At 39.9% G+C, this 139,187-nt stretch overlaps 1 protein-coding gene and 1 non-coding gene across 2 annotated transcripts; both read right to left on the reverse strand.

Annotated features, from left to right (window-relative positions):
• Positions 1–24,219: 24,219 nt before the first annotated feature.
• On the reverse strand, positions 24,220–110,711 carry DERA (deoxyribose-phosphate aldolase). Its single transcript, XM_065888205.1, has 10 exons — positions 110,656–110,711; positions 108,711–108,817; positions 98,885–98,982; positions 97,606–97,753; positions 94,014–94,109; positions 91,677–91,811; positions 73,330–73,458; positions 29,697–29,809; positions 25,298–25,447; positions 24,220–24,992 (listed from the first exon to the last, which is right to left on the reverse strand). The coding sequence occupies exons 1-10, from the start codon at positions 110,709–110,711 to the stop codon at positions 24,936–24,938; spliced, it is 1,089 nt and encodes a 362-aa protein (XP_065744277.1). The 3' UTR covers positions 24,220–24,935.
• Positions 95,626–95,729, reverse strand: LOC136131707 (U6 spliceosomal RNA). The gene has a single exon (XR_010656433.1). It is a non-coding gene; the product is annotated as a U6 spliceosomal RNA (small nuclear RNA).
• Positions 110,712–139,187: the final 28,476 nt, after the last annotated feature.

The following is a 139,187-nucleotide window of genomic DNA, read 5'->3' on the forward strand; positions in this document are numbered from 1 at the left end:
GGCTAGACAAAGAGGGTTTCCACCTAGAGCTGCCCATAGCGCCTTAGGCACAAGACAGGTCAAGAGCGCGGTCAGGCAAAGGAGTGAAGGTTACAGCTAAGATTGTGGGCTCGCTGTCGTGTCTAAATTACAAAATGAGATGCAAATGTAAGATTAAGTAATAAATTCAAAAACTAGGAGGATCAGAACTGGGTGGGGATGTGGAGTTAGAAGAGACCAGAATAAGGAGTCTGAGACTTAAAAGCAGTCAAATGGCAAGAAAGTATTTGAGGCATACTTTCTTAAGGAGTCACAGGATCCTGAAGACATTCAAAAGAACACTCCGGAGGCTTTGAAGTCAATTCCGAAATAGCAATTCCAACAATGTTTTTATCAGTGACAAAGTGACATTGAAATAAGTGTATAAATATCCCGAGATGCCTACTTTGAGGGAAAAAAGCACCATATTTGGGTGTGTGAATTCTGGCATGTTTGTTAAACATCAGACATATCCCTTCAGAGTGACTCTTTAAATATGCAGTATTTTCAGATACAGGAAAAACCGACCTGGAACACTGGTGTGTTTTATTTTTTTATTGCTAGATGGCCTATCCTTTTCTTTGTTGTTTTTCTCAAAACACAGAGTCTTCGTATTTGAAAATATTTATGTGTATGCAAGAGGATAAGAGATTTCTGCGTATCGTTCCTTGAAAGTTTTGTTTCCTGCATTATTGCATTCTCACATATCTTTTTCCACGGGGCAGAATGACTGTTTTTCTTTACAAATCCATGGGGGCTCTACATGGCATGCCTCATGATAACTTTCTAGTTCTGAAAAGATTTAGGGGGAAACGATATTAACTCTACATGAGCAGATGGAGCGATGTGACTTTATTTGAAACCTTTATCAGCCTGACCCCCTGAGGAGAGGTACCTTGGTTTGTTAGGTTGTGGTACGTCTAATGACATATCTAATGACTGTGATTCAAGTTACAGCCTGCGTTTCTCCAGTTCGCTTTGAGATTTGGGCTAAGTCACTTCGCCTTCTGGAAATTTTGGTTTCTTCTCCCAGTGCTTCCCATCCATTTCACAAAGATTTTGTGAATATCAACATCAAGAGACTTTGAATTCTCCTAAAGAAAGGAAGGCCTCCAAGTATGGAGCCACAAGTAATCTGAAAAGCACCATTTCATGATTATCATATAAATAATCAGGGGGATTTTACCAAGAGAACAGTCACTTTGTACTAAATCTAGCTAAATAATGGGGGGAAAATGCATGGAAGAGACGGAAACTCACATACGTCCTCAAGGTGACTGGGGTGGGAATAAAAGTGAATCGATAGGCAAACTGCTTGTAGGAGGTATTTTACACAGCTGATGTGTTTGATTTTACATTATTGTCATCCTCGTTTGAGGACATCAGATTAGTGCAGAAGACAAAAATCTGACAAAATACTTAACATCATTAGTCACCAGAGAAACGTAAATTAAACCACCACGAGATAACGACACATCCAGTAGAATGGATAAAAGCAAAAAGATAACATCACCAAAGTTGGTAAAGACGTGAAGCAGTCAGAACACAAAGAAGCTGCTGGTGGGTGTTCACTGGTATGTGACTCCTTCGGAAATGGGTGCGGCACTTTCTTATAAAGTTAAACATAGGCTACACAACGACCCCACAATTCCATTTCTTAGGTATTTACCTAATAAAAATGAAAACATATATCCACAAAAGGACCTAACACAAGGATTTCATAGCAAATCGACTCATAACAGTCCTAAACTGGGAATAACCCAAACGCCTCTGCACAGGTGAATAAGCTGTGGTATGGTTATACAATTGAAAACTACTCAGCAGATAAAGAGGAGAAAACTTCTGATACGGCAACAATATGGATACATCTCATAGATATTATCTTGCGTGAAAGAAACCAGATAATGGAATGCGTCAGCTTGGCAATAACTATTCTGCTATTACATCCACAAACATTCTGTCCCATTTCCAGTCATAAAACGTATTTATTGTCACACACACACATACAGATTGTAGCATGTAACAATGTAGAATCATTACATTAAGATTAAATCCATAAAAGTAATTTTAAAACTTTTGAGTGCTTTCTCTATGCCAGGCACTATGGTAGTTGTTTAATATGCATTGTATCATTTAATGGGTAAGGCACTATTATCACCATTTTATAGACAAGGAAACTGCGGCTTAGAGAGGGCAATGAAGTCATACAATAAAAATGAAGAGCTGGGACTCAAAATCACATCAATCTCAGTCCAAAACCTGTAGAAAAACCAGTGCCATCAGCTGGCCCTCCACTGTTTAGTACTAGCCTTGTATTTACAGAAATACAGAACCTAGTCTATCAGCCCTTATTAACCATGGTGACTTATCACGTTGTGAGAGAGAGAAAATGAGTCATGAAATGTAGACTGTCTACTGATAAATATGTACATTTATCAGGATGTACTAGTCACAAAGAAAGAGAAAGTCCCACCCAATCTGGAAACAAAGAACACAGGTCACTGGCAAGAAAAGGTTCTGAAAGTGATGGCATAAGAGAATTGACTGTGGGAGTCAAATACAGTAACTGGATGCCACCCATGGGTTGCTGGTTTCTAGCTTGCATCCACCTACCTTAGTTCCTGGCCTTCTGCCTCCGCTGCGGTCACAGCTACATCAAATCATCTTCATTCTCACACCACACAGCTGAGTCAAACCATCTTTGTTCCCACATGGCGTTCAAAGACTCAGACTTCGGTTCCTCTAGGAATTAAGGCAAGGTACAAGAAGTATTTAAATAGCCTCACCTCCATTCTTCCCACAACATACATACAAATGCATACATACATGCATATATACATATACATGTATGTACACACATATGGACATAAGTACATAAATCCATGTATACTTAGAGGGGCTTCATATTAGACATTCTTCCATGTACTCTGATGCTGACCAATGGGACTTTCCAAGTCCCTTGGCTGACCCCCATATCCTAGGATCTGGTGGCCCAGGGGCAACCACTGGCGTCCACCGTACAGCCTTGGGAGAAGCTCCCCTTGCCCTATGTATCAGGTCTCAGGAATGGGTTGCCACTTTGATTCCCCCCGCTTCCTTCTGCTCTTCCTGGTCCCCCTCCTTTGGTGACTAAAGCCTTATTTCTTAGCCTCACATAGTGGTTCAAGCCTTGCTATACATGGGGAATCCCTAATTAGCCACGTTTTTCTGCCCACCTGGCCATAAAACCCCACAAACTAGGTTCCCTTCTATGGGTCTCTATGCATGGAATGTACTCTTTTTTTGAGAGCAGTGGTGTTCTGGTAATGTTTTAAAATGGATTCTCCTAGGAAAACATCCTGATTTATAGTGTTTATCAACTCCTGTGGTATAAATACTTCCACCATGAACAAATTCAAGCCACCAACATGGTCTCAGTTATCATAAAGTTGGGACAAAATAAACAGCAGCAAAAAAAAATAAAATAAAAAAAAATAAACAGCAGCACTTAATATACAGTATTTCTACTATTCAGATACAACAGAATAAAGAACCTCAGCAGTATCAGTGATAGTAAAATGCTGTAAATAAACTGGGAAGGAATAAGTATTGAGGGTTTATTAACTTTATTTACAATATAATTTATTGGTTTTGGTAAGGTCATATAATTTAATTTTCTTACAATGGCTCTGCTTAACAACCGGCTTTCAAAAAACTCCTGAAATTTAAACAACTGACTCTCACAAGGAAATGCTAACTGGCTCCAGCACACCACTGCTTGAGGACACGGGTCCCCTTGTTACTCGTTACTGTTAAGTCCTACATTAGGGCACATGTAGGCATTTGGTAAACCTGTTACAATCAAAAAATTAAAGGAATACACTTCTAACACACTAAAAGGAGGCTTCTGTTTGATACGCTCTTTGGAAGCTGTATTAATAAACATTTCACATAAATAAATATTACAACTGAACATTTATTCACTCCATAAATATTCAGTGAGTAGCTACCACGTGCCTTACACTGTTCCAGAAGCTGGGATGGCAAGAGTGAACAAGACAGGGAGTGGCCAAGATGGCAGAGCAGAAAGAACCTGAGCTCACCTTCTCCCATGGGCACATCAAAATTACAACTATTTACAGAGGAACTACTGATGAGAAAAACCAGAAGACTAGCAGAAAAGATCTTCTACAACTAAAGACATAAAGAAGGAACCACACGGGGCTTCCCTGGTGGTGGAGTGGTTGAGAGTCCACCCGCCAATGCAGGGGAACACGGGTTCGTGCCCCGGTCCGGGAAGATCCCACATGCCGTGGAGCGGCTGGGCCCGTGAGCCATGGCCCCTGAGCCTGCGCGTCCGGAGCCTGTGCTCCGCAACGACGGGAGAGGCCCCAACAGTGAGAGGCCCGCGTACCGCCAAAAAAAAAAAAAAAAAAAAAAGAAGGAACCACAACTAGACAGGTAGGAGGGGCAGAGCTGCAGTATAATCAAGACCCATACTCCCAGGTAGGCAACCTACACATGAGAGGATAATTACAATTGCAGAGGTTCGCCCCAAGGAGTGAGGGGTCTGAGCTCCACATCGGCTCCCCAGCCTACACGTCCTACACTGGGAAGACAAGCTGCCATAACATTTGGCTTTGAAGGCCAGCGGGGCTTTTGCGAGAACATGAGGGTTGTGGGAAATAGAGACTCCATTCTTAAAGGGTGCACACAAAATCTCACATGCTCTGGGACTCAGGGCAGAAGCAGGAATTTGAAAGGATTATGGGTCAGATCCACCTGCTGATCTTGGAGAGCCTCCTGGAGAGGCAGGAGGTGACTGCAGCTCCCCCTGGGAAGACAGACACTGGCAATAGCCATTTTGGGAGCTCATTCTACCACGGGGACACTGGCAAGCACCACTTTGGAATCCTTCCTCCGGTTTATGAGCACTGGAACCTGGCCCTGTCCACCAGCCTATTGGCACTAGTACTGGGATGACTCAGGCCAAGCAACTAGCTGGGTGGAGACACAGCCCCACCTACCAGCAGGTCTGCTGCCGTAAGGCCCTCTGAGCACACAGTCACCCTGGGACCCGGCCCTGTCCACCAGAGGGCCCAGAACCCAGACCTGTACTTCAGTGGGCCAGCACTAGCCACGGGACCAGCCTCTCCCACGAATGGGGATGCACCGGCCTCAAGTCATCCCCAGCCCAAGCCCCATCCACGAGAGGGTCAAAACACCAACTCCAGGACCCCCACGGCCCTGAAGCCAGAGACCCCAGGACGTACCAGTGAGCCAGCACAAGCCCAAGAATCTGGCCTCACCCACCAGTGGGTGGGCACCAGCTCCAGGACCACCACAGCCCTGCAGCCTGCCACACCGGGACCCAGAGCACACGCCAGCAGGCCGGCACCAGCTACAGGACAGCACGACCCCTCAGCCGGTCACGCTGGGATCCGGCCGCACTCACCAGCAGGCTGATACCAGCTTTGGGACGCGCCGGATCCCACAGCCAGTAGCCTCATGACCCAACCCTGTCCACCAGTGTCGGACAGGCTGGCAGCCTCTGCACAAGGCAGCGCCTGGCAACCGACCGAACCGGGGGGCCTGCTACACCTACCAGGCTGCCCACGGTAGTCAGGCTGTCATACAGAAGGACCCACACAACCCAAATAACGGGCACCCCTAGAGCATACAGCTCTGGTGACCAGAGGGGACTGTGCTGCTGGGACATAAAGGACATCTCCTCCAAAAGGCCGCTTCTCCAAGGTCAGTAAATGTAACCAAGCTACCAGGTACACAGAAATAAAAACAGCAAGGAAGAATACAATAACTGAAATGAAAAATGCACAAGAAGGAATTAACAGTAGACGAGATGATACAGAGGAACAGGTCAATGAGCTGTGCAAATCAATGAACAGAAAAAAAGAAAAAAAGAATAAGAAGAAATGAGGAGAGTTTGAGACCTCTGAGACAACATCAAGCATACTAACATTTGCATTAAAGGAGTCCCAGAAGGAGAAGAGAGAGAGAAAGGGGGCAGAGAACATATTCGAAGGCATAATCGCTGAAAACTTCCCAAACCTAGAAAAGGAAACAGACATCCAGGTCCAGAAAGCACAGAGAGTCCTAAACAGGATCAACCCAAAGAGAAACAAACCAAGACACGGTGTAATTAAAGTGGCAGAAATGAAGGATAAAGAGAGAATATCAAAAGCAGCAAGGGAAAAGAAACAAGTTACATACAAGGGAACTCCCATAAGGCTATCTGCTGACTTCTCAACAGAACATCCTCAGGCCAGAAGGGAGTGTCATGATATATTTAAAGTGATGAAAGGGAAAGGCCTAGAATACCCTGCAAGGCTTTCATTCAGGTTTGATAGAGAGATCAAAAGTTTTATAGACAAGGAAAAGCTAAAAGAGTTCAGTATCACCAAACCAGCTTTACAAGAAATGTTAAAGGGACTTGTCTAAGAAGCAAAAACAGGCCACACCTATAAACATGAAAATTATGAAAGGAGAAATCGCATTGGCGAAGGCAAATATATTACTAGTAAAGGTAATAAATCCGCCATGTATAAAGCTAGTAGGAGGGTTAAAAGACAAGAGTAAAAAAATCATCTGTATCCAGAATGAGTAGCTGAGAGATACACAGAACAGAAAGATTTAAAATATGACGTCAAAACAGTAAAGTTGGTGGGGAAGGAGTAAAAATGCAGGGTTATTAAAATCGTTTGAACTTAAGAAATCAGTAACTTAAAATAATCAGATAGATAGATACGTACATTGTGGGGAATATAGTCATGACTATGTCATATCTTTGTATGATGACATATGGTAACTAGACTTACTGTGGTGATCATTTTGAAATGTATAGAAATATCGCATCACTACGTTGTGTAATAGGAACTGACACAGTGTTGTAGGTCAATTATTCTTCAAAAACAAACAAACAAACTCACAGAAAAAGAGATCATATTTGTGGTTACCAAAGGTGGGTGGCAGGATGAGGGGGAACTGGATGAAGGTGGTCAAAAGGTACAAACTTCCAGCTATAAGATAAATAACTGCTAGGGATGTAACGTACATAATAAATATAATTAACACTGTTGTATGTTATATATGAAAGTTGTCAAGATAGTAAATCCTGAGTTCCCATCACAAGAAAAACAATTTTTTTCCTATTTCTTTAATTTTGTATCCATGAGATTACGGATGTTCACTAAATTTACTGCGGTCATCATTTCATGATGTAGGTAAGTCAAATCATGAGGCTGCATACCTTACACTTAGTGCTGTATGTCAATTATATCTCAATAAAACTGGAAGAAGAAAAAAAAGAGTGAACCAGACAGACAGGTACCTGCTCTCAAGAAGCTTAATTCCAGTGGAACAGCAATAAATATTTCAGCAAGTTTCCCTTTTCCTTTTCTACTATAATCCCCCTCCCTCCCCTCCTAACCAGAGAAGCTCTAGTGAGCTCAGGGGACAGCTCTCTTCCATTTCATTTCAGTCTTTGCTAGTTTCCTTCTTTCTCCCTCCCACGACATCCATCCCACCCTATCTGACTCCAGTCTGGATAATTTATGACCTCTTACCTCTTCACTGCGTTTTTATTTTTCTCTTTCCAAACTTTTCAAGATATGTTTCTTTTATTGCCAAAACTCTCTTTAGGAAAGGAAACTAACAATTATTGAACATATTCTGTATACCAGGCACTTCTGTACCTCATTTAATTCTCATCATAGGTCAGATGATGTGAGTATTATTACCCCCATTCTTAGATGAGAAAACTGAACTTCTTTTTAATCTTTAAAGGTAGGGGACTTCCATGGTGGTCCAGTGGTTAAGACTCCATGCTCCCAATGCCAGGGGCCCAGGTTCGATCCCTGGTCAGGGAATTAGATCCCACATGCCGCAACGAAAAAGATCCCGCATGCTGCAACTAAAAGATCCCGCATACTGCAAATAACACCTGATGCAGCCAAATAAATATTTTTTTTAATCTTTAAAGGTAGGATTTAAGGCCAGATCTGACTGACTGCCAAGTTCACATTCTTTTCTTTACACAAACTTCCTCTTAGCTCTCCTATAACTCTACTAGATTATATATGTGTTTAGGTGTTCCTGCCATCTTATATTAGCTTATCCTTTAGATTATAAGCTTTAAAAGTATAAAAGAGTATTGTTCCTGTATGACCTAGAATAATGGGAGTTTAATAAATCTGGTTAACAGATTTTATTATGATGTTTTATTTATTGCTTTGCTTATAAAAGTAATACATGATCAACATTAAAAGATGAAAACCTAATACAATCACAAAGAAGAAAATAAATCATACAGGATCCCACTGCCCCAGGATATCCAATTATGGCTATTTTGTTATTTCCATGTTTTTTTCATTACGTATAAACTTTGGAAGTATAATTGGCATCATACTGTACATATCCTTTCATATTGTTTTTTAATTGGATTTTTTATACTTGGCATCATTTCCCCATGCCATTTAATATTCTCCTACAATGATGATATTCTGCTATAGTTATCTAATCATTTTCCTATTATTGTTCCTTAAGATTTTTATTATAAATAGTGCTTGATGAACATTTTTATAGATATATTTGTGTATATCCTATTTTCCTAAAAATAAACTCCTGCATATGAAATTGCAACTCTTTGTGACTTTGTGTGTTATCAAATTGGCCTCCTATGAAATTGTGCCAACTCACCCTTCTACTAGCAGTAGATGGAGTGCCCAATTACCTACATGCTTGGCAGTGTTTGATATTATTATGTTCATTGTTAATCATTAACAGGCTGATAAATAGAAAGCGATATGTCTTCTGTTTGCTGTTTCTTGGCTGAGTGAGTTTGAACAACTTTTCATAAATTTAGCCACCCATGATTTGCAAAATACCTATTTATGCCTTTTGCCTATTTTTCTGCTAGGATGTATTGTTTATTGCTTGGTAAGCTTTTTATATATCAAAGCTTTGATTCTTTTTTCCTTCTTGTGTTGCAAATGTTTTTTCTAGTTTCATTTACTTAAAAGAACTTTATTTATAATAGTTATAGACACTCAAGAAGTTGTAAAATATAGTACAGAGTTCCTGTGAACCCTTCATCAAGTTTCCTGCATTGATAACATCTTACTTTAACTGTAGTACATTACCAAAACCAAGAAATTAACACTGCAACAAAACAGTTAAAGAGATTTAACATTGGTACAAAGCAGTTAAACAGACTATAGACTTATATGGATTTCTTCATTTATTTTACAGTCTATTAATGGAAATTTGAATGATAAATTTTAATGCATTCATTCTTTTTTTTCCTTTTTTTGCGGTACGCGGGCCTCTCACTGTTGTGGCCTCTCCGGTTGCGGAGCACAGGCTCCAGACGCGCAGGCTCAGCGGCCATGACTCATGGGCCCAGCTGCTCTGCGGCATGTGGGATCTTCCCGGACCGGGGCAAGAACCCATGTCCCCTGCGTCAGCAGGCTGACTCTCAACCACTGCGCCACCAGGGAAGCCCTAGAACACCTTGTTTTTAACAAGACCTGCCTTCAAGGGAAACTGGTTAACGAAAGCCTAACTTACTCAGGTATCATCAGAGCCTAACTGACCTGGGGAAGGGAAATATCCAACTCCAGCCCACGCTAGCCACACTATGCCACCTAAGGTGGGGTGGAGGGGAATAAAACCTGAGAAACACTTGTGAAGTTCACAGTCCAGAGGCACAGGCTCACTAAAAGACTGAGACCCAACCACAGGACTACAGAACACTTCCCCTACCCACACTTCACCACACAACTAAAGGTCTATTTACAACAGTTCCCTTTACCTGGTACAACACGTCTAGCTATCAAGAAAAAATGACAAGGCATACCAAAATGAAAAAAACACAATTTGAAGAAACAGATCAAACATCAGAACCAGACATGGCACGGATGTTGGAATTATCAGATGGGGAATTTAAAACAGCTGTGATTAATATGGTAAGCGCACTGTAGATAAAGTAGAGAGCATGCAACAACCGATAGGCGATGTAAGCAGAGAGACGGAAATCCTAAGAAAGAACCAAAATGAAGTGCTAGATACAAAAAAACCACTGTAACAGAAATAATGTCTTTGATGGACTTAATAGACTGGATGTGAATGAATAAGGAACCTGTGAGTTAAACGACATATCAATACTACCCTTGAAAACCAAAAAGCAAAGAAAACAAAGTCTGAATAAAACAGAATGAAATATCCAAGGACTGTGGGACAACTATAAAGGTGTACCATATTCATAATGGAAATGCCAGAGAAGAAAGAAACAGAAGAACTATTTTAAACAATGACTGAGAATTTCCTCAAATTATTATCAGGCACCAAACCATAGGTCCAGGAAGCTCTGAAAACACCAAACAGGATAAATGCCAGAAAGACTACATCTAGGCATATCATTTCCAAACTACAGGAAATCAAAGATAAAAAACCCTGAAAGAAACCAAAGGGAAAAAAATCTTACTTATAGAGGCACAAAGATAAAAATTACATCTTTCTTCATTCTTGAGGTTACTAGTAGCCCATTTTATTTATGTACCATAATTTTATGAATTCCTTATTGTTGGATTATTGTTAGAGATTCTTGGGGAAATACTAAATGGGCTTGAAAATTCTGGTGCCAAACATGCGAGCTTTCTTTTCTTCTTTTGGGAACAAATCTAATATTGTCAAGGATCGCTATGCTCTTACACTAAGAAATCTGTAGGTTTGTACTGTTGGGAAATGAGTCACTGCTGTGAATCCTTTGATTAGAACCTGTGTACTTTATGAACTATGTTTCTTTTTTAAACATATATATACGAAGTTTTATGAGAAACTCACATTTTTATATCCTTAATATGTCAACAGGAAGATGTAAAAGAATTTTATTGTAGAATTTTATTTAATCACAGGAAAGGTAGCCCAGTCAAATCTGCAAATGTACAGCTGTGTGGCCATGGACGATTCTCATTCACTGCTATGTTCTCTCAGCCTCTGGGGGAACAATGTCTGCTCTGGGTGTCTGGACCCTTTGGACTTCTAAATCTCTCACCTTGAGGGAGACGGCTGAACACAGTGCAAGTAAGTGTGGGATATTATTTGGGTGCTGACTCTGATGGAAAACAAAGGGTACATGAGATCCTTTAATCAGCCTCTACCTCTTGAAATGCAGAACTCTCGATCTCATTATAATTAAAATAATCAAGGCTCAGTGTGGCCCAGGAAGTGGAGTGATTTCCAAAACTTGTAGAACCTAAAACATGAGCATTTAGGTCATTTTCTATTTTTTTTAAAGTATTATAAACAATACTACAACAAATATTAAAACATAGTATTTATATCTTTAATATTTGTTATTTCCTTAAGGATAAATTGCTGAAAGTGGGATTCCTAAGCCAAAAAGTATGCTTATTTACAGTCTTTTGGTACATATTGCCAAAACACCCTATCTAAAGGCCATACTAATTCATATTCCTACCAGTGGAACACTCATTTCCTACATCTTTACCAACACTGGGCATGGCCATTCTTTGTAACTTTTGAAGAATTAAATATCTGATATGAACCAGATCATGTTGAACCCCTACTTTAAAACCTCCAAAGATTCTCTTTCGTGCATAGGACACATTCTCAAACTTGGTCTTAAAAATTATTGAGGGCCCCATACAGTTTTGTTTGTGTGAATTATGTTTATTAATATTTGCTGTATTATAAATTGACATATTATTGTAAGTTAATATAAACAAAAATTTTAATTTTTTATTTAATTCATTAAAAATGATAAATCCATCACATTAACATAACATTTTAATGAAAATATTTTTAAAAAAACGCTAGTGAGATACGTGGCATTGCTTTACATTTTTGCAAATCTCTTTAATTACCGGCTTAAAAGAAGATGTTCTATTATAGTAGGAGCTGAAGTCTCATATCTACTTTGAGACTCAGATCTACTTTAGTCTCATAACTATTCAATTTGTTGCAATATTGCACATCCTGTAGCCTCTGGAAAACTCCCCTGTACACTCATGAGAAAATGAGAGTGAAAAAAGTAAACAATGTCTTAGTGTTATTATGAATGTAGTTTTGGGCCCCCCCTGAAATGTTCTTAGAGACTTTAGCGGTCTCCAGACCATACTCTGAGAACCATAAAATGCAAAGGATAAAGGCTAACTCTTTAGCGTGCCATGAGAGTCCTTTCTTCATTCAACCTTAACCTTTCCTCGATGATCCTCTGTTGTGCTCATTCCTGCAGCCAGACAGAATTCTGACATTATGCATTTTCAGTTCTATATGCTTTCACATGTATTATTCTCTTCCAAGAACGCCTGTCTCTGGTGGCTATATTGGGATTTGAGGGAGCTCAATAAATTATAACCTTATCCAAGTTCTGAATAAACTGAGAGACAAAACAAAAAAGCAAACAGAGAGAACCAAGTTACCACCTTTATTACCAATGCAGCTGATTTTGAAGAGTGTAACTTACTAGATGGCGACAGTGGGCTTTCCCATATTCCACCCCCAGAACTTTACAGACCCACCAGCCAGAGACACATGGTGCTAGACAACAGCAGCTCTTCCCATACAGAGCCCCCTGCTCCATTATTATATGCTGAGAATGGAGAAAGGGCTCACTCCCAAGAGGAGAGGAGGAATGACTGGAGCTACAGTCAAATCCCCAGTTCCTTAACCAATAACCAACAATCAGGTAAATCACTCCATGTTTGCTGAAGAGGGATGACTCAGACGAGAAACTACAAGTGGTAGGCTAGCGGCTTACTTTTATACAAAAGAAAACAGGAATGGGGCTGAAGAGTATCTCCCACCCCACCTACACATACACACACACACACACCACAAAAACATTCTCTACCTATAAAATCCCTAGTCATACTCAAACATTACTTATTGTATGAAGCTTTATGTAACTTCCTGACATAGTCCCCCCTCTGCTTACATAACATTTTGCACATATAAATAAATTCAACAAGTGATAGTAAGACCATAACAGGCAAGGGACAAAGGATACAAATACAAATAAGGTACTACTTCTGCCTTCAAAAACTTAGGGAAACAGTATCTACAACAGCAGCTCCAATATAGCTCTCAGATTTTTATCCCCTACGTTCATTCTGTCGACAAATTTGGAAGCACGAAACACACAGGCATCCTTTTTCTATGGAATAATTTAGGCATGTCATCGCAGCATCTGAAATCTGTCTACATCATTTGACCCTCGCAAATCTGTACTTGACTTTCACGATGCCCCTGAAATCTTTCCGAACTACTCTCATTTCCTATCAAGATCGAGCCACACCAGTGCCACCAGTAATTATCCCCCAAACCTAACAATTCGTTTTTTGTCCTTCCCATTTCCCTAGTAATTTTATACTTGGATGGATGCCTTTGTGTGTTTGTGGGTTTTGAATTTATAGCTATAATGGTAGAAACCTGCAGTAACACAGCTCATTATATAAGGATTCAGAAACAACATGGGCCACATCCCAGATCTAAGACCCAGCAGTAAATATAATAAAAGCCTGATATAACATGTTTAACCTATAAGGAGGGCAGTTTCTGTCCCTGAACAGCTCATTATAGAGATTCTACTGCCTTGCTATTCCTCCCCGACCCCACGGCAGCTTGCAGACTGCTTGAGAGCACTATCATTGGCTGGATGGTTAGATTAAACGACCTTTGGGGGTCTGTTTTTATCCCCTGAAATTCTATAATTCTAGTGAGTTTCCTTTCCTTGGAAGTATGGCACAAAGTTAGCATTTTACCAAAGTGCCTGGTACATACTCTGTCACTGTAGTTAAAAGTACAAAGCAGAAATTAACACACCATTGTAAAGCAATTATACTCCAATAAAGATGTTAAAAAAAAAAGTACGGATGCTGGAGCCAAGAGTAACTGGCCTCCCATTCCAGCTCTGTGTGTGCCCTTAAAACACATCACTTCATTTCTCTATGCCTCCATCAGCTAACTCATCTATACAATGATGAATATAATCACACCTATCTCATAGGCATATTGTGAGGATCAAATAGTTAATGCATGTAAAGCACTTTAGAATAGTGCCTACCACATACTAAGTGTATAATCAACTGTCAATTACTAGTCCGTACCAGCGAATACGTGTTCAAAGAATTCTACAATTCCATGAACTCCCAGTAACTTAAAATATACATTTATTAGGCACTCGGGAAATGCTGGAGAGTGATCTTGGGTCTGAATTTTATAGATTTATCCGAATCCTTCTAAATGCCTGTCTCATTAAAATGAAAAGGTTTTAAATTAGAAAGGCAGTTAGTCTTTTTTGAAAACGAATTCTCAGCATATATACCAGGCATATACATACTGAATCTACCAATAAAATCCTATTATAAGACCATGTTTGCATAATTCTTTTATATTAAAAATACACATATCCATTTTTTTTAGAGTAGAATCAAGCATCTACAAAACTGTACTACCTCTTCTTCACAAAATCTTGCTGTAGGTGTATCAAATGTTCTAATCAGTCCACCAGGTACAGACACTGACTGCAGTTTAAAAGACATAATCGAAGAGCATAAAATATGGAAAGTGAAGCTAACTTTCAACCATGGAATGGCTAAAGCAGTGGGTAAACCTGGCACGTTTGCTCTTAAGTCATTTTAAAAGCATTAAAACATATTTCAAAGATTTCAAACATGCAATTATTTTTGCTGCCACTCAAAACATGAAATAAACATTGCTTTAAAAAGATACGTGCTTTTTTAACCCATCAAAACAAACAACTTTGAGTAAAAATTGCTTTCCCAAACCATTTTTCATACATTTGCAACTCATCCAGACAGCTTTAAGTCTGAAATTACAGAAACCGTTGGTAAAATGGATCATTGTTACAAAAAATTAAAATGCATTAAACTCAAGGTGTGGACCTTCTATGATAAACTCCCCTAAAAATATGTATCATGCATTTACTTTGGAATTCCAATCACTAGCCAAGCTGTACTTTTGTCTACCTAATGGTACTGATTTTTTTCAGCTTATCTTGTGGATCAGCCTTATTTTATAATCATGCCTTCCCTGTATTTATCCAAAGTGATAACTATCTTTTAAATTAATTTAACAAATAAATCTGGAGCACCTACTCTCTGTAAGGTACTTTGTTGGGTATTGTACGGGGTTTAAAGCCGGCTGCAACAGTGTTACCCCTGAGGGTTCCCACTCAGGGTGGGCAGAAAGGCAATGCTGACAAATAGACTGAATTCAAGACAATCTGCTCTGTCCCTGTCACTTTACAAGTTCCAGGCCATGGGTCACCATGAGGAAGGGAGAATCCACAGGCTAACCACACTTCTGTCCTAGACCATCCCTGCTTGACCTGTTTGCCGCACACCCCCAATTTCTTATTCCGTGACCTCTTACTTTAAAATCTAGCTCCCTATACCCACCCTAGGCTTGTGTGTTTGGTGACACACATTTAGAGCCTCTTCGCTCAGGTTTCTCTCCACCCTCAAGTCCCAGATTTGCAAAACTCCAGGTAAGAGACCTGCCAGTTCTGCTTTGTCCCTCCGGATCTACAGAGGATTGGTTCCCAGACCCCCGCAGAATACCAAAATCCGAGGATATTCAAGCCCCTTGTGTAAAATGGTGTCGTGTTTGCATATAACCTACACACACCCTCCCATATACTTTAAACCAGCCCTAGACTACTTATAATACTGAATACAATGTAAATGCTATGTAAATACAGGTATACCTCAGGTACCGTGGGTTCAGTTCCAGACCACCACAATAAAGCAAACACTGCAGTAAAGTGGATCACAAACATTTTTGGTTACCCCTTGCATGTAAGTTATATTTACAGCACACCGTTTATTAAGTGTGCAGTAATAGCATTGTCTAATATGGGAATATATGTATATGTATAGCTGATTCACTTTGTTATAAAGCAGAAACTAACACACCACTGTAAAGCAACAGTACTCCAATAAAGATGTTTATAAATAAATAAATAAATAAAAATACAACGTACATGCCTTAATTTAAAAATATTTTATTGCCAAACAATGCTAACCATCATCTGAGCCTTCAGCGAATCTGAATCTTTCTCTGGTGGAGGGTTTGAAATATTGCAAGAATTACCAAAATGTGACACAGAGACCCAAAGTGAGCAAAGGTTGCTGGAAAAATGGTGCCGATAGACTCTCTTGATACAGGGTTGCCACAAACCTTCAATTTGTGAAAAACACAGTATCTTTGAAGCACAATAAAGTGAAGTGTAATAAAACAAGGTATACCTGTAGTTGCCAGTGCATGGCAAATTCAAGTTTTGCTTTTTGGAACTTTCTGGTACTTTTTTTCCTAACATTTTTGACCCACAGTTGGTTGACCCCAGGGAGGCAGAACCCCTGGACACAGAGGACCAACTGTACTTAGCCTAGACCCCTCCCCACCCCTTACGTCTCCCTCCCCGCAAAACCTGCCTGCCATAAAAGGAAAAATAAAGAAACACACAAGGCAATAATTTTATTATAAGAATGATAGAAACCAGCCATCACAGTAGGTCATAAGAGTAAGACATGGCTTCTGATTTTGAATCTTCTGATGTTGCTTAGTGATGGTTTTCAAGGATCCCAGTAGGAGGAACTGGAGCAGAAGGGGCATGTTTATACTCAAAAAAATCAGATTTGTATTTACCAAAATAGTATATTTTCACACATGTGATCTTCCACCTTTTTTTGTAGTGTCATCATGGTAACAGAGAACTAGAACTCTTTGAATGGCTTCTACATGCCAGGCACTTTCCAAGTTCAGATTTATTATTCCCCTCCATCTTCTGATGGGGAAGATGTTTTAACTAAGGGTGAGATAGTGAATAATACTAGACGCCTCAGGTGCTAGAACTTCATCTCCCATTTCTTAGCACTTTCAGTTTTAGAGTTCAGATTTCAAAGTGAACCAGAATTTGTATTCATCCCAAACACAATTAACAACTCTTCCTCTTCAAATGTAATAGTCATATATAAATTTCAAATCCTTGGCCTCAAAGGCAGCAGATCAAAGAAGGTGGCATATCCATCCATAACTTCTATGGATCAACAGGGGGAGGTGCACAAACTGTCAGCAGGAGTTTTCCTGGACCCAGTTTGGCATAAAGAAAGCAAAGGAGGGCTTCCCTGGTGGCGCAGAGGTTGAGAGTCAGCCTGCCGATGCAGGGGACGCGGGTTCGTGCCCCGATCCGGGAAGATCCTACATGCCGCGGAGCGGCTGGGCCCGTGAGCCATGGCCGCTGAGCCTGCGCTCCGCAACGGGAGAGGCCACAACAGTGAGAGGTCCGCGTACCGCAAAAAAAAAAAAAAAAAAATGGAAGACAGATATGTCCCAGGAAAAAATGTTTCCATACAGCAGATAAAAATTTGGGCCAAACATATTGCCATAAACTTAAAAACAAAGAAAAAGACCAAAATAAAGCTACCGTATCTATAAAGCAAGAGATCATATGAAATATACAAGAGCTCAGGGAAGATGCGGCAAGATGACAGGAAGTGAAATGTGATTTGGCAGAGCCCAGGAAACAAATATTTCACTGGCAGCAACCAGATTCTGCTAAAAACATGGAAAGAAACAAGAACGTCAGAAATGGAAAAAGAAGAAGTAGAAAATTCAAAGAAGTAGAAAAAAAGGAATCCAAAAGAATTAGAAAAAAATAATAGTGAGACAGGACTATTAAAAAGATCTTAACATATGCAATAACTGGTATCCTGAAGAATAGGTAAAAACACAACAAAACAGGAAAAAAGTTAAAGATATACTTCAGAGTAACTTTCCAGAAATGTCACAAATCTACAGACTGAGAGGGCATGCTGAACCCTAGGAAAAACTGACACAAAACATTCAACACTGAATCACATTTTAGTAGAGTTACTGGAATTGAAAGGAAAAAAAAAACAAAAAAACTTGTGCACTGAGGCAAAAAGTTTGAGTCGGAATGTTACTTTCTACAGCAATGTTTAACACCAGAAGACATTGGAGCAGCGGTACAAAGTCCTCGGGGCTATAAAGCACATGATTTAAGAACTGTGCACAAATAGTCATCAAAGAGTAATGAAAATGAACATTTTTGAACTCGCAAAACTCAGGGAATATACCCCAAACCCTTCCTGAAGAAACTACTACAAGCCAAACTTTGAAGAGCCCAGATAAATGGAATACTGGTCCTAAGTACTGACCTCATTTAACTGTAGGACTAAAACTAAAACAATTTTGGCGATTATGGTCACAGAACAGAATTTAAATGTTATAAACGCTAATGATGTAGAAATAATACAGCAAAGGTCTGGAGGGGAAGAGGACAGATGGTGGGTGGTAATGTCAATGTGATGATTTTCTCGTCTGGTAGAGCAGAGGACTGAAAGATTATTGAAGCTGATAAATCACGTAACAGACCTGTAAGTACATCTCAAAGTCTAAAGAATATGATATGAAAAATTACGTCATCATCAAGAATCAGGTGACTTTGGGAGAAAGTGGAAAAAACTAATTTTACCATTACTCATGTCAGGAAGTCAACAGACAGCTGTCTAAAGAAATACAAGTTTAAGTATTTGCGGGGAGGGGCACTGTCATATATTGCTGGTGAGAAAGGACATCATAGGACATCTTTAGACCTGTTGTATGGGACCAACAGATAAGGGGCAACTTTGCAGAGTTTAGCTTTAGGGACTGGCTGGAAGTGAAAAAACAGTTGAGGAGAATGAGTCCTTCCCTACCACAAACCATCTCTCCAGTACCAACTTGTTATACTGTAGCTGACAACTATCATGACTAGTGACCAGCCGACATCTTTGGAATACTATGTGCCACTTCTCCGCAAAAAGGCCAAAGTTGCTTTCCCAGTTTCCTTTACAGCTAGAACAGGCATGTGACTGAGGCTGCAACCATCAGACACAACCACACCAGAGTTTGACAACCAAGAGAGCATCTTTGGCCACTGGGATAAATGAGGGTGTCAGCTTTCAGGGGTGGCAAAGGCAGAGGTTCTGGGTTCAAGTGCCCAGAGGTGGTAGGAGTGAGCCTCCACCGGAGCGGTTCTAAAGAATGTCTTGGGTGTTATTCCAAGCTGGCTGTCTCTGTGCCTATCTGGCCTTCCTAGATATTCTGTAAGGTACTCAGTATGCTTTAAAAATACTTACTTTCTGGGCTTCCATGGTGGCACAGTGGTTAAGAATCCACCTGCCAATGCAGGGAACATGGGTTCGAGCCCTGGTCTGGGAAGATCCCACGTGCCGCGGAGCAACTAAGCCCGTGTGCCACAACTACTGAGCCTGCAAGCCACAACTACTGAAGCCCACGTGCTTAGAGCCCATGCTCTGCAACAAGAGAAGCCACCGCAATGAGAAACCCACGCACTGCAACGAAGAGTAGCCCCTGCTCGCCGCAACTAGAGAAAAGCCCGCGCGCAGCAACAAAGACCCAACGCAGCCAAAAATAACATAAATAAAATAAATAAATACAATTTTTAAAAAAAACCCTTACTTTCTGCTCAATCTAGGTAGCAGGGAGTTCTGTTATTTACAACTAAGAACAATGCCTGACTATGTATAGTACTGGCAGAACACACATTTGAAAAACAAAACAAACAAGAAAAACCCAAAAACAAAAAAATTTAAAACACCCATTAACCTCGAAAAGACCAAGGACCTAATGTTTTCATTAGCTCCCAGTCTAGAGATCACGTATACACAGTAACTTCACACTAAGATACCAAGTATCTGTGATATGTCCCTCTCCTAGAACATTATATCTGTTTTAAATATAAGTTAAAGAATGGGCTCTGTTAAAATAGGTCTTGGTTTTAAGTGCAGTTATACGAGAAGCATCAAAAGTTAAAGCATTCCTAAGAGGTAAAATCAAATACCGCTGAATCTTACTATCTAGACTTGCTGAAATCCTTTGGAAGATTTCATGGATGATGATTCTAAACTCATCTAAAAAGTTTAATGCTAATCTCCAAAGCTTGCTTTTAAGCCCAAAGTGTGATCAAGTTCACCTCTACTGTGAAAGGATTAAGGAATAATGTTACTTCCATTGTTCCCTCTCTTGTTCTTGGCTATGAAAAGCAATCAAATATACACCTTTATCCTGGAGTTTCATGATAAAGAAGGGCTGCTGCTGATGGACTTTACCACTGAACGGATACAGTTACTTTGGAATCTAGGAGCTGCATACAATGGTTCTCAAAGTGGGGTTCCTGAGTCAGAGCATCGACATCACCCGGGAATTTCTTGGAAATGAAAATTTTACTGAATTGGAAGCTCTGGGGGTGGCGCCCAGAATTCCGTGTTATAAACTCTCCTGGTATTTCTTTTCTATGCTGAAGTTTGAGAACCACTTTCTTTGGCAGCACAACTAAACCACCCCAATCAAAGGAGAACTTACTTCTGAGGATGGAATAGCAAGATGTACCCTCTCAATTACACATTTCAGAGCATTAAAGGAGTTCTTCCCTAGAACTAGCTTAATTTCACATGTAGCATAAACTCATTTCTTCTTCATTGAGGGGATACAGGACTCTTGCTTACTAAGATCCCATAGGGAAGTTTCTTTTCCCGGGGACTGTTAGACATCAAGTACCCTTCAATCTTCTCCTCAGGCTAAATAACCTCAGTCCCTTTTACCTTTATTTAAGACTTTTTAAAAACTCATCATCCTTGTCAAGCTAGAGTAAAACATAACCTCATCTGACTGTTCAGTTTAACTGAAACACGTTTTCTATCACGGAAATTAACTCCAAAAAACCTAGGTTTCTTATATTCTACCTATGTTTTACAGTATGAGATGTACTTCTTAAAATAAAAAATCAAATTTTAGGTCTGTCCTTTCTACATATTCTGATTCCTCCTCTTCACCCCGTTCCTCTTCCTAAAAAAAGTTTTAGTTCATCGTAAGGTCACTACGTATTTCATATATATTGGATTAAACATTCTAATCCTCATTTGCCCCATTAAATAAGAACTGACCAGATGGACATTCCTCTCTCTCTCCTGAGCAGGGTTTAGTTAATTAAAAATGATTATTTTTACTATGTATTTTATATATCAGCCAGATGTTACCTGCGGTCTTTTCTGGAAAGGATCATTTGGTGGTGGTTATAAAATATATATTTTCCTTTGGGAAGCAAGACTCTTGAGCACGATCATGAAAACAAATGAGAAATGGATTTCACCTCACACCCTTTTCCTAGTGCCAAAATGGGCATAACGTTTCATTTCCTTTGAAAGTAGGATCTATTCAAATTCTTTCTTCTTCTAACTCTGCATCCTGGTCCTATTTATGCTGTGTCAAAAGAGGATCAAGTCGATGGAAGAAAAATTCGTGTTGGTTTTGTCTGTACTAGAAGTGTAAGTTGACTTTTCCAAAGAAACTGATTTGGTTTAAGACATATGTGTGTGACATAGCCACTGTTCTGCTCAATTAGGACGGAGACTCCATTGTGTCACTGTGAGGCTGCCCTTCCAGATAGACATTACAACAGTTCCTGCTTTTGCACAGGTCTCCTTAGAAGCTATAGTTCATGCAAACTAATTCGCCTATATTTCCCATTAGTGCTGAAACAATCCAGAATGAGGCAAAGATACTGTAATTACAAAATTGTTTTGTGATTACACTAGTCATTTTCTCTCCATCGGTAGACCAACTAGAATTCAAATAAGTGCTCCCTCTTTTTTCTTAAAAACAAAACAAACAAAAATAACCCGCAAAGGGACTTCCCTGGTGGCGCAGTGGTTAGGAATCCGCCTGCCAATGCAGGGGACACGGGTTCGAGCCCTGGTCTGGGAAGATCCCACATGCCGTGGAGCAACTAAGCCCGTGAGCCACGGCTACTGAGCCCACGTGCTACAACTGCTGAAGCCCACGCACCTAGAGCCTGAGCTCCGCAACGAGAAGCCACTGCAACGAGAAGCACACGCACTGCAACGAAGAACAGCCCTCACTCGCTGCAACTAGAGAAAGCCCGCGCGCAGCAACGAAGACCCAACGCAGCCAAAAATAAATAAAATTCAAAAAATAATAACTCACAAAGCAACATTCAACTCTCTTTATAAAAACAAAAAGAAGTCAATTCTTGAGATCACCCAAAATTGTGAAAGTCTAACAGATTAAATTAACCACACTATCGGTTAGATTTAGATGGTTGGTCTTCTCCAAGACCCCATTTAGAAGATGACTAGAGACAAAAGTTGAGTCTTGAAAGCCTGAAATTCACATGACAACAAACATAATATTTGGTGTGGCACAGTGTATGAGCAAGTAAGACACTTTTAATTCCAAAGCCCTGGCTCTGTCCTGTGAAATATGTCATGGCATGAGGTGGATCTAAGTTCTGGTCTCGGCTCTGACTTTCTGTGTGACCTTGCATAAGTGACATCCCCACTTTGAGTTTCTTTTCTCATGAAAACGTAGAACTAGATATTCTCTAAAGTCTCTTTAGACCCCTAAACTATATGATTGGTTGTTTAAACACATCTTTAAGGCTTAAATATGCCTACTGAACAACTGCAGTAATTTCCGTGAGAAGGGCTGGGGGTTGCTTTCATTAACTTAGAAGCTTTAAACACAGCACAGGGTGACTCATCTCCTGACTGTATAAAGCATCTGGTCCCCGTGTCCTGAAGTATCCAAATCGGCTTGTAGTAAATCATGGTCACCTCAGAAATGACCTCTTCCTCTTATGTTTTCATGGCAACCAACATTTACTACTGTCTTTCTGTTAAAGTCATCTGTGTTACATTTGATTTTGAGAGCCAAGTAAGGGGCAGACATTCCTGATGAAGTGTCTGATAGTCCTTGGAATAAACTGTCCTCCCAAATATATGATTACTTACCTCTAGATCAGGCCATGTTCATCAGCCTCTAATAGGTCTGAGGGGCTCACTGGTCTTAATTTCCTGTGTGAATCTGTAACTGTCTGCAGGGGTCCATTTCAGTGGACACGGCATATAAATCAGAACTGACGATAATGATGCCTGTTCACTTGATCGACTGAAATGACCAGCTGGGTTTAATGGGAGGAAAACAGAAACCCCTGTGAAATTGGAATAGCTTCAAAGGTGATGGAATGTAATTACTTTTCTGAAAAGTTTCTTCTCCAAAGGTGACTGGCCATTGTGCTGTTGGGCACGTGGACCAGCATGTTATGAAGGTGGAAACGGCATTCAGAGCCGCTGACCACATCCAAAGGCCTGAGTCAAAAGTTCGCTTTCTGCTAGGGTGTGAGGGGAAAGCAGAATATCTTTTCTGCTCTTATTTTTAATCATTTCACTCACAGAGAGGTGCTCTGAGGGATGTGCCTAATTGACTACTGAGAGGCAAATTCTAATTTAGATTGCTGCAAAAGTGTTTTCTCTTTAGAGCCATGTACCATTTTCTTGGATGTGTTATCATTATCTTTAGGGTAAGAAAAATTGAACTCTGAGTGAATCTTGATATCATCTGCATCAACCCCTTTATTTTACAGATGAAGAAACTGAGGTCCAGAGATGTGAATAGACTGGACTAATGTCACAAAGTTAGAAAGAGGAAGAGGCTGGGCTAGAATTCAGCAGATGAGAAGATGAAGCCAAAACCAACTCCTCAGTCCAGAGTTTTCCATTTATGAGTAGCTGGAGACTTGTTCAGGGAGGAAGAAAAAGATGCTCTCCGTGAAAATCACCATTTAAGAAAACTTAAGTTCTATAATGTGGGAGAGGTGCTAGCAAGCCAAAAAGGCGGAGGTGGGCAGTTGAGAGAGACAGTAAAGGAACTGGTAGCCCACAAAGCAGATGACCATTCCCCATAGCTGACCGGGGGCTCTGTCTATGGGTCTTTGGGTGCCAGGGGACAGTTTTACGTACCTGGGGCGACCGCACAGACTCAGGAGCCAGACTGCCTGCCTCGGCTTGATTCTTGACTCTGCTAATTCTGAGCTCTGTGACCTTTGGCAAGTTGCTTAAGCTCTCTGTGCCTCAGTCCCTCATCTGTACAAAAGGATGATAACATCAGTACTGACTGTTGTGAGGATTAAAAACGTTACTGTACTAATCTTGCTGTAACAGAGATTAAATAAGGGTGAAATAAATTGATATACATAAGGAGCTTAGCACATACTAAGTGCTGTTAGTGTCTGCTGTTTCTTCCCTATTCACTCTATCAGAGAAAGTTTCAGAATACAGACATAAGTTGTATTTATTAATAATGTACTGAGGTGCTTTATCTGAGATAAATACCCAAGGACTCTACTAGAAAGTCATTGATAAAACCTCTTTATATGTTTAATGGATTAACTTTTCAATATGTATTACTACAATCGAAAGGTTTTTTAAAAATAAACAACTACAGGAATTTTTTTAATTAAAAAATTCAATGATATCCATAGTTTCACATAACAATGACAGAAATTTCATTAGCAAAACAATTAGTAGAAGGGCATATCTGCTGCAAAAATTAAAGACGGATTTTCAGGGCAGGAAATTGGTGCCGAGTAAGTGAATCTTGAAGTCAGTGAGAAAACAAGAGCGGTTCAGGGGTGCTGCATTTTCTTTTGCTACAGCATGGTTCTTGGGCAAGTCAACATTTTGCTTCCTTAGAATTTAATGTTGTCAAAGCTATCATTAACAATTTACTGAGAGTTCTTAAGAGAACACCTTCACAAAATTAACAATGGAGATCTTCTAGCAATCAAGACCATTTCAGACATGGCTGAAACGGGGACCATGTGTGTACACACCATGTGTGTACCTGGCTTTTCCCTTTCATTCTTTGAGTTAAATTCAATGGAAATTTTAAGGGAAAAAAGTCAGTTACCTATTCCCTCATTTTTTTAATGAAATAGTTTTAGCAATCACGCAGAAAAATAGTAAAGGACTTTTCTGGAATTCGTCGCTGATTTAAGACATGGGAAGATCATGATAAGCTGCATATCTTCCAGTCACGTGATGGTAAATCTGTGGGGAAAGCGGAGTTGAATTAGTCATTAATTATTATATTACTATACATATCAATTAATAATTACAGTATTACATAATAATTTTAGTTAACATTTCATTATAAAGCCCCACCTTATGTACTCAGCAGAATCTCCATCCAACCTATTGAGGTGGAGGTTTGCTTGGAAGAAGGCAGAGGCTGTGTACAACGAGGTCATCAGATGAGTTTCCATCTCCAGTTCTCACAACCCAATAAGTGCCTTTTTATTTCTTTCTCAAAAATATTTGTCAGTTTGTTCCAAGGACAACGGGTTGCTCCTCACCTGCCTCTCGATGTCCGCGAGCAGAGTGCTGGCACCTATTCGAAAGAGTTCTGGCTTCAGCCACTCATCCCCCAGCTCCTCCTTTATGAGAGAGAGCCAAGCAAGGGAGTCCTTCGCGCTGCGGATGCCTCCTGCCGGCTTAAAGCCTACCTAAAAGGGGAGGTGGGAAAGAGAGCAATGCTTAGCATTGTTATTGGGTTGCTTTAAAAACTGGTCCTGTGTTAATACGGGGTCTCCATCCTCTCTTTTCTAAAGCCTATTTCGCGTGTCCCCCCGCCTCCCCCCAGCCCCCGCAGAAGACCTTAGAGCACTGACTCATGCCCATTTACACTACAAAACGACTTTTCCAAGATTAATGGGAAGAATGTCACTGCCTCTGAGACACTAATGAGAGTTAATAACCCTCATTAACATTTCACTTACTGGAAAGTCATAAACCTCAACCATCTAGACCATAGCTGTGAACCTGGGATAAACAAGAGAGGTGTCAATAAACAGGAAAACATATCACAAAAGCCCATTCATTCTCCGTTTCTACCAGGAGGCCAGAAGAAATGTACACCTTCCAGCCCTCCATCCTGAGCAGCAAGAGAGACATATGTGGGTTTAAAACAAGAGGAGAGACTCAGTGAGGCCACACTAAACAAATTAGCAGCAACCAGCAAGGAGAGGTGACAGTTACTTTAATCAACTTAACTGCAGGGACTCTTTTTCTAAGCTGTAAGTAGACCAAGTTACGTAGAGCAGCCAAACAGTTAAAAAAGCACAGGTGAAAAAGACGGTGTAGGGGACCTTTACACTTCAGTAGTCTCTGAAGGTGACCACAAAACAGCACAATTCGGCCAATATCTGATGTTTGCAAATGATGTCCCTGGGTCCATTCGAAAATGATAAACGTGTCCTATATACAGTAAAACCTGCTTATTTGGATATGCTTGTCTCAAGAACTTGACTATCCGGTACAGTAAACACCCAAAGCCCAAGAACTAAAGCTCATGCCTTCGACCACTCAGAGTTTGGCTGCTCTGACAGGTGGCGCCAGCAGGGGGCGATTGCTAACAGAATGCCAGAGAAGGGACACGATAAATGAATGGTCCCATTATCAACCTGTAAAAAATGATTAAACAGAAGCCTTGATTAAATAGAGTCGGGAGACCAGAAGCGGGGGTTCTAACTCCTGGATAACAGAGCCTGACAGGAAGAAGAAAGACTCCTTTTCTGCAAAGGACTCAGCCAATGAAAAGACCCGGACTCCTTGCTTAGTATACGCTGTCTTCCTTTTCCTCTCTATAAAGCACACTTCTTTCCTTGCCCTGCAGGGACTTGCATGTGGCTCGCCATGGTGGCTGATCTCAAATAAGCCCAGCTTTGGCGGAGAAATAGCTAGCGGTCTACTTGCTTTAGGTCAGCAAACCCAACCCAGAAACTCCTGATAACCTGGACTCCACCACGTCCCTCACATCACATCCAGTGACCCACCAAGTCAAGTCCCACCGATCCCACCCTCTGAACTCGTCTATCTCCACACGTACTTTCCTCTCTACTCTCCCTTCCACTGTTTTAGTTTAGACTCTCGTCAGCCCTCACTGGAACATCGGGAGAAGCCTCCTAACCGGTTTCCCTGCCTCGGACATACGTCACACAGCTAAGCAACAGCCGTAGAGAGATTCGAACCATATCTGCCTATCGCTCTGGAGCCCAAGTGACCCTGTAAGAGTGAGGGGAGGGACTTCCCTGGTGGTGCAGTGGTTAAGAATCCGCCTGCCAATGCAGGGGACATGGGTTTGATCCCTGGTCCGGGAAGATCCCACATGCTGCGGAGCAACTAAGCCCGTGTGCCACAACTACTGAGCCTGCGCTCTAGAGCCCGCGAGCCACAACTACTGAAGCCTGCGTGCCTGGAGCCTGTGCTCTGCAACAAGAGAAACCACCGCCATGAGAATCCCATGCACCGCAGCGAAGAGCAGCCCCCGCTCGCCGCAACTAGAGAAAGCCTGCATGCAGCAACGAAGACCCAACGCAGCCAAAAATTAAATAAATAATAAAATAAAATAAAATGATATTTCTTCAAAAGAACAATTAAAAAAAAAGAGTGAGGGGAGGTGTGGGGAGTAGGGGGAGATAGGTAGAGTCAGGTTATTTATTGAGATGAGGCAAAAAAAAGAATAAATTTTAGCTCATATTAGCATACGCGTTAATCACAGGAGCATTTCCTGTCAATTAGGCAGTGCTGCATATAGATTTTTCTATACAATTCAGTTGTGCCAGCAAATCTATTTGGCAATGTTTCGAAAGACAGTTTCTAGCGTAAGTTTATCCTTTTTTTTTTTTTTAAGGGAGAGAATATGGAAGACATAAATCTGCAGTGAAATCAGCTATGAAATATCAAGCCTCTGCTTCTCAGGAGTGACACTAATCATGGTCTGGAAGGCGGCCTGTCACATTTTAAAACACCCCTTAAATCAATGATGTGGAAGCTTCACAGTCTAAGGGCTGCCCGGGCAGCTTGTCAACAATCCAAAAAAATGCCCCTGGTTTGCAGATAGACACAGGTCCTATGTGAAATCAAATGTGATCAAGATGAATATGAATTGACTTGTACCTGTTTCTCAATAAAACCAGGATGAACTTTATTTATTAGCTGAGGAAAGGAGGGATACAATTAAAAAGAAAGTAATGAAAGACAGCAAAATGTTCCTCCCTCACTACCCTGATCTAGAACACTGAACACTTAAAACTTTTATTGAAATTCTTGTGTAAGGGCTCTTTTGAGAAGGGGCGTGTTCACTTTTGTATCCCTAGCACTTAACAGAGGTTAACACGGCACACAGGTAACGACTCAATGAATGTTTACTGAAAACAAAACAGGACTTGGGCCCCCACTGGAGAATCTTAGCCCCAACTATGGAGCTTACGAAACGTAGAGATGCCTGAAGACTGATCCAGGACTGCCGGGGTGAGGACCCAGGCATCTGGAAGTATAAAAAGCTTCCCATCTATTGGGATGTTCTTCGGCTGAGAGTAAGAACCACTGATCTAGTGAGTGGTGGTGGTCTCATTTGGGGGGCCCAAAGCTGGAGTTCTCATTCTTACAGCTTTTCTTATAATTTTTTTTTTTTTTTTTTTAATTTGGACCATTGCAGAAAGGCTACCAAGTAGAGGTTACTCAAGTTCGGTTAACTTTCACATGTAGGTCACCGTGTAGGTATTTATCCTATTTGTACTCTTCTAAGTATGAAGGTATTCTGAAGGAGCAAATGCTGCAAGGAGTTCCTTTCCTCTCAAACCCAGGTACCTTCTTAAAAAGGTCTCCGATTCCAAAATAAACTGAAATACAGTCACATATAAAGTCATCACAACCAGCTGGCAAAGGATTAAAGTTCTTTTTTTTGGGTTTCTATTCAGCAGAAATCAAGAGATTGGTTTTAAAAGATGCCTTTCAGGAAGGGAAAGTCTCATTTAAAAATAAAAATTACCTTTCTCGCCAATGATGTTAAAAAAAAAATCCTTTGAGATAATTTGCAGCTAAACAAGCAACTTGAAGTGAAAAGGAAAATCCAAACTCATCTAAAAAAAAAAAAACACCTCATACGCATTTTTCCTTTTAAATTCATGTTTCAAAAATATGTATTATTTTTTGAAAAGCGAGCATATACCCTCCTCAGCTTAACAGTCTTCCAAAGAGCACCTCCAGCTGCCATAAAACGCAAAAGTGGATATTTAATTCAAGAGCTATATAACGTCTAGCTACCTTTTCCCTGCTGTTTCACAGCATTTCATTATTTTGTTTAATAAGTTCATCTCCTCGAGAATTTTCTCTTCACCTCATATTATTAAAAGTAATAAGTTTTTCTGGACCGGGGGTTTCCCAACAGAAAAACCAATTTATGTGTGTCCTTCAATAATGACAGGAAAAGATTATTTCCCATTATATTGCAAACTTTTCATATCACCACCACAGCTTATCATTCAATAAATGTTACCCTGCAATTCTTTCCATTCCTCAAGAAGTTTAATTTCTGCATTAACCTGTTTTCTCTGGCCAACGCCTTACCAGAAAGTTTCTGTGTTGCAGCAGAATTAGTCCGTTAAGGAACCCATTTAGGAATCTCTCGTCAGTGATAAAATTGTCTTCGGTTAATAAAAGGACACAAAGTGAGTTTACACCTTGATCACACATCCTAACGCCCACACTCATACTCACTTTCTGGGAATCGCACAGTTTCCCCCCGAATGTATTCTTTGGTAGTGAAAGGTAAATTAAACGTTTATCTTAATACAGGTAACGCACTCACACCATCTGCCTATAATGCCTATAAAGACAGTTATCATGGCTGTGACGAGTATTGTAAATAACATTATCTTTACTCCAAAGGAAGATTTGCTGGCAATAATATACCTTGTTTCCAGTTTTCCAGAAGAAATCCCTAATGGCCCGTAGCATGACTATAGCTACTGGGAAGGTGGCATTTACTGTTTCTTTTCCAGTAGAGGTCTTAATAAAATCTGATCCTAAAACAAAAGGAAGAAAAAACTCCATGTTAATTAAAAAACTTATTTTTTATACTTTTGAGTCAGTGGAAGAAACGAGTTGTGTAAATTCTCTTTCCTGAGGAACATGACTTTATTTTTCATCAATTATTTGAAAAACTAAAACCAAATCTCTCTTTAAAATCATTCTGTCCACATTTTTTTCCCCTGACCATACGATGGATTAAATTAGGCACCAAATGGATTCTCACTGATCCCTGGAGCTCTTGTCTCTATATTTCCATATCAGCAATTAAAACCAAGTTGGTTTATTTAATGCAAAACTGAGAGGAATAGAAACAATTTCATGCCCTGTGCTTAGCATCATATATCGTAACATTTTACGACAAAACCGGAGGGCCTACTCATATTCTTACATGTGATAGAAAGTACACAGTACAGCTGTGACAACACAAGGAGAAACACCATTAGCTGATTCCTACTGCATTGTTCGTTAATGAAAGCTCTGTCTTCCAACCAGATTGTGATTTTCATGAAAGACACCATGCATTTTCAACTTGCAAATATTTTTAACACTTCCTGTCTCTCAAATGTATCTTAAACCTATTGATGTAGGTTTCTGCTGAATAGAAACCCAAAACAAAATAGCACAAGGAGACAAAGAGAGGATAATAATAGTTAAGAGTCACTGAGTGCTGTGCACTATGCGCTATTCTAGGTGCTTTGTAAGTACTGACTCAATCGATCCTCACAATAACTGTATAAGTACTAATATGATCCCCATTTTTAAAGAGGAAATTAAGGCACAGAAGTGTAAAGTAACTTGCTTGAGGTCACACAGGGCAGGGGGTAGGTAGAATTCTAACCAAAGCAATACAGCTTAACCCATGTGCTATAGAGTCTCTAAGAAACTTACTGAGGGTCACACAGTCAGACAGCCAAACACAGACTCCATCCTTCAGGTGGTGAACCATCCTCACAATGCTCTGTGCAGACCACAGATCAGCAGCACAGGCACTACCAGGGAACGTGTTTAAAACGTAGACTCTCAGACTTCCCTGGTGGTGTAGTGGTTAAGAATCCACCTGCCAATGCAGGGGACACAGGTTCAATCCCCAGTCCAGGAAGATCCCACATGCCGCGGAGTAACTAAGCCCGTGCGCCACAACTACTGAGCCCACGTGCCACAACTACTGAAGCCTGCGTGCCTAGAGCCCATGCCCGGCAACGAGAAGGCACCGCTATGAGAAGCCCGTGCACTGCATCGATGAGTAGCCCTCGCTCACCGCAACTAGAGAAAGCCCGCGCACAACAACGAAGACCCATCGCAGCCAAAAATTAATAAGTAAATTAAATAAATTTTTAAAAAAAGTTTGTTTAAAAAATAAAATAAATAAAACATAGACTCTCAGGCCCTACACCAGACCAACTGAATCATAATCTGAATAGAAACAAGGTTCCTAGGTGATTCCTGGGCCAGTGCATGGCCCTCGCGCACAAAATCTGTGGAACCCTACATAAGACTAATCTCTGAGATTCTCCCACGTCTCTCAAAGAAATGGTCAAAAGAAGTGGAGACAAGAAGTGGCCAAAACTTTCCCCTCTGGTTTCAACTGCAAAAGACACGCCCAGGACTACCCTGTGGATAGAAAGGTTCAAATCAGCGCGCCTTCAGCAAGCACACTGTGTGAAAGGCACAGTGGGAAATATAAACACAAAGCATTCAAGCCCTTTCCCTCAAAAGCATACATGCTATGAGCAGGTATAGAGGAAACATAAATCCTGCGTAATCACTTGGTGAGTCAGAAGTCAGGAGATCTGGTTTCCCCCTCTGCCAGATACTGTATCTACCTTGCAAGTTCCATCGCCTAACCTTTCTCATTTATAAAACATGTCTGGAAATTCTTACTTGCTTCATAGTGTTATACAAAGAATCAAAAGAGACAATCTCTGTGAAAAGACTGTGAAAACTGTCAAGTGTTAAACAAAGAGAAATGGAGCAAAGACCTAGGTAGGGTTGCAATCTGTGTACGAAGCACAGGAATTCTGATCTATCCAAGCAGGTCACTGGAAGCCTTCTTTCCTTTGGGCCTGTAGGCCCGTTTGGGGAAACGGAGATGTGCCTGTCATGCCTGCATTCATTCAAGAAGTGTTCACTGAGCGCTTACTATGTGCTGGATTCTGCTCTACATGCTGGGAACAGATCATGACACAAAACCAAGTTCTTGCCCTTGTGACCAGATTCTCTAGAAGAAAAAGACAATAAACAAAGAACTACATAAAAAAGGCCAGGTGGAGTGAAGTGTGGTGAAGAAAAATAATGCAACGTAATGAGAAAGAGAGTGACAGATTCGGGGAGAGGTAGCTGTATTTAAATAGTCACCATAAAGGCATCTCTGATGAGTAAAATTCAGAGACTGATGAAGGGAATCTGTGAAAAGAGCACCACAAGCAGGGAAACAGCAAGTGCGAAGGCCCTGAGGTAGGCATGTGCTAAGGTGATGAATGAGTGATTAAATGGGACTCCACGACCAATGCCTGGCCCCTACAACATAAGAACTAACAAGCAAAGAGCAGAAATGAAAGCCCGCAAACAGATGTAAGAGGTGAGAGGAACATTACTAAAAAATTCACACTGCAACCATGATGTGTTTTCCTAACAGGTGACACTGTCTTCTGGTTCACTAGAAGGCTTTTGGGTACAACACTGGATCTATCTGAATTCTCCTAAGCATCTCGGAAGAGAAGATTATTAAGACAGAAGACCAAGGCCATATTTAGAAGCCTAAAAAAAAGGTACGGTCACTTAAAAATCACACCATCTAAAGTTAACCAAAAGAGCCAAACTCCCTTACGGAGGAGACTGTCTTCCTAGTACACCTAGAAGAAAACACCTACCGTGGTAGCAGTAGCAGCCCAGGAGCTGTAATGGTGGCCTACACATTGTTTGTGTCTCTTTCTTGACTGTATTGTTTGAAGACAGGTGCTATACCTTTCTTGTGCACTTCTGTATCCCCAGAGCGTGACACACATGAGAAGCTTAATAAATTTTGGGTGGGTGGATGGGTGGGTAGCCACAGTTACCAATAAAAAGCAAATGATAATATTTTCCATGTTTAACTGACTAATGGGGAAAAGGAAGACAGTTTGGGGTTTCATTCCAGTCCCAGTAACAAAATTGGGCAGGTGGCTTAGAAGAAAATATCATTTTATTTATTTATTTTAAGTTCAGAACAGATTCAGATCTACAGCAACATTACGAGGACATTACAGAGAGTTCCCATATACCCCACACTCAGTTTCCCCTATTATTAGCAACTTATATCAGTATGGTACATTTGTTATAATTAATGAACCAATATTGATGTATTAAAACCAAGATAATATTTTATTTAGATAAATAATACTTTATTTAGATTTCCTTAGTTTTACTCAGGATCCAATTTCATCCAGGATACTATAATATATTTGTCATGTCCCCATAGGTTCCTCCTGGCTGTGACAGCTTCTTAGACTTTCCTTATTTTGATGACCTTGACAATTTTAAGGAGTACTTGTCAGGTATTTCATAAAATTTCTGTCAACTGGCATTGTCTGACATTTTTCTCATGATTACACTGGGGTTACATGTTTTTTGGGGAAGAAAACCACAGAGGTAATGTGCCATTTTCATCACATCACATCAAGGGTACATATTAACAATCACTTCCCACTGTTGAAGTTGACCTTGAACACTGGTGTAGGTGGTATTTGCTAGGTTTCTCCAGTGAAAAGTCACTCCTTTCCTCCTATTTTCCATACTGTACTCTTTGGAAAGAAGTCCTTAGTGTGTATCCCACACTTCAGGAATGGGAGCTGCAAGCCACTTCCTTCAGGGAGGAGCAACTACATACATCCTTTGGATATTTTTGCATGAGAGACTTGTCTCTTCTCCATTTATTCATTTATTTATAATCATTTATTTATATGAATATAGACTCAAAGATATTTATTCTTTACTTGGGTTTATAATCCAATATTACTTAATTTATTTTGTTGCCCAAATGGCTCTAGGTTTGGCCATTGGGAGTTCTTTCAGTTGCTTCCTGTTTTCCTTTGACACACCACCATAATGTGGATTTTTTGTTTTTTTAAGCACTTACTTTCTGGTACTACCAGATGCTCCAGGCTCATCTTATATGTTTTCCACCCCAGTCCAAGAATAAGCCATTTCTCCAAAGAGCCCTGGTTCCTTTTATTGGAAAATAGTGTTCGAAACTAAGATCTTGGTGCTAGGTGTTCATTGCTATTGCTAGGGATCTTGCTTTTAGGCCTTCTCAGCTGACTGAGCAAGGAAAAATTTGTGTATATATTCTAACCCATTGATATATACATATATATTTACAATTCCATATTTAACTATCTACGTCTATATTGAACTAAAGACGAGTTATACTGATGTCTCCAACTCTGACCCATTACAAGGATTGTTCTAGGCCTCTCCCCTTGCTTATCTGTAAACTCCCACCCCAACAGTGAGAACCTGGCACCCACCATCCATGATCCATTTATTTAACTGTGCACATCCAGTATGCATGTATCGTGTTCTCTGAATTGTTAACCACACCATTAAGGAAAACCACTGCATCGACGACTGTCTAGGGTTAACGTGCAGTTTCACTGGCCTGTAAGCTTTATAGACTAAATTCATTTACAAAGATATGTAACTCAGCACCTTTTCTCCCACCTCCTTCAGTGAGGCTGTTTTGTACATTTGTAATATAGTTTGATTCTTTGGCCACAGTGTGCATTCCATCCTGGAATCCCCTGACCCCCTAAATGGCTGTGTTCGTTTGCATATATTAAGGTTCACTCGTAGTGAATCTTCTAGTGGTTTTGAAAAATGTATAGTGTTATATATCCATCTTTACAGTACCATACAAAATACTTCCACCACTCTAAAAAATCCCCTATGCTTCACATTTTCATTTCCCCCTTGCTCCAGCAATCACTGAACTTTTTACTAACTCAACAGTTTTGCCTTTTCCAGAATGTTATATAATTGGAATCACGCAGCCTTTCAGACTGGCTTCTTTCACTTAGCAACATGCACTTAACATTCACTTCTGTCTTTTCCTGGCTCATTTCCTTTTATTGATAAACAGTACTCCATTGCATAACTGTTCCACCATTTGTTAATCTATTCACCTACTAAAGGCTATCTTGGTTGCTTCAGTTTTGGGCAAATATGAATAAAGTTGCTATAAACATTCATATGCAGGTTTTCGTGTGGGCATAAATTTTCAAATCAGTTGGGTAAATAACTAGGGGGGAAATTGCTAGATTTTACAGTAAGACCATATTTAGCTTTGAAAAAAGCTACCAGATTATCTTTCAATGTAGCTACACCATTTTGCATTCCCAACAGTAACAAATGAGAGTTCCTGTTGCTCTACATCTTCGGTAACAATTGGTGGTGTCAATTTTTGAACTTTAGGCAATCTAACGGGTATGCGTACAGGTCAAGTACAGATTATATTTTGTTAGATTAGATTATACCAACTATGTCAATTACGAATTACTATTGTAAATGGTAGTTTTCTTAAATTTCAAATTCTGTTTGCCCATTACAGTAAATAGGAAAGAAACAGACTTTTGTATATTAATCTTGTATCACGAAACCTTGGTAAACTCACTTAGTAAATTCAGGAGTTTGTTGTTTTGGAGAGATTTTCTCCATAGACAGGGAGGTCATCTACAGAGAAAAACAGTTTTATATCTTTCTTTCTGTATTAATACCTTGTGGCTGTGGTAACTAATTATAACAAACTTGGTAGCTTAGAGAAAAAGAAATTTATTCTCTCACCGTTCTGGAGGCCAGAAGTCCAAAATCAGGGTGTGAGTATGGCTGCCCTCCCTGTGGAGGCTCTCAGGAGAACATGTTCCTTGTCTCTGCAACTTCTTATGGCTGCCAGCATTCCTTGGCTGCATCACTCTAATCTCTGTCTCCACCTGCACATTGCCTTCCCTTCTGTGTGTGAGCTTAATATTCCTTTGCCTCTCTCTTATAAGGACGTATGTGGTGGCATTTTGAGTCTACTCGGATAAGCCGGAATAATAGCTTCGTTTCAAAATCCTTAATTTAAATACATCTGCAAAGGCTCTTTTTTTTCCCCCCCCAAAAAAAGGTAATATTCACAGGTTCTGGGGATTAGGATGTAAACCTATCTTTGGGGGCCATTATCAGTCTACCACACTTCCCAATCTTTATACATTGTATTTCCTTTTCTTGTCTTATTGCACCAGCTAGGACTTCCAGTAAAATGTTGAGTAGGCGTGGTGAGAAAGAACATCCTTCCCTGTTCTTAGAGGGGTCTTAGGGGAAAAGCATCCAGTTTCCCAGCATATTAGCTAAAGTCTGTTTGTAGGTATGTTTTATCAAGCTGAGGCAGTTCCCTCTATTCCTAGTTTGCTGAGAGATTTTATTATGAATAGGTGTTGGAATCTGTCAAATGCCAAAATTGTACCAATTGATATTGGCATACATTTTTTTCTTTTTTAGCTTGATATGGTGGATTACATTACATTGAACCAGCCTTGCATATCTGGAGTAAATCCCAGCTGGCTGTGGTATATTATTCTTTTTATACATTGGGCTCATTTTGCTACTATGTTATTGAGGATTTTCACACCCATGTTCATGAGTAACAATTATCTATAGCTTTTCTTTCTTGTAATGTCTTTATCTAGTTTTAGTACTAGGGTAATGATAGTCTCACAGAGTGAGTGCTCTCTCTTCTATTTTCTGGAAGAGACTGTGGAGAATTGGTATTATTTTCCTCCTTAAATGTTTGGTAGAATTCATCAGTTAAACCATCTAGAGCTAGTACTTTCCTTTTTGGAAGGTTTTAATTATTTTTCTTTAATAATTTATTAAAGTATTATCATTATATCATTATATTATTAAATAAATAAGCAAATTTATTATAACACTCTATAATTAAAACATTTTATAAAATAAATAAAATTAAAATAACATCATTAATAGACATAGGCCTATTCAGACTATTTCTCTCTGTGGGAGTTTTGGTTGTTCCTATCTTTCAGGAAATTGATCCCTGTAACCTACATTATCAAACTGTGGGCAAAGAGTTGTTCATAGTATTCCTTTATTATTCTTTTAACGATCATAGGAACAGTTATGATCTCTCGTTTCTGATATTAGTAATCTCTCTTTTATTCTTGGTTATTCTGACTAGAAGTTTATCAATTTGATTGATCTTTTCAAAGAACCAGCTTTTAGGGTTTTAAAATTTTCTCTATTGTTCTTGTTTTCAATTTCATTTAATTTCTGCTCTAATTTTGATTTCTGTTGTTCTGCTTGCCTGAGACATAAATTATGGTTCTTTCTCTATGTCCTAAGGTAGAAGCTGAGATTACTGATTTTTGATCATTCTTCTTTTCTAATATATGCATCTGTTATAAATTTCCTTCTAAGCTCTGCTTTTGCACAATTTCACAAATTTTGATGAGTTGTATTTTAATTTTCATTTAATTCAAAAGAAATTTTAAAAATTTTTCTTGAGAATGTCTTGAACTATGTATTATTTAGAAGTATGTTGTTTAATTTCCAACTATTTGGGAGATTTTCAGCTGTCTTTCTGTTATTGATTCCTAGTTTAGTTCCACTTCAGTCCAAGAACATACTTTGTATGGTGTCTATTCTTTTAAACATTGAAGTGTGTTTTAAGAGCCAGGATGTGTCCTTTCTTGGTGAATGTTCCATTAGAACTTGAAAATATGTATTCTGTTGCTGTTGGACGGAGTTCTCTATAAACATCAATTTGATTATGTTGATTAAAGGCTACTCAGGTCAACTACATCCTAGCTGATACTTCTGCTTTCTTGAGCTATCAACTACTGAAAGAGGGGTCTTGAATTCCAGCTATAATAGCAGATTTGTCTATTTCTCTTTTCAGTTCTACTAGATTCTGCCTCATATTTTGATGCTCTGTTGTTAGGTGCATACATGTTTAGGATTGTTTAGGATGTCTTCTTGGAGAAATGAGCCCTTTATTATTATGCAATGTCCTTCTCTGTCCAACCCCTGAAAATGTTCCTTTTTCTGAAGTCTGCTTTGTCTGAAATTAATACCCCTACTTCTGCTTTACTCTGATGTTAGCATGGTATATCTTTCTCCATCTCTTTACTCTGAACCTTCAAAGTCTTTATATTTAAAATGGCTTTCTTACAGATGACATATAATAGGGTCTTACTTTTTATAATTAATTATACCTTTTTCTATTTGTTGTATTTTTTATTAATTGTTACACCTTTTTCTACCTTCTCTGGTTTTAATTGAGCATTTTATATGATTCCAATTTATCTCCTCTCAGCATATCAATTATACTTCTTTTGTATACTTCTTTAGAGTTTTCAATATATATTTTTAACTAATCTACCTTCAAATAACACTATATTGCTACACAAGCACTGCAGTTACCTTTCAACCAAGTATTCCTCATTTCTCCCTCCTATCCCCTATAACACTGCTGTAAAATTCATCTTCACTTATCCATATGGTATAATCTTTAAACAGTTATCTTTTAGATCAACTGAGAAAGAAACATAATTTCTTTTTGTTCTTCACTTATCCTTTCTCTGACAGCCTTCCTTTTTAATGTAAATCAGAGTTTCTGACCTATATAATTCTCCTCCTTCCAGAAGAACATTTTAACATTTCTTATAGGGCAGATCTGCTGGCAATGATTTCCCTCAGTTTTTAATATGTCTAAGCCCTTCACTTTTGAAGGGTAATTTCACTGAATATAGATTTTTAGGTTGGTGGGGTTTTTCCTTTGATACTTTAACTATTTCACTCTACTTGCTTCTTGCCGACACGGTTTCCAATGAGAAGTCCACTGGAATTGTTTCCTTTTCCTTTTCTCTGGCTCTTTTCTGAAATTTTCTATTTGTCTTTGGTTTTCTTCAGTTTGAATATTATATATCTAGATGTAGTGTTTCTTGTTGTTTGTCTGTTTGTTTTTGATATTTATTCTGCTAAGTGTTTGAGCTTCCTGGATCTGCAGCTCGGTATCAGTCATTAATTTTGGAAAATTCGTGGCTATTATTACTTCAAATATGCTGTCTACTCAATTTTCTCTTTCTTCAAGTATTTCGGGTACATGTGCCACACATTTTGAAACTGTTCCACAGTTTTTGAATGTTCTGTTTTTTTTTCATCCATTCTTCTCTTCACATTTCAGTTTAGGAGATTTCTTTTAACCTATCTTCATAGTCACTGATTCTTTCCACAGCCCTATCCAGTCTACTGATAAGGCATTCTTCACTTCTGCTTCAGTGTTTTTGATTTCTAGCATTTCCTTTTGAGTTTTTCTTAGGGTTTCCGTCTCTCTGTTTATATTACGTATCATTCCTTCATGTTGTCTACTTTTCCCGTTCAAATCATTAACATATTAGTCATAGTTACTTTAAATTTCTCTTTCTGATAATTCTAACATATCTGTCATATCTGACTGGTTCTGTTGTTTGTCTGTATAGATTCTGTTTTTTCTTGCCTTTTAGCATCTCTTGCAATTTTCCCTTTTTAAAATTTTTTTTTAATTTTATTGATTTATTTACTTATTTATTTTTGGCTGCGCTGGGTCTTCATTGCTGCGTGCAGGCTTTCTCTAGTTGCGGTGAGCAGGGGCTACTCTTTGTCTCAGTGTGCTGGCTTCTCATTGTGGTGGCTTCTCTTGTTGCGGAGCACGGCTCTAGGCACGCGGGCTTCAGTGGTTGTGGCATGCGGGCTCAGTAGTTGTGGCTCGTGGGCTCTAGAATGCGGGCTCAGTAGTTGTGGTGCACGGGCTTAGTTGCTCCACAGCATGTGGGACCTTCCTGGACCAGGGCTCGAACCAGTGTCCCCATGCAGGCGGATTCTTAACCACTGTGCCGCTGGGGAAGTCCTTCTCTTGTAATTTTCTGTTGAATGCCAGTCGCGACATCAGGTAATAGGAATTGAGATAGATAGGACTTCACTGTGAGATTTTATGTTAATCTGGCTAAGAGTTGGGCTGTGTTTAATGTCTGTTGTAGCCACAGGTATTGGAGACTTCAAGTCCTATAACATCCTGGTTTTTGTCTCTCATGTTTACTTTAGGCTTCCTAAGTCTTCCTACTTAGAGACAGTCTATGTCTTTTAGCTCTGTCAGCCGTAATCCACTGGATTACTGGAGCCCTATTGCTGTGATGATAGTGTATGGGAGAGAGGAAGTATTTTATAGTCTTATTAAATTTTAGTCTTTAAGTGGGCCTTTGTCCTTGGGCTGTAACCTTCATAAGTATGTCTTGGCTTTTCTCCCCTACTTTGGTGAGGTAGGAAGACTAGAGTGAAATGCCCTCCCAGGTAGGATAAGGTTCTAATAAAGTCTTTTGCCCTGGAAAGTGGACCTTTGACAGGGAGAATGCTCTGGGCATATTTCATAATGATTATCTTCCCCTTCCCCTGCCACAGCCAAGAGAGGATCTTTCTGAGCTCTTCACTGTGAGAACCTGGGGTTCCTGGAGGTAAAAGCCACAAAAGTGTGGGGCCCACATGCAGCCTCCAGCACTTTGTCAACATTACCGTGTAAGTGTTCCTACCAGTTTATGGCTCTAGCAGGTAAGCAGATCTCAGCTGTGACCCTCAGGATCTTCCTGTCTCTACAGATTTCAAGGTGGCAGTTTGCCCTGTGACTTAAGCTCCTTAATGGGTCTGAGAAAAGTCACTGATTTTCAGTTTACTTGGCTTTTTCTTGCTCCAAGGACAGTTATGACAGTTTCCAAGCTCTTCACATGCCAAAGCTGATACCAGAAGTCCTTAAATTTTAATGCAAGAAGTCCTTAAATCCATATGGAAATCACATATGGATAAAGATACAAATTATATACAGTATTTACAGTGTTTTGGACAGACGCCAAGTAAGTATTATAGTCAACAAGAAATGGAAAGGTTCAGATTCACTTTAGCGAAAACAAGGGAAGGTTTCATAGAACGGGGAATTTGGGAGAGACCTTGAAGGAGAGATAAAATGTGAAGATGAGAGAGCAAATGGAAGAAAACCACCATTAGAAGAAACACCAAAAGCATAGAAAGTGCAAGACACATCCCAACAATAATAAATGGATGCATCTAAGGAATCTCTGTGAGGGACAGGGAGCAGAGACAGGGAGTGGTGATATTTGGGGTGTGTGTGTCAATGCGTGTCTTAAAAACTGACTGTAAAAATCCGTTGATCACCTGAGATCAGTGTTTAAGATACTAAATAGGGTGTCTGTGCTGGAGAGGTTGAGGAAGGACAATTGAGAATCAGAGACCACATAAGAGATTCAAATAGCAGGGAGGTAGGCACCCCTGGCTATCTCTTTAAATCCAGGAATAAGGCCGAGCTTTAATTACACAAAATACTTTAGAAAGTACACTCGTATTTTACAACCGTCAAAAGAACAATGGATTTTCCAGTGGGACTAGATAGGCACACACTTTGTTTTACTTATTTTAATATTGCTTCCCTTGCCCCCGCTGCTAAAACAAAACTACCTTAGAGAAATAAATGCTAGATTTCGAATTACCAACACCACAGAGCACCACAGATTCTCCTCAGAGCTCATGTAAATCCAACATTAAACCAAGTTCACCTCTGCTCAGCCTGGGGAAAAAAACCTTATGAGAATATGAGAAAATATCTCACAATTAAAATAGCTGTCCATATAAATGTTCTTTCATCAGTGCCCATAATTTCAATGAAATAACTAAACTAGGAGATGAAAGGCCTGAAAAGTCAAAAGCAACACATTAAATAGACTAGTATTCAAATGTAATTGGTTGAAATTAAAATTAATAATAAATTTACAGTATGATATTACATTGTATTTTTTTATTTTCCAAATTTGAAATCTCTAGCACAAGACTTTTTTCGTGGTCTAAAGCAACTCAAAGCTTTTCTAAGGCCTATAATTGCAAGTCTCCATGGTACAGTTTCATTAAAAACTTTCATTAAGCAACAGCTGCCCTTGTATACGGTCTTCTAATCAATTCGGTCAAACAGAATGACTTCTAATCAGCTGTTGATAAAAATAGAAGATGAAATTCTAATTCTAATAGATTAACCACAAACTCAAGACAGTCTTCAAAATCCATCTAGCTCTATTCTCCAGTGGATTTAATGACTATTCAGCAACTCATTACTAAATAGAACAAGATGAACATTTTCCAGTTCATTAAAGAAATGTACTATGTATTTTTGCATTGTCCTCATGATTCGTTACAGGGAGTCTTAATTACAAGATAATGGATAATGGTTATTAAATGCAGACTGCAGTAATGAAGCTCTATTCATTTGCGAACCTCAGAGACTGCAAAGAGAAGAAAATAAAATTACTAGCTTCAAAAGATTAACGGATCAAATTATTATTCAATTTTGAAAATCTCATTCAGACTTCACAGAAACAAGAAGAGATTAAAAACTAGTATTAAGACCAAAGTAGTACATTTAAAAAAATAATATCTTAAGGCTATTACTGCCTAATAAGCTTCAGATGTGATTATTAGAAAAACATACAGCTAACAATGGGAAAACATACATTTTTATTTCCTGAACAAATCTTACTTATGAGATAGGAAGTAACTGGTAGGATCTTAAAGGGTGTCTTGGTGAACATGGAAGATATATGCTACTAGGCTACAAAAGAACAGCACAATGGAAGGTATTATGAACATTTTATACCTCACTAATGAAAAAGAGGATTTAAACTCAACTGTCGCTTGAGAAAGCTTGTCATGAAGCAGAATTCATGCCAACCCTATAATAAGAGTTTCTGGGCACACTATTCATTAGCACCATGTTTTCTATTGCTCTGTAAGATACCACCAGTTCAAGTCAGCAAGCGAGTTTTGTATGGTAATTCTGACAGTAATTTATACTTGCAATCTGCAATGGGACACTTTAAAAAAAAAACAAATGTACTGTACAAAAATATGAAGGCCCCAATTAAAACCATATTCTTAGATATTATATTCTTTCACTCATCGTAGGCTTGAAAATAATTTGGGGTGAGATAAAAAGATCCAGTCTATGGCTGAAGAACTGGCCAGAGGAAGGGTGGAAGCAGAGGCCCCTGTGGAGATATCAACATGGTGCTTCTGCTCAGTCTGGAAGTACAGCACAAAGCCATCCTTATGTGATCCAGGGATACTGGCTAATCTTGTGAAAAGTGGCGGAAACGTTTTCCAGAAGAAAGACGAAAGCCTAAGAAGGAAAGAAAAAAATAGAAACACAAGCTCTCTCAGTTCTTTCCTTCAATCTGAAGAGTGAGCTCCGGAAATACTTCTCATTTGGTCCAGTCCATCAAGTGAAAAAAGGAACAGAGCATCACAGTTAAGCAGTAAGGCATGTTCAAGCAGAAGGGCAATCAGAAAGCAACCACAATCTCAGAGTTGGAAAATATCTCAAATACCCTAAAGGTCAGATTGGCTCACGATAACCACATTCCTTGCAGTTGCCTTCCTCTCAATAAAAACAAAAACGTGGCCATTTAAAACAATGCAGAACAGTACGATTCAAATGAAATGCAAGGTAGGAACTGACTATATAATCCTTGGTAATTGACAATAATGTCCCTAGGAGAATATTCTAAACAATTACGGTAACCATACAAAGATATATGGTAGAATGGCTTGACACAAACAAGAGTCCTTGAGCTATGTCTAATATGCCCGAAGTTTCCTTTCACTTCTAAAACTTAGGTTACTTGAAATGAGTTTTAGAACTAGAATAATGTTACAGATGAGTAACCAATCAATGCAAATAACATCTATTTTATAGTGGATTTAAACTGTGTAATTTTTCAAACAACTCTAAATAGGTTTTTTTTTCCAATTTGATAAAAGGATTATTTAACTCAGATGTTTATAAGACCATATTGTCAGCATTTTGGGCCAAGATGGGAAATGGGAAACAGCAGAATATCTCCTAAACCAACCTCTAAACCTCCTCCAATTCTACTATCGTATTAATGCTCCTGAGGATGTATCCACATACAGTCCAGAGTTCAGAAATGGGCTTCCTAAAACCACGCTGTCCTTCCTAGTTTTCACCTCTCTCTTTCCTTCTCCCTCTTTTGAGTAAAGTTACCAAGGAAGGAGAGTTGGGAAAGTAAACCCTAGAAGATTATGTCATTAAAACAACAGGTTCTGAAATTAGATAGTGGGGGTGGGTTACACAACTTTGTGAATACACTAAAAACCCCTGAAATGCACCCTTTCAAGGTGAATTTCATCTTACAGGAATTACATCTCAATTTAAAACAAAAAAAGAAAACAAAGAACGTGTGATAATGACTGAGAAAGGAGGAGAAAAAGGAAAACTACTACAACTAAACTCTAGGTAAAATTATCAATCGGTTGACAAATTGAGCACATATAATCATCTGTACCCTCACACCTTTCCTGAACTCACATCTTAGGGCTACTCCCAGTCATCTCCGTAAGTAGTTTCCCACCAGCTCCCAAGTATGACATCCATAAACCAGGCCTCCTCTCTCATCGCCATTAATTACCGTAACATAACATTTAGCCATCACTGGTCTAAACAGATGTAGTTATCAATTGGTAATGCTTTACTCTGTAGATGAGGTTAACCGAATGAACGACATTCATTTTATTTAAGCATTAAACAACCTACAGCATCACAAATGAAGGAAAATACTTCAACACACTTATCATTATAGTTCCTGAAAAAAATTTTTTTAAAGAATGGTACCACCACTGAGAATTTCATGCGGGCCACAGAGAGAATTTTGTTTAAAAGACCTCTTACGACCAGCTCAGTGATGCCTACTGGGGTCACTGACTCTTATCCTGGACATAGTCTAGGACTGCTCTGTCCAATATAGTAGTCACTAACCAATGTGGTTACTGAGCACCAGAAAAGTGGTTAAGTCCAAACTGGGATGTGCCATGAGTTAAGTCCAAAAATACTCATGGGTTTTTGAAGAGTTAATACGAAAAATAAAATGTAAAATATCTCACCAATAATTTTCATATTGATTATACACTAAAATGATATATTGTGGATTTATTGGGTTAAATAAAATATATTTTTATAATTACTTTTACCTGTTTCATTTTACTTTATTAGTGTGGCTATCAAATTTCTTTAAAAATATTTCTCTCTATAAGACAGCACTAGTCCACAGCTTCAACGAGACACCAAAATTTGTAATCACCTTGCGTAGGCTACAATTTGATATCCTTTTAAACTAACATTCTTTAAGTGTTGCTTTAAATTCATTTAGAAAAAAAGGCTCAATTCTGCCTAAAAGTAGAATAAGAAGATCCCTGGTAACAGCACTTAACTACATTCTCGCTTGTCGAAAAACTCTGGCTCTGCCCCTCCCGATTTGAATACTTCACTCAGCCAAACAAAAGCTCTGTAATTAACTTGGACCCATCCTCCTTAGAAAACAAAGATCTGTTTAGAGAACAAAAGAGCATGTCCCTAGACTGTCTTAGGCCCAATCCCAATCACATACTGTAAAGGAATTCTAGTAAACTCAATTTTCTCTGTCTTCAATGTTTTCAGTGTTATCAATGTCTTTTATGGATTAGCACCCCGGGAGACTGGCCAGCTGACTAGTCCCTTAATCCTGTCTGAAACTGGCCTTGTTTTTAGTTTTCAAACATACGCGAGTAACTCTAAAACTACACTTACAAACTCATGACAGTGCTCAGTCCAACCACTCTATCCCAACCCTTCGATAGCCATCCAACTAATGTTTACTGAGCGCTTACTATGTGCTAGTGCTGTTGAAAAATGGGGGACACAGCAGAGTACAAGACAAGGCTTTCCTTTACGGGGCTCTGCACCATTAGAGGCAACGACGACTTAGTTATATAAGTTATACCTGTTTTTCTCTTTCTCTTGGTCTGGCTACCTAAAAAAATGTTTTATCTGTCTCCATTACATTACCCTCTTTTTCAGAAAGCTGGTGGCATTGTGAGAAGAAAAAAAAAAAAAAAGAGAGAGAGATTAATGACATTAGGCCAGTAGCCTATCTATGATCAAAAGAAGATGCCAAAACTATGCACAGGCATTGTCACTGTAGAGGTATAATAGTTTGGATAAAATAGTAAAATGTTTTAGACTCAATATAAGATGAAAACATCAATCTATAGATCAAGTTACCAATGCCAAATGCCTCAAAATCAAAATGCTTTCCTTTTGGGCCAGCTACAGCTGAACTTATGATGTAGGGATTTACTACGGTAAGTAAATGTCCTCTATTGATATAGTAGTTTTAAAGCCATCTTATCTTAAAATGACACAACCATACCTAACACATCTTTTTCTCCTTCCCATCTGCTGGGAGGGAAGAGGCAGATGCAACCTCAATACAGGGTAAAATGTGATTTGGTATCACTATACTTTGGCAAAGAAGAGTAAAATGAAGAAGTGTTTTAACAAAATAACAGCTGAATTTCATTCTGATTGCGCTTTCTATTGTCACTAACAAGTTTGGAATATACAGAATATATATTAACATTAAAAGTCAGGAACGCTTGTGTGGAATCTATTAACTCAAGAGAAAATTACTCAAACTGAATAAAGAGCTGCTTAAAATGGACTTAGAAATACATTTTACTGAACAAAAGCAAGCTAGAAAATTAGGCTACTTTATCAGGATTAGAAAGTGCTACGAATATTAAACACAAAGCTTTTAAAAACAATGCAGAAGGCTTCCCTGGTGGCGCAGTGGTTGAGAGTCCGCCTGCCGATGCAGGGGACACGGGTTCGTGCCCTGGTCCGGGAAGATCCCACATCCCGCGGAGCGGCTGGGCCCGTGAGCCATGGCCACTGAGCCTGTGAGTCCGGAGCCTGTGCTCCACAACGGGAGAGGCCACAACAGTGAGAGGTCCGCATACCGCAAAAACAAACAAACAAAAAAAACCAATGCAGAGCATATTTGAGATTATCATACCTCAATGTCATCATAAATCTTTTTTTTTCCCAACAATTGATGATAAGTATGTAGAGTGACTTTTTACAGTGACTTGTCTTTCATAAAAGAAGTTGTGTTAATTTTTCTAAGGGGTGTTATCTCTAGGTGACTGTTTCACTGTACCTGGAGATTCATCTGCTTCCCATTAGCAGATCCATAGATGGGTGAACCTTGAAAAGCTCTGAATGCAAAGTATTTACCACGTGGAGCTCTCTGGCCAGCCACCTGGGTTATGCAGTTAGCACTTACCAACCACTTACAAAGACAATGCCGCCTCTGTTCACAAATTGTTATCAAGTTTAAATTCTCGCTATTTTTCAACCAGTCACACCTTCATTTTTATCTTTATTCCTTTTCACTCAGCCACCACCAGAGACCTTGAGTCGTCAACAAAAGACAGATATGCTGGTAAAAGAAAAAGTGACGGAGCCCAGCGGATCTCATCTGTGGGTGAGGGTATAATGGGAACGGAACACCACAAACTTTTGCCAAGTCATATGCACCACCAGGATGTTAGGGTCATTCACAAATTCCTGAAAACACACCAGGCAGGGAAAAGGAGGAAGAAGAAGTCTGTGAACTGGGCAGGAAGAATGGTTCTGACCTAGACTGTACGAAAGTCATGAGCTAATACAACGTGTCTACATGCTGGATCCATTTTACATATTAACCAGAACTCACGTAAGACCTCCCTGGATGCCAACTGCTTTTCCCCCTCAAGGCACTGCTTTGACAGTGAATAAATAAATATATATGCTCATATCCTGTATTCCCCTCATAGCAGAAGGGCTACGGGTTCCTTTTCCAAAACTCTCAAATAGAAATTGCATATAACCACATGGTAAGAATGTGTATTTCAGACAAATAGTTTACACCACACATTAAATACAGGGGCTTTATTTGTCTTTCACAAAACTTCCTATTACAAAACTAATAAGTCTGATTTAAGGCTGCTCCATTTTAGGAGATCTCCTCCCCCCAAAAGCAGAATATTAATAGTTTCTTAATATGTATATGTTAGGTCTTCATCTACATTCCTTTTAGACCTATATTTAAAGTTTTTGACACATATTTAATGTTTTTAATACTGCCTGTATAATTGCCTTGAGTGTAGCATTTATTTCCTCCCCCTAAAGTACGTTTTATCATAGATGAAATTTCTCCCAGGTATTTCAGGGGAGTTATTAAATGTCAAAATTCAAAGTGAATATATAGGTAACTTTAAAATGTAAAACCTCAGTGAAGAAAAAATTTCAGCTGTTAAGTTGATTACCAAAAATGGGAAATGGGATTCACAGTGATAACCTATGAGGGAAAAAGGCATTTAGAAAACTGGGTTAGAGACAGCTAACAGTGTCAGCTTGTGCTGGAGATCCATTTACTTGTGTTTCTGTCACAAATATCATAAATTTATTCTTGAGAAAGAATAAGTTTCTCTGGGTTGACTTGGCCCAGGTTTTTATACTTAATACATGGAAACAAAAGAGCACAAAAAATTTTTAAGTATGAGGAGCTAAAAAGTGTTGAAATATGGAATGAACAGGTAAGATGGGTTTAATTGTGGCATTTTTCATTTCAAAACCTTCAACTGCTTAAAGAGTAAAATCCTAGAATTTCCGCTCTCCAGGATCTGAATTTAGCCTAATAGTCCACTGTTTCCTTCTGCTGCTCGCCCTAAAGTATCCTGGACTCCAGCTAATTCTGATGATGATAATAGAACGACAAGAGGAGGAGGTCTTTTTTTTTTTTTTTCTGAGAACTTACTATGAGCTTGGATTTATGTATCTATTTTCAACTAATCACAATAACTTGAAAGACAGGTACTCTTACTATCTCCGTTTACAAATGATGAAACCAAGTGATATAGATATTGAAGAAACTGTCTAAGACAACCGTTTTTAAGTCTCATAAACGGTGACTTCCCTGGCACAGTGGTTAAGAATCCGCCTGCCAATACAGATGACATGGCTTCAAGCCCTGGTCTGGGAAGATCCCACATGCCGCAGTGCAGCTAAGCCCATGCGCCACAACTACTGAGCCTGCGTGCCACAACTACTGAAGCCCACACGCCGAGAGCCCATGCTCCACAACAAGAGAAGCCACCGCAATGAGAAGCCCACACACCATAACGAAGAGTAGCCCCCGCTTGCTGCAACTAGAGAAAGCCCGCGCGCAGCAACGAAGACCCGACGCAGCCATAAATAAATAAATAAATTTATTTTTTTTAAAGTCTCATAAATGGAATAACACAACTTTTTCTAACTCAAAGTCCAGGTGTTTCACCACTACACACTTCTACCTCCTAAATCAGATTCATTATTGTTTTGCAGAAACACCCTCTACCTTATCAACTTTCTACTCTCCATCTTTTCTCTCTGTCAAAATCCTACCTGGCCCAGTTCAACCGTTTCCTTCAATATGAAATGGCACCGATACTGCTTTCTTCCCATTTTGAATGTAAATGTGATGACTGGAGCTGTGGCAGCGATCTTTCAACCATGAGGGAAAAGCCAAGAGAATAACAAAGGCACCAATCTTGACAATGATGATGAACTAACAGCAGTGGCTGGCTACACCTCCAGACTTCTTGTTATATGAGAAAAATAATTCCTTATTTATTTGAGCCATCGTTGTCAAGTTCCGTGCTATTTGTAACACTCCATCCTAACTGATGCAGTCCCTAGACTATTTACTTTCCCTCTGCTGACCTAGAAATTCAATGGTGCACTACATCTTACATCTGTTAATGTTGCTCTCTCTGCAATCACTCTCTGCAGCCAAGGACACAAAGTATCACCCCCTACACATGCTCTGCTCTGCGAGGCTGAGACCTCTAGGAAACTACCACCTATGCCTATCCGGGCCCCTAACTCTCCACTCTATCCGCATGGGCAAATCAGACAGAAGGAGTCAGAGTCCAGCTGAATAAAATGTGGAAGGAAAAGTAGCAGGTAAACAGGGATCCGAGAAAGCTGTCAGGAATTACTAAGAAAAGCTAAAAGGACAAAATCACAGAACAGCAGAGATTTCTGGTGGAGAAGCAACCACCTAAGAGGCTCGTGAACAAAGCCTCTGTACACCAATCCGTCTGAACAAGTTACTCAAGAAACAGACAGAAAGGAACTGTTTTATTAACAAAGGGACAATACAAGGAGCTTGAGCAAGAGTAAAATATGGAGGAAGAAACTAAAATTCAAGTCTTTAAATCTCATTGGAGAAGATACTGGAAGCGAATAAGCTGAGAAATTTCTCTATGGGCCTGCCCCTCACTCCGCATCCAAGTGAACTACACACCCACTCATCATCGTGATATTGACCACATCTCGGTGGCACAGCGGTCAAATCATAAACTTAATAAATACAAAAGCTAAATGAATTCAGTGCTAGGCAAGCTTTACTAAAGCATAATGTCTATACTGAACGTAACTAAACTCTTCCACAGCTGCCTACTTGTATAAATAAATGGGTTTTTATTTCTTTCATCTCCTTAATAAACACTTGCACAGCACTTACCATGTGCTGGGCATCGTCCTAAGAGCTTTATACGTCACCTGACATATCTTGAAAAATAAATCAGGTATCTGACACTTCAACCTTCAACTGAAGCCATCTTGCTGCGGAAGTTCAGGGGTCAAAGGAGGAGACGTGTTTGTAAAGCTAAAGTATCCAAGAAGAAATCCTGAGAAACCCCTGACGGCAGCACAAGCTTCTGCTTCTGGCTCCAAGGAACTTGCCTTGGCCTAGTCTGTCCCACCACAAGTACTCGTGAATGACTGCTGTGTTCTAGGCTGTGCTCAGTGATGATTAATACCCTCCTTTCTGAGAAAGAGGCAGGCATATGTGCTGGGTGGTGTGTAAAAAGTGCTGGGGAGCACAGAGCAGTCAACAGGTGCAATCAGGGTGCAGCGGCGGATCTGCCATCCACAGGGGCTATAACGTGAGGAAGTGAAGGGCTGAGGTTTCTGTCCTCGGCCGGTGGTGAAGTCAGAGGAGCAGTGAATGGGGAGAGAGCCAGTTAGTTCCAGCACATTCTACATTAGGGCTCTCCACTAACTCACTGGTGGAATTTGCATGTTGTTTTTCTGATTTTAGTCCTAGTTTCATTCAGTTTAACTAAGCAAAATTATATTACATTTTTTTTTCTGCTCTCCGTTTCTAAGCTTTTTATTTAGTCAGAGCATTCACGTAAAATATCTTGACTGGCAACACTGTTGCAGCCTAAGGAGAAATTTTCTCTTTTCTTGAAGAGTTTCTGATTTTGGTTGGACAAATGTCCTGACATCTCTTCAGTGGGCGGTCCCACCACACACACACACACACACACACACACACACACACACACACACACGTGCACACGCACAGTGAAGAAGGGACTGGGGACTGTAACCTCTGGTTTCAACTCAGTGGATTTTTTTTTAAGTCAAATATTTTCAAAAAGTCCACATCCAGCGCTCTTCTATTGACTGGTTTGGCACAAGTAATGTACACAGTTACTGAACCTGTGGCCTCCTTCAAATGGATTTAAATTTTCATAGGCTTAAACTTAAAAATGAGGCTCTAGCAGGGGGATTTCAGACATTAGCCACATGAGCAGGGAGGGGGGGGGATGTTTAAAGAGACTGCGAGGGAGGTTTTCTAAAACTGGACCACTTACACTGGAACGCTTATGTTCCCACAGTTCCATGTGCACTGAAATCTTCTCTCAGCGCTACAGAGTATAATCTTCTGTGTCTACAGGACCTCACAGAACCTAGTAAGCATTCACTGACTCTATTCTTTGGTTCAATAGTAATAATGATACACAAGAAAAACTTTGCCACACTTAAGTTTTGTATGATGGGTTTAAACAAAAACGCAAAACTGTCCTTTTTGTGAACTTTCGAGGTCTTCGCTAAGCACGTGTGCACTGTGAATGGCTTACAGGGTACATATAATGCAATGTCCCCAAAGCTGTCTGACCATGAGACCCCTTCAGCAGAGTAGTTTTCAATGAAATAGTGTACCTTCCTAAATTCTAGCTTTACTTTCCTTATTTAGAACTCACTTGTTAGGGATTTATTGTGTCTTCCCCCAAATTCATATGTCAAAGTCCGAACCTAGCCCAGCATACTGGAATGTGACTTAATTTGGAAACAGAATCACTGCAGATGTATCAATAATTAGTAACTGGAGTAGGGTGGACCCCTAATCCAATAAGACTAGCGACCTTGTAAAAAGAATGCCATGTGAAGATACACTGGGAAAATGCCATGTGAACATGAAGGCAGAGACTGGGGGGATGTTTCTACAAGCCAAGGAACTCCATCAGACCACCAGAAGCTAGGGGGAGGCATGGAACTGATTCTCCCTCTTCACCCTCAGGAGGAACCAACTCTGCTGAGACCTGACCTCAGGATTCTGGCCTCCAGAACTGTGAGACAATAGATTTCTATTATTTAAACCACTCAGTGTGTGGTACTATTACAGCAACCCTAGGAAACTGATATAAGAATCCATTAAAAAAAAAAAAGATATCACATGCACAGGTGATAAGAAGTGGGTCTTGAACAGTTCAAAGACTAAACTTAGGTCATTTATGTTTCAGAACAAATCCAAACAACTCTCCAGGGTGTTTCACCAGGTAGGAGACAAATAAAGAGAAGAGAAAGGACGGCACAGCCAACAAAGCAGCACTGGGCTGTGCAGAGCATCAGATGCAGAGGAAGAGAAGACGAGGATGGGCTGCCCTGCCCAAGACAAGGTGGAATTTCAGGAGATGACAAGGAAAGGGTCACAGGCAGGGAGTAGCTAAGGAGGTAGGAGAAGGGGAGGAAAAGGCCACTCCCAGAGGGCAGCGGGCTCTGAAGAGCCAGGGTGTCCCCATGTCCTCTGCCACTGTTCTTGCTAGTTCCTCATTGTGCATAAAGCCACAATGAAGTCAAGGTTATATACACTGGGTCCTACCTGGTATTTCTTCCTCCAACTGGAATCTCTCTAGCAAATAATTCAGAGTTGATAACCTTGCTGTTATAAAGTGCCCAGTAACAATTATCCTACTTTTATTTGATTGGACCTATTTGGGGCACTAAGGAAAGGAATGTTTTGTCTGAAAAGTCCACACTGGGACTTCCTTTCTAAGCTCCCAAAGCACCTGAACTCTTCACAAGTCTCCGGCCAAACAACTCCTCCCCCCATTTCTGACCCTGGGGTGCACGAGACACAGCATTCAGTGTTAGTATTCTCGTACTCATTATCTCGTCCTCTTCAGAAGACTCTTCCTCTAATACCATTTACTCTCTTCTTCTCCTTCCTCAGCTGCATTTTCCCTCTTCCTACCTACTAACACCGTTCAAACAGACCTAAATTCAGGCAAATCCTCTGGAAATTGGTGGGGCCCAGTAATCCCATATGGGTGTACAATTACCCGAACAATGATTGAATACATCTTTTTTTTCTTTACTTAACTTTATTGGAGTATAATTGCTTTACATTGCTGTGTTAGTTTCCGCTGTATAACAAAGTGAATCAGCTATACATATACATATATCCTCATATCTCCTCCCTCTTGCATCTCCCTCCCACCCTCCCTATCCCACCCCTCTAGGTGGTCACAGAGCACCGAGCTGATCTCCCTGTGCTATGCGGCTGCTTCCCACTAGCTATCTATTTCACATTTGGTAGTGTATATATGTCCATGCCACTCTCACTTTGTCCCAGCTTACCCTTCCCCCTCCCCGTGTCCTCAAGTCTATTTTCTACATCTGTGATTTTATTCCTGTCCTGCCCCTAGGTTCTTCATGACCATTTTTAGATTCCATATATATGTGTCAGCATACAGTATTTGTTTTTCTCTTTCTGACTTACTTCACTCTGTATGACAGACCCTAGGTCCATCCACCTCACTACAAATAACTCAATTTCATTTCTTTTTATGGCTGAGTAATATTCCATTGTATATATATGCCACATCTTCTTTATCCATTCATCTGTCGATGGACACTTAGGTTGTTTCCATGGCCTCACTATTGTAAACAGAGCTGCAATGAACGCTGTGGTACATGACTCTTTCTGAATTATGGTTTTCTCAGGGTATATGCCCAGGAGTGGGATTGCTGGGTCGTATGGTAGTTCTATTTTTAGTTTTTTAAGGAACCTCCATACTGTTCTCCATAGTGGCTGTATCAATCTACATTCCCACCAACAGTGCAAGAGGGTTCCCTTTTCTCCACACCCTCTCCACTATTTATTGTTTGTAGATTTTTTTATGATGGCCATTCTGACCAGTGTGAGGTGATACCTCATTGTAGTTTTGATTTGCATTTCTCTAATGATTAATGATGTTGAGCATTCTTTCATGTGTTTGTTGGCAATCTGTATATCTTCTTTGGGGAAATGTCTATTTAGCTCTTCTGCCCATGTTTGGATTGGGTTGTTTGTTTTTTTGTTATTGAGCTGCATCAGCTGCTTGTATATTTTGGAGATTAATCCTTCGTCCGTTACTTCATTTGCAAATATTTTCTCCCATTCTGAGGGTTGTCTTTTCGTCTTGTTTATGGTTTCCTTTGCTGTGCAAAAGCTTTTAGGTTTCATTAGGTCCCATTTGTTAATTTTTGGTTTTATTTCCATTTCTCTACGAGGTGGGTCAAAAGGATCTTGCTGTGATTTATGTCATAGAGTGTTCTGCCTATGCTTTTCTCTAAGTGTTTTATAGTGTCTGGCCTTACATTTTAGGTCTTTAATCCATTTTGAGTTTATTTTTGTGTATGGTGTTAGGGAGGTAGGTTCTAGTTTCATCCTTTTACATGTAGTTGTCCAGTTTTCCCAGCACCACTTATTGAAGAGGCTGTCTTTTCTCCATTGTATATTCTTGCCTCCTTTATCAAAGATAAGGTGACCATATGTGCATGGGTTTATCTCTGGGCTTTCTATCCTGTTCCATTGATCTATCTTTCTGTTTTTGTGCCAGTACCATACTGTCTTGATTACTGTAGCTTTGTAGTCTGAAGTCAGGGAGCCTGATTCCTCCAGCTCCGTTTTTCCTTCTCAAGATTGCTTTGGCTATTCGGGGTCTTTTGTGTTTCCACGCAGATTGTGAAATTTTTTGTTCTAGTTCTGTGAAAAATGCCAGTGGTAGTTTGATAGGGATTGCACTGAATCTGTAGATTGCTTTGGGTAGTACAGTCATTTTCACAAGGTGGATTCTTCCAATCCAAGAACATGGTATATCTCTCCATCTGTTTGTATCATCTTTAATTTCTTTCATCAGTGTCTTATAGTTTTGTACATACAGGTCTTTTTTCTCCTTAGGTAGGTTTCTTCTTAGGTATTTTATTCTTTTTGTCGCCATGGTAAATGGGAGTGTTCCCTTAATTTCTCTTTCAGATTTTTCATCATTAGTGTACAGGAATGCAAGAGGTTTCTGTGCATTAATTTTGTATCCTGCTACTTTACCAAATTCATAGATTAGCTCTAGTAGTTTTCTGGTAGCATCTTTAGGATTCTCTATGTATAATATCATGTCATCTGCAAACAGTGACAGTTTTCCTTCTTCTTTTCCAATTTGGATTCCTTTTATTTCTTTTTCTTCTCTGACTGCTGTGGCTACAACTTCCAAAACTATGTTGAATAACAGCGGTGAGAGTGGATATCCTTGCCTTGTTCCTGATCTTAGTGGAAATGCTTTCAGTTTTTCACCACTGAGAACGATGTTGGCTGTGGGTTTGGCATATATGGCCTTTATTATGTTGAGGTAAGTTCCCTCTATGCCAACTTTCTGGAGGGTTTTTATCATAAATGGGTGTTGGATTTTGTCGAAAGCTTTTTCTGCATCTACTGAGATGATCATATGGTTTTTCTCCTTCAATTTGTTAATATGGTTTATCACATTGATTGATTTGTGTACACTGAAGAATCCTTGTATTCCTGGGATAAACCCTACTTGATCATGATGTATGATCTGTTTAATGTGCTGTTGGATTCTGTTTGCTAGTATTTTGTTGAGGATTTTTACATCTATGTTCATCAGAGATATTGGCCTGTAGTTTTCTTTCTTTGGGACATCCTTGTCTGGTTTTGGTATCAGGGTGATGGTGGCCTCATAGAATGAGTTTGGGAGTGTTCCTCCCTCTGCTATGTTTTGGAAGAGTTTGAGAAGGATAGGTGTTAGCTCTTCTCTAAATGTTTCATAGAATTCACCTGTGAAACCATCTGGTGCTGGGCTTTGGTCTGTTGGAAGATTTTTAATCAAGGTCTCAATTTCAGCTTGTGATTGGTCTGTTTATATTTTCTATTTTTTCCTGGTTCAGTCTCGGAAGGTTGTGCTTTGCTAAGAATTTGTCCATTTCTTCCAGGTTGTCCATTTTATTGGCATACAGTTGCTTGTAGTAATCTCTCATGATCCTCTGTATTTCTGCAGTGTCAGTTGTTACTTCTCCTTTTTCATTTCTAAATCTGTTCATTTGAGTCTTCGCCCTTTTTTTTCTTCATGAGTCTGGCTAATGGTTTATCGATTTGTTTATCTTCTCAAAGAACCAGCTTTTAGCTTTACTGATCTTTGCTATCATTTCCTTCATCTCTTTTTCATTTATTTCTGATCTGATCTTTATGATTTCTTTCCTTCTGCTAACTTTGGGGGTTTTTTTGTTCTTCTTTCTCTAATTGCTTTAGGTGTAAGGTTAGGTTGTTTATTTGAGATGTTTCTTGTTTCTTGAGGTAGGATTGTGTAGCTATAAACTTCTCTCTTAGAACTGATTTTGCTGCATCCCATGGGTTTTGGGTCGTCGTGTTTTCATTGTCATTTGTGTCTAGGTATTTTTTGATTTCCTCTTTGATTTCTTCAGTGATCTCTTGGTTATTTAGTAACGTATGGTTTAACCTCCATGTGTTTGTATTTTTTACAGTTTTTTTTTCCTGTAACTGATATCTAGTCTCATAGCATTGTGGTTGGGAAATATACTTGATACGATTTCAATTTTCTTAAATTCACCAAGGCTTGATTTGTGACCCAAGATATGACCTATCCTGGAGAATGTTCCATGAGCACTTGAGAAGAAAGTGTATTCTGCTGTTTTTGGATGGAATGTCCTATGTTATTTATTTTCATTTTGGATGATCTGTCCATTGGTGAAGGTGGGGTGTTAAAGTCCCCTACTGTGATTGTGTTACTGTCGATTTCCCCTTTTATGGCTGTTAGCATTTGCCTGATGTATTGAGGAGCTCCTATGATGGGTGCATAAATATTTACAATTGTTATATCTTCTTCTTGGATTGATCCCTTGATAATTATGTTTTGTCCTTCTTTGTCTCTTGTAATAATCTTTAGTTTAAAGTCTATTTTGTCTGATATGAGAATTGCTACTCCAGCTTTCTTTTGGTTTCCATTTGCATGAAATATCTTTTTCCATCCCTTCACTTTCAGTCTGTATGTGTCCCTAGGTCTGAAGTGGGTCTCTTGTAGACAGCATATATACGGGTCTTGCTTTTCTATCCATTCAGCCAGTCTATGTCTTTTGGTTGGAGCATTTAAACCATTTACATTTAAGCTAATTACCAATATGTATGTTCCTATTCCCATTTTCTTAATTGTTTTGGGTTCATTATTTTAGGTCTTTTCCTTCTCTTGTGTTTCCTGCCTAGAGAAGTTCCTTTAGCATGTGCTGTAAAGCTGGTTTGGTGGTGCTGAATTCTCCTAGCTTTTCCTTGTCTATAAAGGTTTTAATTTCTCCATCGAATCTGAATGATATCCTTGCTGGGTAGAGTAATCTTAGTTGTAGGTTCTTCCCTTTCATCACTTTAAATATGTCCTGTCACTCCCTTCTGGCTTGCAGAGTTTCTGCTGAAAGATCAGCTGTTAACCTTATGGGGATTCCCTTGTATGTAATTTGTTGCTTTTCCCTTTCTGCTTTTAATATTTTTTCTTTGTATTTAATTTCTGATAGTTTGATTAATATGTGTCTTGGCATGTTTCTCCTTGGATCTATCCTGTATGGGACTCTGTGTGCTTCCTGGACTTGACTATTTTCTTTCCCATATTAGGGAGGTTTTCAACTATAATTTCTTCAAATATTTTCTCAGTCCCTTTCTTTTTCTCTTCTTCTTCTGGGACCGTGAATACATCCGTAAAAGCATCAAATACAGCATCACCAAGACCGTAAGACTGTGGCTTCCCAACGTCTGTCTCCTTCTCTTTGTTTCTGAGGCTGAATCTCTTCCCTATCTGTGCATGAGCTCTTTTTCTCTGAGTCAATTGCTTGAATAAAAATCCCAAGCTTTTCCAGTCTAGCCCTCAAGGAACAACCAAGGAAAACAGTAGTGGAGAAGGGTGGGTTTAACTGAAAAGTATAGTGAATTATAAGGGAGTCCCTGATCACCTCATGGGAGTCCGGATGTTAAAAAGCAAAGCGGGAAGAGGGAACCCGCCATGCCTGGGTGTGTGCTTATGGACAGAAGATGAAAATGAGAAATGTACTTCAAAAATAATTTCAGCAGAAAAAATATATTTAATAACCACTCAATTTAGAAAATACCACCTCTAATGAAAATGTCTCAAAGTAGTAGTTTTAAGGATTTTTATTTTATATTTTTGAAAGGCATTATAATAATGAACACGGTGAGATGAGAACACCTGGAATGGAAGAAGAAAATCTGCTTTTTAACTATCTAAGTTATCTAATCTGCAATCCTACTCAGAAACCTCTACATCTGTGAACGTGACTACACATAATATTATAAACTCTGAGGTAATTTATGTGCTTTTCCTTTTTATTAAAAAATAAACAGGAAAATTTTAATTATTCACTAGAATGTTAACATAAAACCAGTGTGATAGCAGCTAACATTCTCCAGCCTTTTGCTGGCTTCATGTGACATGGATGATCTAAATTCTTTCCCATTTCACTGACTGTTCGGTGCCCCCCCCATTGTCCCTGCCGAATGTAGCAGCTCTGTAACATAGGAACTTAACTTTCGATGCCCTAGTTAATGATACATTTTTTACAAAAAGCATATTATAACACTCAATCTTGGGTCACTAGGAAAGCAAAGCGTCATCCTGACAACTGAAGTAAAAACATGAATTTCCTTTTCCTCCCGAATCACCAAAATAACTGTATTCATTCTCCATTTTGCTCTATGTGCTTTGTCTTGCTCATGTTTTTAAACCGAAAAATAGCCTCTCTTGTATCTTCATAGTCTTGCTCAGATTTCCTTAAAAATTCCTTTCCTTGTTACAAGAACAGAAAGGGTAGGGAAAAAGTGGTGAGACTACGGTGGGTTCTGCAACAAGCCGACAACAGAATGAACAGGTGGAGGTCTTGTAATGGGAAGCAGAGGCTCAGCTTCCTGGGCTGGCGAAGGCCTTGTTTCTCTTGAATTCCCTAACCTGATAAACTGCACTACGATGAGTTGTTTTGTCCTCTCCCTTCCCTGCTCAGCAGACAACCATTCACCAAGTACTATTCATCCCACCCCCTTAATACCCACCACGGCCGTCCACTCCTCTCCATCCCCACCGTACTGCCCCGGTTCAGCTCCTCGTCCTGGTCGGCCAGACTGCTACAACCGCTTCCTAACAGCTTCCCCGGCTCCAGCCCAAATCCACTGCCCCTAAAGTGGAAATCTGATCACTGCTCCAGGACCACAGAGAGCAGTAAGGGAGGAAGAGGAGTCTGGAGTAAGGATGTCTTATGGATCTCTATCCCTCGTGCCTGGCACCTGGTGGAGGAATAAATGGATGGATGAATTAAGCAACTGCTCATTTCCCGGCTATAAACTTTCAAAGGCTAAAAACTCTCCACACCCACAGATGGGAACACAAACTCCATAGCATGGCCATGAGCCCCAGACAGCTTACCTGCTTCCTCCTCCACTTCTCCCACCACTTCTCCACCCCAATCATACCAGCGCTCTCACCATGACATGCTCTCCACGGGTATAAAAGGGCACGTGCTTCTCTGCCTGAAACGCCCTTCCTCTACCTCTGCACCTAATGACTCCTCCACAAAGGCCACTTGCTTTGCAAACCCATCCATGAGTCCTCCAGAGGGCTCGCCAGGTTCCTGCAGCCCCAGCGCAAGTGTCCCTTTGGCCTCTGGGCTCCCGACAGGGCAAACCATAAACCCCATTTTCACCTCCTCACCAGACTAAAAGATTGTTAGTGTTTAAAGGGAAGGAGCTACATCTTACTTATTTTTCTCTCCCCTCTCTCTCGTCTCATCCTTCTCCAATGCCCAGAATAGCACTGATAAACATTAGATGTTCATGAAATACTTGCTGGATGAGCCCACTCGAGGGAAACAAACACCCTAGGTATTAGGATGACAGAAAACCTAGCCCTTCTCTTCCCAACTAGCCTTTCCCCCAGCCCCTCCGTCTTCACCACAGCTGTTACCACCCCTCACCCCCTCATTTCCTCCCATCCCCCCAGCACAGCTTGGAACTGTGGGGAGTCCCCGTTCAAACCCTAAACCTAATAACTTGCAGATGGAAGGAGGAGAGACCTCAATACTATCAAGGCGGCAGAAGGATGAAAAATATTCCTAGAGACCTAATTAGAAATACAAATTCAAGTCCTTCCAAAAAAAAAACATTGTCACGTGTCAGGACGTACAGAACTACTGCTGCAGAGCTAAACTTCAGTTATTCTGTCTGCTAAACTCAGGCCTGGCAGAGAGACCAAATAACCACTTACGATCTTGTTTCTGTGGGAATATAGGTTCAGAGTTCCCAACAAGCCATCTGTAACTACAGGGACAATCAGCCTGTTCATTGTGGAGTATCTCTGTTAAAGGTTTTTCCCCTCGAATTTGAAATTCTCTCTCTGAATAATTTCTAAACTATCAGGGTGAGTGGAAAAACTTCTTGTCTTAACACCAGGAAACCTAGATTCCAGATCAGAGGCTCTCATTCCTGCCTACACAGTAGACACACCAGGAGAAGATTTTAAAAAGTACTGATTCTCTTGGTTCCATTCAAGACCATTAAAATCAGAACCTCTGGGTGGTAGGATCTTTTCACCAGTTTATGGAAGAAGCGCTTCAGGATATTCTGATTTGCAGTCCGGGTTGAGAACCTCGTTCTAGACCGTGTTTTGACTTATCTGTTCTGGGGTAAATTCCTTCCGAATCTGACTTTCCTGGATCTCGGTTTTCTCACCTATAAAATGAAAGCTTTGAGATGAACAAGATTCTTTATAAGCCTTCCCAGTTTTCAAAGCATTTAGAACTTTTATGAGTTAATTTTTTAATGTTTAGTTGCTCTATTTCTCTTGGCTTATCTGACAATGTACAAGTCAAGAAAAAACAGACAGGAATCTGCAAAGACCTTTTAGTGACTGAGACAGAAGGAGTTGCAGGCAAAATTCCAATTTGAAAAGTATGTTTCCCACATACTCAACTAGTTCCTGGGAGGACAAAAGTTACATATACAATCACTCAATTTTATAGATTTTTTTTTAGAGCCATTATGTTCAAATTTTTAAAAAGGAAAAGAAAAGAAAAAAGTTTCCATACTATAATATTTCACTCCCTCAGATATGTAGTTTTATCATGCTAACAATGACTTTTTTGCACACGCTTCCATTAAAGCCATGACTGCAGAATAAGCTGAGGATTTCAATAACGCCCCCTCGCTCCTGAAATCTTTTTGTTCAATAGCTCACTGAGCAACTTAACATACAGGGTCCCTAATCTCTTTATTCTAGGGATGGCATTATAACCTTTGTCTTGCTTCAACCAATTTTTCTCTTAGTTAACACATCTTTCCAAGTTTAAAATATTTTTTTTCATTGATTTGGCTTATAAAGTAAACCTAGAAACTTGCAAATATTTTTTGAAAAACAAAGAAATACAGAAGAAAAGAGAACACAGGAGAACTGCCTGCTCCATTTTATAATATTACAGCACATTGTGTAGTCTTGAGTCAGTATTTATTATCAGTCATTTAGTTTATGATACAGAATAACTTTGGATTACTGATGCTTGTATTATTACTCACTCTGTGTCTTGGACTGTTTGAAGATCTGTATTTTTATTACAAAGTCCAATAAAAATAAGGTGAAAAACCCATAGGTCCCAAAACTGATTCCTGGCTTGTGCTGTATGTCACTCCTTTCCAATCTAAAAAGTGTTTCCTTCTACTGTGAGTCTCTGTCTCTTGCTCATAAGCAAATTTATCTCCTAATGCCTCATTCTTTATTTTAGCCATTAATCTCCCATTGAGAACCTTACCAAATGCTTTTTGCAGATAAAAATATTTAATATCTACTAGATTTCCCCTATCCACAAAGCCATCCAACATTGCTTAGAGGGAAAAATCAATCTTTTGTACCTGAATTTAAGTTTGCTGGTTTGACTCAAAGTATTTTTCTCGAACTTCTTCAGGTCTTTACAGGAAATAATAGAACCACAGTGCAAGAACCCCACTTCTCTTGTTATGGGTTGAACTGTGCCCCCTAAAAATATATGCTGAAGTTCCAAACCCCAGTACCTCAGAAAGTGACCTATTTGAAAATAGCATCATTGCAAACGCAATTACTTAAGTAAAGGTAAGGTCTTACTAAGTAAGGTGGGCCATTACATGGTGGATGTCCTTATAAGAAAGGAAGAGATGCAGAAATACACAGGGAGAAGATGACCATGTGATGATGGAAGCAGGGATTGGAGTGATGCATCTATAAGCCAAGGAATGCCAAGTATTGCCAGCCAACACCAGAAGCTTTCTAGCAAGAAAGGATTCTCCACTACAGATTTCAGAGGCAGCACGGCCCTGTGGACACCTTGATTTTGGACGTCTACCCTCCAGAACCATGAGAATAAATGTCTGCTGTTTTAAGCCACCGAGTTTGAGGTACTCTGTTACGGCAATCCTAGAAAACCAACACCCTCCCTCTTTTCCCATTAATTCCATATTTGGGGGCCCTGTCTATCCTGGCTTGAAATCTACCCAGAAATTTCACACACACACACAACCTGTGTGTGTGCGTGCGTGTAAAATATTTTTCTCCTCTAGGATCAGACTCGATTCCAAAGGATCACATTTAATGTTTAGGTCCAAAGATTCACATAAAACGTTTCTTCTTGTAGGATCACACTTGACTCCAAAACAGAAAGCACCCCAATGGTTGCTGAGTGTCATGTATCTAACACTGGCTCCATCAGGCTGTCGCCCAGCCTGTGCTTTCAACACCTCCCACCTCCTGACGTGGCCCATCCAAGTTCCAGAATACCTGAACTTTAACAAAACTCTGCTTTATACCAGGCCAAAATCCATCTTCCTATAACTTCTAAAAGATGGTCCCAGCCCTCCTACCTTGGAGTAATAGATAACAATCATGCTTTTTCATCATTTTTTGTGTATTTATGTGTGTACAAGTATTTGAACACAATACCACAGCCCCAATGATCGTGCTTTTCCTAGATAAGGCGCCCCTATGTTTTGCATCACTCTTCATGGGAAGGTTTCAACTTCCCTCATCCCACGCTGGGACATCCCTCTACACACGCTCCAATACCATTCCCGTCCTCTGCACCCTTTCACCTCATCCCTCTGCTCCTTCATTCTTACACTGTCCTCAGCCTTGTCCTCTCTCCTTCTCCTTCCTCAGGTGGACAAGAAAAAGGTCCACTTCCACTGTCACTCCCTAGCTGTTCCCTGGGCACCCCAGGGAGGGGAATCTGAAAACAAACAAAAACCTTAGTACTGAACTCAAGTAGCAGTTGATAAGCCTGACCCTGCTCACGTGCCAAGTGTATCATCACGGAACCATCAGCAGCACAGGTGGACACAAAATTACAGTGGAAGCTGCCTGAGGTCAGGGTCCTCTTGCAACTTTCCTTTTCATTTCAACGAGGATTTGCTGTGGGCCCATCACAGGCGGGGCTCTAGGCTTGCTTTCAACTTGCTCTTTCATGTGTACTTCATGTCCACCACCCCCTAGAGTTTTTCTCCAAACGGTCTATTGTCTTATTTTTCTTGTCCTCAATAGAAAAGTACAGCTCAATATATAAATCTCATTCAGTGACTCCAGAAAGACATCTGTGCCTCCAAAGGTTAAACACAGCTTAAACATATCTTACATGATTCAGATCAATTGCAGGGTGGAGAGCAGAACTGCACGATAACTAAAGCATGGAATTTGGAGTCCAGAGTCCTCCAGAATTCTGCCACGTCCTAAATGCGTGGCCTTGGTCTAGTCACTTAACTTCCGAGCTTCAGGTCTCCAGCCACTCAACGCTGATAAGGTACCTCCCCTACTTCCCTCTTAAAACAACTGCAAAAAGAATTCAGTAAACTACTAACTTCACATGATTTACTAACCTTTATTCACGAAATCATTCAACAAATATGTTTATCAAGTATCTACCTGGTACAAAGTACTGAGGGACCCATTCGAGGATTCCAATTTCCCAGCATTTAAGAGTTTGCTAGAAGATCAGTTAACTACCTGGCACAGACATTAAAGAGTAAGTAACAAAAGTTAACGTGTTAGGAATTAAAGACAAATGAATAACAGAATCTCAGAGACATGAGCAACTACCTATAGGTCTCACCTCTATGTCGTATACCAGAATTTCATTAAGAAAAATCCCTTATTCTTTTGCTGAGAAAATACAAATTTCTTTTAAAAAAATGAATTTTATGCATGTTGTTTACAAAGGTATCTATTGATGTCCTTGTACCTGATAACCTAACCCATCAATGAGCGTTTTCTAGGCACTTGTTACGTGCAAGCCTTTGTGCCAGAAACTTCTCTAGGCAAAGCAAGGTCTGTAGAAGGCAGTCATGTGCTTTTGGAATAAGGTGGGTTACATTTAAAAAAAATTTCACACAGTAAAATTTTACACAGGCTAGTATACAACACACAAAAAACTAAGCTTTCAAGCTTTCCCTTTTTTTTTTTTCCCTCCAGAAGCCCAGCCATGAAGAGCCACAGAAAATGCTTTATGCTTAAATGTATAGACTTAACCTTTTATAAAAATGACATTCATAGACCAAAATGCACCATCAGTAGTTCCTGTACTGCTGGGAGGCCAGAAGACATGATAACTCCTCTCTTCTGCAGTTTTCTACTTTGCACTCAAGAAAGGATGGGGAGGGCGTGGGTGAGTGAAGGTAAACTTTCTGATATTTTTGCTTGGGGCCTTGAATTTAAATTGACTCCTTGAATGAGATGGCAAGTTAATTCGTTTTTACCCTGTAAGTGGTTTAATTTTCAGGGCTACTTTAAGGAACTGTAAATAAATTTACTCTTTAAATTCTTTACCTCTTAACCTAATGCACATCTATATTCTTATGCTTTCCCCAGTGACAAGCTTTCAACTGAAGCATAATTTTTCATAAATTAAATGCTTTCCTATGAAAGGCAAGATCTTACTTAAAAAACAAAAACAAACAAACAAAAAAAACAGGCTGGAACACCCCAGGGGTCTGTATGTGCCATCTGGATCAATACTCCTTGAGAATACAAAGATTTGCAGCCTAAGATGAAGGACTCAGTGTGACTTCTGACAATCTTTAGAAAAATAAATCTACACAGTCTTTTATTCTACTATTTGGTTCATATTTTTAAATTTTTTAAATGTTTTTTAAAAAATCTTAGATGTTAATTTGCTATTAATCACAGCATTTTTTTAGGATTTTGGTTTCATTTAGTCATAGCAAGTCGCCCACTATTTTTCCCCTTTACTTTATTTACTTAATGGCTTCCCTCCTATTTTTGTCTATTTCTTTGCTTCATCTCATTGTTTCTGTATTACTTTGATCTTATTGGGTTGAATTTCGAGTATTCCCTCCCCTGGTTCCTACTTTTTTCATTTTTCATTTCCTATATGTTACAAAATCCCAGCCAAGTTCAAAACTCATTTTGCATTCCCTTCAAGGTCTGCTTTTCTCAAGCCCCATATTTTTATGTTAGTACTCTTCCCACAGATCTTCATCAGCAATTCAAACCTGATGACATTATGATTGCATCTTTAGTGCTTTTCTACTCCAACCTTATTTATCATGCCTGCATTATTTCCAAAGATAAGGTCTAGCATAACTTCAGAGCAGAGCTTGTTAGCTGTTGCATGTGTGCAAACAGTCCAGGCTACTGAAAGATAAAGCCACTTTTCTACATTCCGGCATTATTCTTAATGTGTGCATTTGCTGGGCTGAAATCCCTTAGCAGGTCAACTTTTGACTTCTCTTTTCTATAAGCATGTTTCCCTTTCTATCTTACTTCCTATCACCTTGTTCTTGGCTTATTTGATGAAAAAAATATGGCTCTCGTTTCTCTTCCCTGATTATTTTCCCTTCAAACTGTTTATTCCCACCTCACCTTCTCCTTTATTTATATTTCTCTCACCACATTTCCACTAATGTAAAAGTAAGATCCATTTTCAATGACCAAAAAGCCAAGACAAAAAGTTCTCCTTGGTCTTTTCCTTGCTTCTAGAACTTTCTGAGAATCCTACAAAACTTTTATACATCATACCACTGCTTGGATTGCCTAAGCCATACTTTGTATATATAATCTCCTTGTCAAAGGTATACATTTTCTATCTTTTTTTCAATTAAAATTAAAACTCTCAAAATAACATGTCCAAATTCTACAAGGTGGTGGCACATCTGGGAAGATGAATCTAGACCTAATCTAATCTAATTTCACTTTGCCTATTTTCACTCTTCCTTACCTCTGTCTGTCTTTCTCACTGACTCATTGTTGTATTCCAAAATATTTCCTTAGGCTCTCCTAGATGTCAGGCAGGGTAGCAATCACAGGGGGATACAGATAAGTAAGATAATTCTTGGCCTCAAGGAGGTTCATAGTTTTATAAAAAAAACTAAGAGGTAAAACAACTGATGGTGATACTAGATGACAAATGCTACTGGTATTTATATACCAGTATTAATTCTCCTGGTATTATATACCTAAGAGAAGGACAGTATGAACAATTAATTCTGCCTTTAAAGGATAATAGAGAGATTTGACAGAGTAGGAAAATTTCACTTAAATCTTTAAAAACAGCTAACAGGAGGGGAGAAGGCTATAACAGATACAGAAAATGTTATAACAAAGACAGAAATACCTGGGATGTTTACAAATAGCAAAAATGACCGTACAGAATAGCAGCAAAGATATCCTTTTAACTGATGTTCTTATTTTGCCAGAGAAGAGTACCTACCTCGTAAAGTTGTTGTGAAGGTTAAATGTAAATATATATGAAGCCCTTAAAATAGTACCTGTCACACGGTAAATGCCCAAGAAATGTTACCTATTATTACTGTTGTATTATACTTTATATCACATATATTTCATCTATTCAAAATATTTTATTTACTTATTTTTTTCTGGTTCCTGGCTTGGTTCTGGATCATTGCGGCTGCTGAATAAGTGATCTTATACATGTCTGAAGAGCTGAGGTGGCTGCTACAGCTTCCATTGTAAAAGAATCAGGAGCAATGACAAGCATAGCTAAGAACTGTGCCATGAGAAAAATAAACTGGGCCACATCTAATTGCGATTCTCAACGAATCAGATATTTTTTGCACCTTTCTTTTTTAAGACAGAGTCAAAAGCCAGCAAAACAAGTTCATATGTAAGATTCAATGAACAATCCTACAAATACAGTAAGCTTTGGGATCAGTACAGAATGTAATCCAGCTCAATAGCTTTTATCTCCTATAGTTACACCAAAGGTCATATACATTACTTCATTTGAAGTTATGATCAGGTTAACTTATTTGTTCAAGGTCACAAATTCTGCAAGATAGAGCAAGAGTCCAGGTCTTCTAACTCCTATGAACATGGCTCCTTCCCCTAAAACATTTTGAGAGATTCCTAAACAAGAATAAACCAAAAGTAGGCTACGAATCACTTATTTGAGCAAAAATATAAACACACCCTGGCTAAGATTTTACTTACAATGATGTATGATACTAGACTAACGTAGTTATATATTTCCACCTTTCTCTCTTTAGAGAACTGTGTTTGAGAGAATAATCGAAATGGCTATCAAAATTGTAAGATAAAAATTATTATGAACGTAAATGACAAACCCCTTTCCTTTTGAGATTTATGATGCTAAATTAATGGGAAAACAAAAGCCATGAAGAATTCCAGACATGAGAGAAGAAATGTTACCAGACTTGCCCTCCTGCTATAAATAACTATATAACTGAGCAAAATATATAAGGCAACTATTTTTAGGCATTGGGAAATTGGCAGCTCAAGATACAGACCTTAAGATAATTACGATATACAAATAAGCAGACAAGGACTTTAATCAGCTGTTACAAATATGTTCAAGGATTTTAAAGAAAGAATGATCTCCATGAGTGAAAAAATGGGAAATAGCAGAAAAATTAGAATTCTAAAAAAGAATAAATGGATTCTAATACTAAAAATGTTCAGGAGCATAAATTTCAATGGATGGGCATAAAAGTACATTTTAGGTGGAACGTAAGGGTCAATGAACTTGAAGAAAGATCCACGTATATTAGCCACGCAGAAAAACAGAGGCGGGGGAGAAAGATTAAAATTAAAATGAATAGGCGCCAGTAAGCTGTGAGACAATATCTAACACTCAGGTGCTTGGGTCCTAGAAGGAAAGAGAGTGGGGCAGAGAAGTCCTAAAACAACAACCTACAAATCCAAGAAGCTCGGCAAACTACAAGCAGGATGAATACAAAGAAACCCACACTTAGGCACCTCACAGTCAAATTAGTGAAAAACAAAGATAAAGAGAAAATACTGACTGGGTATTTGATAAAACATTACTTATAGGAAAACAAGAAGAAATAGAATTCCAAGAAATGGAATGATATGGTTAAGTGCTGAAATAAAAATAAAACTGTAACCTGAAACTCTATATTCAGCAAACCATCCTAGAAAAATGGGAGTGAAATAAAGACATTTTCCAATGAACAAAATCTGAGAGAATTAATCACCAGCAGACTACAGGAAGGATAAAAGATGGAAACGACATGTAAAAGACTAGTTTTACTTAGTTTTTTTCCTTTTAATTTCCTTAAAAGACAAATGACTGTCAAAACAAAAATCACATCATTTTGAGGAATAGTTTATAAATAGTTGGAAGAAGTACATTAAAATAATTCAAAGGACTAATGAGGGTGTAAATGGAACTGCTGTAAGGTGTTTACATTTGTGCCATTTGAAGTGTAAAGTGGAATACAGGCACACCTTATTTTATTGTGCTTTGCTTTATTACACTTTACAGATATTGCATTTTCTACAAATTGAAGGTGTGTGGCAACCCTGCAACAAGCAAGTCTGTTGGCACCATTTTTCCAACAGCAGTTGCTCACTCTGTGTCTCTGTGCCACGTTTTGGTAATTCTTGAAATATTTCAAAAATTTTCATTACTATTATATTTGTTACAGTGATCTGTGATCAGAAATCTTTGATGTTACTGCAAAAAAAATTACAACTCTTTGAAGGCACAGATGATGGTTAGCATTTTTTAACTAAGGTATGTATATTGTTTTTTTAGACATAATGCTATAGTACATTTAACAGATTATAGTACAGTGTAAACATAACTTTTATATGAACTGGGAAACCAAAAAATTCATGTGATTTGCTTTATTGCAATATTCGCTTCATTGCAGTGGTCTGGACCCAAACTTGCACTATCTCTATGGTACATCTGTAATGTTAATTCTAAGTAGACTGTGATAAGTTAAAAATGCATACTGTAATTTGCTAGAGCAACTACTAGAAAACTACAAAGAGGTTGCAGATAAAAAGCCAATAGAAAAAATAAAAATGAAGTGCTGTATCTGATGAACCCAAAAGGTGGCAGGAAAAGAGGAACAAAAATAGAACAGAACAAGGAGGAAGCAAATGGCAAGATGATAGTTAAATCCTATCATATCAATAATTATGTGAAATGTATATTGACAAAACATTTCAGTTAAAAAGCAGAGATTACCACAATGAATTTTTAAAAAATCTGTCTCTAAGGGATAACCTTAAATATATAACCACAGATGGGTTGAAAATAAAAGGATGGGAAAAAGATATACCATGCAAATGGTAAGCACAAGAAATCCGGTGTGGCTAGATTAATATTAGACAAAGTGGGGGCTTTCCTGGTGGCGCAGTGGTTGAGAGTCCGCCTGCCGATGCAGGGGACACGGGTTCGTGCCCTGGTCCAGGAAGATCCCACATGCCGTGGAGCGGCTAGACCCGTGAGCCATGGCCACTGAGCCTGCGCGTCCGGAGCCTGTGCTCCGCAACGGGAGAGGCCACAACAGTGAGAGGCCCGTGTACCGCAAAAAAAAAAAAAAAAATTAGACAAAGTGAACATTCAGACGAAGGTCTAGTACCAGAGATAACAAGGGACGTGTCATAATGATGAATATGCTAATTCAACAGGTAAACATACCAATCCTAAAAGTGTCTATACTTAACAGCAGAGCTCCAGAGCTCCATAATAAAGTTAGAAAAAGCTGACAAAACTAAAAGGATAAGTATGCAGATCCACAATCACATCTGGAGATTTTAACAGCCCTCTCAGCAATTACTAGAAAAAGTACACCAAAGTGAAACCAAGCAAATCAGATCTAAAAAGTGTGATCAACCAACTTGAACTCTTTGAAAAGACTAATAAAACTGGCAGACCCCTAGCAAGACTATTTTCTACCAAAATGAAACAAAGAACAACAACAGAAAACAAAAATGACCAATATCGGGAATAAAAAAGGAGACATAACCATAGACCCTACAGACATCAGACTAATAAGAGAATATTACAAACACTTCAGACCAATAAATTTAGCAACTCATATATGTGTATAATGAAAAGCCCTAAGCAAACTCCTTGTACATAGAACGTGACAGATATCACAGCTATTACCTCGGGGGTGGGGGAGGGGGAACAAGCACAAAAGAGTACATACTATATAAGTGTAATGTTCTAAAACTGGCAAGCTAATCTATAGTGATAAAATCAGATCAGTTATTGCACCTGGAGCAGAAGGTAAAAAGAGTGGGACTGCAATCATATCGTACACTTAACACTTGAACTTTATTGAATGTAAGTTTACCTCAGTGAAGTTGATTTTGAAGAAAACAAAAACAGTTTGAAAAAATACTACAGAAATAGGATGAAACATGAGTTTAGACCATAAAGTTTTTGAATTTAAAAAATCTTTCAAAACATACTTCGTTTATGTTATATACCTTCTTAACAAAATAGGAAGCATAAACTGTGGGCCAGGAAGTGCATGATACTTCACAAAGATGTGCCTTTAATTCATGATAAGATCTAGCACAGTGCCTTGGGAGACAGCTGGGTTATAACTGAAAAAGCAATACACCTGAAGCCAGAAGACCTGGGTTCAAATAATGACTTATGTGATCAGTTAGCTGTGAACCTTAGGCAAGTCTCTCCATCTTAAGTTTCTTCATCAACTACAGGGCTGGTGTGAAGGTGAAGAAATATTATTGTAACGTATCTAGTAAAACACCTCACAGACAAAGTTATATTACTCACAGTAATAGACACTGATTAGATGAAGAAATGAAGGCGATAAACAATGACATGGACATGGATACAAGCCAACAGGAACAGGGGAGAGCGTGTTTCTAGTCACATTTCTGTTTGTGGCTGCAATGGGTGGGATGGAGGATGGAACAGAAGTGTCCAAGCACGAGGACCTAATACCATGTTCCTATCCTATGCAGTAGGTGCAGGGAGTAGGACAGGGTTGGCTGCTGGCCCAGAATGAATATACTTTCACTGTGACCTGGATCCCGGCATTCTGGGCTAACTCCCTTGTCCTGGTGAGGAGCGTGAAAAGGGAGGCTACTTGTCTACCTAAGACTCCAATGGGCTTTGCCCAGGTTCCTGAGAGTTGCAGCATCTTCTATTACTGGGGGCCTCTGAAATGCCAACATAACTGATGACCCACTCTTTAAAGTGATCCACTCTTCCCTATCCTTGGGTTTTCAGAGATTCTGCTCTAAATAAAACAAGCAGAGCAGAGATCTTTTGGATACAGCGGCAGTGACCAGAGTAACAGCTTCATTAACGCCTAGTTGGCTGATAGAGTTCCAGGGAACGATGCTTCGAAGGTCTGAGTCTTCAAAAAGTGCACGAGTAGAAAAATCTAGAGGGTGACCACAACAAAGGCCCAGATTTAAGACCTGAGAAGTCACGTATCTTCCAAACATGGAGCCACTAGTAGGGCACCTAAAAATCCAATACTGAGTCACAGTATAGTATCTGATGGAGGTTTTAACAGATCAGTATGAGGGCATGCAGAGGGGATAATAAACCAAGTGGTGGGGGAGGAAGCAGTATTGGGGAAATATTCTCGAGAAGAGTGACAACTATGCTGAATCTAAAGATGTTCAAGAGTTATTTGGGCAAAAGGCATTCCAGGCAGGGACACAGCAGGTACAAAGACTCCAAGGGATTGGACGGTGCCATGTGCAGAGCACAGTGGGTAATTCCATAGAGCTGGAGCACATGGTATGCAGGGAAAATGAGGCGATGGCAGAGGCACGGGCAGGGTCTTGAGAAAGACCCTTTTTATTTTTATTTTTTTTTGGTTGTGCCACACGGCTTGCAGGATCTTAGTTCCCCGATCAGGGATCGAACCTGGGCCCCTTGCAGTGCAAGTGTGGAGTCCTAACCACTGGACCACCAGGGAATTCCCTGGGAAGGTCCTTTTTTAAAGTCGGGCTGAAGGAATTTATATCGTATCTTGAAAATGAAGGGGAGCCACTGAAGGATCTTCAGCAAGCAGTACCATAACCAAATTGGCATTTTAAAGCGATCATTCTGGCAACAGTGTGGAGAACAGATTGAAAGGGGACAGAAGTAGAGACAGGGAAAACTAGTTAGGAGACCGGTGAAGTGATCCATGTGGGGAGTGACAGTGGTCTAAGAGAGCAGCACACAGAATGGAGCGAGGACGTATTAGATACGGTAAAAAAGTAGAACTCTCGAGACGCGTTCACTGATTCATATGAAGGTGAGAAAAGGCAATCCAGCAGGACTCCCAAGTTTCAGGCTTGGGCGTATGACTGGCTAGACATGCTGTCTGTAAAGATAAAGAATAAGTCAAGCTACATTTCAAAATATAAAAAACAAGGACACTGCCCTAAATTTAAGAAGAAAAAATTAACACAAACAAAGCACAGGCTGCCTTAGACAGTATGGAGATGGATCTCTGAGAAAAATCAAACCCTAAATTCACAGAGGGGAAGAAGTCAGTTAAGGAAATTTCTGTCTAACATATGTTGATGAATGAATAATCAAAGAATAACACAGAAAGCAATTCACTAACAAGAGAGCCATCTACTGCCTCACAAGGATACTGCAATGATAAAATGCCACCAAAAGACGTGGCAGAAAGCCAAGTTTGCGAACATCTCCCACTGCACACGTATTCATAAAGTATCTGACGCCCCACCAAAACAAACTCCAAGTGGTCAGCACTTGCAGCTAATAGCCAAATGCTCTGACTCACTTATTTCTTCTAAAAACATCAATGCAGTATATACCATCATTTCAGTATAAAACCTGGCTTACCTGCCATCATGGCTATCATACTGGCTTTATAGACATTCGTAAGAGATCCAAGTTCTCCTGTTGCTAAGATGGTTTTCAGATGAGCCTCCCCACAGGCCTTGCGAAACTGACGAATCTCATCATACAGGGCTGGGGAAGGAAATAATTGAGGCAGTTACAAAGCAGGCAAGTGATAACATAACTTGGCAGCCGTTCAGAGCTGGTAGAACCCATCTCAGATTTAGGAAACATAAACCATTTGTCACTTTCTAAAAATCACCCCAATTTAATATCACCTCAAGCATTCTGTTGCAGTTCACATCCTGTTACAAGGAATGCTTAGTTTGCTATCATGAAACTCTTTCTATGCCCTGGCCCAAGGTCCTGAGCCATGGAGCTTTTAAAATATCATTATAATGACATGGAAATTACAAACAGTTTTTACTGCTTCCATATGATGGTTACTTACAATAAAAAAGAAATCCATCTACCAGATACACAAGGGTATGCAACTTTGCAAACTGAAGAAAAAAATCCTCAGGTCCTTATTAATTCTCACATTCACACAAAATAAGTTCTCTTGTTGGAATATAAAGCAGGCTTTTCCTGAGAGCTCTGCTAATAGTAATAAAGACATAAGAGCTTGCCCCCCTATCTGCCAGGGTATGTGTCTATATATCGGACTAAAAACTGTTCAGCCTGGCCAGGTAGTGATGGATGTATGTACACAAATCCAGCTGTAGAGGAATTCAGAGATGCAGCTTTGAATCTATTAACCTCTGACCCCAACAGCACATTTGGCTTTCTAGAACTCCATATAGGACTCTGAAAACAGCTGGATTAAAAAAAAAAAAAAATTAGTCTCAAGTCAGCAAACTCAGTCAAACCATGAAAGTTATAACAAGATAAACAAAACTTGTCTTCTCAATCCTAGAAAACTTGAACTTAACCTGAACCTCAAGAGTGAAAACTGAACACAAATAAAGGCAAGGATTCTATTACAAGATGCACAGTAAAGTCCAGTGTTCGTTGCCTCCAAGAGGTACCCACAGGCCTTTTAAGAAAGAATTGAATAGTTTCACAAATCCCTAATAATCATTGGTTTTGAGTATTAGAGACCATCTGAGATGCCACACCTCCCACCTTACCCTGTGCATCCCACGTAAACTATGAGAAAATCATCTTACCCACACATCCAATATGACAACATGTGAGAATGGTATAAACAGCCAAAGAATATGTGGCAATAACAATTTATATTCTTTTAACTCAGAGCATGAATCTTGGATGGAATGACATTTATTGAGTTACCAAATCTAAAAAGAGAAAGTTGTCCACTAAGAACTAATGACAAGGAAATCTCTTGATCTAACAATTCAAGAAGGCTAGGGACTTCACTGGTGGTCAAACGATAAGCCTCTGTGCTTCCACGGCAGGGGACAGGGGTTTGATCCCTGGTCGGGGGACTAAGATCCCACATGCTGTGCTGTGTGGCCAAAAGAAAAAAAAAAAAAAAAAAATTCAAGGAAATCAAAAAATAACTAGAAACAAATGACAATGAAAACTCAGTGACCCAAAGCCTATGGGATGCCGCAAAAGCAGTTCTAAGAGGGAACTTTATAGCTATAAAAGCCTACCTCAAGAAACACAGAAAATCTCAAATAAACAATCTAACCTTACACCTAAAGGAACTAGAGAAAGAAGAAAACACAAAACCCAAAGTTAGCAGAAAGAAAGAAATCATACAGATGAGAGCAGAAAAAAATGAAATAGAAACAAAGAAAATAATAGCAAAGATAGATAAAACTAAAAGCTGGTTCTTTGAGAAGATAAAGAAAATTGATAAACCATTAGCCAGACTCATCAAGAAAAAGAGGGAGAGGACTCAAATTGATAAATTAGAAATGAAAAAGGAGAAGTTACAACAGACACCAAAGAAATACAAAGCATCCTAAGAGACTACTACAAGCAACTCTATGCCAATAAAATGGACAACCTGGAAGAAATGGACAAATTCTTAGAAAGGTATAACCTTCCAAGGCTGAACCAGGAAGAAATAGAAAATATGAACAGACCAATCACAAGCACTGAAACTGAAACTGTGATTAAAAATCTTCCAACAAACAAAAGTCCAGGACCAGATGGCTTCACAGGTGAATTCTATCAAACATTTAGAGAAGAGTTAACACCCATCCTTCTCAAACTCTTCCAAAAAACTACAGAGGAAGGAACACTCCCAAACTCATTCTATGAGGCCACCATCACCCTGATACCAAAACCAGACAGATACTACAAAAAAAGAAAATTACAGACCAATATCAGTGATGAATATAGATGCAAAAATTCTCAACAAAATACTAGCAAACAGAATCCAACAACACATTAAAAGGATCATACATCATGATCAAGTGGGATTTATCCCAGGAATGCAAGGATTCTTCAATATACACAAATCAATCAATGTGATACACCATATTAACAAACTGAAGAAGAAAAACCATATGATCATCTCAACAGATGCAGAAAAAGCTTCTGACAAAATTCAACACCCATTTATGATAAAAACTCTCTAGAAAAGTGGGCATAGAGGGAACCTACCTCAACATAATAAAGGCCATATACGACAAACCCACAGCCAACATCATTCTCAATGGTGAAAAACTGAAAGCATTTCCTCTAAGATCAGGAACAAGACAAGAATGTCCACTCTCATGACTATTATTCAACATAGTTTTGGAAGTCCTAGCCACGGCAATCAGAGAAGAAAAAGAAATAAAAGGAATACAAGTTGGAAAAGAAGAAGGAAAACTGTCACTGTTTTCAGATGACATGATACTATACATAGAGGATGCTACCAGAAAAATACTAGAGCTAATTGATGAATTTGGCAAAGTTACAGGATACAAAATTAATGCACAGAAATCTCTTGCATTCCTATACACTAATGATGAAAAATCTGAAAGAGAAAATAAGGAAACACTCCCATTTACCATGGCAACAAAAAGAATAAAATACCTAGGAAGAAACCTACCTAAGGAGACAAAAGACCTGTATGTACAAAAATTTTAAGACACTGATGAAAGAAATTAAACATGATACCAACAGATGGAGAGATATACCATGTTCCTGGATTGGAAGAATCAATATTGTGAAAATGACTATACTACCCAAAGCAATCTACAGATTCAATGCAATCCCTATCAAATTACCAATGGCATTTTTTTACAGAACTAGAACAAAAAATCTTCAAATTTGTATGGAGACACAAAAGACCCCAAATAGCCAAAGCAGTCTTGAGGGAAAAAAACAGACTTGGAGGAATCAGACCCCCGACTTCAGACTATGCTACAAAGCTACAGTAATCAAAACAATATGGTACTGGCACAAAAACAGAAACATAGATCAATGGAACAAGATAGAAAGCCCAGAGGTAAATCCATGCACTTATGGTCAACTAATCTATGACAAAGGAGCCAAGGATATACAATGGAGAAAAGACAGTCTCTTCAATAAGTGGCACTGGGGAAACTGGACAGCTATATGCAAAAGAACGAAATTAGAACACTCCCTAACACCACACACAAAAATAAACTCAAAATGGATTAGAAACCTAAATGTAAGACCAGACACTATAAAACTCTCAGAGGAAAATATAGGAAGAACACCCTTTTTTTCAGGGGTACGTGGGCCTTTCACTGTTGTGGACTCTCCCGTTACAGAGCACAGGCTCTGGATGCGCAGGCTCAGTAGCCGCTCTGCGGCATGTGGGATCTTCTCGGACTGGGGCACAAACCCGTGTCCCCTGCATCGGCAGGCGGACTCTCAACCACTGTTCCACCAGGGAACCCCGAAGAACACTCTTTGACTTAATTACAGCAAGATCTTTTTTGATCCACCTGCTAGAGTAATGGAAATAAAAACAAAAATAAACAAATGGGACCTAATGAAACTTAAAAGCTTTTGCACAGCAAAGGAAACCATAAACAAGATGAAAAGACAACCCTCAGAATGGGAGAAAATATTTGCAAATGAATCAACGGACAAAGAATTAATCTCCAAAATATATAAACAGCTCATGCAGCTCAATATTAAAAAAAAAAAACAACCCAATCCAAAAATGGGCAGAAGATCTAAATAGACACTTCTCCAAAGAAGACATACAGATGGCCAAGAAGCACATGAAAAGCTGCTCAACATCACTAATTATTAGAGAAATGATAATCAAAATTACAATGAGGTATCACCTCACACCAGTTAGAATGGGCTTCACCAGAAAATCTACAAACAACAAATGCTGGAGACTGTATGGAGAAAAGGGAACCCTCTTGCACTGTTGGTGGGGATGTAAACTGATACAGTCACTATGGAGAACAGTATGGAGGTTTCTTAAAAAACTAAAAATAGAATTACCGTATGATCCAGCAATCCCACTACTGGGCATATATCCAGAGAAAACCATAATTCAAAATGTCACATGCACCCCAATGTTCACTGCAGCACTATTTACAATAGTCAGGTCATGGAAGCAACCTAAATGCCCATCAACAGACGAATGGATAAAGCAGATGTAGTATATATATACAATGGAATATTATTCAGCCATTAAAAGGAACGAAATAGGGTCATTTGTTGAGACATGGATGGATCTAGAGACTGTCATACAGAGTGAAGTAAGTCAGAAAGAGAAAAACAAATATCGTATATTAACGCCTATATGTGGAACCTAGAAAAATGGTACAGATGAACCGGTCTGCAGGGCAGAAATTGAGACACAGATGTAGAGAACAAACGTATGGACACCAAGGGGGGGGAAAGCGGCAGGGGGATGGGGGTGGTGGTGTGATGAATTGGGCGATTGGGATTGACATGTGTACACTCGATATGTTTAAAACTGATGACTAATAAGAACCTGCTGTACAAAAAAAATAAATAAAATTAAAATTTTTTTAAAAAAGAAATAGGCTGATGTGCATTTCACTTATGATTTAGTTAATGATCTTTCTTCCTAGTACAATGTTGCCATCAAAAGCAAGCTTAAGAGTGAAACCAATGTGGATTTAAAACCCAACTCCGTCACTTCCTGTGTGACCTCAGGCAAGTTATTTCTGTCAGCTCACTTCCATCCTTAAAGTGTCAATAACAATATTTACTTTATAGGGTTATATGAGGATTAAAAGAGAAGATATATATACAGTACTTCACACATTGCCTGTCTTACTGTAAGCACTCAGAAAGTTTAATCATCAAGCTCAGAATTCTCGTAAAATGAGTTTTCACTAAGTGTTGTGTGATAAAAGTCAAACGTGCTGCATGGCCTGACCCAGCCAACTCTTCGTACTGCACCGAAATCTTGCTATACGGTTTAGTGCTTACAACCAGTGAGCCATCAGATACGGCTTGAAAATATTTTATCACAGCATTTGTTAAAGTGAACTTTGGCTTGTATAGCAAAATTCTTAAAACATTGATCCTGAGCATGTTTATGAACAAAAGTACCACCAGCCTTTTTCTGAAACATATTACCTTTTGACCCAGTGAATTTCTTCACCTACAGTTAAAGTTAACCAGAAAAAACAGATGTATTGTATGACTCAATTATCAGCCATCTGTAGTTTACGCTTTTTAATCCATGATGCAAACAGAATGAACCAAAAATGGTCACTTCAAGCTTAACTGGATTTAACAAATATGGAACTAGTGCCTTCTGATTCTTTAACTGCCAACTCCTCAAATCATTTTACTGACCTATTTCACCACATAACAGGATCAAGGTTTTCTGAGCAAATAACTTAAATCTTTAAAGATCAACATTGGGAAAGTTGTTATTTGTTTCTGTTACCATTCTGCCCAGAGTATACCAGGACAATTACATCAAGAAGCACACACCAGGTCTGGCCTTTTTAAAGTGTTGCCTGGGCTCCATCAAATGAATGCTTCTCCTTGGTCCTTTGAATCCTACTGAGTGATGCAAAGATGAAGGACAGTTAGGGGTTTTCATCAGTACTGCAGCAACAGCAATGGCAGCCGATCCAAGAGTCCAGTGGCCACCAGCCAGCAGCACGGTACCCGTGCTGGCCGCTGGAAGCAACACCGGCAGTGGCCCTGTAAGCAGACTCTTCCTGTGGCACAGCTGGCTTATTCTCAGCTCCCCACTCTTTCATGGTCCTGCTTGTTTTCTAAGCCTGGTTCTCCAGGCTTCCCACTGATTCAGTGAGCTACTCTACATCCTCCTAATGAATCCCCTTTCAGCTTAATCAGAATTGTTTTCATTAGTTTTTAACCCACAACTCCAGTAGAACACATACAGAAGACTGGGGAAGTATGGTGTAGTGGGCAACAGTGTGGGTGCTCCGACGGCCTGGATTGAGATCCTAGTTCTAAACTAATGTGTTGTTTGATCTGCACAAAATTACTTAACCGTTGCCTTGGTTTTCTCATCTATAAAATGGGGATAATAGAGGTTCACATATTTTGTGGACTTATTTCGAGCATTAAATAGGTTACTATACATTAAAAGTTCTAAGGACAGTATCCAGCACCTAGTTAACAATCAGGGAACGTCAGTCACTTGTTCTCCTGCCGCTGGTAGTGGCGGTGATGCTGTTACAGTTTCTGCTGAGTGCTTATCACATTCAGAGCACAAAGGGACTGGCAAAAGCAGAGGACACCATGATCTACGTTTCCTAAAGAACGTAAGATACGACCGCTTTGGGGCACTAGAACAGAAGTGTAGTTTACTATATCACAAACGTCTTTTAGCTTTGTTTAACTCAGAGCCCATGCTCCTTTGGATAGCAGAGACTGCTGGTATAAGACAGTTTTGGCTACTTGCTAGTCATGGAAACTTGTAGGAATTACCATTTTTCTGAGCCTAAATTACTTAGGGGGCTTCAGTTTGCTCACATATTTTGGGGAAGATTAAACAGAATACACGCAGCTAGACGAGTACATACTAGTTTTCTATACTTTTCCTTATGTAGTTTCTGAAATCCAAAAATAACTTTAGAAAACAAATCAAAGCAAGTACTGTCCTAATACTTATAAAAATATACTTAGAATTTACAGATCTTACTTACAAAAAAAATAAATAAACCATTTCACTCCAACACAAACCATGGAAGCCACAAGAAGCACTGGTAGCTTTGAACACCTGGCATTGCAGTAACAGTCACCCTGGAAACTAGATAAATGCCATATGCAAATCAAAGCAACTTGATGGCTGAAATGTAACCTAGTCAATCTCCAATCATAATGTCCTTTACCATACTCAACTTTCACTTTCCTTTCAATATGAATAAGCAAAACAATGGAAAAACTAATGGGTGGGTTTCCTCCTACACTTGCAGGAAAGGACAGCAGCAGGATGTAGATTTATATAATTGCTACAGGACTATATATGTGGAGGAAATTACAAGTGAAGTAGCAAGTTCAAGAGATCCTCCTTCCAAAAAATTCCTCATTAGGAATCATTACCCAAAAGAATTAAAAATCCTCCAAGTTTTCAAAGCATCTTCCTTCAAAAGTTCTCAAAGTGTTGTCTACACATTGAGGGACGCTCTTACCAGTGAGGGTTGGGAATTCTGGAAAACTTGGTAAGCACAGCCAGCCTGAGTACGCAGTACTGGGCCAGGGAGACAGCCTGCACCGTCGAGAGACTGTTACATACAAGGGAATTGAGCAAATAAGTAACTATACTGATGAAAATGGGAGGAAAATTTCTCACTGACGAGAAAAAGAGGCATAAATATAGAAAAGGAGAGGGCAAGAATAAACCATGTGCTGTTGGCTTGTAATGGAAGTTATCCACGCAAACTCATGTTTCTAAGGCAGATAGATAGATAGATAGACAAACAGATGTATGCGTGTTTGTATGTGTATTGTATACATTCACATATTTTGTAGAGCGTTCCACTGAGAAGGCCTAGAAACAACAACCCTGTAGCAATGAGTACACCTGGCACCCAGATCTTGGTTTCTAAATGCCAGTCTTCAATAAAAGGAAGCAGAGCTCCTTGGGAAAATGGCTGATTCCAAGCTTGGGGCAGAGAAAGCTGAAAATAAGCCAGAAATATCTTGTATAAGAATTACAAGGAAGGTCTTAGAGAAAAATGGAAACATGTCAAAAGGACAGAGGAGCCAGTCTGAAGCAGCTGCCACTTCCCATATCTGGGACAATTTGAGTACCAAAATAAATAATGACAGTAATGGATTAAACCAACTGAGTAAAATAGGCATCCATGAGTTCTTACAGAGAGGAAGAAAGGGAGAGAGGAGAAGGTAATGCTAACTAGTAAGTACAGAAGAAATGATGGAATTAGAAAATCACCATTTGGCAACTATCGGAGTAATAACTGAAGAATTATCAATGAACACTAAAACAACTGAGTAAAAGTTAGATAAGGAACAGGATATTAACATAGTCTCAAAATATCTCCATTCATAATGGATGCTAATTACCTATTAAAATACAAAATACTTATTAATTTTACAACGGAGAAACTTGGCAGAAACCATATTAGCCAAGTAAAAAAGTAACATCATCAATAATGGGACAAATCAACATGTTGGGACTCCTGAAATAATGCACTGAGAAGAACAGAGCAAAAGTTCAGTGTTATTCCTATCAAAAATACCTAACTTGAATCTAATCATGAGGAAACATGCAACACACCCGAACTGAGGTACACTTTACAAAATAAAAGACCTCCATTCTTCAAACACAAGGAAAGACTGAGGACTATTCCAGATAGAAGAAGTCTAAAGAGACATGGAACAATGAATTTGGACCTAATTAAAACATTACTAGGATAATCTGCAAAACCCGAACGAAGTCTGTGGGTTTAATGGTGGTATGATAGTGCTAATTTCCGGACTTTGAGGGTGCACTGCGGCTTCGTATAAGAGCGTCCCTGTTTTTAGGAAATACACACTGAAGTATTTAATAGCAATGGATCAAGAGCTCTGCAACTTAATCTCAAATAATTCGAAGAAAAATTATATCTAAATCTCTATCAATCTATCTATCTATCTATTGATCTGCCTACACACAGAGAGAGGGAGGGAAGGCAAAAAGATAAACAGGGTAGAAGTTTATAATTGGGGAATCTGAGTGAAGAGTAAACAGGAGTTTTGTGTACTATTTCTGTAACAAGTTTTAAATTATTCAAAAACAAAAGTTAAAAAGTTACAACAAATGCTGTTGTAATTTATTTAGCATCCAGGTATTTTTCTCATGGGAGGGCTTTTGAAACTATCAACCATTCTACTGTTTTGTAAAAAAAAAAAAAAATGCGTGATTATATGTGGCACATATTATTTTATAACCTGCTTTTTTTCCCTTTGATATATCATAGACATCTTTCCAAATTAATAAATACAGGTCTGTAGCACAATTTTTAATGGCTGTACAATTTTCCATCGCATGGTCGTAAATAATGTATTCAATCATCTTTCTATTATTGGATATTTAAGGTTTCAGATTTTTTGCTCTTATAAACAATACTTCAGCCAACACCCTTATAGTTAAGTCTTTGCATACGTCATGACATATTCCTTAGAGCATTTATTAATTTTTCTGCTCACATACTCATAGTACATATTCATTGTTAAAAATTCAAACATTACAGAAACAGAAAATTCTCCACTTAAAAAAAAAAGAAAGAACAATTCTTTCACGTACCAGAAAAATAATAATTTGGAAGGCTATTATAAAAGATGGCTGACAAATGAAAATGGAATTCAAATACCACGACTGCAAATTAGTCAGAATAATGCAAAATTTAACAAAACACACACAGCAGAGAAGTGGCTGGCATAGTGATGTCACATTAAAAAACCTGATAATAAATGTTTTGACTTGTAACGAGCTTTTTCAGGAGTAGTGAGAGTGGGTATACGAGAAACCCAGGATGGATTACATTGTAGATGCTTAATCAATACAACGGCACAACCAGCAGAGGTGTGGTCTCCTGTCTGTCCCGTCTCATCCCTCCTACTGGTGTTACACTGAGGAAGAGAAACGGAGGTCAGAGCCTGACCTTCAGCTTGTCACTGCCAGTGGGAACAACAAGCGGGGCTGTGCTGGTGGAGTGGTCCCTGGTAGGACTCAGAGAACTCAGCCACTCTGGGAATGGCCTGTGTGCATGACGATGCTGATCCAAGGGGTGGAGGGGCTCACACTGCATCAGTTTTACACAGCATCCAAAACAGGGCGACCACTGGCTCTACCTTCTGCCTCCCCGTGTTAGCAGGAACTCTCATCTAAAGCATTCTACGTTTCTCTACCTAAAATTATCCTCTTTCTTTCCAGCTCCCACCTAAAAGGAAAACAGATTCCTAATTTTGTGGCTGCTGGCAACCTGTTAAGTTTTCTGGGAAAAGCACTGCTGTAGATATAGAAAACTATGTTAGTGAAGCTTTCATGTATAGGAATTATGAACTGAGTAAGAACCCAAGTGTTTAAAGACAATATCTTCTATCTAAAAGCCATGAAGTAGATTTCCCTTTACATTTCGTGCTATTCAAAGGCACTTAAAAAATAATTGTTAACGAACATATCTAAGCAATTATTTTTTGAGTATCGGAAAGATGTTCAACACTGCACATGAGTGGCCTGAAAATAACTCTTAAGATAATTATATGTACAGTCAAACACTTAATATAAAATTATACAGCAACCTTTTAATCTAAAAAAGCCACAAAATGTTCAAGAACAGTTTTCATCCACTAAGGCAACTAATTAATCTTGTAAGACTAAAAGAGATGAGCTAAAACACGAGGTAGTAAAATAACCTGCAAGAGATAAAACACACACATTTTTGTCAATAGTATTTGAAGTTCTGAAGAATCATAGCATCAAAAAAAATAATAATAAAATAAAAGCATACAGCTACCGTAAGTATCTCCAGACTTCTTCTTTTATAAACAACCCTCAAAACAGAAAGCACAGATTATGGGTTATGTGATTCCTCCCCAAAACGTGTCTATAGATTTAGAGATTGCTTTTCTCATAAGATACTATGATTAACAGTTCTCCAAAACAAAGAAAAATCCTAACTTCTTTTAAGAGATGTTCTTTCTACCACCCTTCTTTTGTAAAAATAAGCGAGTAAGAAAAATAAATTGCTGCCCAGAGTCAAGATTTTCAAGATCTTCTTGCATGCAACACAATGATAGACACTGTGGCTTTGGCTGGAATATTTCATTCTCTCACCCTAAAGCTCCTGAGAGTCATGAGACGCGTACTCCACAAACCAAATGTGGGAAAGCAAGTCAAAGCTGAAGGACTGAATGGGGTAAAAGAAGTACGTGAGGCTCTGGATACAGAAGACAAACAATATTTCCAGTTGCGATTCTGAACACACAATGCTGGAAAAATGTCACAGAAGTAGCCACCTCTGGAGTCATGTGTGCTGGTGCTCCAGTGTGGAGTGGGTTTCCAAAAACTAGCAAAGCCAGTTCTAGGTCCTAATAAGCTCAAGGTCCTGGAAGATTCTTGAATCTGATAGCATTTCCATGTCACTGGTAACGTATTAGGTGGATATATGCAGCAGACAGAGAGAGGTCATAAAAAAGTGAAAAATGAACACCTTTGTATATTTACAGAACATGGAATGCATTTAATTTTCAAAACCTGCTCAATAAGGTTTATAAGATGATGAACCTCTTCTGGTGAATTCTTTCTTCAAAGAACTGTTTATGGAACGCAACTGAGGTGTCAACTTCAATATCATCATTAAAAAATACCGTATTACAAGTCCTTATCATTGGAATAATACACACAGACAATGAAAACACCAAATATAAAATCACAGGCCGTTGTAGCTCTAAAAGACTGCAGAAGTCCTTACGTCTTATCCCCTCACTGGTAGCTTATTTAAATGGAGGCAAAGAGAAGTGAAGTATTTGCCCAAGGACTCAGTGTAAATTGGCAAAATTATAAATACTAAAACCCGTGTGAGTTCCTCATTAACTCAATGCACGTGCTGTGTCAATATTTCCCTTGACAACGTACTACCCTCATCAGGACGAAGAGCGGGAAGGAGAAGAAACCGCAGGTGGCAAGGAGGGATTCATCTGGGCCAAGCAACAGGATAACCAATTTATGCACATTATCTAATTTAATCCCTATTACGACCCCATGAAGTAGATACCGCTATTCCTATTTTACAGAGAAGGAACAGAAGGTACAGAGAAGTTAAGTAACTTGTCTAAGAGCAAATAGCTACTGACGATAGCACCAGGATTCCAACCAAGTTCTGTCTAATGCAGAGACCCTGCACAGACCAACTATTTCGGGTCTCCTAGAGTGACCCCCCTTCTTCCTCCACAATGTATCCCTTCTGGGTATGTTCTGGGTCTGTGACTCCAATGACAGTTGACCCATCTGGCCAGCTAGGTACCCCCCCTCTCTCCCGGTACAGCACAGGAGAGCTGCTCTCTTCATCTCAGAGCAGTCTTCCCAGGGAGAGGAGAACCATCCGCCCAAGAGCACAGAAGTAGATGTCTCTCTGGCTAAACACACCATAGTAACACTGTTCCTTAAGCCTCCTGTTCACGGCTAACTGCAGAGCCAGGTTAAATAAATGGCAACATGTGGGAGATATGATTTGTACTAGTTAATCAATATGTAAATCCAGCAATGCTTCGATTACGCGGCACCTAAACTACGTAGAATCAAGAACTAGAAGCTTTGGGGGACTTCCCTGGCAGTCCAGTGGTTAAGATTCCACACTTCCAATGCAGGGGGCACAGGTTCAATCCTGGTCGGGGAATTAAGATCCCGCACGCCACTTGGCAGGGCCAAAAAAAAGAAAGAAAAAAAAAAGAACCAGAAGTATATTAAAAACAAACAAACAAAAAAGATGCTCCAAGTTAGTGCTTCTCCTTAGGACTATGGGATGGCAGGGGAAGAAGGGGTGGAATTAAAATCACCTAGAGTGATTTTCAGTGTAGATTCTTACTCCTCCCTTACATCCAACCCCCAATCCTGATATTACACATATTCAGGGGAATGTGCTAGATTCTGTGAGGAAGGGAGCTGGGGCAAGTAATCAGAAAACATCTGTCAGATAATTCTGAGAACCAGCAATACGTTCCACACCCCATCCAGTTAAAACCACCGTCCGGAGCGATAAGTTAGATGGTGCACGTTCCTGTACCCAGATGGAAAGGAGTGAGGGAAGGACAGTATAATGAGCTGACAGTAAAAAGCCTAACAGCAAAGGACCAGGCACGACAACAATAACAAAGATGTTTAAATACAAAGGTATACAAAATCCAAAAACAAGCACAGCAGTCTGGACCATTAGCTATGGGGCAAGTCACCTTGGAGACTTCAGTAGCCCCTAAGAACGTCACTGTATTCCAGGATAATATACAGGCAAACCTCAAGAGATACTGCGGGGTCAGTTCCAAACCACCACAATAAACCAAATATCAGAATAAAGCGAGTCACATGAATTTTTCAGTTTCCCAGTGCATATAAAAGTTATGCTTACGCTATACTTTAATGTACTAAATGTGCAATAGCATTATGTCTGAAAGAACAATGTACTTACCTTAATTAAAACATATTTTATTGCTAAGAAATGCTAACCACCATCTGAGCCTTCAGCAAGTCATAATCTTTTTGTAATGATAACATCAAAGATCACTGATCACAGATCACCATAATAAATATAATAATAATGGAAAAGTTTGAAATATTGAGCATTTCCAAAATGTGACAGAGATATGAAGTGAACAAATGCTGTTGGAAAAACGGTGCCTACAGACTTGCTTGACACGAGGTTACCCCGAACCTTCAATTTGCCAAAATCTGTGGCGTGCAACAGACAGAAGTGAAATAAAATGAGGTGCCTATAATCACTGATACAATAGTTCTGAATGATCTAGAAAAAACTGTATTTAATAGAAAGTGTAAATAAAGTCGGGGAAATGTAAATATTTTTTAATGCATTTCTTTCTAAAGTGGCTAAAACTCTGCTTTGGTCAAGATTCACTGAATTTGAATGTCTGCTTATGTGAAACTAATCGATGAAAAGCATCGTTTCATGGGGAATCATTCTGGTGGGGAAACGGAACACGGATTCCAGAGTCAGAGAGATGCGGGTTCCGTGCTCTGGAGGTTTGGTCCTCAGCACAGGGAACAGCCGAAATCAGTGAGGATAGGAGGTTTCCAAGGGAGAGTGTGCAGAGTCTGAGACGTTTGAGAGTTTGCTGGGACAGAACTTGAGTGATGACAGAAGAAGCGGAGGAGCTTCCAAACAAGACGCAGCAGTATTCAGAAACACGGAGGAAAACCTGAAGAAAGCAGGGTCACCAAAGCCATGACAAGAGAGTGTTTCCAGGAGGAAACGGTCCATTGTGTCAGCTGCTGCTGCAGGACAAAGCTAAACGACTGAAGAGTATCTCCCGGGCATAGCAAAATAACAGGGCATTGTTATCTTGGAAAGAACAGATTCAAGAGAAACAGGTACATACGGCTCTTTTAAGAATTTCAGCCACAAAGGGGAGAATGGAAAGGGAGACTCAGCTGGGGATGAGGAGGAATGGTGACATGTAGGCTTTTTTTTTTTTTTTACTGGATAAGAATGTTTGGATAGGGACTTCCCTGGTGGTGCAGTGGTTAAGAATCCGCCTGCCAATGCAGTGGACAAGGGTTCGCGCCCTGGACCGGGAAGATCCCACGTGCCGCAGAGTAACTAAGCCCGTGCGCCATAACTACTGAGCCTGCGCTCTAGAGCCAGCGAGCCGCAGCTACTGAGCCCGCGCTCCGCAACAAGAGAAGCCACCACAATGAGAAGCCCGCGCACCACAACGAAGCCGCGGAGCGGCTGGGCCCGTGAGCCATGGCCGCTGAGCCTGCACGTCCGGAGCCTGTGCTCCGCAACGGGAGAGGCAACAACGGTGAGAGGCCCGCGTACCGCAAAAAAAAAAAAAAAAAAAAGGCCCAAGGCTGTGAAACTATGGGAGGAGGTGGGAGCCACAGCACAGCCCAGGGACTGGATTCAGGAGGAAGGAGAAGAGGAGCAGCAAGGGGAGTAGATCTGATGCAAGGACACCGAGAAGTTCCTGCGTAACAGATTCTGTCTTTCCCGAGAAGCAGCAGGTAGGTTGTCTGCCAGTACTTAAGGAGCCTCAAGGTGGGTGGAAAAGTTAGAAGTTTGAGGGAGTAGATTTTAAATGGTCGTCAAGGAGAATCCAAGAAGAGGAATACGAGCCCTCTCCAGTCTCCCCTTTGAGTCCATAATCTAAACTATGGACCCTTGTGACCATGAGAAATGGTGAAGGTACACTCTGAATGGCCAGGTTTAGAAAACAAGATTCTTTCTTTTGTGCTTTAACCAGTGTCCTACACACCTCAGTGCACAGAGAAGAGGATCCTGGATTAGAAGGTGGAACAGCCTCACAGACGCTTCCATCAGCAAATTCCAAGAAATCAATGTTAGGCTCATATTTTAGTAAAGAGCTAATAATAAAACACGACACCAAAAAATACAATACGTAATCAAATTGAAAACTGAAATTAAGATAAAACACTGCAGTGAAAAAAGGCCTAAGACATTTGCAGTTTTCTAGTTAGAATTAAATTTCTAGTATTAAATGTTCCTTTTCAATTTGTTTTGGGTCAAGAGGTTATTAACACCATAAAAAGAGTTAATAGAAAAGTATGGTCTGGGACAAAGATGTGTTATTATATTTTGCATGAATGTCTGTTATTGGGAAATTATCAGTTCTTAAAAACAACCATTTCTAGTTCATTAAGGGAAAGGCAATTACATCAAATCTCATCTCCTATAGTATTTTATTTTCCAATTAGTAGTATTCTAGAGACAAGAGCACAAGTTATAATATAAACTATACTTCTATATCTGTAACTACTTAATAAAAGATAAAGGACATACAGTTTTTTATCCAAATAAATGACATAGAGTTTATTTCTAGATTTAAGTTATTATGCTGACTCATTTTTTTCTTACTCTAGGCCTTAAATCTTAACTGAAATCTATGACAAGGAACAGACAAGCAGAATTAATATACAGGGACAAGGGACATCTACTTAAAATAAGCCATTTAAGAATGATTGCAACTGCCCAAAGCACACATGAACTATAAGAAAAGGATCAAAAATCAAAAGCACAAAAAGATATTTGTGAACTGTCAAGAATTTAAACCTGGCAAGGCTTAAAAGATGTTGGTAAGTACAGATGGGAGCATCAGGCAATGGGAATGGCCTGACATTTGTTTTCCTAGATCCTTCAGAATTGCTGTGTGACTGGATTCTCCTTGAATACAGGGATGCTCCCAGGGGCTACTGGAATCTCTGAGATGACCTGCCTCATAGCTGTCCAGACAGCTGTGCCTTTTGACTTCATAAATCTTTTTATTTAAACACTGTTGTTATTGTTGCTTTGCCTCAACCTTTGCTGTGAGGCTTTTTATGATCACAACCTGTTTGGCTCACGCAGCCCACTCTCTTTCCCTGCCAACTCCTTTCCATTAAGGCACAGAAATGTGCACCATCTAACATATTAAGAATGTATGGGGGGGACTTCCCTGGAGGCACAGTGGTCGAGAATCTGCCTGCCAATGCAAGGGACACGGGTTTGAGCCCTGGTCCGGGAAGATCCCACATGCTGCAGAGCAACTAAGCCCATGTGCCACAACTAGCGAGCCTGCGCTCTAGAGCCCACGAGCCACAACTACTGAGCCCGTGTGCCACAACTACTGAAACCCGCTCACCTAGAGCCTGTGCTCTGCAACAAGAGAAGCCATCACAGTGAGAAGCTCGCACACCACAATGAAGAGTAGCCCCCGCTTGCAGCAACTAGAGAAAACCCGCATGCAGCAACAAAGACCCAGAGCAGCCAAAAAGAAATAAATTAAAAAAAAAAAAAAAGAATGTATGGGAATGTAGCTAATATTCCAAGCCAAAAGACTACCTTTTCCAGCTTCACTTGCAGCCAAGCCTAGCCATGGAACTCACTTAGGGCCAATGAGGTGTGAGCAAAGATGGTGTGTGAGATTTGGGGACACGACAAGCCCCTACTTCCTGTTGTCCGGGAGATGAATGTAAAAGCTGGAGCTTCAAAAGCCATCACAGACAATGGACTGCCCTTGAGTATGAGGACAGAAGCCACACTCTTTGGAAGTGGAAGATAAAAGTAGTCCAGGTCTCCAAGAACTTTGTATTTCACAACACCCCTGAAACACCTACTTCCCAACTTCATGTGAGAGAGTAAATCCTTGAGCATTTAAACCACTGACTGAATCTTTTCTTAATGGATAAACAATGGAATTATAATTTACAGAAGATGAGATAGATGGATTGATGGATAGAGTCATAGATATCTATGAGATACTGGCAAGACCAATAGGTAGGTTAAGAAAAAATACATTAAATATAGTCCTATTTTTAATTTTTTCACTTTTTAAAAATTTTGATTTTAAACTTAACAGAAGGATGGGAGTTGCACGTGTGTATATGAAGAGAAAAAAGTTTGCAGAGTTGTGCACTGCAGTGTTATCAAGGGTTATTTGTAGAGGATGAGATTATGTAGAACATCCACTTCTTTATTACTGGTCAGAACTTTTGTTTTTAACAGTGAGAAGGTATAACCTTTGTAATTAGAATAAAATACGCCAATTATTTGATATTCACATATCTAAAGAGACAACACGTTATTCTGGCTTAATCCTATGACTGTGTTAAAAATTTTTACTTAAACTACTTGTTACAATGATTTTTCTGAAATACAGAATTGTACTTATTTTAGCTATCAACAATCTCTAAGTATACAAAATGCATTTAAGGCAGAGGTAAAATCAATTCCATCAAAAAAATAATAGCTTGTTACTGGAATGGGAAATACCCTATTGTAATTGACACGATAGTAAATCATGAATCTCGAAGGTGAATACGTAATAATACCCAGAGGAGCTACGTTCAAGAACAGGAGTAAAAACAGACTTAGCAGGCTAATTAATAATCCCACATCCTCCAAACCCACAAAGATTAACATAAAAAAGGAAAGCTTCCTCCATCATATTAAAATAAACTCTGCATAAAAGACTTGCCTGGAGTGATTTTTGTATTGAGTAGCAAAACAGTAGAGAATAGAATAAAAGTTAATAATCCACTGCATGGAAATAACTAATCGCCTAAAGGGATCTAAAAAGTTCATGCAGGTGGGCAGGATGCGCAATCTTGGTCGAGTTTTCTCCTCAATTCACCCTCTGATCGAGGGACTTGTAATCTAGAACAGTGACTTCCACACCATGCTACCTCTTATCAGATCCTTGCCATGGGACTGACCAGGGAAGAACCAAGTCTCCCTCTCGGGTAAGGATGTGTGTGCACTTACCTTCCCACTGGCCTGTCAGCACCAAGGTCCTGTTAATTACCACGTCAATTTCTGAAGCTCCATCTTCCACAGCCAATCTGATCTCTTCTAATCGTGTTTTTAAATGAGTCTGCCCAGCTGGAAAGCCAGTGGCCACTAGTAGAGAAAGAAGAAAACAAAAAAAGAAAGGAAGGAAGGTAGTGAGGGAGGGAAAGAGGGAAGGAGGGAGAGAGGGAGGGAGGGAGAGAGGGAGGGAGGGAGACAAATTTCAATTGGTCAGTATCTCAACAAAGAATTTCAGACCAAAAAAATTAGCATTTAGACCAAAGCATGAATGACACTTCAGAACTTCATGCCTACCTTGCAAAGTGAAGCGTAAAGAAACTGAGTGCAATTTTATATAGTACTGACGTTAGGATAAATATTAGTACTATATCCTTTGGAAGACCTGAGATTAAGTTGCTACAGAGATGCTCATGGGAGTGCTTTAAGTAAATAGCAATTAAGAAGATATGTCATCGTCAAAGTGAAAGTCATAAGATAGTAGCTACAGCCCTGTCTTGATGGGTACTAGTTAATTCTGGATCCTACTCATGACCAAGTTGGCTATCACTGTCATGATTTACTCATTTACATTTAGAGCTGTTGTAACCAAACTGTAATATAGGTTCCTCCCACTGCCCATTTTAAAGTGAACAGCCAAGCAGATGAGAATAAACGGGAGATGTTGCACGATGGAAAAGCACCTAATTCGTCCACAAAACTGGGGCAGGGGTAAACTGGGAAGAGCAGGGCCACGCATAAATAAAAGGAAAATAAACACACAATGACACTTTGGAAAAAGTAGTAACATTTTTAACATGCTAATCATTAATTCCATTCCTGTGTCTAAAGATAACCTTTCATGTTTCCTTGATGTTATTAAATTCCTTGGGTCTGTTACCTTAGAGGAAAGCATGTTTCCCTGTTGTATAAAGGAAAAGCTGAATTGACTGAGGCTAATGAAAAATGAAGGTTGGTAAAGGTGTAGCTAGCTAACAAATACTCTGGGAATCTTCACAAATAGGTTGTATATAAATACTGTATAGTCTGTTTCTTTTGATGTATCCCTAATAAAATAATGATTTTTTTAGCTTCCTTCTTTAAAGCACCAGGATATTCCTCTAATACTTTTTAAAAGGAGAATCTAATTTTATATGTATCTATCCATATGTAAATACACACACACACACATACAGGGAAGCTTTTAGTAAGACTTTTCCCTCCCTCATGCCTCGTTCTCCTACTCCATCTATCTTAAGTCAGTAATTTTTTTTTTTTTAATATTTATTTATTTGGCCGTGCCAGATCTTTGCTGCCTTGTGTTGCAGCATGTGGGATCTAGTTCCCTGACCAGGGATCGAACCTGGGCCCCCTGCACTGGGAGCGCAGATTCTTACGCACTGGACCACCAGGTAAGTCCCTACATCTATCTTAAGTCAAAAACTCTTGAACACACTCTCTTTTCTTTATCTTTCAGGCTTGGGGGTGGCTCTCATCATCTCCCACGTGGCCTGTGATGAGTCTAACTAACTCCATTTCACCCCTCTGCAATTTGTCCACTACCATCCCCTACCTTAACTACGTCATGAAGCGGATCATGGTATGTCTCTGCTTAACATCTTTTGGTATCTTCCCCGTCACCAAAATAAAACCCAGATGCCACGGCCTGGTATGGTTTCCCCATGGGATCTGACCCCAATCTACCTCTCCAGCTTCAACTCCCAAGCGCTGTCTTTGTCCTACTTTAGGATCCAACAATTAGAAACCCATTTCAGTTCCCTGAACTGTGCTTCTGCACCTTCACATGTGCTGGTTCCTCTGTCTACAACGCCATTCCTTAGCTTATCAACTCTCTAAACTCTTCCTTAACCTTAAGACCCAATGCAGGGGTCTTAGTATCTCCTCTGTGAAGCATCCCCCTACCCAATGAGAGTCATCAACCTCTGCAGAATAAGTCACTACCCACTCGGGGTCACAACTGTACCTTCTGCATATCTTTATTGTTATATTTTACATATAAATAATAGTACATGTCCTGTGTTACAATTTTTTTTTAAACTTGACTATTCCCCCTAAACAGCTAAGTTTCCTTTAAGGACAGAGATACAGTTCTATATTCTTAGGAATTAATACATATAACGTCTGCTACTCAACAGGCAATTAATAAATACGAAAATAATAGATAAATACAGCCAATTAAATATATAAAACTAATTAAAATCATAGTATAAAACTACAGAGATACTACCCCAAAGTGTCTGAGTTGAAGAACGGGAAACATGTTGATTAAACGACAACAGAAGCCACAAATTTTACCTGATGCCACTGGGATATCACAGCCTGCAGCCTTTAGTGCTTTTACTGCATCACATACCCGGGCAGGATAAACACAAACGGCAGCTGTAGTAATGCCTATGAAGAAAGAAATCATAACAGCCTAGTTTATGTGAAGTTCAAGTCACACAATATGCTTTTAATTATTATTTATACTTCAACATTGGCAGAAATCAAAATGAGAGAAAAAATAATTCCCCTACGATGCTGCAACAAATTAAAAGGTTTTTACTTTCCACATTCCCTTCTGGCTCTTGACAACGTGGATCATTTTCTCATCATCACCGTAACGGAATAAAATATATGTATTTTTTAATTTTATTATATTTTTTACTTGAAGTAGAGTTGACTTACAACGTTGTGCCCATCTCTGCTGTACAGCAAAGTGACTCGGTTATACACATCTAGACATTCTTTTTTTTAATATTCTTTTCCATTATGGTTTATCACAGGATATTAAATATAGTTCCCTGTGTTATAAAGTAGGACCTTGTTGTTTATCCATCTTATATATAATAGTTTACATCTGTTAATCCCAAACTCCCAATCCTTCCCTCCCCCATCCCCTCCCCCTTGGCACCCACAAGTCTGTGCTCTATGTCTGTGAGTCTGTTTCTGTCTTGTAGATAGGTTCATCTGTGCCATATTTTAGATTCCACATATAAGTGATGTCACGTAATATTTGTCTTTCTAACTTAGAATGATAACCTCTAGCTGCATCCATGTTGCTGCAAATGGCATTATTTTGTTCTTTTTTATGGCGAGTAGTGTTCCATTGTGTATATGTACCACATCTTCTTTATCCATTCATCTGTCAATGGACATTTTGGTTGTTTCCATGTTTTGGTTATTGTAAATAGTGCTGCTATGAACATAGGGATGCATGAACCTTTTTGAATTATAGTTTTGTCTGGGTATATGCCCAGGAGTGGGATTGCCGGATCATACAGTAATTCTATTTTTAGTTTTCTGAGGAACCTCCACACTGTTTTCCATAGTGGCTGCACCAACTTACATTCCCACCAACAGTGTAGGAGGGTTCCCTTTTCTCCACACTCTCTCTAGCATTTGTTATGTGTAGACTTTTTGAAGAAGGCCACTCTGACTGGTGTGAGGTGATAACCTCATTGTAGTTCTGATTTGCATTTCTCTAATAATTAGTGATGGTGTGCATCTTTTCATGTGCCTACTGGCCACCTGTATGTCTTCTTTGGAGAAATGTCTATTAAGGTCTTCTGCCCATTTTTCAATTGGGTTGTTTGTTTTTCTGTTGTTGAGTTATATGAGCTGTTTGTATATCTTGGAGATTAAGCCCTTGTCTGTTGCATCATTTGCAAATATTTTCTCTCATTCCATAGCTTGTCTTTTTGTTTTTGTTTTTGTTGTTGTTGTTTTTGTTTCTATGGTTTCTTTTGCTGTGCAAAAGCCTGCAAGTTTGATCAGGTCCCATTTGTCTATTTTTGTTTTTATTTCTATTGCCTTGGGAGACTGCCCTAAGAAAACATTGGTACAATTTATGTCAGAGAATATTTTGCCTATGCTCTCTTCTAGGAGTTTTATGGTGCCATGTTCTATGTTTAACTCTTTTTTTAAAAAAAATATGCAACGCTTCACGAATTGGCGTGTCATCCTTGCACAGGGGCCATCCTAATCTCTGTATCGTTCCAATTTTAGTATATGTGCTGCCAAAGCAAGCACTGGAATAAAATACTTTTGATACATTGTTCTTGGAGGTTAACATAGTGCCATTTGTAAAAAAATTCCTAAATAGTAAACTTGGTGGCTTTGATCCAATGAAACTGTTTTATTTCATGCAGATAATAAAATCCAGGTTTTTACAGCATTCAAACAGGACAGCAGATGAAGAAAAATGTAAGTGAACCTTACAGGGTAGTACAGGCAGACCCTGGAGATAGTGTGGGTTCAGTTCCAGACTACCGCAATAAAGCGAATATCGCAATAAAGTGAGTCACGGGAATTTTTTGGTTTCCTAGTGCATATAAAAGTTACGTTTATACTATACCGTAGTCTATTAACTGTGAAATAGCATTATGTCTAAAACAAGTACATACCTTAATTCAAAAATATTTTATTGCTAAAAAATGCCGAAGAATTACAATGGTAACATCAAACATCACTGATCACAGATCACCATAACAAATATAACAATGATGAAAAAGTCTGAGGGGCTTCCCTGGTGGCACAGTGGTTGGGAGTCCACCTGCCGATGCAGGGGACACGGGTTCGTGCCCCGGTCCGGGAAGATCCCACATGCCGCGGAGCAGCTAGGCCCGTGGGCCGTGGACACTGAGCCTGCGCGTCTGGAGCCTGTGCTCCGCAACGGGAGAGGCCACAACAGTGAGAGGCCCGCGTACCGCAAAAACAAAAAAAAGAGTCTGAAATACTGCAAGAATTATCAGAATGTGACAGAGACATGAAGTGAGCAAATGCAGTTGGAAAAACAGCACCGATAAACTTGCTCAACGCAGGGCTGCCATAAACCTTCAATTTGTAAAACACATAGTATCTGCAAAGTGCAATAAAACAAGTTACACCTGTTTAGCAAAATGACATTTACCTAATTCTATTCCCTCTTTTGCAGAAAATAATAAAATCTGGATCTGAAGCCCTCATTTTGAGGAATAAGATCTTAAATTGAAAAATCAAATAGCCACCCTAAAACAATTAACATAAGACTCATATAAAGCTGTTGCTTTAAAGTGGTATAAATGGTAGGTGTTTTACTGTCAACTCAAAAGAAAAATACTACTTTTCAAAAGCTGTAGGTTTGTTTAGGTCTATAAGTTATCCACAAACTATTTGGGATAAAATACCTGCATTGGGCCAATGCAGCATCTCTAGCTGCATTCATTATAGACAGGCACCTGGGAACCATGAAGGATCCCTTCATGGTTTAGATCTGATTCCTAAAACAAGCCCATTGAGTAACAACACACATTGTCCTGGAAATACCACTTCGCCTTCCAGGTCTCAAGTTTCCTCACTTAGAAACAAGGGCATCGACTCTTAAAATCTCCTTCATTTCTAAAATGTTAAGGTTCTAAACTTACGGCAACTTTAGAAAGTCTTTTCTTTCATGTATTCGAAGAGAGTGAGTATAACTTTTTTTCAAAAGATCTAACCTAATATACAAGCTTGCAATATATCCCATTTGTATTTTATTCTCAAAAGCATTTCATTTACTCACAGAAAATACTTTATGTATGAGGTGTGATTATTAAGTAATGAGACTGGCTTTTTCATATGTGGCTAGGGAATCAGAATCAGTATTTGAGAGTCACTAGATAGAAAACTTCCAAAACTGAAGAACTAGAAAGAAAAATAAACTCAATACTTGCAACTTTAATCCATGATGGGAAAGAACTGACCTAAAAATGAGACTCAGATTCTTCCTCTGCTGTTTCTCAGAGAAGAATCTCAATTATTTCTCTATGTACACAATTCTATCATGGATTTTATTGCTACCATCATTTTAACAGCTGAATCTTAAGTCCTCTTAGATTTAGTAACTGTTATTGTAAAAACGGTAAACACCAGACAGACTACACATTACCTTTATCGTGCATATTTAAAGCTTTTAAGAGATCTTCCCGGATTGGATACTTGGCTTTATAACAGAGCCTTTGAATGTTGGAAGATGTGTCATCGCCTGAAAGTGTAGTAAGATCTATAAAGGTAACAGCTTTCAGGAGCCAAGCAGCCTGGTTTGAAGAAAAGTTAAAAACAAGGTTTGAAAAAATAATTAATCTCCAACCCAGTTAGTTAGTAAAGAACCATTAGGCACATATGGGTGCTAAAATCTCTTGTCTATGCTGTTCTAAGGCATATGTTCTGATATATGCTCAAGAGTGACCAAAAAGATGAAGGTTACATAGAATAAAATAAAAGGGGAGAAAATAGCTTATAAATGTTTTTTCTCCCATAGGTAACCCAAATTGAAATCCCTAATAGATCAAGTCTCCCCACATGTGACTTTTCCATTTCATCCACAAGGAGCCTCAGAGGGCCACCCGCTAGGGGAGAACTTGGGAACAAGAGTTTCTATCGTACATTTTACCTCCAGCCTGGGGTCTGAAATGAGACACTGTAAAAAGAGTCTCCATCTTCTTTGTTTTTTGGTTTTTTTTTCAATTTAATCCAATTATAATTTTTAAACCATATTCATATTTCACAACTCATTCTGACGAATTCCTTTTACCTTTTCAATCAGATTATTTCTAAGGATGAGCAAAATGTGACCTGTCATCCTAAAGGATTCCATCACGTGTGAAATCAACTCTGAATTCCTTTTAGTCCTGAGATGCATACATAGCACATCTTTCGTTGGTACACACTGAAGAATGTGCTGACCACAAGTACTCTATGAAACATCATTTTTCGAATTTTGAAAAATGATTTAGGAAAATTAATTAGTATGGTAAACGTGATGGTCAAAGAAGGTCAACTCATACCTCAGGGCCTCAACAGCGGACACACCAGGTTTAGGTGTTACGGTTTTAAAATTAAAATAGAAGCCAACCAAAGAAGGTATGTCTAAGAAACTGAATAAATACACTGACAAAATATGCCATTTAATTCACTCATGAATAAAGATGCCTCAAATTCATTTGTGGCTTTGCCACTCAAGAGTGATAAGATTTTTAACTTGTTTGGATAAATGTGTTATCTTTCTCCAACCCATCATCATCATATATGAATTATTAAAATAAGTCATGGACAGCTGCAATCTTTTAAGTTTAGATGCATCTTGAGCAAAATTCAATCTCGTGGCCTTGAGGGAAGAGACCAGGGCTGTAAACTACAGGGAGAGAATTCTCAAGGAGAACCCTTACTTGCCACTCCTTTTTCACGGGTCTGCGGGCCTGGATTTGTTCTGCACGCCTCAGAACTGCCGGTTGATTCACTTGTATTTTGGAGATCCAGCTAAGGTCTAAAGGCAAAAGAACAACACTTTAAAAGTTTTATTAAACATATTCACCTGCTTTTACATGGTCCTTGAAAGGACAGACTTATCACCAAGTAGCAAAGCTCTTTTAAGCCTTATATTTCTTTTTTGCTGAACTACAAATAACTAACCTCGTTGAAGGAAGTCCAGCCATGAAAAGGCCTACTTGGTGTAAAATCAAGTACATTTGGAACTAGGAGAACCTGTACTGATTCATTACACAGATATGTCTAACAACGGAGGAAAATGTGCTACTCATGCCATGGGCCTCACTTCTGCCAGCAGAGACTTATTTGTGAGTGTCCAGTCCAGGAGAATGAATGGTTAATAAACACATAGGTGAATTAATATTGGGGGTTAAAGGAATCCTTGCTGATAAAATTAATAACTACTAGATGCTGATAGGATACAGCCCATTCTTGCCTCAAAGGAGAATTTTTCAAAGTGTATTAGAAATTAGTGCACTGGGGCTTCCCTGGTGGCGCAGTGGTTAAGAATCCACCTGCCAAGGCAGGGGACATGGGTTCGAACCCTGGTCCGGGAAGATCCCACATGCCGCGGAGCAACTAAGCCCATGCGCCACAACTACTGAGCCTGCGCTCTAAAGCCCGTGAGCCACAGCTACTGAAGCCCGCGCGCCTGGAGCCCGTGCTCCGCAACAAGAGTAGCCACCGTAATGAAAAGCCCGAACACAGCAACGAAGAGTAGTCCCGGCTCGCTGCAACTACAGAAAGCCCGCTCACAACAACAGACCCAACTCAGCCAAAAATAAATAAATTTATTTAAAAATAAAAAGAAATTAATGCACTGACATAACAAAAGTCAGAAGAGGGAAAAGAAAAAACAAGCTGTTCTAAATTCCAGGAAACATCTCTGTTCTTCTGTTTTGAAATGCTCTCTCCTACCTGTATTCCACCCTCCATCCTCTTCTGGTTGACTGTAATTTCTATTTTAAACCCAGCCTAAATGTTAGCTTTTGTGAAACCACTGCCTGCTCCCCAGATAGAACTAACATTTGGGTAGACCTCTACTACAGAGCCTGTATTTCGTCAAGGAGTCGTAAAATTGTCTCTTGTACTTATTACAATGTGAGCCATGATCGTATCCGTCTTTGCGTGTCTAACACCAAACACAGTGTCTGGTGCATGTGCATTTCAACTTCACCCAGACACTCTATAACAAAAGTGGCCTCCTCATGGTAAACTGGACACACACCCATTTATCTTCTATAACTAAACTCATTTCTGTATCTCTCTAGCAACCTCACGTTCCTGAAGAATCATCTTAAAAGAGCCTTAAAAGACTGCTGTGGGGGGCTTCCCTGGTGGCATAGTGATTAAGAATCCGTCTGCCAATGCAGGGGACACGGGTCCGAGCGCTGGTCTAGGAAGATCCCACATGCCGTACAGCAACTAAGCCCGTGCGCCACAACTACTGAGCCCACGCTCTAGAGCCCGTGAGCCACAGCTACTGAAGACCGCCTGCCTAGAGCTCGTGCTCCGCAACAAGAGAAGCCACTGCAATGAGAAGCCCGCGCACCGCAGCAAAGACCCAATGCAGCCAAAAATAAATAAATAATTTAAAAAAAGAAAAAAAAAAAAACTGCTGTGGGAAAGGTGATTCATTAGACATGACATGTAATTCATGTCACAATTACACAATTCTTTATAACGTGATGGAGAAAACTGCTGAATGCATACTGTACTATGGAACAACACATATCATAATAGTAATAAAGTATTTGCATCCACCTCAAAGATAAGACCACCAAGAAAACCAGTTTCTACAAAAGATATTCTCTCATTTTCATTCAATTCTTCTTATCAATATTAACGGTATAGAAATTCCAAATTAGAGTCTGAGTGATTAATAATGATATTCTTGTATCACTGAAGAATGGGAGTTCCCCGGTGGTCTAGTGGTTAGGATTCCCAGCTTTCACTGCCATGGCCCAGGTTCAATCCCTGGTCAAGGAACTGAGATCCCACAAGCTGCGCAGTGTGGCCAAAAAAAAAAAAAAGAATTTTAAAAATTAAAAATAAAATAAATAAATATCACTGAAGAAGGAACAAAGTTTGAGCGCTTTTTTTCTGGTTAAATTATTCTGTTAGTCAAAATCTTGTAACAAAACAGATTTTTAATGTTTGAATCCATCTGCTCCTTGAAGACACTGTATGTTTTCCAGCTTGTCTGCTGACCCAGCTTCACAGAGGAAATGGGAGTCTACGGTCAGGGACATGAAATCTGCCTCTTCTTCTCCACCCAAAGACTGGTTTGGGTCTAGGTAGAGCCCAAGAGAGTCAGACCAGGCAGACATGCTAGACTCATCCCAATTTATCTAAGACCTGTAACAAGCCCTCTCTACCCAAAGGCTGGAGAGGCTTTTTTTTTTAAAAAAAACTACTAATAATCGGGCTTCCCTGGTGGCGCAGTGGTTGAGAGTCCGCCTGCCAATGCAGGGGAAACGGGTTCGCGCTCCGGTCCGGGAAGATCCCACATGCCGCGGAGCGGCTGGGCCCGTGAGCCATGGCCGCTGAGCCTGCACTTCCGGAGCCTGTGCTCCGCAACGGGAGAGGCCACAACAGTGAGAGGCCCGCGTACCGCAAAAAACAAACAAACAAACTAATAATGGTGATTAGGTTCCTGGTAAAGATTGTTTCCCTGCCAACAGTCAAAATTACTGAAGTAAGGAGTGGCGTGAAATACAAGTCTGACCGCCAAGCCACTGCTGACAGTGGCCAAAAGAGGGAAGCCTAGGCGGTAGGGCAAGGCTTTGAGGGGTGGTCCTTAATCAGTCACATGACACCTCCTAGAAGCTCCCCTCCCCACCCCCAGGCCCTGCTGCAGGAGGGAGGTCTCAGGCCATCCCCGGACTCTTCACCATCAGGCTCCATCCTCCCTCACGTGCCATTTTCTCCCTCTCCACCCCGCCTAACCCTGAGGCACAGCCTTCCTAAACTCCTGGGAGCTCACTGACACATCACATCGTGTTCTGTCTCTGGACCTGTGTGTGCTGTTTGCTCCCTCCGCATGCCCTCCGTTATCCTGACAATTCATTTGCCACCTTCTCTGTGAACCTTCCCTGAACTACACAGGTTGAGCTATTCCTTTGCTTCTTTGTGCTTCCATGCTTTCAATACTTACAGTCCATCTTTTTAGTGCCTTCTGAATGGCACTGATTTGTCCAGATGTTCATATTCCCAACAGATTTTTAAAACTCCAAGCAAGGTACCTGACGCACGGGTGGCATTCAAGAAATAAACTAAGGGTTCCCAAAGACCAGAAATGATCTGGGCGATGTCTTTCCAAATTGCTGCTTTTTTTTTTTTTTTTTTTTTTTTACTGCTTACTTTTCCCCCCAGCCTGGCTGAGGTATAGTTGACAAATAAAAATAGTAAATATTTAAGGTGTATGTCCTGATAAATGTACACACTGTGAAATAATCACCACAGTCGAGCTAATTAACATTATCTATTGCTTCACACATTTTCTGTATCCTTTTTTCTTTTTGTTTTTTATGTATGCTGAGAACATTTAAGATCTACTCTTAGCAAATTTAAAGTATACAACAGAGCACTGTTAACTACAGTCACACTGCTATACAAAAGATCTCCAGGAACTCCTCATCTTGTATAATGAAACTCTGTACCCCAATTGCTTCTAATTAAAGGCTTTTGGATCTCCACAAGAGAAGTTGGGACAGAGACAGGAATGTAATACCTGAGGACATTCCCCTTAAAAACTAATTTTTAGTACAACTCCTCACCAAAGGTTAGAACCCACGAGGCCTGCTCTCACACGTTTCAGACACCACTTGACAGAGAGGTCCCTGCAAACCATCTCTGGGAGAATGGAACAGGATTACTTCTCCCACAGTATCACGGCTAAAAATATCTTTAGTGGTCATAAAATCATCCAGCCCCATAGTTAATCCAGCCACAGAATTTGCCTCCATGATCTCCCATGGTAATGAATTATATAAGTGACTATCCCATTTTATTAGCACTTAATTTGCTACTCCTTAATTTCATCAAATAACCCTGTTCTCCTATAATGGGGTCTGGGGAAAAGAAAGGACTGACTGGCCTTTGTTATGTCCTTCACCATTTTTAATATTTTATTTGAGTACCCTTTAGCGTCTTTTTTTCCAGGAGAAGTGATTCTAAGGCACACAATCTCATCAGGATCATAGAAGCTTCTCTTACGGGGCCAGGAGGGGTTTCGAGTACACGGGCCTTTGGGGAGAACAGACGCGAAGCCACAATTGGAAGGTGATGATACTCCTTTCCGAAAACTCTCCCGAGAAGAAAATCCCAGTGTTCCTCTTAGTATGCCATTTTGGCGGCTTTCAGGCCCTCCTTTCAGTTATAAATTTGTTCTCAAATACTCCTCTCACAATTTTTTATGATTCTTATTTTTCCTATTTAAGTCTCAGTGGGGACAGAGATCATTTTCCCTGCAAATGTACTTCATAGCCTTTCCATCACCTCCGTTTGTCTGCAGGGACATTCCTGTACTTCTGTACAATATTCCTAAAACGTGTAATACCAATGACAACTCCACGAACGGAGGTTTATGTTGTATTTTGATTTCACCTTTGTTCTCAAAGGAGAAAAATCAATTGTGATAATTCATTAGAGACTTGCCCAAATTTGGAAAAGAAAAACTAAACTTCCTGTGTTTTTACTTCTCATTCTTTCTGGGTTTTTACATTTAATTGTACCATCCAAATTTCTGCCGTAGTGTTGTCTCCAGTCATTTCTTCGTATGCACTTGCGCAGTACATTTTTTTTTATTAATTTCTATTGGAGTATGGTTGCTTTACAAAGTTGTGTTAGCCTCCACTGCACGAACACAATGAATCAGCCATACACATACAGATATCGACCTCCCTTTTGGACTTCCCTCCCGTTTAGGTTACCACAGTGCATGAGGTAGAGTTCCCTGTGCTATACAGTACGTTCCCATCAGTTGTCTATTTTATACATAGTATCAATAATGTATATGTGTCAATCCCAGTCTCCCAATTCCTCCCACCCCACCCCTTTCTTGTGCAGTACATTTTTAATCCCAGAGTCTATTACTGAGAACCCCTTCCTACTGTAGGCACCCAGATGTCTATTATTTCTGTGTTGTTTATTTTCAATTCTAATTTGCAACTTCCCAGGAATCAGTTACAAGTGCCTAGCACAGAAATAGGTGCTCAATAAACCCCTTGCATCACAGGAAATTTATCTTTTACCTCAGGCACTGAAACTGGTGAAGTATCAACTTCATCATGTCTAGTCTTTCAAACTTAGCCCTGGTTATCTTTGTTAAAAAAAAAAAAAAAAAAAAAAGGAGCCCTGAAGGTCAATATATGCCCGATCCAGCCAAGCTAAGAAGATATTCAGTTTACATAAGTGAGGAGACTCAGCCTTGCCCAGGTCCTAAGCCATAAAGATACAAGACAGAGACTGTGCTGGGAGCCTCATCCTTTCCAGCAGGTGGGGTCTGGAATGAGTCTTCTTCCCAAGGTCTAGTCTAGCATCCAGTAAACCCTGGGTGAGCCCTCCAGGCATCCATGTCCCCACTGGGCATTAGCCAACTCTAGATTCTAACATTCTACTGTGTAAGCACAGTCCTTAGAATCCAGACGGACAGTCCAGAAACTAAAACAGCAGCAACCTAGCAGCATATATGGCCACAGCCCACAAAGCCCTGCTACTATGATATCTCCCCACAGCACCTCTGCTCCTAAATCTCTAAGTCCCGACCCACATACATTTACCAGCCAGACCATTCTTCAGGTTACCAAGCCAAGCCCAGGTGAGTGATGAGTTTACTACACCCTCTGAAATACTTCTGTTAGACCGCTGGCACCAAGTTGAAGGCCAGCTTGATCTGCCGATTGGTTTCCTCTGCACCAGTCTTGTCTATCCCCTGCTTACAGTCCTCTTCCATCAGGCGGTCTTGCATCCCCAGCTACACGGGTTATGCCGCTCTCTCAGAATACCTCATCAGAGCGGAAGGTAGTTCGGGTTCACGTGACAAGGTGTGTGCACACCTGCACCGGGCTTTGCACAGCAGTGCCACATCAGGATTTTAAAGCTTCCTCACTTTCTTTTTATCCTTCATCCCTCCTTGAGACATCAGCCATTTCTCAACTATTGCTGCTCTTTGGTAATCAGCTGCCTACTTCTGTCAATCATACTCCTCGATTCATTAGCTACTGTCAGCAGGTGACTCTGGACACTGAAAGGAGAACCCAACCGTTTACTGTGGCACCTAAAACACTGTTTGGTCCAGTCCTCAGTTGGCTACTTCAGCTCCACTTGTTCCCAGGATGCCCATAATCACTTGGTTATCAGCCTCAAAAGCTTAGCAGCAGTTGGTGGCTGCAGTTGCGCAGCTAGACGAGCATAAATCCTTGGTGGAACGAAGTGCCCACGTGCAAGTCCTACAGCCTCTCCACTTAGCGTTTCCTCAGTACAGGCACTGTGCTAAACGGTGTGAGGAACGCAGTGGCAGTAAATAGGTTGTTCCTCTCCTGAAAAAGCTTGGGGAGGAAAGGAAGTGAATAATACAAAATGTAAGTCCACACATGAGAGCAAAAAGCAATGCTTTCAACCAGCGGCTCCCAACTGATCCCACAGGTTCCATCAGTTAGGAATCTTTCAGTTGAAAAATGATGAAAACTGACTTTGTTGACTGAAACAAAAAGGGAAGGATATTACGAACTCAGATAATGGAGAAGAGAAGAACAAGATCAGAAAACAGACAGGAACCAAAGAGAGCCAAAAGCTGGAAGAATAATGCCAGCGTTTAAGAGCAACAGTCTGGCCAAGATGCCACGAGCAGCTGCTGCCGGACACCACTGCCATCTTGAACTCACTCGGGGCCCCGAGTCCATATAAACACATCCGGTACTTGACCCATGCGTGACTGCGGGGCCCGGTAGGAGAGGAAAGATCTACTCCTTCCTCTGTAGTAGACCCAACCGAGTCTACATACTAGGAGATCTCCCAACAATAAGAGGATGTGAGTTGGTTGTTGAAGAGCAGAAAAGGATAAATGTCTATGACAATGATCAATAAGTTCGGGACATGCTAGATGGGAAAGCTTTTCCTGGAGATGCAGAAGGTACAGTAGCTTATAAACTCTACGAGAAAGCCCATATTTAAGAAACCTCTGGAATTTTCTTTAATCCAGCACTTCTCAAACTTGACCACTAAATGATTTTTCCCTATAACATACTTACCACACTGGCTGGACAATAAGGCAAGTTCAGATGAAGGGTAGCTTAGAGTAGGCTCATCCAGTTGGCCAGAAAAAAACCCTTCATGGATAAGCAGAGATTTGAAATTGGCCCTGAAGTATGGCCCTCAACCTGGAGGCATTTTTGGTTGTCACAGCTTCGGGTGGGAAACTGCCGCTTGCATCTAGTGAGCAGAGGCCAGAAGTGCTGGTAAACTTCCTACAATGCACAGGACTGATGGTACCACCTTCCACAATAAAGAATTATCTGAGCCCAAGTGTCAATAATGCCAAGGTTGAGAAACCCTGCCCGAGTGATGGGCAGGCTTCACGAAAAATATAGAGGAAGTACAAGAGGTTTGCGGGTAACAGGAATATCAGGAACAAATGCAGGTTGGCTCTATTTGATTGACAGTGGCTTACCTGTAAGGCTCCTTAAGTACCAGGCTAAGGAGTCTAGATCTGTGCTAGCCCATCAGTAGCCACTGGCCACATGCAACTCTTCGAGAACTTGAAATGTGGATCATCAAAGTTGAGATGTGCTTTACGTACAAAATACACAGCAGATTTCAAAGATTTAGTACAAAAAAGGCATGTAAAGTATCATTTTAGCTATGTTTTGATACTGACTACATACTGAATTGAAATGATAATATGTGGGACATGTTTGGTTAAATAAAGTGTTATTAAAATTATGTTCACCTGTTTCTACTTTTTACAACATGCATACTAGAAGATTTTTGATTACTTTGTGTTGCACATTATATTTCTATTAGACAGCACTGCTCTAGACTTTATCCTAAAACTGATCAGAGCCACTGAAAATTTCCAAACCGGGCTGTAACAGAATTAAAGAAGTATTTACTAAAAATTAATCGGCATACAGTATATGTCCCATAGAAATGCTTACACGAGTATGCAAATGCAAATATGAAAAGGTATTTATGGTAGTATTGCTGCAAATGACACCAAGATCTATGATCAGCTCAATGAAACACAGCAAATCCATAATACAGAATATGATCCAGCCATTAAAAAGAATGAGGTAGATCAGTAAGTACTGTCACGGAAAACTGATTATGATTCTTTACTAAGTGAAAATAAGTAACCTGCACAGCAGTGATTTTTTAAATTAAAAATGTTTAAAAAAACCCAAAAGTACAAAACATATATCTGTTGGTATACGTGCAAAAAAATAATTGAATGTATACCAAGTTGACAAAAGTGTTTCTCTTCAGAGGTAGAATTACATTAAGATTTCTACTTTCATTTACATAATACTTTAAACTTTTTACAAAGAGCATGCATTACCTTATCGAGCAGTAAAAACAAAATATACTTAACTCTTTGGAATTAAGAGGCACTGCCAGGTAGCAGTGTGCAGGACAGGTGGAAAGGGAGGGAGACAAGAGTAGGTAGACCAGTAAGACGGCTGCTGCTGTAGCCCAGGCATAGGCATGTGTAATGTCTCCCTGGGGCATTTTACCCCACCCAACTTTTCACGACCAATCCTTGGCCACAGAGATCTTCCACAAGGCCAGCCTGACACAACGGCACAGTGCCAGGCAGAAATGATAATACCAGATGCCACTGTTACTGCTCCCATAGAAAAGATCACCAAAACCTTAGCACCGTGGGCCACCAGACAGAAGCTGATTATTACATGAATCCTATATGATACCAAACATCACACCTGGGCAAGACGGGCCCACACTCTAGAGAGCCTGCTCTGCTCTGGCCCGCCCATAGCAGTGCCCTTCCCCGTAGGTATCCTTACGCCAAGAGTACAGACTTTCCCCAGGATCACCTTCCCCTTCTGGTCCAGGCTCAAGGTGCACAGGACCCCAGCATTTCCAGACTAGATGGCTCTAGGCCTACTTACAAAGTCTACGGGGGTCTCCATCCCAAAGTCAACAGCTCATACGTAAGATAAGAGACAGACAAGGGACTTTCTTCATGGGAAGCTTGCTAAATGCAATTCTGGCTACGAATTACATTTATTCATTCATTCAACTAACATCAAAGGAGTACCCACGATGGTGCCATCACTGACGTAGGCTCTGTGGATTCAGCAGCGGATGAACAAACCAACCCTTACTCTCACAGAGCTTTCTCTAATGAGAAGAGACAGATAAACATATACATACATACTGGTCCTCACCAGGGGAACCACATCATCCTAGTTCACCCAGGACATGCCCAGGGTACACCCCCTGTCCCACCTGGTTTAGCATTTGTCCCGTATATTTTGTTTTTTAACAAACCTTAAGACAAACCAGCATGGGTTTGGTAGACTCCAGCTTCTACCACCATCACCAGTAAAAGTGTGTGAGAGACAAGAGCAGTGAAGAGATCTCAGTTGGACATGTGGGTCACTCTGTAGAGGCCAAAACTTCACTCTTTCCCCCACCCTTCTTCCAGCCATTACAAAGCTAACACTACCAGCATTCTGGACATCCGTTGATGAGGACAGGTACGTGCAATACTGGCGGCGCCCTCCAGTCTTGGGTGGTGGTGGGAGAAATATGCATGACGTTGTGCCTCTGAACATACCAGCTGCTTGGGCCCTGGCCTGAGCCCAAGCCTGCAAGAGACACAGACGCACCATGCCAGCAGTCAGCAGGGCATGAGAAGTAAGAGAACCTGTAGGTTAGGCGACCACGGCATATGTGTAGGGGACCTCTAGATTCCTGAAGGACAGCAAACTGAAAGCATTGCTTTTATCATTTTTATATTCTGTAAGCCTGAAAGTATGCATTTGGGGTTAGGCTTTTTTATTTTGGAAAAAAAAAAAATCTATCAGCAACAATGAACTCAGAAAAGTATGTTTAGGGAATTCCCTGGCAGTCCAGTGGCTAGGACTCCACGTTTTCACTGCCGAGTGCCCGAGTTCAATCCCTGGTCAGGGAACTAAGATCCCTCAAGCGTGCTGCAGCCAAAAAAAAAAAAAAAAATGCTTAATGAAAAATTAAATTCTGGATTTCCATCTCTTGGAAAAGTATGATCTATAATTTACACAAAATGCTTTTGAACATCTATCATAGGCCAGCGTACCTCTACAAGACCCGAATCTGCTAAATAACATTCACATTTACATAAAAAATTAGCAGTTAAGAAGCCTGTGCTTAAAGATGGCAATTTAACAGAAGCCTCAGAAGATACAGTTACATAAAACTCTGAAGCATGACTTTTCATTGAGATAAAATGAGTACTCTAAATAGTGCCTGTTTTCACAACCAAAATTCTACTGTATGTACAAGAAGAAAAGCAGTAGTTATTAATTTGTTGGCTCCAGAAGCAGAAGAATTTCACAAACAACTAAACAATATAAGTTTTATATAAGTCATGGGTGCTTTAAAGAGAAAAATGAGTTAAATTAATTTAAATACTGGCTTATTTTTAAAAACCTAACATTAAATCAAAGAAAAAAATTTCAGAAATCTATTCGTTGAAGGTAAAACACCTGACATTATTGTGACTGCCGATGTAAATTCAGTTAAAGAGGTTAGCACTGAACAAATAATTACTTGATTTTGCAGAGATGACACAGATGCAAATTTTGTTGGAGTACAGCATCACAATAAAAACAATGTTCTTATTAAGAAACCCAGGGAGCAGAAATACACTTGAATCTGGTTGTGACAGACACCTAACTTATAATTTCATCCAAATAAGCTTCCATAGTCTAACAATCAAAACACAAGCTATAGCTGTCAAATTTTAAATATTTTATATATACACAGAATAAGTGAACTACCTGATCTTTGTGAGAAAGCTGATGTTTAATTAAAAATAAATACTTCTTCCTGGCAGTGTGCACTATCTCTCTGCTGGTTATCATCAGTTGATTATTAGGAACATTTGACTGTTTGAAGAGGAAGAACCATTTTGTCAATCAGCCTAAGCTGACATACACAAGTCTTGAACTATTTTATAAATGAGACCTTTAAATGTTGGCTTTACTTTTTTTTTTCAATATCAGTCGAAAAATCTTTTTTTAAAAACACTTATTAAATAAATAAAACACCCAAAGCCTCCAGCTTTTGAAACTTAGTGAACTACAACTATTGTTGACAACTGTTTGTAAATATTGCAAACAGGAAGACACTGAAATTTATCCCTCTACAAATGAGAGGACTTGGACAAATTAAATGAGATTTCAACTAGCGTACAGGTTGAATTTTAAAATTCTAAAATTGTACTTTGGAATATCTCGACTTAGCTGTTTTGCTTACCATCTATCCCTATGTAACAAACCACCACAAAATGTCATGCCGAAAAACAGCAAGCCTTTTACTATTTATCCGGATTCTGTTGGTTGACTGGGGCTCAGCTGGGCAGTTCTACTGCTCTCACTTGAGATCTCGTGTGGCGGCCACCAGGTGATGATGAGTCTGAAACACGCGAGATGGCTGCACTCACATGTCCGGTGCCTCAGAGGAGCGGCAGGAGACTGGGCTCTGCCGGGACACCTCCATGTCGGTCCGAACGTCCCCCTCTCCACGTGCCATTTCCAACAGGGCAGCTGAACTTCTCACAGAGCAGCTGAGGGCTCCCCAGTCATACAGCAGCTATTATCATTTCTGTCACCTTCTATAGTTAGAGTCTTGGGTGAGCCTGGATCAATGCAGCAGAGGACGACACAAAGACATCAATCCCGGAGACCTAGTCCATCTTTGGAGACTGGCTACTCTAAGCTCCTATTTTAAACTGCATACATTTACTTTCTGTACTGTAAAGAACTTAAGGGTTCTACACCTAATTCCAATGTGGGGAGAAGGGGTTTCCTACACTACCACAATGCTCCAGACGCCAGCTGGATGTCCTACAATTCAACTCAGTTCTGACACTATCTACCCAGAGATATTATCATCAGATTCCCCAGGTTAAGGGCTCAGTCCCACAAGACTGCCCAACCCCCTACCTCCCCCCCACTTTAGACCTAGATGCAAGTCCAGGTTACCACCTGTGTTTCTGACCTACCACTGGAGGTTCCAACAACCCCCTCCGTGGATTCGATTAATTTGCTAGACCAGTTCACAGGAATACTAGATTAGCAGTTTATTATAAAAGGATATAACTGAAACAACTACATGAAAGAGATGCAAACAACTACATGAAAGGCGGGGGAAAGGGCAAAGAGCTTCCAAGTCCTCTCTAAGAGAATGACTCCCTGAATCACCACATGTTCACCAAGCCGTAAGTTCTCCAAACCCTAACCCTTTTGGGGTTTTATGGAGGCTTCATTACACAGGCATGATTGATTACATCACTAGCCATGATATGCGATCGAACTCAACCTCCAGCCCCTCTCCCTAACCCACAGGTCAGTTAAGGGGTGGCAGAGAAAGTTCCAACAACCTCATCAGTGGCTGGTTCTCTAGGCAACCAGGCCCCACGCTTAGGTAAGGCCCAAAAACCACATCGTTGCCATAACCAGACACCTTTATAGCTCTCATCATAGGAAATCTGAAGGGTTTAGGAGCTCTGTGCCGAGGAAGGATGAACACTAAATATGTATTTCTTACTATAAATCACAATGTCACAGAAACGAAACTGAGAGGGCCTGTGATGTTACAGTATACAAACTTAACAAAACCTTCAAAAGAATCATAAACTGAGACAGCTTATTTGACCAGTTTTGTCTTATAAAAATATATATTATTTTGCCTCAGAATGGAGCAAAGTACATTAACGGTGAAACTACTTGTGCTGAAATATTTACACATTTCAATACAAAAACCCATGAGAATTGAGAATACTCTCCATTTACAGAATGTGTTCTAAGTTTACCGAGTACCTTCAGCATTTGTAAATATTTTGTCAATTAAAAATATTATGTTCCGGGCTTCCCTGGTGGCGCAGTGGTTGAGAGTCCACCTGCCGATGCAGGGGACACGGGTTCGTGCCCCGGTCCGGGAAGATCCCACATGCCGCGGAGCGGCTGGGCCCGTGAGCCGTGGCCGCTGAGCCTGCGCGTCCGGAGCCTGTGCTCCGCAATGGGAGAGGCCACAACAGTGAGAGGCCCGCGTACCGCAAAAAAAAAAAAAAAAAATATTATGTTCCACAAAGAAAAATCAATTGAAGGTGTCAAGGCTTTCAAAGTTAAGAAATATAAAAGGAAAGTTTGAAAACATTGCTGACCGTTTTAATACTTTAAGAAACTGAAAAAAACTATTCTTCAAAAAACTACCAATGGCACATCAGAGATGATACAGCTAAGAAACTAATTAAAGCTGAGTAATAATTCAACCTACGTTATTTTATAATGCTGAAAAATTAATAGGAATACATTTTTTATTTTGATGCACGTGAATATATTTTCCTTTAGGATGAATTTTTTACAAGTCTTTGAATAGTTATTTTCTCTTGAATAGAAGGCCCACCAAAAAATAAAAACAATTTGTTAATCAATAAATATTTTTCAATCATACCATTTTAAGTATTTATAGTGCCCCTTTTCACGATCAGAAGTATTTAGTTTGAATGCTAGGTCACCCCTATCAAAATCCAAATCAGGCCTTGTTTTGTGCCTCATATGATATAAAATGAAATAAACAGCACCACTTATGCAGTACTCTTATCAGAACTGTTAATCTGAATCTAATCAAGTTTTAGATATGTGATGGTTAATTTTATGTGTCAACTTGACTGGGCTGCAAGGTGCCCGGATATGTGGTTAAACATTATTTCTGGACATGTCTTGTGAGGGTGTTTATGGATGGGCTCGACACTTAAAGACTGAGTAATGCATATTGCCCTCCCCAAGGTGGGTGGGCTCATCCGATCTATTGAAAACCTGAATAGAATAAAAGGCTGATTAACAAAGAATTCTCTTTCTCTACCTGACTGTCTTGGAGTTGAGACATCAGTATTCTCCTAGCTCTGGACTTGGACTTGGACTGGAAGTACACCATAAGCTCTCCTGGGTCTCCAGCTTGCCAACTGCAGGTACTGGACCTCTCAGCCTCTAAAATCACATGAGCCAATCCTTATAATAAATCAATCAATCAATATCTCTCTCTCTCTCTATATATATATATATATGTGTGTGTGTGTGTGTGTGTGTGTGTATGTATATAACTATCTATCTATTGATCTAGATATCTATCCATTTATCTATTATTGGTTCTTTTTTTCTAGAGAAGCCAGACTAACACAAGATATAACTTCCAAATTAAAGAAAATACAGAAGATAGAGAAATAAGTTAGACGACATCATGAGGAAACAATCAGATACATCTAGAAGTTGGGGCAATCTACAGGTCAGGTAACCCGGTATCATCGAACTCACGGCAGTTAAAAAAAAAAGGGGTGTTCCAGATTAAGGGAGACAAATACAACAATTGAATATAATGCACGGTCCTTCTTTGGATCCTGGCTTGAACAAACCAGCTATAAAATACCCTAAGGGGACAACCAAGGAAATTTAAATGTGTACTTGGTATTACAGGATATCAAGAAATTATTTCAAATTTGGTTATTGTCTGGACTTCCCTGGTGGTGCAGTGATTAAGAATCCGCCTGCCAATGCAGGGGACACAGGTTCGATCCCTTGTCTGGGAAGATCCCACATGCCACAGAGCAACTAAGCCCGTGCGCCACAACTACCGAGCTTGCACTCTAGAGCCCGCGAGCCACAACTACTGAAGCCCACCTGCCTAGAGCCCGCACTCCACAACAAGAGAAGCCACCGCAGTGAGAAGCCCGGGCACCGCAACAAAGGGTAGCCCCCGCTCGCCTCAACGAGAGAAAGCCCGCATGCAGCGACGAAAACCCAACGTAGCCAAAAATAAAAATAAATAAATAATAAGTAAATTTTTAAAAAATCTTGTTATTGTCACAATGGTATTATGGTATTGCAAGAAAATACCTTTATTTCTTAAAGATGCAAAAACTATAAATGAAATGTCACGATGTCTGTACTTTTAATTTAAAATGTTTCAGAAAAAAAACTGCCAAAGTACACAGCAAATTATTAGCAGCTCTTAAGTCTAGGTGATTGGTATATATGGGTGTTCTTTATATTAGAACTTCTACTTTTTGGAATATTTGAAATCTTAAAAAAAAAAAAAACTATATACAAAAACAAGCTAAATAAATAACACAATGAATAAAGGAAGCCAATATAGTCAGCCTCCAAAATCACCCTCTGTGATTCTTATCTCCTGATATTCAAGCTCCTTCCACAATGAATAGGACTGACCTGTGTGACCAACAAGATACTGTAGAAATATCAGTGTGTGACTTCCAACAATTGGTAACAAAACGCATTGAGGCTTTTGCCTTACTATCTAGGATCTAGGAGAAGTCAGAGGCCATGTCATAAGGACACTCAAGCAGCCCTAAGGAGAGGTCCACGTGGCCAAGAACTGAGGGCTCTCACCAGTTGCCAACACTAACTGCAAACACTGGAGGGAGACGCTTTGGAAGTGGAACCCCAGGTCCAGTCAAACCTGCAGGTGACTGCAGCCTGGGCTGATAACTCGACTGCAACCTCATGAGAGACCCCACGCCAGAACCACACAACTAAACCACTCCCAAATTTCTGACCCACAGAAACTGTGTGACATGATAAATGTTTATTGTTGTTTTAGGTCATTAAGTTTTACAGTAATTTACTTTATAGCAATAAATAACATACAGAAACCAATATGAAAAGCTTGTAATAGCAAACTGCTTCACAAGTACAAAGTGGCAGACTAAGAACTATTTTTTTCTTCTCAAACTTTAAAATGTAAATATCTGACATTCCACTAATACAAATGTATAAATCAAATTACACTGAAACTCACTTATATAGGTATCTAAAAACTAAACAATACATTTATGATTAGAACACTTTACTGTATATATTATGCCCTGCTAGCTCTGCAAGTTTGTGCCCTCCCTCTACCCTGATTCATATGTTGAAACCTAACTCCCAAAGTAATTGTATTTGGAGGTTGAGGCCCCTAGGAGGTGAACAGGTCATGAGGATGGAGCCCTCATGAATGGGATTACTGCCCTTATAAAAAAGGCCCCAGGGCTTCCCTGGTGGCGCAGTGGTTGAGAGTCCGCCTGCCGATGCAGGGGACACGGGTTCGTGCCCCGGTCCGGGAAGATCCCACATGCCGCGGAGCGGCTGGGCCCGTGAGCCATGGCCGCTGAGCCTGCGCGTCCGGAGCCTGTGCTCCGCAACGGGAGAGGCCACGACAGTGAGAGGCCCGCGTACCGGGGAAATAAAAAAAAGAAAATAAAAACCACTTTGATAAAAAAGGCCCCAGAGAGATCCCCTGCCCCTTTCCCTTGTCAGGTTACAGTGAAAACACAGCCAGCAACGAGGAAGCTGGTCCTCATCAAACATCGAATCTGCCGGCACCCTGACCTTGGACTTCCCAGCCTCCGGAACTGTGAGAAATAAATTCCTGTTTCTTAGAAGCTGCACATCCCATGGTATTTCTGCTACAGCAGCCTGAATAGACTAAGACATACCTCCATTAAATGTTTCTAAAAACTACAGTGAAACTCTATAGGTTAAAATAGCACAGCGACGCGTGCCCCTGTTTTTAAATCCACCTCAATTTATTTACAAAGCTAACATATGTTTCACTTTTCAAAATACCCTTAGCTTGATGTCCATCAGCTGTTTTTCTAAGCTCTCCTGCAAAGAGTTCTGTTGGCACTGAAAATATTATTTGCCATTATAAAGCTGGCGTCAACCAATGACCGACCTCCCTGGGGAACAAACAGCCGCTATTTCCCTTGTACTCTTTCCTGCTATTGTTTAAACATGTTGAAATCTATGAAAAAAGCAGTACTTTTTACTCTGTTGGCATTTTTCTTAAACTCTTAGGGGAAGCATTATCAAAAGGTTTTTCAGAAACTACGTATTTCTCCAGGTTTCCAGTAGGAAGCATCATTAACTAGTTCAAAGAACTGTTAACCTGCCAGGTTGGGACTGTATAGTTTTCCTCAGCAGTCCACTTATCAAAGCTGTTTGAGAAATGTCCTCTTGGCGGTTAAAATACCCAAGAGTTCCCACCCATTTCGTTTTTAATTTACTAGAGTTCCAAGTGAGTTTACTGTAAAACTTTTAACAGCACGGTGGTAACACGACTGAACCCACAGGCCATCTACTGAGGCCTTGTACTAGGCTGCCACGTTAGGAGCTTCAGAGGAGCACGAGGGGCACCAGCTCTGGATACACAGCACTGCCCTGGAAGAAAGGGATTCCAGATTCTGGTTCTGTGATATGGCCATTATTGGATTTGGAGTTGGAAAACCACGGACAACTGTTTATGGAGCACTGACTGTGCTGGGCACTTTTACAATGTTTTTATAGTACAGCTGGTGTGATGATATAGGTCTTTGCTGATTAACTTACCCACCAGGTTAGAAAGCCATCATTGCCAAGGAGGAAAGAACCAGCCAGCTTGGTGTGACAGTCATCATTCAATGGATCTGGGCAGGAGTGGTAAACAGAGGACACGACAGTACAGAAAAGGCAGGACGCTGGGTTATGGCTCCAACTCCGTCACTACACTCCGTCACTATGAGAAGGCTAGGCCGGCCAAGGAAGCTTTCAACAGTCCTACTTGCCCTGATAGATGAGCAGAAATTAACTGCAAGTCAAGGAGAGGGAAGACACTTCAAATGGGTATAATATGAATAAAGACCAATATAGGAATGGTGATGGTCTGTTCACAGAACAATAACAATGACCAAAAGTTGTGTCTGGGAATAAAGATATGGTGGCATAGATAAGGTGGTAGCAGGTCACAGAGAATCTTGAAATTTAGACAGAGGACCCCACATGTGAAATACTGGAGAACTCCTGTTAATTGATTTGATCAGTTGGTATGTAAGACAGAATGGAAAGGGGGGAAAACTACGGCCCAGTTGCTGCCAATTCTGTATAACAAACATTTACTTCTTTCAAAACCTGGGAGGAAAAAAATAAGCTAGTTTAAAACAGTTGAAAGAAACAGTTAAAAGGAAAAAAAAAACAGGGCCAAATGGGTAGGCTCTTTTGCCTTTGATATCAAATTACAATGTCAAATACAGAGGTAAATAAAATGGGGATATTAGAACACATATGCATTCTCTAAAGCAGACTGAAAAAACCTGAAAACAGATCATCGGGAAAATAAACAGGAATCTGAATTCAAGTCAGCTATAAACAGATTTAGTAAGTCCTATCACACCAGGTGCCAAAATTAGTTAGATAACTTGCAACCAAGAGATGTGAAAATAAGAGTAGAAATGAGGACCTTAAGCCTTCTTCTGCCTTTTTAATGAGTAAACAAGGGGCACAGTGCTATGGAAATTTAAGAGAAAGTGAGGGTTTGCTGGTGGGGGAACTAAAAAAGAAGTCATGTTGGAAGAACGGCACCAACAGCTATGAAGAGGTAGAGATGGAGGTGGCGGGTAGCTGAGGAGGCAAAGAGCAGCATTGGAAGCAAGACTATAAGGCGGAAGAACTCAAATTTAGCTCAGGAAAACTCCAACTTTTTTTTCTTTTCTGAAGAATCAAGTACATATCAGAGAGAAACAGAAACAAAGCCTGAAAGATGAAGATTGGTAGATTGAGACAATTATATCTAACTCAACAGAAAACCGGGAGACATTTCAAAGTTTTAAACCTGGGAAGTGTCATTATAATCTGCCCTAGGATTCTAAAGGCAAATTCAAAAGTTCTTGCAAACCATCAGTTTGCCATCTGAATACTTAGGTACAAGCAACAGCTAATCTAAATTTCAGCATCTACTTGAAACTACTCTAATTGGTCATATTACCACTACAAAAAACAAACAAACCTCAAGTGACATCTAGAAGACACAGTCAACAAGCAACTTAAGACAAATTAACAAGAAAACTTATGACTAATGTAAACATTCAACTCTTCACAAAGTCCAACTTCTCACACCCAATGTGGTAAGTTTAAATCCTGACTCCTAAGCAAGAATTTCATTTAGAACCTCACTGCCTTTATTTACATATCTGAAGAAGACATGGTATTAATTAGTTAATATTACTAACCACCAAAAGAGGGATTCCCTTCAATCTACAAATCACCTTTGGTATTACATCCCTGGTGCCATTTTTCTGATTATATAGACGGTTGTCACAAATTGACAACTTACTTGCTCCCCTTTCCCAAGTAATACTGATATATCTACTCAAATTTATAAGCCTTCTGCCTAGAATACTATTCCCTCATTCTCACCTGGCAAGCTCCTTTCTCATCCTTCAGATATCAGTTTAATCATTCCCTATGAAGCTTTCCCTGACACCCCATATACATCAGGTGCCCCTAATCACGTGCTCTCTCAACACCCTGTACTACTTCTGCCGTCAAGATTATCATAGAGAAAACAGAAGGAACAGTGAAAGTTGAAAGCCAGAGCTACCACCAGCTCCCTTCCCTTCCTCTACCCTCAGAACACTAGCAGTGTAGCTTCTGTTCCCCCAGGCAGAAGACTGGAGGATTCAACTCTGCAGAAATGGACCAGGCCAAGAAGAAAGACCTGACGTTAATGAACAGGTGGGAGTCTTTCAATGAAATGCCCCAGCAGGATCATCCTATAGTTGAGAAGCCCCACTCATGCCCAAAAAGCATCTAATGAGCTTTTTACTGATACAAAAATTGGAGGAATTTTCCAAGGACAACACTCATTTCTCACATCAATTATAAGTAGTGGGGTGGGGAGGCCCCCAAGACAACCCTCAGGTTTGATAATTTACTAAAAGGACTTCTGGAACTCATTGAAAGCTAAAAAGCTGTCAATATTATACTCACAGTTACGGTTTATTACAGCAAAAGAATATGGATTAAAATCAGCCAAGGAAGAGACATACGAGGCAGAGTCCAGGAGAGTTCCAAACACACGAGATTCCACCTGTCCCCTCTCAGTGGAGTAACGAACAGCTTTAACTCCTCTTGGCAGCAATGCACGGTAATATGCAGAGTACTGCCAACAAAGGAAGCTCACCTGGGTCTCGGCATCCAGAGTTCTTATGAGGGTTTGGTCACAAAGACATGGTTACCGGTCCCCTGATACCCATGACCCAAAGCATTCACCATGAACCACACTGTTAGGTCATCTGGTGTGGCCCAAAACCACTCCTATCAGGCAGGACATTTCAAGGACTTAGAGATTACCTCCCAAAGCCAAAGGCAAAAGCTAGAACTCTCTTTAGATAAGACTAAATTCTCTATAGTAATTCTCTAAGTTCCATCCCGTTACAGGCAGACCTCAGAGATCCTGCAGGTGCAGTTCCAGACCACTGCAATAAAGTGAATATCGCGATAAAGTCATACAATTTTTTGGTTTCCCAGTGTATATAGAAGTTATGCTTATACTGTACTGTAATCTATTAAGCGTGCAATAGCATTATTTCTAAAAAAAAAGTATATGTCTTAATTAAAAAATAATTATTGCTAAAAAATGCTAACCATCATCTGAGCCTTTGGTGAATCGTAATCTTTTTTGCTGGTGAAGGGTCCTGCCATGAAGCTGATGGCTGCTGACTGATCAGGGTCGTGGTTGCTGAAGGCTGCAGTGGCTGTGGGAATTTCTTAAAATAAGACCACAATGAAGTCTGCCGCATCAGTTGACTCTTCCTTTCACCAACGATTTCCCTGTAGCATGCAATGTTGTTTGACAGCATTTTACCCACAAAAGAACTTCTTTCAAAATTGGACTCAATCTTCTTAAACCCTGCCGTGCCTTTATCAACTAAGCTTATGTAATATTCTAGATCTTCTGTTGTCATTTCAAGACTCTTCACAGTATATTCACCAGGAGTGGATTCCATCTCAAGAAACCACTGTCTTCGCTCATCCATAAGAAGCAACTCCTCATTCGTTCAAGTTTTATCATGAGATTGCAGCAATTCAGTCACATCTTCAGGCTCCACTTCTAATTCGAGTTCTCTTGCTATTTCCACCACATCCGCAGTTACTTCGCCCCCGTGAAGTCTCAGACCCCTCAAAGTCATCCATGGGGGTTGGAATCATCTTCTTCCAAACTCCTGTTTATGTTGATATTTTGACCTCTTCCCATGAATCATGAATGTTCTTAGTGACACCTAGAATGGTGAATACTTTCCAGAAGGTTTTCAATTTACTTTGCCCAGATCCATCATAGGAATCACATGGCGGCCTTACAAAATGTGTTTCTTGAATAATAAGAATTGAAAATCAGAATTACTCCTTAATCCATGTGCTGCAGGATGGATGTTGTTGTCAGCAGGCATGAAAACAACATTAATCTCATTGTACGCCTCCATCAGAGCTCTTGGGTGACCAGGTGCATTGTCAATGAGCAGTAATATTTTGAAAGGAATATTTTCTTCTGAGCAGTAGGTCTCACTGTGGATTTAAAATAGTCAGTAAACCGTATTATAAACAGATGTGCTGTCATCCAGGCTTTGTAGTTTCATTTATAGAGCACAGGCAGAGTAGATTTTGCATAATTCTCGGGATTTCAGAATGGTAAATGAGCACTGGCTTCAAACTAAAGTCACCAGCTGCGTTAGCTCCTAACAAGAGAGTTAATTAGCCTGCCCTTTGAAGCTCTGAAGCCAGGCACTGACTTTTCCTCTCTAGTTATGGAAGTCCTACATGGCACCTTCTTCCAAAATAGGGCTATTTCATCTACATTGAAAATCTGTTGTTTAGCGCAGCCACCTGCATTATCTGAGCTAGACCTTCTGGATAACTTGCTGCCGCTTCTACATCAGCACTTGCTGCTTCACCTTGCACTCTGATGTTTTGGAGATGGATTCTTTCCTTAAACCTCATGAACCAACCTTTGCTAGCTTCAAACTTCTCTTCTGCAGCTTCCTCACCTCTCTCAGCCTTCACAGAATTGAAGAGAGCTAGGGCCTAGTTCTGGATTAGAATTTCACTTAAGGCAATGTTGTGGCTGGTTTGATCTTCTATCCAGACCACTACAATCTTCTCCATATCAGCAATAAGGCTGCTTCGCTGTCTTGTCATTTGTGTATTCACTGGAGTAGCACTTTTAAGTTCCTTCAAGAACTCTTCTTTTGCATTCACAACTTGATTGCTCGGTGCAAGAGGCCTAGCAGCATTCCCCTCTCACTAAGCTTAATCATTTCTAGCTTTTGATTTAAAATGAGAGATGTGCGACTCTTCCTTTCACTTGAACACTCACAGGCCATTGTAGAGTTATTAATTGGCCTGATTTCAATACTGTTGAGCCTCAGGGAATAGGAAGGCCTGAGGAGAGGGAGAGGGATGGGGGAACGGCAGGTCGGTAGAGCAGTCGGAACACACACAACGATTATTGATTAAGTTTGCCATCTTACATGAGCGTGGTCCGCGGCGCCCCAAAACAATTACAAGAGTAACATCAAAGATCCCAAGTCACAGATTACCACAACGAATAAAACGACAACGAAGAAGTCTGAAATGTTGCGAGGGTTACCAAAACGTGACAGAGAGACGAGAAATGAGCAAAGGCTGTTGGAAAAGTGGTGAGGATAGACTTGCTCGACGCAGGGTTGTCACAAACCTTCAATTTGTAAAAAGCACAACCTCTGCCAAGTCCACTAAAGTGCAATAAAACAAGGCATTCCCATATTTCATTTTCCCTCTATTTCAGAAATGTGATTAGAAGGTATACCATTGTACCCCTAAAAGGCGCAACATCTCCTTTCTATAGACCACCAGAACTTACATTCTGGACTCAGCCTTAACACATGGACTTACAATATAACTGACATTTCACCATATCCCAGACGCTTTGCTTTGTAAGGACAGCAGAAAAAAAATCTAAGAAGGAAGAAGACAAAAAGTCCTTTACGTTTTCTTTTACATTCTACCTAGCCTATTTTTTGCCTTTATAAAACAGAGTCACTCTATCAGCCTAAATCAAGCATTGGTTCTTCAGTCTCTATACCTGTTACTTTGCCAGGCAAAGCAAGTTAGGAACCTTCCTGGGCTCATACATGCTTGTCGAATTTGGAAACCACGTGTCTTTCAGACAAATTAACACCTTAAATAAATTTGTTAACAGTTTCCCATATTACAAGACATTTCATCGCCAAGATCTTGGTTTTACCACTCTACTGTACACTCTCGTAAAGACACATCATCAAACTTACTAAACTACATCTGGATTTCCAAATACTTAGCCTTTCAATTCAATGTACTCTGAGAAAACTTCTGGACAGTTTCTCCAAGCCCCTAAGTGTGCCTAGTGTTCAGAAGCAATCGTTAGACCTCGGAGAAATTCATCAAGCAGCTGGAAAACTTTGGCCCCCTACTGGTAAAGATCCATCCCTCAGTCCTTTGGGAAGATTTGATTAATTACTCTAGGAGCTAAGAGCCTCAGAGAAAACCTATTTAACTCTTTCCTCTCGATGACAGACTTGATTACAGACTTTCCTAAATTAAAATCTGAAAGCATCCCAAAATGCTCTGGGCATTTTATTTTTTTTAATAGAAAACATTATTCATAAAGCTGCTACCCATGCTGGACGTCGTGCTAGTCACACAAGCTAGAGTCTGCAAGGATTCTTACATGCTAGAACAGACCTGCACACAACTAATCCTATCAAAGTATCATAAGCCTAATTTAAAGGCTACATAATAGAACTAAAAATAATAATAAAAGCTACTTGCTTTAAATAAGTGTGTTAATCTCCCCCTAAAAAAGAAAGAATATGTTAATGGAAGTTTATGAGTTCATATTACTCCTGACACTTCACCTTTTAGGCAAATACTTTTTAAATGACCTCTGGAGAATCACTACGATTTTGCTATTAAAATTTGTTTATTTCGATTTTGAAACCAATGTCCACTTTTACCAAAAAATATCGCCATTCTCAAGTAATAGTGTATGAGCACTTGTCTGTGATTAGTTACCTAAAATAGTCATAAGATGGCACCAATGAGACTTATCCAATAAACACTCTACAGTCTGGCTATTTCTCAGTTTTCAAAAACGCTGATCACCAAAAATAAATAAATAAAAATTTAAAAAATAAAAGAACTTAGGAGGGATAAATTCCCATTGGGGGGAAAAGCCCCCGATGATAACTACCTTTAATATATTTCCATATGAAGGGAAGCAAATCACTATAAAGGTAGTACTGAGTACAAACTTCAACCCCATTACACTCTAGTACACACTGGGGCTCCAGCTGCCCTAGACCCTTTGAACTTCTCCCTCACAACCCCATGTTATATTGCAGTTGGCAAATATCCTTGTTCACAATCAGTTATTCTTCAGCGCTGAGGTCAGAACTTTCCAACATTCCTATTATATCCTGTGTAAAGAGAAGGGTAAGTAATCCTTATTGTAGCTCACAACGTTCCAGGCACCATGCCTGCTGCTCTACATGTAATGCCTCATTTAATCTTCACCCTGTGGCCTAGCTTTTATTCGCCACATTTTTTTAGGTGTAAAAACTCAAAAACCATGGGTAGAAGAATCAGGATTTGAATCCCAGGCAGTCTGACTTCAAAGGTCAATTTCCTTTCAAAAAAGTGGCTATACTGGACTTCCCTGGCAGTCCAGTAGTTAGCACTCCACACTTCCACTGCAGGGGGCCCAGGTTTGATCACTGGTTGGGGAACTAAGATCCCACATGCCGTATGGCGCAGCCAGAAAAAAATAAATAAAAGGCTATACTTCCCAACATATGTATTTATTTGCAGAAAAGTTTAATCTGGATGGTCTCAAACTACATACCCAAATTCTCAAACTGGGACACGAGATCAACCTTAGAACCCAAAGTGAACTAAGTTTTGAAAGAAAAATAAAAATTTTTTAAATAAACATTTATTGCATAGCTACTGTACGTACCATACATGCCTTCTATCATCTTCTCATTACCTTCTTATTTGCAGAAAATATCAAACGCTTTCCACATCCCTACATACCACAGTCGCCCACTCTCCAGTAATGCCTTTATCTATGTTTAAATACATATATTTAAACACATGCAGAAGGAGCTTGGGATGTAGTTGTACCCCTAAAACAGCAGGCATCTAACATGTGCTAAAATATGGATAAAGAAGATGTAGCACATATATATAATGGAATATTACTCAGTCATAAAAAGAAATGAAATTGAGTTATTTATAGTGAGGTGGATGGACCCAGAGTCTGTCATACAGAGTGAAGTATGTCAGAAAGAGAAAAACAAATACCGTATGCTAACACATATATATGGAATCTAGAAAAAAAAAAAAAAGCAGGACAGGAATAAAGACGCAGACGTAGAGAATGGACTTGAGGACACGGGGAGGGGGAAGGGTAATCTGGGACGAAGTGAGAGAGTAGCATGGACATATATACACTACCAAATGTAAAACAGATAGCTAGTGGGAAGTAGCTGCATGGCACAGGGAGATCAGCTCGGTGCTTTGTGACCACCTAGAGGGCTGGGATAGGGAGGGTGGGAGGGAGACGCAAGAGGGAGGAGATATGGGGATATATGTATATGTATAGCTGATTCACTTTGTTATACAGCAGAAACTAACGCACCATTGTAAAGCAACTATACTCCAATAAAGATGTTAAAAAAATAAAATAAAATAAAACACCCTGACTGTTAGCAGACAGGGCTCCAGTTGACACTGCCTTCCAAAACCAACAAACCAACCCCATCACATTATGGAGCACCGTGACTGCCAACACTGCCTGGGAACCTCTGTTCAAAACTGAATTCGAGCGGCAATCACCACGTGCTGGGTGCTGATTCAAAACACTGCTTCCCACGGCAGCACCTGATAGCCTTCTGCAATTTCGGGAAGAAGTTCTTTTGTGGCACAGGTTTTTAAAAAGGGGGCTGGTTTTGCCAGTGCTTTGAGGTGCTCTGTGACAAGTCATCAAAAACGTGAAAGCACCAGCACCCCTAATTTAAACAAGAAGTGATTAGACTTGCCAACTCGGAAGTTAGGCTGAGTCAGCTCTACAAGAGCATCTCTGCAGCCACTCTCCTCGGGAAGCATTCCCCCTGGGGGCTCACCCCAGGAACACAGACCTCCTCCCCAATCCACCACCCCCCACCCTGCCTGCTCCAGAACTGAAAGCACCTGTTGCAGTCACGTGACTGAGTCAGCTCGCCACAGGAGCTGGATCTGGTCCAAGTTTTGCAGACAAGGCTACTCCGGTCTGCAGGGGAGGATTTAACAGCTACAGACCTAGAAGACTGAGAGACTTACGTAAGGTCAACTACACCCAGCAGAGTGGACAGAAGTCAAAATGGCAAGATTTCGGGAAGAGCAAGAAAGCTCCCCACCACCCAATGTTCCCTCTGGTTAAACGTTTCAAATTGCACAGCTGTCATTCTTTGGTACTTATTAAAGGTAACTTTCCTAGGAAACGTGGTTCGTTACACCATCAATCTCTCACACGTTGGGAAGGGAATTTTCTGTTCTTCTCCCAGACAGCTCTTAAACAAGGGGAAAGGCACCCTCCAAACAGACAGCTCAGGGGAAAGCTCACAGCAAGAGGCAGGTGCCCCAGAGGCAGAATTTCCCCTGCTCCATAAGCAGTATCCGTAACACCAGCTGATTAAACCAGCTAAACCAGCTAAACACCAGCTAAACCCTTGATTACCCAGGGGTTAATGATCCAAACAGGACACTCTAGGCCCCTGGCCGTTTCCTGTTCTCACTGCTTGCCCATGGCATGTCCACCATATAATCCAAATTATAAATATATAAACAGTTGAATTTTAAAGTAATCATTTTTTGCCTCTTGTTTTTAAACCCCTATATAAGAATAATGAGTAAGAATTTTAAAATTATTAATTAAAATAACATTTGGAGATTATCTATAGATTTCCTGTCTACCTTCATTGGTTTCCAATTAAGACTGGTAATTAGCAGTTGGTCATATATGGAATGTGAGGTTTTATGAAGAATAACAAACATAAGTATGAAAAATTAAAAATAAGTATATAAAGAGGCAAGGTAGCTCTCAGGTTAAGAGCAGTCTCCCAAGTCACACAGACTAGGGCTAAGTCCCAGCCCACCACTCTTGCCAGCTCTACGATTATAGGCAAGATGCCTTACCTCTCAAAACCCAGCCCCCTCACTTTGTAAAATCAGGATAAAAATGGTACTGACTATATAAAATTGTGGGGAGGAAGAAAGTACAGGCTAATGCATGTACTTAGCTATATGATTTTGTATATTTTAAGGACTCAATCAATATTAACTTTCATTGTAATGGTATTCATAGTACCATCTTCATGAAAGCAAGAGCATCTCCCTTTCAAAATATTCTAAGCAAATCAAGTTTAACTTTGTCAGCATGATAATGATCAAGTAGTTCTGTAACAATACGGTTTTCTAGAGATATATATCAAAGTAGTAGGGGCAAAATGGTATGACGTCAGTTTGGATTTACTTTCAAATACTATAGCAAAAAGGGGGACTAGTAAAGCAAGTGTGGCAAACTATGACTGTTGAACCTAGGGGATAGGTATATGGTTCATTACCACAATCTCTCCATCTCTATGAATGTTTGAAAACCTTCATAATAAAAAGGTGAAAAACAGTCAATTGGTCTGTCAACAGATATTTACTAAGAACACTCCAGGAGCCCAACACAGAACTGGTGCCATGAGATAAACTATTGTTTTAAAAAAAAATCAGGCAAGCAGCGACTGTACCTTTCTGGCATGTCACCAAGAAGCATAGGCTAAGTAAAGAGAAGGGCTCTCGGGCTTCCCTGGTGGCGCAGTGGTTGAGAGTCTGCCTGCCGATGCAGGGGACACGGGTTCGTGCCCTGGTCCGGGAAGATCCCACATGCCGCGGAGCGGCTGGGCCCGTTGAGCCATGGCCGCTGAGCCTGCGTGTCCGGAGCCTGTGCTCCGCAACGGGAGAGGCCACGGCAGTGAGAGGCCCGCGTACCGCAAAAAAAAAAAAAAAAAAAAAACAATGGAGAAGGGCTCTGATCTGTGAATAGAGGTTTCACGGCATCACAGATGGCGTTTATGCGCCCGACTCACTGGAGAGCCTTAGCCTTTCTTAACCACAGTTCCTCATCTGAACCAGAGAACAAATAAACCTGAATGACTACTTTCTCATTCCTCCCAGGAGAGAACTAGTACCCTTCCAAATACATCAGAGAAAAACTGTTTCATTATACATGATGGATGCCTTAGGGCATTAAGGCTTAATTCTCTTGCACACCCCAACTGTGGAAGGCCGCTGGAACCTCCACTCAGAACCCTCTTGCTCTTAGTTTTCTCAGAATTCTAGAAACCTCGATGCTCTTGTTTCTAGCCTAGTGCATATTCAAAACAGCAAGTCAGAAGGTGGAGATCTCCATAGCAGAAGAGTGACATCCTGATCACACGGGAGGAATCAAAAACTTTATTAAAAATACACCCAGCGAACCAAAACAAAGCAGAGCAGCCCAGGCACTTTAGAGAAAAGTGGCTCTAAAAGCCTCAGGAGTCCATTTATACCTTTTATTACTAAAAGTTAATATTTACTGAGTACTTACGATACAGAGTACTTACAGGGACTTAACGTGCTTGTAATGACGACCCTCCAAGTCGCCAAAAAACAATTAAATTTTACCCAGTGCACTCCACTCCACAGAGAGACTAAACCTTCAGAGTTCTGCTTCTCCACGGTGTGACAGTGGGCAAGTTTAATTTCATTCTATTTATACATTTTTTTAAATTTTCTATGATGACTATATACTACCTATTAGGCAAAAGCATCTTTTAGGGCTTCCCTGGTGGCTTAGTGGTTGAGAGTCCGCCTGCCAATGCAGGGGACACGGGTTCGTGCCCCGGTCCGGGAGGATCCCACATGCCGCGGAGTGGCTGGGCCTGTGAGCCATGGCCGCTGAGCCTGTGCGTCTGGAGCCTGTGCTCCGCAACGGGAGAGGCCACAACAGGGAGAGGCCCGCGTACCGCAAAAAAAAAAAAAAAAAAAAAAAGATACTTAAGTTTAGGAAAATTTCATCCTAAATGGCATAAATTTTAAACATTTTTCATTCATACTTTGAAAGAGTAAAACCTCCACACTGATTCATTTTCCAAAGTTTTCAGATAGGTATGCCTCTTATGTAGGAGTTATCATCTTTGGTGTTAAGGATCAGGTAATCAACACGGTGAGAAGCAAAGTTACAGAGGAAAAAAAAAATCAAAATAATTTAAAAGACATCTACTAAACAAGAGAAATAAGAGAAGGTTTCAGGAGAGTGGAGGGATTTAAGCTTGACCTCCAAGGGGGAAGGTGTGGGTAACAGGAACAGGCCAAATGATCCAGGATCCTCAAAGAGAGAGAGCAAAATGTCTGGGCTTCGCACAACAGGCATTGTAAGTTGCTAGAAAAGGCACTGATGCTTCTTCATTCATTCACTTAACAAACACTAATACAAACAATTACGGGCACCACGAAAACTACTGTTCTATGTAATATGAGGGACACAGAGACCCAACAAACACAGATGCTACCCTCGAGCAGCTTATTATAGAAAGCATCACTACAACATGCAAACACAGGACAGAAATCAGTAGGTGCCATAAGACAAGGCAAAGGACCTCAGGAGATGAGTAGCGAACAGTAAAGGAAATGAAGCAAGCCTTTAACAGAGGAGGTGAAACAATGAAAGCTGTATTTTCGGAAGATTACTGGAATAATGGCTACCATTTATTGGTCACGCATCAAGTGAAGCGTGATGGAACTATATTTCTCATTGGACATTCACACTAATTCTGCCACGAAGACATCGGGTCCATTTTATAGATGAGGAAACTGAACCTCAGAGATTAAAGTACTTATCCAAGGTCACACAGCACATGTCAGGGCTAAGATTCAAACAGCTCTCTATGATTCCAAACTCAAGCTATTTCTACGATGCCGTATATAAAATCTTTAGAGTGAAAAGCATATTTACTTAATTCAACTATTTGACACGCAACTTTAACAGATTTTAACAGACATTTCCACTTCCAGTCTTGTAAGAATTCCTATGTGGCTAAACCCATTCATCACCTCCTGACAGCACTATTTTTTTTTTTAATATATGGTTCAGTTACTTTAAATGATTCATTCTTTTTTTTAACTTTTTATTTTATATTGGAGTATAGTTGATTAACAATGTTGTGTTAGTTTCAGGTATACAGCAAAGTGATTCAGTTATACATATACATGTATCTATTCTTTTTCAAATTCTTTTCCCATTTAGGTTGTTACATAATATTGAGCAGAGTTCCCTGAGCCATACAGTAGGTGACGGCACTATTTGATTGTCCCCCCAATTCAATTACGCCTTTCTACTAAAGACCGCAATTACATTAATTTGACTAAGTCAGATTTTATATTTTTCATGAAATGGAAATACATCTTAAAGGAGCCAAATAATCAAAATAGCAAATATGAGAAGATAAGCTGTTATTCTATTTGAACAAAAAACTATAAGGAAAAGTTTAATCAAGTATGGATTTTCCTAGGGCAGATGAGAAAGACCACTGTCATGACTTAGATATGGGATAGAATGAGCGAAGTGTAGGAACAGAAGAAAAGAGGAAGAGATGAATCTACAAGGTACTTTTTATGAATGAAACACTAAGACTATGATCAATACTCTGCCATGCAGAGGAATGAATACAAAATAAAAGGCTCTGCTTGCGTGAAAGACCTGTGAAGTCCAGATGTACATTCATGAAACATCTAAAGCACCTAATGCATTTCATTATGTCCAATCATCACAGAATGCGGGGGTGCGGGGGGAGGGATAAAAACTGATCACTGGAACTTAGAGCCTTGAAAGCCCGGGAGGAATGTGATGACCAGAGGAGGGAAAGGTATGAATTCCAAGCACAGAGACCATCGCAGACCTACAGTTGCACAGAATGGTAACTCTAAGCAATGACCCGAAGACTCAAAGAACTTCAGAACCAGAAGGACTCTCAGAGATCATGTGTCTGTATTTTGTTTTGTTTTCTTAATAGACTTCATTCTTTAGAGAAGTTTGAGGTTCCCAGCAAAACTGAGTGGAAGGTACAGAGACTTCCCATTTACCACCCGCCCCCCCCCCCCCCCCCGCCCCCGGCCAGAGTGGCACATCTGTTACAACAAGATCAACGAACAGTCATATGTCTGTTTCACCAATTTGGAAAGCACAAGCCAGGGCAATGGAGTCCCCTACCCAAGGTCACATGGCCAGATGCTGTCAGAGAAAGGACCAAAATGCCTGGGTCCCAATCCTGTATCCTTTCCTGATAAACCACAATGCACTGGGTGAAGCATACATGGCCAAGTACAGATCCCCGGACATTCACTCCACAGGGTGCCTGATTTCACTTGACATGTAAACGTACTCTTGTCGGCACCAAAACAATTTAACTCTCTTTCAGAAGCAGAGAGAAGTCTGCTTTTTCTCTGAGGCATCTTCCGTATTACTAGCACCAATGCCTAATGTCTAGACTCTACATGCTAATCACTAAGTCCCACAGCTTCTCTATTTTATGTAGTTACTGGCATAATATTACAACCAGTCAAACAATATTCATCTGCAGAATGAAACTGTGATTTTTTTCTTCCTGGGGCCAGATCCATGAGGTGTTTTCACTGATAAAACCCATACGAGATCTCTGCCTCATGCAAGAGATTTCCCACAGTATTTTTAAATGTTAGGAATAAATATCAATACAATGTTGACGGGTTCATTGTTTGAAACAGGGCAACGGCAGATCCCAAGGATGAGCAAAGTCTGCTTTCCTTGGCAAGAGTAAAGCTCTGTGCTTTCCCAGTGACACTTCAAAGTTTGATGAAGACAAGTTTCCCAAGGGCGGGGCCTCCCACCTTCTGTGGCCCTCGTCTCTTTCACAAAGATGTGGATAGTGTCGAGTTCGCACTAGGTACTCTACGTATATGTGCTGGATGGAAGGGTTTGAGAGTATAATAATAATTACCTCCTGAAGAGTCAAAACTTTTTGAAAAAGGAAAATAAACTCTGCTTATAAAGATACAAGACTAAAATACATTTCTTGTTTCTTTGGAAAATTATCAGAAGCATTTCAGTTTCTCCCTAAATACGGAAGAAAAAAAAAAAATCTCCCCCCAAAACACCAAAATATACGGAGCTGGAGCTACTTTGCCAAATACAAACATAAAGAGGATTGTCCCCTTCCTCCCTGAGTCCACAATACAAACTTAATAACCTCCAAGGAAATATATGTTCTTTCTCCCACCAGAAAACTAACTAAATTACCCTTTCTGGTAGACAGTATCACATCTGCGGGTATTGGGATCTTTAGGGTCTGCTCCCTCCAGTCTCTGAGACCATGGAGAAGATACTCTCGGATAAGTTACCAAAATCATCATCAGGACCACTGTTGGACTGTATTTTTCCATTTAGCCACGGCATTATTTGAATAAAATATGCTCCGTTTCAGATACAATGCACTTTTCAGATATATACACCTACTTAACTGCCTTACACTCCTGATTTTTCCGATATAAATTCACAATATGCTTTGCACGTTTGGTGACATATTTCGACTAGAAAATAAAAGGCTAAATTGTCCCCAGATTTGCTTGCAGAAGCTTTGGTAACCAAATACAAAAAACTATGACATATAAAAGATATTAACGTAAAGGTAAAAGTGACAGAGAAAGGATTTCTCAAAAAGGAATCCAGTCGTCCCTCGGTATCCACAGGATTCGTCCCGGGAGTCCCACGGATACCAAAATCTACGGATGCTCAAATATCTTACAGAAAATGGCACAGTACAATCAGCCCTTCAGGGATGCGGAACCCGCGGATACAAGCCAACTGAATACAGTAACGGAAGAGTCCCTGAAACTCTAACTGATCTGGGTCACTCTGGCTTACTGCAGGGTTCTCAATATGCAGTGTTCATGAGAACCATCTGGGGAGCTTGTGAAATGTAGATTCCTGGGCTCCTCCTCTCACATGGGTAAGGAAAGCTATTGTGGAGCTCAGGAATCTGCATTTTTAACAAGCATCTCAGGTGATCCTGATTCAGGGCCAGAACCCAGCCGAGCTCCTACAAAGCTAGTGGTAAATGGAGGTAACGCAATGTATTGGAATAAATCAGCAAAGACAGAGCCTGAGCCTCAAGTCCAGTACTGCCTCTAACCAGCCCTGTGACCATAGCTTTACCTTCCTTAGGTCCCCATTTATTCGTCTGTAATACAAGGTATTATCTGTGAGACTGATACCTAAGTTGCCTTCCTGCTGTGAAAAGGTGACATGTTTAAAAAAAAAAAAAAAGAGGTAGTTTTATAAATGCGAACACTATTTATTTCCCTAGGAAACAGTGTTTGACATATTCCTAAGTAATGTTTATACAAGGATCTCTACATCAGAGATAATAGTCTGTAGACCTTAAACATGCCAGACATCTAGTTCAATGCCAAATGTTAGACACTGAATGAAATCACACACTTACACACACACAAACACACCTCTACCTTGTGGCTATGGGGCAGGAGTTGTGTCCACTAGGTGTTCAGTTGCAAAGCTTACCTGACTCTGAATTACAAGAGCAGTTAATTTGGATATTTTTACCAGACATTAAACACCACAATCTTGACATTATTAACCACATTCCAGGAGAACCAAAGTACCACTTAAGTAGCACCTTTTTAGGAAGTAATTACCAGAGGCTGCTCTTATCTCAGACTTTGCTTTAGGGGAAGTAGGCCTGACTCTACAAAGACAGAAGTTGCAGCCCGGGAGAGTCTCAACACTTACAAATCTGTATAGTTTGCTGGAGCGGAGATGAAACATTTATCCCTCCCGTGTGACCACTTTGGTTTCCAGGGAAATGACTCTTCATGGCTGAGGCAGGCAGAGGAGAGGGACATCCACAGATGCGCACACACCACACACCAAAGTTAACTGAAAAATTTCAAAGTGCCTTTTTATGCCTTTAACTCAAAGATGAACACATTTCAAGGTGACACAATCCTCCAGTGACAGGCAGCGTTTTAAAAGGGCCAGCGCTCTCCACTTAATTTCTAGTGACACGTCTAAATCACATCCTCCAGGGCTCTCTCCGCTGTCTCGTTGACTAGTCTTTCTTTCCCGGCAGAGGTATCCCATTTCAAATGAGCGCCTGAACTTCGTGTTCCCTCCTAACAATTAAAATCCACAGAGCTCAGATGCTTTAAAAAAATTTTTGTTTGTTTTTTTTTTTAATTAGCAGGCACCATGGAAAACTTTTATTTATTTGATTATACAACAAACACAAATGATTATAGTTCCTTCTGTTTACCAAAACAGTAGCAGAAAAATTAAACACAGTCTCATCACTCATGCTTATAAGCAAATGGTAAAAGACTTCTAAGGTAAAAAACAAAGTTTGAGTTCAGAAAAGGATGCCCAATTTAAAACCTAAAAGCGTACACGATCGTTTTATTGACTCTGTGGATGAATTTCATACATAGAATACGAAGGGTTTTTTTCTTCTTTCTTCACTAAAATATTACTGTTAGCCATTACAGAATGAGAAGATTACACTAGAAATCTGGAAATTGGGTTCCTATAGTTAATGAAACATGCCAGGCTGTTTTGGGTAAGTTCCTTTGCAGAAACTACTCCCTGTCAAAAACATCCTTTCCAAAAACCTCCCCTGGACTACCTGTAAATTCCTCCATCACTTTCCAATCTGATTACTTCTATATGGTCACCTGTATCCTCCTGTGATGATGTACATGACAGTGTCCCTTCGTTGATTGTGAGCTGCAGGAAAGCAGGGACCAGGCTATGGTCACTCTGGTATCCCAGCCATTACCACGAGCAACAAGTAACCAGTGCCAGGAACAGCAGGAACTCTACTTTGTTTTTGGGGTTTTTTTTTAAATGTGTATAAATTTATAATACATAAGAATAAAATTTTTAAATGCATTCTGGTCCCCTCCCCTCCTAAACAACTGTCCTAACCCCCCACCGCGGGAGGGTGTGAGTCATTTGAGCCAGGTCAGAAGGGGGACTAACTATGGCCCAGAGTGGGCTATGGGAGCCCAACAAGCTAGGGAGGCACTTAAGCACGGCGGGTAGGCCGGAGTCCAATGGCAACACAGAGGGTGTCTGCACGAAGGGAAGGGGTAGCCAGACATGGGAGTCGAGACAAGCAGGAAAAGGAGGCTATCTACGTGGATGGGCAGCCTGGCCCAGAGAGCCATAGACCTGCTGGGGGCTATCAATGTGGGCAGCAGCCTGACACAAGCAGTTGGAGCCCAGGCTGGATGAAGGTACCCAGCTCAGAGTGTCAGAACCTGAGTAAGTCCAGAAGAATGTCTACTGGCCGTGGAGTATGTACAGCCCAGCACGTGAAGGGTTTCAAATATGCAAAGAGAGAAAAATGGAACAAATCCGTGGTATTGTACTGCAATTGGAGGAATCAGTCTGACTCCTGGTTTTCACTATATAGAGAGATATAGACAGATGATAAGTAGACAGCTACAGAAGTAAACGTGTGGGTGTTGTGTGTGTGTACACATTCTCTAGCTCTACGAAGTAAGGGGATTCAGAGCAGAGACATTCCAGTCACCATACGCATACCTACCGCCGAGATCATGGCATCTAAATACCATTATCCTCCGAAAGAAACATTCCTTGGAGAAAGAGCTGACTCTAGTGCTGGGACAGGGGAAGTATAAGATAAGCCTGGGACACCTTGTTAAGCCAAAAAACAATGAAGTACTTCAAAAATAATGGTACACGTCAGAAAGAGAGAGAAGCTAGAATGAAGCGGCTCCCCTTAGCAAAATCTAAACAATTTGAATATTAAATAATAATAGTAACAATTACAACCCATTTGGAAAAAATAGGAAACCTCAAATATATACTAATATAGACAAACATAAATAAATTGAAAATCTGCAGAGAAACAGGGTACTTAAATAGTTTCAAAGTACCACCACACAAAATACACATGAATTACAAAGGTTAAAAGTAACTTTACAGTGGTGAAGCCTAGGAGACAGCACCTTAATCGAATAATCAAAATGAACACTATCAATAATGAGACAAGTCAATACCATGTGCTACCTAACAGGATACAATGAGAAGAACACAGCATCATTTCTGTGAAATTCCTGCCAGAGATGCATAATCTGAATCTAACCACGGAAAAAACACTGCAAACAGAAACGGAGGAACATCCTATAAAATAACTGGCCCGTATGCTGCAAAAGTCAATGAGACACTGAGCAATCATTTCAGCCTGAAGGCTAAAAAGACAGACAATTAAAGGCAACATATGATTGTGAAACGGATCTTTTTGAAATAAAAAACATTGTTTGGACAACTGGCCAAACGTGAATGAAGCTGGTGGATTGGATGGTAATAATGTGTCCACGTTAAAGGTTTCACTTTGAGGACTGCAGGGTTGTTGCAGCCTTTGAGGAAACTGTCCTTACCCATAGGAAATACTCAAGTATCCAGGGGTGGTGGTGCATCATGTCAGTCCACCGTGTTCCTCAGGTGGTTCAAAGGAAAAAGTTCTTTCTACTGCACTTATAACTTCCCTAAAAGTTTGACACTGCTTTAAAGTTAAAAAAAAAAAAAATACAGCAAAAAACTTCTGTTATTCTGGTTTATAATCAATACAGGTTTCCCCTACTATCTGAAAGTAGAGGGCTCCTAGGAAACCTTTGGTCAGCCGAACTGGCACAAAGTGAAAAGTGTCACCCACTTTCCGAAAGTTCTCATTATGCCATTTCGCTCTTATGGAAGACCTATATTAGTAGGTCTAGTAACTTTTCGTAAAAGCAAAAATTTTTTTGAATTTCTTTCCTTTAGTGAACACAGGTACTAATGCAGGCATTTCATAAGTGAAGTGGCGTAAGGTAACCAAGTGCAGTGGGATACCTGTACTCAGTGGAAGATAATAAATTCATGTGTAAGATCAGAATTACATAAAAATAATTATTTTCATATTATCTTTCTTCCCTAGTACCTAGAATATTACACATACACACAGAGGCAGCTATGGCGTAAAGCAAACAATAAAGAACTTGTAGTCAGATGTTCTGGAATTGAATCATTACCTATGAAGCGAAAATAACAACTTACCCCAAAGGATTACTGGGAGAATTAAAAGAGGTAATGTTTGCAAAAGTATCACAGTAAACCTAAAGAAATATACATATACTAAGTATTAAAGAGAAAAAACATTGGATTCAGATATAAAATCCACACTAATTTAAAATATGGCACAAATCAATTTTACAGTTAAGAAGAAATCTCCAGTTAACTCCACTTGGGAAATCCCCTGCAGAAATCTAATAATTTTTAATTCTATTCTTACCTAATCTTCAATGCCCTTCTGTCTCTCAAAAAATAAACAACAAAAGGGATTCTGGAAAGGTAATTCACGTTGTTTCTCACCTGAAATCTATAGACTCCTTAAACTGCCTTGTTTATAACTAAAGAGATTCCAGTTCTCAGGAAACTATAAAAAGAGGTCCCAAAATTAGAAATCCAAAAAAAACAAACCAAAAAAAACAAAGACAAAAAAGTTACCTCAAATCAACAAAAGATAATTATCAAAATTTTTCTCCATCTTCTTCTTTCTTTCTCTCTCTCTCTCTCTTTCTTTTTCTTTCTACACCTAAAGATCACATCAAGAGACAGGATTGTTTTTTAAACCCAGGAAGCCAAAGTAAGCCCAAAGACTAGAGTGTGAGAGCTGGGGTTTTCAAAAACACAGAGAGACAAGAAAAAGAAAACAAACCAAAAAAAAAAACCTGAGGGCTTGGAGCTCACTCCCAGGTCCCCACCCCATGATGCCCTGAGGCACATCAGCACACCTACCTGAAGAAATCCCAGAGGAAGGCTGGCTTTAAGATGCCAGCCCAGAAAATTTCTTATTCAGTTACATCTAAGCTTACTCTCATAATCCACCAAAGTTTGGATATTTCCATTCTCCCTCAGGATAAACTTCATCTTCCCCCAAACAAATTGCAATGGTTAAGATGTGGGTTATGCAACAAGACCTACTGTATAGCACAGGGAACTCTGCTCAATATTATGTAACAACCTAAATGGGAAAAGAATTTGAAAAAGAATAGATACATGTATATATATATATGTGTATATATATAAAACTGAATATATATATAAAACTGAATCACTTTGCTGTACACCTGAAACTAACACAACATTGTTAACCAACTATACTCCAATATAAAATAAAAAGTTAAAAAAAAAAGATACAGGTTATGGTAATAAAACAAAAATCTTTCACACAGACACAGGCAAATCAAAGCTAAGAAATTCACAGTAAAATTATTCACTAGCTATCGACTTGCCTTCCCTTACATCACAGATCGAGTGCCCCAGGCAGCACATATAGACCAATTGCAGTGGTGAAGCACGTAGTGTTAGCACCAAACCATCTAGGTGTGAATTCTGGCTCTGCCACGTTAGCTCTGCCTAACTGGCTTTTGGCAAGTTACTTCAACTCTCTATACCTCAGTTTGCACATCTGTAGAACAGAGATCATAATAAAATCTTCACAGGGCTGTTGTGAAGACTAAATGAGATAATGCAAAAAGCACTCAGTATAGTACCCGGCACAAAACTAAAGCTCTATGGTAACCACCATCATTATACCCAGCACCTAGGCATAGTGTCTAGTGTTAAATAAAGAATTATTGTGCAAGCAAACCATGCTTTGCCTAACTTTAATGTTTAAGATTCCAGTCAAAAAAATGTTTTTTTAACTTTTCTAAGATAACTTTGCAGTGGAAAAATCACCACCACCAAAATCAGAAGCATTCTACACCAAAGTTATGCCTTAGCACAAGTGGCAGAAATGAGCTACTTACATTTTGATTCTCATCGAAGTTCTTAAAGGGAAAATAAAAGTTACAAGGCCAAGACGGCCAGAACTCTGTTATGGCAACTCATTTAAGGTGGTTTAGGCACAACTATCTAATTTCTTAAATAGACAAAAATAAATGCAAAGTAACTGCATATCACATTTGCACTTATTTTAATTGTAGTTTTGGCTTGATGCCCAGCTAGGGATCGGACCTAGCTCTGTGAAGACAGGGACTACCCTTATCCATCTTGTATCCCCAGAGCCCAGGGTAATACTACCCAGTTGACAATCGGTACTCGATAACTACTTTTTGGATGAATAACAGTGCTTTGTAAAATATAAAATCCCGTCTTCCTTCTTGGTTTGGCAACTGATCCAGAACTGATCTCGTTTATCTGTATTTTAAGCAAATAAACTGCCCCTTCTGTTTGTTCTGACTTGGATTACAAAAAATGCCCCTACAGAGCAAAACATTCCTCAGTAATCATGGTCCCTGATCATTCCAATTGTGGATATATGCCTAAAACAATCTCTTTTTACTGCAACACAGGAAATTCGTAGAATTGTCCCCATCCTGTCCCAGTTAAAAATCAGTTTTCAATTAGTTTTTTTGTTTTTCAGATATCTTTGTAAATTTCCTTTCTGAACACAAGACCTTACAGATATACAGACAGATACAAAGCAGAGACCCTTAGAAGTCACCTAATACAAACACCCCCATTTTCCAGATGCCTCCAAAGAAAATCACATTTGAAAGGAAGCCACACTGCCAACATCCTTCGTAAGCCTCTTGAGATCTCTTTAAAGACAGAAGTAACAAAATTGAATTGTAACGTTATTCAGAAAAGAGGGAGAAGGTAGAGACTGCACAGCACCTGTCCACACACAGGGCCCAGGTGGACACCCCAGTGCTCCCAAGCAAGGAGTAGTTCTAAATTCACTCCTGCATTCAGCAGGCATGTTTGTGGGCATTCCGTGTGCCAGACACTATCCTAACTGCCTGGGATACATCAATGAAAAAAAGAAAGATCACTGCCCCTGCTGCACCTACATTTTAGGCAAAACTTAACAGGCATCTAGCAGAATAAGGAAAAGAACATCATCGGTCCATTTTAATAGAATGCAAAGGGCCAGAAGCACTCCATAGAGCCCTAAAG

Source organism: Phocoena phocoena, chromosome 11 (genome assembly GCF_963924675.1).
Source record: "Phocoena phocoena chromosome 11, mPhoPho1.1, whole genome shotgun sequence".
Classification (NCBI taxonomy): domain Eukaryota; kingdom Metazoa; phylum Chordata; class Mammalia; order Artiodactyla; family Phocoenidae; genus Phocoena; species Phocoena phocoena.

What these genes read in the sequence shown, in the direction of transcription:
- DERA (XM_065888205.1), bottom strand. Translation starts at nt 110,711, where the DNA reads ATGGAGGTGTCCCGGCAGAGCCCAGTCTCCTGCCGCTCCTCTGAGGCA. An exon ending in TTTAAATATGCACGATAAAG is followed by an intron (nt 94,110 to 97,605) that starts GTAATGTGTAGT and finishes CTTTCTTCATAG; the next exon opens with GCATTACTACAGCTGCCGTT. An exon ending in TATGATAGCCATGATGGCAG is followed by an intron (nt 29,810 to 73,329) that starts GTAAGCCAGGTT and finishes CTTTTGTTTTAG; the next exon opens with GATCAGATTTTATTAAGACC.